Source organism: Ascidiella aspersa, chromosome 6 (genome assembly GCF_963924565.1).
Source record: "Ascidiella aspersa chromosome 6, kaAscAspe10.2, whole genome shotgun sequence".
NCBI lineage: Eukaryota > Metazoa > Chordata > Ascidiacea > Phlebobranchia > Ascidiidae > Ascidiella > Ascidiella aspersa.
The window spans coordinates 18,230,880-18,375,058 of record NC_139452.1 but is presented as its reverse complement, the minus strand read 5'-3'; the positions used below and the strand labels follow the sequence as shown (position 1 = coordinate 18,375,058).

General features: G+C 36.1%; 5 protein-coding genes and 1 pseudogene across 9 annotated transcripts; all 6 read right to left on the bottom strand.

Moving 5' to 3' along the window:
- Positions 1 to 7,206: 7,206 nt before the first annotated feature.
- On the bottom strand, positions 7,207 to 13,273 carry LOC146140598 (large ribosomal subunit protein uL14m-like). Its single transcript, XM_083392117.1, has 2 exons — positions 13,149 to 13,273; positions 7,207 to 8,227 (listed from the first exon to the last, which is right to left on the bottom strand). The coding sequence occupies exons 1-2, from the start codon at positions 13,214 to 13,216 to the stop codon at positions 7,702 to 7,704; spliced, it is 594 nt and encodes a 197-aa protein (XP_083248243.1). The 5' UTR covers positions 13,217 to 13,273; the 3' UTR covers positions 7,207 to 7,701.
- Positions 13,274 to 25,531: 12,258 nt separating this feature from the next.
- On the bottom strand, positions 25,532 to 26,158 carry LOC146140597 (uncharacterized). Its single transcript, XM_083392662.1, has one exon. It carries the CDS (start codon positions 26,156 to 26,158, stop codon positions 25,532 to 25,534), a length of 627 nt encoding a protein of 208 aa, XP_083248788.1.
- Positions 26,159 to 31,805: 5,647 nt separating this feature from the next.
- Positions 31,806 to 100,150, bottom strand: LOC146140594 (uncharacterized; annotated as a pseudogene).
- On the bottom strand, positions 35,934 to 45,953 carry LOC146140596 (uncharacterized). 2 transcript variants are annotated; one of them, XM_083391397.1, is made up of 5 exons: positions 44,652 to 45,948; positions 42,850 to 42,961; positions 39,535 to 39,922; positions 37,795 to 37,869; positions 35,934 to 36,540 (listed from the first exon to the last, which is right to left on the bottom strand). In XM_083391397.1, exons 1-5 carry the CDS (start codon positions 45,397 to 45,399, stop codon positions 36,379 to 36,381), a joined length of 1,485 nt encoding a protein of 494 aa, XP_083247523.1. In that variant the 5' UTR covers positions 45,400 to 45,948; the 3' UTR covers positions 35,934 to 36,378. The 2 variants fall into 2 exon arrangements, with proteins under 2 accessions (XP_083247523.1, XP_083247524.1); XM_083391398.1 differs by having other exon boundaries at positions 36,399 to 36,540; positions 39,807 to 39,922; positions 44,652 to 45,953.
- LOC146140595 (speedy protein 1-B-like) lies at positions 63,089 to 84,296 on the bottom strand. The gene is made up of 8 exons (XM_083391403.1): positions 84,176 to 84,296; positions 72,520 to 72,659; positions 69,454 to 69,598; positions 68,852 to 69,023; positions 67,745 to 67,917; positions 67,561 to 67,663; positions 66,514 to 66,631; positions 63,089 to 63,634 (listed from the first exon to the last, which is right to left on the bottom strand). Exons 1-8 carry the CDS (start codon positions 84,235 to 84,237, stop codon positions 63,612 to 63,614), a joined length of 936 nt encoding a protein of 311 aa, XP_083247529.1. The 5' UTR covers positions 84,238 to 84,296; the 3' UTR covers positions 63,089 to 63,611.
- Positions 100,151 to 106,460: 6,310 nt separating the features above from the next.
- Positions 106,461 to 140,763, bottom strand: LOC146140593 (uncharacterized). Of its 4 annotated transcripts, none has more exons than XM_083391399.1 (14): positions 140,610 to 140,763; positions 136,481 to 136,649; positions 135,830 to 136,004; positions 132,849 to 132,888; positions 129,096 to 129,193; positions 126,096 to 126,310; positions 122,364 to 122,479; positions 119,718 to 119,745; positions 119,552 to 119,642; positions 119,206 to 119,278; positions 118,851 to 118,898; positions 110,774 to 110,819; positions 108,577 to 108,634; positions 106,461 to 108,317 (listed from the first exon to the last, which is right to left on the bottom strand). In XM_083391399.1, exons 1-14 carry the CDS (start codon positions 140,612 to 140,614, stop codon positions 108,292 to 108,294), a joined length of 1,188 nt encoding a protein of 395 aa, XP_083247525.1. In that variant the 5' UTR covers positions 140,615 to 140,763; the 3' UTR covers positions 106,461 to 108,291. The 4 variants fall into 4 exon arrangements, with proteins under 4 accessions (XP_083247525.1, XP_083247526.1, XP_083247527.1 ...); XM_083391400.1 differs by having other exon boundaries at positions 110,774 to 110,816; XM_083391401.1 differs by lacking the exon at positions 118,851 to 118,898.
- Positions 140,764 to 144,179: the final 3,416 nt, after the last annotated feature.

Genomic DNA, 144,179 nt, shown 5'->3' with positions numbered 1-144,179 from the left:
ACGTACGGTAAAATACAAAATCCATTAGTTGGTAATAAATCATGCCCTCTACATCTTATTTCAACGATTTTTATCACCTGAGCGTTTATCGCCACAGAAATAAAAAAAGGTAAAGCACACTTTGGGTATAGAAACGTAACATTTGCGGAAGGGCGGCCTCAGCAATTCATACAAATTAACGCACTTATAAACGTGCAATGCTTAATAATATTTTTTGCAAATAATAATTATGCTGTGATAACCATCTCTTTGATATAACTTTTACTTTGTCGGATATTGGCAGGTGAGGCACGTCTTTTGATATTCGTTCAGGTTGGCTGATAAGCCAGCGTGTATTCGACAAATGACAACGCTAAGTCAAGCTTTCTTCTTTTTTACACGCTATAAACGTCGAGTTTTTTCCTAACATAAAATCTTCGAAAAACCGTAAAAAACTCATATCAAAAAACATCTTTAGTCACGGCAAAAAGTAGTGCACGCGCTATATCGCTAAACACGCGTTTAGTCATGTCTGTCAGCTGTGCGTAAGTTGCGCTAATCGTGGCATAATAACACCCGGAAAAAAACGATTTTCGTTCAGTGTTACAAGTGGCGAAAGGCGTGCTTGTAATTTAGCGTACCGTAGTCCTGTACATGTAACTTAGGAAACTGCTCTGCTGATATTCTAAACACGATTCGACTAAAATCAATCACACATATTTCACGGTCTTGGTTTACTTTTTCGCCTGAAGTTAACGATTGCAAACTAAGCGGTTTCAAAGCACGTGTTCGCTTTGCGTCTTAAAGGTTCTCTTTTTCAGGATATTAATTGACTGTGTCTGTTTTTTTATGACGTCGTTACAATCACTATATTATGACGTCATTCCCATAACTATTTTATGACGTCATTGTGCACTGACGTCATACGGAAGTGGAATTCTCAAGTTGCAATTCCGGAACCCCCTTTTTTACTTTTCTGGATACGACCCTGCATATCATATTGTTCTGACTAAACATAGCCCAGATCGGCTGTAATAAGTACCAACTATTGTCCCAAAATCGACAAACTATAAAACATAGCAGCCCAAGTGTTCACTAATCGCTACATTATGAATCGGTTTTCTTCAGTTACTTATCTACACATGTGTAATTTTTTTCATGAGGCAGAATTAACAAAAAACGCAACATTGAACCAATAAAAGCATACTGCCCCAACCCTAATTTTTAGGCCTCTTAATAGGGTTATGAATTGAAATGTAATAAAACATGATAACCTGTGCTGATATTAGCAAATGGCATTTATACGAAAAAGTTAGATCAAGTCTAACACCAAAATATGTGCTACTCCTTGCATAAATCTAAAAATTAAGGACTCGATCTACAATTTATAAATTATTGCCGATATATTTAAAATCTCAAAAATAATGAAGAACAATTAGCCTGCCATCCAACAGATGATTTAAAATTCCCATAGTGCAAGGGGCCGCAAATACTTTTTGACGCGACCCCAAATTACTAGTACCGGGGTCCCTCGATCCAAATACTTCGAGTTGTTTTTTAATAAAATAGCTTTGCTAACAAAAACACAGTAACTTATTTTGTTTCTATTTAGTAAGACAAATCTGTGTTATGCGTTTTGTTCATTTTAAACGAGAAAGAGTTCTATATCTCTACTAAAAAGAAGCCTTGAGTTTTATTACTTGTGATGTCTCACTCTGATGACAAATGTGATTTAGCAACCAATATGTGTTCCTGGGGTATCAGCCCCACAAACTTCCCGTCATAAACCCTTCAACCTCCGTACGCCACTTAGCTTAGTGCAATAATTACTGGCAAGGCATGTAATGATTTTTGGCGCAACTCACTAAAAATGCCCGACGTCTCGCAATCCTTTTAGGAAACTCAACACTATAAGCTTAACATAATGAGGCGCGGATCTAAGGATTTTTTAGGGGGCAATATAAGTTTTAAGAATTCAAGGCAATATGTTACAATATTAAAACCAAAACGCGACACTTTCACACAAGACCGTTAAACACTCCAGCTTTGTCCAGCTTAACTTTAAAGATGGACGACGCTTGACCACACAAAAAATATATTTCCGCAAAGGTATAGGTTTCATTTCCATAACGCTATATGTCCCACAGCTGTATAGAAATGCATTAACCATATGAAGATTCGCATAAAGCTTACAATAGCTTGTTTATATCGTTAAAGTTTGTTAAAAACAGGGAGTCGAACCGTTTGACTTTTCCGGTTCAAGTTCGATTCGGGTTCAAGATTTTTTTCGGAATCCGGTTTCGGTTTCGATCAATTCAACAGTTTCGGTTCAGCTCCGGTTCGACAGTCGTTATTTCGAAACCGGTTTATAAATTTCCAGTTTGGAAACAATATAAGTTGAGTTAAATCTAAAAATGTGGGTCAATAAATGTAGAGAATAATCTTTGAATTGTAAGTCATTTGATCTAAGTTACGCGACGTATTAAAAACAAGTTACGTGACGTATTAAAAACAGCAACCCATTATTGAAATATGTGAAAAATAAAAAATCAACGTTTTATTTATTCAATATTCATATTTTTTCATAAAATTTCGAACATGGCGTAACTGACTCTGTAAAATAGAAGTTGTGACGTCATGCTGGAGTGATCCGCTTTTGTTTACAGGTTCGGGTTCGGTTAAGATTCAGATACTTTCAAAGTGTTCGGTTCAGGTTCGGAAAATATTGACCCAAAACCGGTTCATAAAGTTCAGGTTTGACTCCCTGGGTAAAAACTTCATAACCTGGTTAAGCATCATGGGCGCCCCCACGAGGGGACAAGGGGGGCACTTGCCCCTCCCCCCTGGAATTTCAAAATGGGATTATTAGTATTATTTGTAAGTGTAATATGTATTACTTGTTATGAAGGTTAAAAATATTATATAATTTTATAATGAAAATATTATATATTATCCATTGCCACCAGTGGCGTACCCAGGGGGGTGGGGGGGTTCTTACCCCCCTTTTTGCAATTGATATTATCGTTTTTTTATTCGTTTCTATCACGGTTTAACAAACTGTTGGAAGCGGCGTGCTTTTTAAGTAGTAGGGTCACGCGTCTTAATCTAAAGCGAAACATAAATCGAGCGCGAAACGCCGTTTTTCGTCTTTTGTTTGGTCGACCGTAAACGCCGGATAGTTTTGCTCTTTCGTTATTCGTTTAGGTTGACTGATTAGCAAGCGTGTATTCCACAACGCTAAGTCAAACCTTCTTTCTTTTTTTCTCGCTAAAAACTTCTAGTTGGTTAGGGGCACTTACCCCCTCCCCCCTGGAATTTCAAAATAGGATTATTAGTATTACTTGTAAGTGTAATATGTACCGGTATTACTTGTTATGAAGGGTAAAAATATTATACATTATCCATTGCCCCCAGTGTCGTATCCAGGGGAGGGGGGTTCTTGACCCCTTTTTGTAAGTGATATTATCGTTTTTGTCAAAGTTTAACAAACTGTTCGAAGCGGCGTGATTTTTAAGTAATTGGGTCACGCGTCTTATGCTGATGCGAAACCAAAATGGAGCGCAAAACAAAATTTTGACCTATTCTTGCACCGACTATTTATTGTTTATGTGTGCGTTATTTTTCTCAGTTTTATCGTTTATGCGCGTGTTTTCGTTTTCCTCTTTCTTTCTCACTCACGTAAATTATATCGCTTTTCCACTTTTGCATCTCACCTTTCACGCTTTATTTCTTATCTTATCACGTTTTTCGTTGGCACCTAACAATTAGTTACATTTGACACACACACCATTTTTTCTCTCGTTGTTGTAGTAGGCCTAAACGAAAACCAATGTCGGCAGTCGTGTTTTGGGGCCAGCTTGAGAATCATTCTAGAAACCCTGGGAATTGACTTTTCTGTCACCTTTTCAGGCGTTGGCCGCTTTTCGTTGTTTTAGTGTTTTATTATTTTACTTGTCGCTTATTTTAATACAACTAAAAGACACGCATTATAGCGCTTGGCAGCCGACAGACCGTGAAGTAGAGTCTTTGCGTCGTCAATCATACGTTTTTGAGTCTATGCAAAACTCACAAAAATGCTTAGTTGATATTTTTGTCATTTCAAAGACAAACAACTATAAAACAGCCAAAGAAAAACAAGACGCTGGTTATTTAAAAAAAAATGTTGTGTAAACAGTTGAAATACACCGTAAAAATAATTGCAGAAAAATAATAAAGACCTATAGTTATCGAAATAGGAAATGAGATAAATCCAAATCACAAGCGAAAAAAATACAACAAATACTGTTCAATACATTTGTCCAAATTAGAGATATACAACTATACTTATAATATAGTGGTTTAGCTCTCTACTATACCATACAAAAACGAAGTTCGAGCTGAACCTATTGAGATAAACTAGGCCCTGGGTGGGTAATTCTGTAAGCTGGCATATAAGGTAGGCCTATACCGTATTGCTCTCATGAAGATATAATACAGTTAGGATGTCGTTGAATATAACTCCTAACTATTTATTTTTTTCATTTTTAACTAAACGGCAATTTTAGAAAGATGACTATGTTTTTTTCATTTTGTAAACGATTTGTGTGCATTTTTTTAAGTCAAACCTTCTTTCTTTTTTCTCGCTAAAAAACGTCGAGTTAGGCGCAGTTAATGTTCCCCGCTGTTTATCACTCTCTGCGCTAATATCCGATGTTGGTGTAACATCAGGAATTGTTTAATTTAACTGAAGCAGATTCTTAAAAGGAGATATAATGGTGACTGTCGTGCGCGTTTCAAAGTCTCCACTTTTATGCAATGATAGTTAACGCAAGTTTAGGCTCTTTAACCATATTCTAAGACCACGTGTTAAGTGTGCAATTGACACAACTTATATTTTCCCTTAACCAGCTTGTAATTTAGCTGACTTGGCACACAGCAGATGTTGCGCTAATCGTGGCTTAATAACACCCGGGAAAAACGTTCTTAGTTTAGTATTGCAGGTGGCGAAAGGCGTGCCTGTAATTTAGCGCTAGTTCTGTTTATGGAACTAAGGAAACTGCGCTGCGGATAGTCGAATTATGTATGATTCTATCACAATTAATCACACATACTGTGTTTCACATTTTTGGTTTGTTTTTTCGCCTGAAGTTAACGATTGCACACGGTGGTTTCGCAGCTGGCGCCTGAAAGGATTGTCGACGACGCACGTCGCACGTGGTCGCTTTGCATCTAAAAGTTCGCTTTTGCTTGGATGTTAATTGGCTGTTTCTGATAAGTTTTTTTATGACGTAATTATTCATTAACGTCAGTCGGAAAATTCCCTAAGTTGAAAATGCAGAACCCCCTTTTCGATTTTCTGGATACGCCCCTGATTGACCCTCTGGAAAAATTTTTGCAGGCGCCTCTGTTGAGCAGTTTATGTTAGCAAAGTTTATAATTTTAATATTAATAGAGACAATAATGCTTATTACATATCACGTTAAGCAAAAAAAATATTTATCTGATTTAAGTTTGAATATTTTAAATTTAAGAAAACAATCACGACGCTTTGTTTACAGCAGTGGTCGGCAAACGCCGGTCCGCGGGGAGTTGGTTACCGGTCCGTAGCAGTGTTGTCAGATTAAAATTTTATTTAAACACGAACTGTACGTAAAAACCTGATAAAAAGTCAAAAATAATTAAATGTATTTTTATATTTAAAACACATTTACCTTCGTTTCAATATAGCCTGCTACTCCATGGTTGATTGGTATGATAAAAAATCTCAATCTCTCACGAGTTTCAAAACAACTAGTGTGTCGTGGCCATATGAGTTACATAGCACGTTCACAACATCCATATTGCATATTTTTATTACAAAATCTAACTTCTAGTACTTACAATATATCGAAAAATGGGCTAAAATATCACGTGTTTTAATTTTAAGCGTGCTCACCTTTAAGTGCAATATAATTTCCTGCAAACAATGTATATAAACTATGTCCCATAATGAAATAATTTATTATTTTGATATTTAGGCAGGAAAGGTTTCGAAAAAAGGTATGTATATGAATTAGTTTTAAACCTTATAAAAATGACAAAAAAGCCAAAAATCCGAACGATTTTTCTGACATCAACCACGTTAAAAAATGATTTTTGTTGTCAAAAAAGACATTCTGGCAAGCCATGTACGTATGTCTATCCTATACTTTTCAGGTGTCGGTCTGTGGTTCGTACTTTTTCATAGTGCCATTTTTTCGTGTTTATATTACGTAGGCTAACTATTGAAAGTGTCGTGTAGGGACTGGAAATGGAATCATACATTATTATATGTTATACAAAAGTGTGACTTCTTTTCAAAGAATGCGTTAAATATCCTTAATTTGACAAGCTGGTAAGAGTATAAGAATTGGTAATAATGGTATACAAGTGTAGTTTAAGAAAAAACGTTAAGGCCCAAAAGTTTTATTAAAATGAGCAGCGGGCTGGGTTCAATTAAATTGCTTGGCGGGCCGGATGCCACCCGCGGGTTTCCGTTAGTTTATTAATTCCTAGGTGGGAGCATCTCTTTGTGGCAAAACAAGCATAAAGTTCGCATTAAAATTTGTAATAAATTTCCTTTCCTGAACATTTGTTGTTTTTTAAGGCCGGTCCGCGACAAAATTTTAGTTTTAAACCTTTTATAATTAAAGAGAGTTTTTTTTAAAACACAAACTAACTCAGATTCCGCTCAGCTAATCAGTTTGGTGTTTCGGTAATGGCGAAAATAGTGTTGGATTGCAAGGGCTGTTTGCCATTACCTGGATCGAACGAAGGTCTCAAAACATTTACGGGTCTTAGTGTATATATTTCGCGTGACCATTCTAGTCGCGCTCGAAGGAAGGTGGGTCTCTTCTATATAAATTAGTGTAAGGAAAACAGTTAAAAGAACTTGCCAAAATAGGCCCCTATTAAAATATATTAAGGCTTTCGTGACCCAAATTTGGGTCTCAGCCCACTATTTGCGGACCCCTGATCTAGTCAAGTGCACGGTAGTCCAAACTCTGTCAAATGAACACATTTTTAGACTTGATTGAGCACGAGTAAATTGGCAATAACAGCGGTTTATAACAAATACTAATCTACTGTGTTTGGCCAGCGAAGGATACGCAAATAATATTGTTGCTCCAGGTGGCGGCAATATTGGACCAGCCTGGTCATGTTTTCCGGCCCGCTGGTTAATGTACAAAGTTTCATTTGGCGTGGACCAGCCTGGCCATGTTTTCTGGCCCGCTGGTTAACTCTCATTAAAAATCTTGGCATAATCAGGGGTCACCTAACTTGTATCTACCGTATTTGACCTAATTAATATAAAAAAATGAAAATATCAAAAATCATGATAACAAGTTTATACGGAGCTTTACGAAATTGTAGTTTTGTTTAAAATTTATCTTAGTTTTGCATCTGTAAAATAATTGTGAATGTACTTCAGGATCATTTATTTGGTTACCCCGGACTCCGATAGGTTTCACCAGAAGTGGGCTTAAGCATATATATAAACAAGTGCATGAAACACTATTCATGCAAAGAACGGTAATCTTTGTATTTACATTACGTATAATTTGGCAAAACAATAGCTTAGGTTGATATCGTGGAGGATATCTTCAAAGCGAAAAGCCACTGTTTTAAGAATGTTAGGGGTGAACAACTAATATGGTAATAAACTAAACCTTTGAACTAATAGACGCGTTTAAACAAAGTTTTTTTTATGGTTTATTAGTAAAACTAAATAAAACTGCTTGCAATAGCAATAATTTTTGACATTGGTGGAAGATGCTCGGTTGGATGCTTGTGATTCCGTAACCATGCTGGAATCGGTACAGTTATTCTTGTTCCTAGAGGGTTACCATCATCATCCAATAGTATTACATTGTTACTATCCATCCGGGGCTTTAACACACCCATAGGTTGTTTTTGTCCGACAACAAATGCTTTAACCATTTCCCCATTTAGGGTAATTCTTACCATGTCACCTACACAGCCTTTGTCATTTTTGCTTCGCTTGTTGTAGCAGCGTATAACTCTTGGATTTCGCCGTCGTGTTGCAAGGCCCTTTGCAGAATTGTCCACTATTCTTACTACTGTTCGAAGTTGAACAGCACTTTTTTGTAATGCAACAACATTTCTGTCAATATTGCGTATGTTACTGTGTCCATATTTGTGTCCAAATCTTACATTTTCATAAAAGGTTTGATTGTCATAGAATCTTCTGTTCGGAAATAAGGTATATCCAGATGTGTTAATATTCTTTCTGGATAATACAAAAAATAAAATAAATTAGGGAAAATATTAGACTTCATTGATAGGTGAAATGCACCAAAATGTGCATTTAAAAAAATATTTGATGACACTATCCATGTGATAAAAAACACTGTCAATGTAGATTGTAAGTTTTTTATTAAACATATGTATATTACATTTAATGAAGGGGGCAAGGAAGTCGCACATCATATATGGCTTCAAGAAAAAAGCATACAGCTTTAATTTTGAAAAAGCAGGTCATTTTACATCAAAAGTTACAAGGTAACCAAGTGTGGGTTTATGGGCGACTGAGAACCCATGCCGAAAGCCTAACTAAAAGTTACCACTTCTGGGTATCTAGACTGAAAAGCGTCTAAGTATTGCCAAAATACCGGGCACATTATTGTGTTCATGACAACCGGGGGTTCGTCCGGGATTACTTCTCTTCAGTTTTCTTCACCACCAAGAGATGAATATCGTTAGCCATGGAAAAGTTAGCAGAAGCTGGTAAACTCATGGGCCTAACTAGCGCAACTTTACTAAAGTGTTTAAGAGTTGCGCCTTCGGAAAATATTTGTTTGAGAAAATAACAAACACATAAAGGGGATGAAGAATCTGCAAGGATACATGTCAGCTTTTTTCTCTAATACTATTACATATAGAGAAGTTGTTTTGCGAGCAAACTTGTGCACTTTTTTATCCCATTAAACAACTGGCAAAAAATTTAGCATTCTTTAAAGAGCGGTTCCAAAGATATGTCATTTTGAGTTGTTTGACTATTAAATAACAATAGGTCATTTTTAGTTTTGCTTGAGTGCTTTTTGCTCGGTGAAGGCTTTATTTAGCAGCAAACTATTATGGGGGTGCTTGATTTAAAAATGATGCTTTAAAACATTGTGGTTATTTCTTCTATATTGCATTTAAAGTTTCCTGACTTCTAAATACATTTCCAAAGCTCTCTACAGTTATAATCTTTAACCAGCACAGTACGTGGAATTTCTAAAGTGTTTATTTGTAATTTTGCAATTACTAATTGATTCACAGGTTTCGACTCTGTGCAACTTGTTTTGTTGGACTCTGCCGAACACTACAGTCTGTACAAAATATAGTCAATTGGAACAACTTGCAGTGCTCTTTATACCTTTATATGTGAATTCAGAGGGGTGTGTAAGTCACAAAATAGTTGTGTTGTCTCGGATGATAATGACCGTGATATTTATTTTGTGTACAAGGTTCAAAAGGAATTCAGAAACACCTCTTGTCACAAAAGTGCCAGCTATTTTTCAGATGGATGTGTGCAGCAGTATAAATTTAGAAACCTTAACAATTTATGCCAGTGGTCCTCAATTTTTCAATACACTGACCCTAATTTATATATACTGAAATCAGCATTACATAAAACCCAAGTTTGTTTTAATGCTTGAACTAAACGGAAGCAATTGATTAATTATGCTCAAATTATACACAATTTCAGAGAACTGTGAATACACTTTTGTACCAAAATGAGAAGCCCAAATTAACCAATTTAAAGTTAGTTAACACATTAAACACAAAACTTTTAATTCGTTTTAACAGTTTTACTACACTCATTGAACTCATTTCAACCACAAGCCACTAAAAACTGCAGGAATTGGTAAGTGATGGAAATTGGTAAGTGAAGGTGAAAATGTTTAGGTCACCCAACATTGTGGTGGCAGCACACAGATTGGAGATAAAGATTTGCTCGTACTTTATTTTGACTAGACGAAATACCCGGCGTTGCCCAGGTTAAAAAGAATATTTACCGGTTATTCGTAAGATCTTCGATCTGCCTAAATTTTTATTTTTTTATTTCCCGGCAGGTAAATTAAACTTGGACTGTCTTTTACTTACTGCAACAACAAACGCAATATTTTGCAAATTCTGCCTAAATTTAGCATTGTTAAACTTGAGTCTTTACTTGGAACGTTGCACACGTTTGTTAGCATAGTTTATAACAGTGGTTCTCAACCGGGGTTCCACAAAAACTTCAAAATATACCTATATTAAATTAACTAACGCTGGGGCTTGGTATACATGCTTAAACACAATCTTGGTAACATTGTACCATGTTGTAAATCGCATTGAGTGTGACGTAACATTTCCATTGTGATGTAACACAAATAATTGTAAAATGACTGGGCGAACATGTTGCCACACACACACACACACACACACACACATCTCACAACCACACACACACACATCTCACAACTTTCTCTTTTATTATGGAGATTAGGCACACATACGTACTTCAGCAATGGGTGTGAATTTTGTGCTTTTTAAACTAATAAACAATCTATATGCTTAACACAGGCTTTTCCCTGCTAAACAAGATGCTTCGTACTTTTTTTCAGAATGGCACAAAAAAAGTATTTTCTGCCAATTTTAGTGCAAAATGTTCCTACATATTCAGCATTTGAAAAAAATATTGATTGAATATGTGTAGAACAAGCACACGTTTGTTTGGAAAATCGATCTTTCAAAAAAAAAAAATTAAAATTAAATTTTTTTTTTTAATTTTTTTTTTTGGACCAAATCTCAATTAGGCCTGATAATGAAAATATATTTTATTGGTGAAACTAACAGACTTCTCAACGACGTAAAGAAAATGCGCCTGGTAATGACACTCGTCTGTCTTAATAAAAACAGAGCCGAATAAAAAATACCTTGGTGCAGTACAAGAATGAGCTTTGCAACTAAGTTGATTTAAATAACCGATTTGTTGTTGGACTTCGTTCAACGGCTGTATTTGTTATTAACGTGAAGTAGTAAAACAAGTGAAAACACATTAAATACCCATTAGGTATTTTTATAAGCAGGGGGCAGGATAGTTGTGAGCCTATCAAAGGGGGCCATGGGGCATAAAAGGTTGAGAACCACTGATCTAGATCTATCATACCAAAAGATCCAGATCTATCATACAAAAGAACTAGATAAAAAAACAGTCCAAAATGGCAACTATGTCCTAAAGTAAAATTTATGGGGCCATGTGGTCCATTGTTTTGGCCTCAATTTAAAGATATCTGCCATATTCCATTTATTGATACAATATGCAAAAATTGAAATCTCAAAAATAACTGGCAGTGGTCTGACCTACTGTTGCGTGTACAACACCTAAACACAATTATCAAACATAGGAAAAAAAATCTCTGTTTCATACTTTGTCTCATAACCTTCAATTTATTTATTTTTTCAGAAGTTGTACAATAGGTTAAATACAAATCTTTCAATCAATGTAAGTGCAGTGTATTATTACATTTGAAATGTTAGCACTTTTTATTGTTTTTAAGTTGTTTTATGAATTTACAAATTTTACAACAAATAATTAATCAATACTAATAGCAAACTATCAAGCACACTTTACATATTCCAAATACTTGTTCTCAATTTTATTTTTTTTAAATGAAGCAGAGGTCAGTAACTTTAAACGCAAGTTACATAAAAGAGAGCATCACATAGTGATAAGCATTATATTTAGATTCAGCAATTCCATAAATAAGGGAATCACATTTCACTAGAGGCATTTGCTGCAAAAATAAAGCCTCCACTGTTACCACCAATCAAAATATGACCCATTTCCACCTTGTCGTGAAACATTTATAAATGTTATATCTTTTTTAACCGAATAGCTCAAGCTTTTTGCAAACTTTTTTTATTAAGTTCTTCAATTGTATGAATCGAAAAACATAAAACAAATTCTGAAAGTCATATTTTTATGTTAGTTAAATTGTGTGAAAGAGACAAATTTGTTTCATGTTGGTGACATTGTAAAGGTTATGCTTTGGATTATTCAGTTTCCTTAACATATTAAGCGTCAAAATGCAACAACATACGTAACATTTAGAAATTGTTATGTCACAAGTTGATTGCTTAACACATATTTTCCCACTAGGTTGTTTTATATATTTGTGGATGTGAACAAATGGTACATTTCTATGCTATAATTCAGGAAAGTTTGGCACAAGGGAATGAATCTAAATTATGCTACAGGTGGCATGTGGCATATCTGCATTATAGTTTTTGTTTTTCGGACTTTACACACTAATTTCAAGTGTACCTTAATCAAATTCCTGCACACCCTCAATTCGGTGCCTATGATCCAAAACAAAGAAAGAAATGGAGAATGTAATTCCTACCACCCTAGTAGTTGCATAATTACAATATTCAACTTTTTTTGTATTAACAACCGGCCTAAGTCAACCAGTCTTCATTGTGCGGAAAATGTACACTAAGGAACTTTTTTAAGCAAATCGATTTTGCAAATAACCCATAAATGTATTTGACTGGAGAGCATAAAATAGTCTGCATGAAACCCTCTCCAATGCACTGACCATGCTCAAAATCTCAACAAAAAGTGCAATGTAATGCAGACTGGCAAACGAACAGTGATCAGAGTCAATGGACTTTTACTTGAACTTTTCCAAAAGTGTTAAGATTAATGCCAATTAATTGAAAAAATATTGATTAGCACACGACCTGCCAAGTGAATCTCAATCCCTAAAAGTAACTTGAAAAATAATTTGTAGTTATATAAATTAATTAAAGGCAAATTTGTAGTAATTTAGCACTTTGACCACAGTCAGTTACACATTTAAGCCAAACAAACAACCAAAATGCCGGCGCTCTTTCACTTAGGTACGTGAAAATTAATAAAAAAAAAACTTTCTTCAAATGCCGCATACCACAACGCATATTGTTTGGGTTAGGGAGCGGGTTAGCGTTTGGTTGAGGGTGGGTCAAGTTATTATTAATAATAAACATAATATTACTCACCCAAACGCTAACCCGCACCCTAACCTCAACAATATGCGTTGTGGTATGCGGTATTATTTTGTTTTGTTTTTTGCACAACTTTTCACGTACATAAGTGAAAGAGCGCCAAAATGCCTAACAAGGTTTATCTCACTCACCTGATTATATTGTTGCCGATAGAAAAACATTTCTTCAGAATAGAATATTGACTAGTAAGATGCTGCATTTTACAAAACCAAAAAAGCCAATAACTGTATAACCTACAGTCTCTCTTCTACTGTCTGAAAAGCAAAGTAAAGAGAATCCAGATTTGAAAAGTTTTATGGTTATAGTCAGGGTTGCCATAACGTCCTTATTTTGAAGGGCTAGGTCTTAAAAAACTTAAATGTCCTTATTTCTAAGAAATGTCCTTATTTTCGAATTGCGTCCTTATTTTGTCTTATTTTCAACACCTATAGAACCTCGATCGTTTTCCTCTGTTAACCAATGTTGAATTATATTCTAAAATTGAGTTTATATGACATCATAAATGAAAATACTTCCGTCCCTGTGGCGTACAAGTCTCAGGATTTTACGTCTAAGTGGTGTGATAGCTAGGGCAGTGGAAATGCAGTTTTGGCTAGAATACAGCAGCTAACGACATTTTAGCAGTAAACGGCAGTTACTGAATAGGGTGCTGCGAAGGCAGCATTTTTTGCGTAGTGGTTGGTAATGGGGAAATGGGTGCAATGCAGTCGACACTTCGATTAAATCAGCAAAGCTATAAGCAGGAGTGGCCAACACTTCGATCGCGATCGACCGTTTGATCGCCACATTTCACCTGGTTGATCGCATGTCGGATTTTTAAAATAGCGCTCTTCAAGCAATATTAACAGGAATATAGAGCGAAAAACAAACCATGAACCTTAAATAAATTGCTCGAGCCGATAGTTTCTGGCAAAAAGTATGGAATGTGATATGACACGGCTCGTACAAATGCAATGCATGTCTAAAAACGTTTTTTAGATGCTAATCTAATTTTCCGGTTGTCCTTATTTTTGGGTCCATGTCGATGGCAACCCTGGTTATAGTCCAGGCGCGTAGCGTGACCATTTCAAATGGGGGTGTCCCGCAATTTCAACTTAGGGAATTCCCCTATTTTCCGTCTGACTGTAATGAATAATAACGTCTTAAAAAATAAGCAGAAACACTTAACGTCCAGCAAAAGCGAACACGTGCGTCGTATGAACACCCTTAGCGGGTACGGGCGGAGCCCGAAAAATTTTACGTTTCGTGTATTCTAGACGCTAAAAACGGCGATTATTAGGAGCTTACGGCTCTTTAAATTTGTCTATTTGACGTTAGAAAAGTACAACACTCCGTTGACTCATTCACGTCCGATTGGCACGTGATTTCAATTGTGCGCGAAAACTATTAGATTGTGGTGTCAGAACAGGCTCTGTGACGTGTCAATCACAAACTGTTGCACTTCGTTGTCAGCAAAATTAACGCTGCTTATCAACAAATCTGGTGATATTTTCGCCGATTGTATGAAACGTGGCTTCAAAATCGCCCTTTTTTAAATTCGGTATAATTAGTAAATTATTCAGCTGAAACTGTACAAAAAGAAAACAAACAAGTAAGATGGCCATTTATTTTTAGTTAAGCAGGAAGCTGTAGTTCGACGACGTTTTAATAATATATCTCCTCAGCAGGAAATATCATTTAGACGATTCATCGTGAAGGGAGGCAAAAGTATCTAGGTCATTAATAAAAAATAAATCGATTGCACAGCGTGGATTCGAAAGGAGTTAAATGTTAGTGAAGCGATAGCAATATTGTTCTAGTGGACAGTGTTTTTGAAAGTTTGTCAGTGAAAGCACGAGTTTTATCCAAAAATATGACATCTCCAGAAAGAAAGGAGCAAAAAGTAAGAAAAATCACATCGTATTTGGACACAAGGAGTGTCAGTGGTCGATTAGAATTGCCAGAAACGAGCCGTGAAAAAGATAAAACACAAATCGAATCAGCGAGTATAGTGTCACCTCAACAACAATCGTCTGGAACTGGGTCTCCAAATGACATTGGAAGTTTCGTTGGAGCTAATATTTCGAAGGCGACAATTAGCGGAAACTTTTGTTAAATCCGTGGATGCCAGACGAAACTTACGTATTCCCAAGACTAGAAAGAATGAAAAACAACAAAATATGTTATGTGTCTTTCCATGCATCATGGCTTAAAGCGCATCCTTGGCTTGTTTACAGCGATGTAGTGCAAGGTGCATTTTGCAAACATTGCGTTTTGTTTGCACTGGAAAAGGCAGGAGGGTCATCCCTAAAGCAGCTCTTAAAAACTCCACTACGGACTGCGGCAGAATATGTAAAAGGGACTACGTTGTTGAAAGATCACGCGTCGCCCGAATATCATAAAACAGCAACCGTAAAAGCGGAGTCATTTCTTCAGGTCTTAGAGAGGGGAGACGTTTTGGAACAAATGGATAGAGATCAACAACGGTTGCTTCCTCTAAAAAATAACTTTCTTGTTTCTGTGGTAGAGAGTATAATATTCAAGGCATTCCCCTTCGCAAGCATCGCGATTCTGGTCAGCTAAAGCTGCTCCTGCAAACTTTCGAACTGCAGAAAATGAAGGCAATTTTTGCGCACTTTTAAGATTTCGAACTTCGGCAGGGGATACTTCAGTCACAGACTATTTGGCTCAGTTCAATCGGGCTGCCATGTATTACAGTCCACAAATCCGGAATTAAATTATTGATATTGTCGGCGATGTCATTCGTCAAAAAATAATTGCACGAGTCAAGAAGTTTTTTATTTTAGCGTTTTAGCCGACGAAACTAGCGATGTTTCTGACATCGAGCAACTTTCGCTAGACAGCTTAAATAGGTGGGAAGCTTAGACAGCTTAAACAGGTGGGATTGAAATTCAGACAATATGCGTGGTCAAGGTTACGACGGCGCCGCCAATATGTCCGGAAAATTTAACGGCGTACAGGCAATTATTGCACGTAAATGTAGTTTACACGCTTGTTTTCTCTACGTCGTTGAGAAATCTGTTCGTTTTACCAATAAAATACATATGCGTTAAAAGGCCTGTTTCAGATTACTTGAGTCGGTGACGGGTGAAATGCCAAATGAAACAACGATAACAAGCGGTGATTAACGGCGATAAGCAACGACCTGATTAGGCGGCCGACGTGTTTTAGATGCCAGGTGCAATGTTTCCGATGTAACATCGCAGCAATTACGGTTTTATTTTTGTGATCATTGTTTACTGAGATTTCAAAGGGGGGTGTCAAGACTCCTAAATACCCCCCACGCTACGCCCCTGGGTTATACTAATAACGAAATATAAACCTCATACCCACAGGAAATCCTTGGCACTTTAATCCTACCACAATTATGAAATCAACGCACAATATTTGGGTTAAGGTGCGAGTTAGCGTTTGTTGTGTGGGTGGCAAATAATGTGCGTTGCTGTATACGGTATTTGTAGAGCGTTTTTTTTTGCGCTACTTTTTACGAACCAAATCGATGGAGCGCCAAAAATTTTTCTATTGCTAATTTTTCATAGAAAAAAGGGCCAAACGGGGTAACACTAATTTACGGAATGATGAATGGTCGGAATTGTTCGGAACGCTCACTAAATTGCGGAATGGTCGGAATGGAATGAATAGGGCCGAAACCAGGGTTACCATTCCGTGCTTATTTCTAAGATTTGTGCTTATTTTTGGGCGCAGTGTCTTAGAAAACGCAAATGTGCTTATTTCAAAGAAATATGCTTATTTTAGAGTTGTGTGCTTAGTTTGTCTTATTTTAGTTTCTAAAAGTGTCCTTTATCAATTTATTATTTATATTTACCAAGTTATTTAACCCAGATTATAACAGTAATGCATTAAATTACATAATAACAATGGGTTGTGATTGTTTATTCTAAATATAAAAAGAACATTGTAGCCTATAGAAGTGTGGTAGGTTTCTAAGTGCTTTAGCAATCAAGTAAACTTTCGGCTTGACGTGAGGACTGGCTTTTTTTGTGTCAGTACAGACAAAATGCTAAATCAGCCCAGAGGCTATGGAAAACACAATGTTGCTACAAAAAAAATGCTAGATGCATTACAGTAAGACATTCAATGAATAATTTTATTACAAGCATAACTCCGCCAAGTGAACCAAACTTAACTACCAGGCAGGGTCAGAATTAGGCGTGTCATGCTGTCATGCACCACGGTTTAAAAGGTGTATAACTGGTGCGCTCTGACGCGAAAAAATTATCAAAGCTTGTATTAAATAAGGGTGGTTAACTTGCCAATTTCAACTTAATAAACGCATTTTTTGCGCTTCGCGCGATTAAGCTACGTTTTGCGCATATAAAAATAGCTGTTTTTCAAGTTTTTATATTATTTTATAACGTTATTTCTGAAACCTAGGATTTTACCCCCGGAGTATCTGTCCCTGATGTTTAGTGGCGTGCTTATTTTTTGGTCTGAGCAGGTGGTAACCCTGGCCGAAACTAATTTGATGAATGGTCGGAACGGAATGCACTGTCGGAATAGAATGAACGAAGCTGTATGAACACAATGAACTGTCGGAATGAAATGAACGAAGCTGTATGATCACAATGAATTGTCGGAATGAAATGAACGAAGCTGTAGGAACAGAATGAACTGTAGGAATGAAATGAACCTGAATTTGAAGCAAGCGGGTTTAATTACAAGTCTCATTAAACTATTTTGCCTCGACCAATCAACCTGACTATTACTTCAAGGTAGAAACTTATTCAAATGGAATTGTTCATCTTCTGCTTCGTATTAAGCCTTAGCTCAGAAAACAACCACATGAACAACAAAAGGGGCGATACGGAAAAGGGGAAATGATTCAGAACCCGTAACCTTTCTGGCTGGCGGGAACTGTTACAGCAACGCTTTCACACAGGTGAAATATTTTTATCAGTAACGGAAATATGTGTCACGATATAACATTATTCATGTGTGAAATAGCCAAATGCTTTGTTCTCAGAGTGACAGCGAGTGTTTGGTAAAGGCGTGAAAAAGTAGCAACATTTTTGATTATACATTTTGAAAAGAACACAACTTAAATAAACGTGAAAAGAACACAACTCAAATAAACGTTTGAAATACTCAATAAAACATCTTAAATGACCGCTGTTGCTACAAATTAGTTAATTGCAAATTCCAATTTTGGGCGCTAGTCTAGAATCCTACCACAGTTATGAAATCAACACACAAAATTGAGTTAGGTTGCGGGTTAGCGTTTGGGTGTGGGTGGTGGGTGGGTCAAGCATTATTATATTCTTTATTTAATAATATTACTTGACCCACCTTAATCCAAACGCTAACCCGCAACCTAACCCAAATAATGCGCGTTGTGGTAGGATTCTAGACCAGCGCCAAATGTGAAATAAGTTAAGTTGTTTGTAAACCTCAGGTGTGCATAAAACCTATTCCGACAGTTCATTCTGCTCCTACAGCGTCATTCATTCCATTCCGACAGTTCATTCTATTCCGACAATTCATTCCGTTCCGACCATTCGTAAAATTAGTTTCGGCCCTATTCATTCCATTCCGACAATTCCGACCATTCCGTGAATTAGTTAGCGTTCCGACCATTCCGACCATTCATCATTCCGCAAATTAGTGTTACCCGGCCAAACGAAAAAAATCTGCTGCCAAGCGCAAAAATGTCAAATTTCCGTTTTTGCCTGTAAAAAGACCAATCATGCAAACTCACAAGATATTTGGATATAGCATATCCACGCGTTCCGTCCGAAATTACTGCAGTTCTAAGCAGTTCAAAACCATCCAAACCGCGACACCGCGACAACCACTTTTACAACCCTTATTTTTTGCTATTTTAACAACACGTAATTGCAAAAAGATTACGCTTGTGTTTTGAGGTAATCTTATTAGTTTTAAGTTAATCTTGTTACAAAGGCGCCGTGCGGATAAAAACTTTTCAAATGGATTTTTTGTATCCAAGTATAGCAATTTCCAATGCATAAAAATCCTACATTCCTGATGATTAGGGGTTATTATAATACAATATTCAAAGGCCACACGTTTTTATAACAAAATTGCAAGGGGAAATTTATTGCGCCCGCAGAGTCATTGCTAAGTTTGCTTTCGGCCCGCGACTGGGAAAAGGTTACCGACCCCTGGGATAGATGATCGTTCAACTACTACTTCCTAGCACTTAGCCTACCAGTTTCTTAAGGAAGCAGTCTCCGAACCTTGGAGTGCACCGGCGGGTCGCTGGTGGGAATGCAGTGGTCTACACCGTGTGTAGCAAATGATTTGCGAAGTGGTAATCCTCTAAAATTCAACCAGTATATACGTGTACTTTGACGTACTGCCTACAAATGTGTTCAATTGTGGTACTAATTGGTCAATCGTACTGATAGAACGTTTGATTTTAACTAACAATACAAGTGATCCAGTGTCGTTTTACAAAGGTCATTGAACATAGCCTAGAACTTGATTTACCAGTCCCGGTTTACTGGCTCTCAAAGGCCGCACTTGGTAAGGCTGCTCTGCTTGACTCGTCTCTGATACCATTTAAATGTCTGTCATACCAATTAGAAGGCACACGCAGAAAGAAAGAAGGCACACAAGATTATTACGAAAGCGGGGAATAGAAAACGGCACAACGACAAGTCGCGAAACAGCGCTACGTTTATATTTAACTAGACGAAATACCCGGCGTTGCCTAGGTTAGATAGAATATTTACCAGTTATTTTAACTGGTTAAAAGTAAATTACACCACAATAATCACCATAATGTACGAAGTCTACCTGAATTTTGTCTGGTTAAACAAAATGAAACAATCCAATATATTGCGGGCTCTTTATCACTATTGCACATTGCGTTGTTACATGTTAAACTGTTGGCCAAATGTTATAACTAGGGCCCGCAAAAGTCAATAAAGTTAAAATTTTTTAAGGACCTCGTCTGTCCACGAATCAAAGTATAAAGATGTTTTCAGCACCTAGGGGACTGTTTCTAAGAAGTTTATAGGTTAAAATAAAGTTAAAATTTACAATAAATGATTTTTTAATAAAGTTTGATGAGAAAGGGGTTCAAATATGGCGTCGTAGTATTTGGGAAATAATCGAAACATATATTAGATAAATAGAATTTGCGTAGATAATGCGTACAAGCAGGTTATTACACGTTGGCCAGCTAACATGTTTAAAAAGCAAATATTTTCATTCTCTCCAAATGATTTAACGTCTATGGTTTGCTATACTTTTTCCAACTTTTACTGTGCAAATTTTTACCATGCCTTGGTCTGAGCAATCACTGTTGAAACAGAGTTTAAATCTGTAGTTTTAAGCAATACGCAAACACGTTTATGTGCCTAATAAGCCACCTTTTATGTTGAAAGTTTTGCCAATTTAAATCCAATAAACGCAATATTTATTTATTTATGACGCCATGTTATGACGTAGCTTTGTAAGGTCGTCGCTAAGAATGCGTTAAACTTAAGCTTTTTGTTGTTGCGGCCCTTGTATAATTATATTTGTTTAGGCCTGGTGTTGATATGTTTGAATGTTGCAACAATTACAACAGGTCCTAACAGAGAGGTGTACACTTCCTCCAGGATTCGCATTTAAATTTGCGGTGGTAAAATATTTTGTGTTGTAAGAGCAATAGGTTTTTTTACTTAGAGAGAAGTCGCATGCGCCTAGTTTTACTAGGAAAGCCACTTCGAACAAAAACGTTGCATGCGCAGGACAATAAGGCACAGCAGGGATGCCAGCAGCCGCCTCGTCGCGACGCGAGCTGAATAAAGCAAGTGATATGAAAGCATTCTGTATTGAAGTTTTTCTGCCGCTAGATAGGAGTAGATAGCTGTTATGAACTAAAACGACGACGTAACGCTTTTGTTTTTTGTCCCCCAATTGGAGGTGCCAAGGGTTGCAGCCTCATAAACCTCTACATAGCACCTTCATACCACTCTACGCCATGTCTGAAAATTTTAAAGTTCTACGATGTACACTTTTTCTATAATGCTCTGGACAAAAATCGGTCTGAAACATGCCATAGCAAACCTTTGCAAACCATATGAAACCAAAAAAGACTAGACGGGGGTGCGGTTGTTGTATATTTTGTCAGGGGGTATATTTTCGGAGCTTAGTGTTTATTTTTATTTTGTTTTACTTTTTTTTTTTAATTGAATTTATTTTTTTATTTTTTATTTTTCAATTTTTTTTTTCATATTCATTTTTTTATTTTTATTTTTATTTTTTTATTTTATACTTTTTATTTTTTAATATTTTGTATTTTGTATTGTGTATTGTGTATTGTGTATTGTGTATTTTATATTATATATTTCATATTTTGTTTTTCATTTTCCTTAACTTGTTTCTGCAAGCAAAAACAGATATGGGCCGAAAACTTTCCCACTTAACTTATGCCTTTGATGCGAAAGGGGTTCAAATATGGCGTAGTATTTCAGCAATGATCGAAACATATATTTGATAAATAGAATTTACGTAAATAATGTGTATGGCCATTTTATTACATTTTGGCCAGCTTACGTGTTTGAAAAGCAAATATTATCATTCTCCTAAAGACTTAAAATGGTTTAACGCCTATGGTTTGCAATACTTTTGCAAACTTTTACTCGGTAAATTTTTACCATGGCTTGGTCCGAGCAATCACTGTTAAAACAGACTTTAAATCTGTAGTTTCAAACAATATGAAACACACTATTATGTGCCTAATACGCAAACTATTAAATCGAAAGTTTTGCTAGTTGTTTAGGCCTGATGTTGGTATGTTGGTTGGAGCAACATGCACAACAGGTGCTAACAGAGAGGCGTACACTGCCTTAAGATTTCGCATTTAAATTTGCGGCGGTAAATACACCCTATTGACACTTGATTATTAGGCGAAGCTTATCGCAAAGTAATTGGTCGCCCCAAAAAATGCTGACGCCGCATTTAAAGCAAGCATTATAAATGTGTCGCCGATATTCTGCCTTGAACATCCCTACTCGAAATGCTTCCCTGCGTTAATTTTACGGTGGATGAAACTTTATTCACGGCCTTACCTCTTTTTGTATTACCGCGAAAATACGATGAAATACGATTTGAAGAATATTTGAAAAAATCGTATTTGGAGAATATTTGCTATTTGCACCTGTATAGTATGTTACTCCAATACAACATATGAACACACAATTTTAAGTTGTGTAGGCCTGGTGTTGATATGTTGGATTGGAGTTGCCACCAGATTTCGCATTTAAATTTGCGGCGGTAAAATAAGTTGTTTCTCAAGACCATTAAGTAATTTTACTAAAGAGAAGCCTCTTTTTAAAATGCAAGTCGCACGAGCCCAGGTTTGGACGTGCCACTTCGCACAATGAAAGTCTCACGCGCGGGACAATAAAGCGCAGCAGGCGGTAAGTCGCTTCGTCACTTCACAAGCTGGACAAAGCAAGCGAATATGAACGAATTCTGTATGAAAGTTTTCTGCTGCTAGATGGCAGTCGTTAGCTACAAAGTGCTAAAACGCAATCTTCATACCACTCTACGCCATGTCTGAAAATTTGAAAGTTCTACGATGTTTACTTTTTCTATAATGCTCTGGACAAAAATCGGTCTGAAAAATAAATTTTCGGCCCATATAAAGAGGATGCGATACGTGTAGCGGCCGCAGAAAGCCACTGATAAAAACACGGCCCAGTGGAAAGCGGTATGAGAATCAGTAACGTAGCAAAACACGTCAGATAAGAAAATAGGATGATGGTGGAAAGGCAAAAACAAACCTAAAATAACAGTTAGACATGAAACGGCATATAGCTCACATACCGAAAAATGGAACGGTGCAGCGCACAACGAAAACCAAAAGACGATAAACGAAAACACAAATCCACAAAATTATATATAAAAAATATATATAAAAAGGCTACCGAATTTGGGGTAAAATCATTTTTTGAATGTTAATTGAGGCTCTGGTCAGTTTGAGCCATTTAGCCTCACATTCATCGAGCTTGCTGGTGTCTGGCTCCTCAACGAAATTGACCGTAAAACATTCGGCAATATGCGGGCGTCATACCAAATTTGCTTATGCCTAAACGTTTGCACTGTCTGTCACTAAATATAAATTTCAAATCATGTTATGTGTTTCAAATCATGTCTTATCGTGTTTCTAAAAAAAAGTTAACCTAATGCTTTCTAACAATCAGAGTAACACCCCAAAGCCTGTGTGAAAGCGACATTAATGTGAAAGCGGAATGGCGTTTATAATTATTTGACTTATTTGGGTGCCTCTGAACATCTAATTTTTGGTCTCCGTAAATTACCATTAATTTTTGCGTTTGGTTAAAACAGAGTAAAAATAAAAAAATTAACGTATAAAAGACAGTTTTGTGTCTGAAACGGTCACTAAAGGAAAGGCGCGAAGGCACTGTGACCATTTAATCACCAATCACGTGTTACCAGCATTGTATAACCTTCTTCTTGAAGCCGCCTGTTATTGGCGATAATTTAAAGAAATACATATTTTACATCAAACCAAATTGCAACGTTGTGTGTTTTTTAAAATGGAGTTACTAAACACACAAGCTTGGCCAAACACGTCTCGCATATTTTGCGTAACGAAAACCCGTGACATATGTCGATTAAAAATCACTAACAAACGTAAAAAAGTCGTAGCACCAATTGTTCAAATTGCGCGAAATTCAAGCAAATACGTAATCCCGGTAGGGACCCTACTGCATCCAACCAAAAAAAATCCCGTTTGAAATGTAAATTTGCTTAGTGTTCAAACCGCTGCAATAAACGCGATATTTTGCTCAGTCCAAATGTTGCGTATAGTTTATACTCGGTTAGGGTTGCTGTACGTTGTCTCTGTAAGTGTATTAATACCTCATGAAAGAATGTTAAGGAAAACGTAGCAACAAACGCAATATTTTGCGAAACTAGGCTCCCCCATTTACGTGGGTAAACAAACTGCAAAAAGCTATTAAACATAAAAGTATAAATTTTGCCACATGAAATTTTATTTTTACCAAGGCAATGTACTTGACTTGACTTCTACGGTCACGCAGGTTATTGCCCTACACATTTTTGGAAACGTTTTACCCTTACACGTCGAGAGGTTTTGCGAGAAGTCGCACGCGCGCCCTTTGGATTTAACATGCAAACAAAGTAGGCCTACAATGCTGCGTGATGTTTTCGAAATGGTACGACTAAATAATCGACTATATCACACGTCACTGGGTAAGCATGGCACACATCTTTTAAGTAACGAAACCCCGTATAGTCAATTGAGAATAACTCTCAGACGTAAAACTTTAGGTAGTAGCAGAAATTGTTTAGACCTGCTCGATAGCGTGATATACCTAATCCCGGTGCTAAATTGCGTAAAACGTGAGAAAAATCCTCATTGAAAAAACAAATGCTGACTGGTAAACTGCTGAAATAAACGCAATATTTATAAACGCAATAACTCTGCCAAGTATTGCGTGGTTAAACACGATTTGTTGTACGATGTCCGTGTTTCCTGCTGTTTATCTAAAGAGTGTTTAAAAAGTGAAAATTGCTAAACCTTTGAACTAAACGTCAAATTAAGCTACGTCCAAGCTCAGACAAACCCGTAACCCGTTAAAAATATAAATTGCTGGCTGTTCAAACTGCGACATCAAACGCGATATTTTGCGAACTCGGCCTAAATTTGGCATTGTTAAACTTAAGTCTTTACTTGGTACGTAGCGCACGTTTGTTAACATCGTATATAACATGTGATGTGCTTTTTACGTAATCCCGGTACCATACTTCTTCCAACGTAAGTAAAATCTCGCTTAAACTGAAAATTGGTTACTATTAAAACCGCTGGAAGGATTAAATACCCAACGGCTAAGCACGTCAAACATCTTTTAATTTGAAAATATTAAAATTTATTTTTTATTAGGGCAATATACCTATTTGATTTTTTATGTCCACGCAGGTAATTCCGCTTGAAAAAAAGTTGTGCGCGATTACGTTAAGACGTTTATGATATGTCACGCGCGCGCCCGTGGAGAATCGACGGGGAGTCGCCGGTCCTTTTGTTAGTCGACGACGACGTTGCTCTGCCAGCGACCGACCGGGCGAACATATGACACAAACACATCTCACAAACTTTCTCTTTTATTATTATTATTAGATTAGATTACGTCACTACACTATCATGCTGAAACAACAAAATAGAAAGACGGACGAGAATAAAAAAATAGCACCTATCAAGAAGCGACAGGTTGGGCTAAAGGCCAGTCCACTTAACTTTATGAATTTCGAGATTTTTAGAATTTAAAGCACAGATATACTCAGAGTGTTTTATAGACTTGATCATAAAAACAAACATAGAAATCGTCGGTAATGTCTTTGCATACTTACAACGGTATATAACGAAGCGCGCACATAACAGTAAGCAATTCAACAAATCATTGTCAACACCAGTTCCAAACCGGAGAGTTACACGTTTTGCCAGGAAATTAGAAGTTTTGAGGAAATCCAAGATCTTATTTCTTCCCAATAGCATTCAATATGAAGAAAATTCAATAAAATAAGCGCAGGAGTGCCTCAATTTTAGGTGCTGATGGCAAGTTTTATCTGTGAGAACTCTGTGCAGTAGATGTTGTTCGTTGCATAGCGCTTTTCTACAGAGGGCTAGGGTCGCTGCTTCTCGGCGGATGTCAGGCGGTGCTATGCCGGCCAGCACGGGCAGCTGCTCGGTTGGCGTGGCACGTAGGCAGCCAGATATGACGCGCAACGCACTATTAAGGGTAGTGTCCACCTTCTTAGCGTGGCTACTTCGGCACCACAGAGGGGCACAGTACTCAGCAGCGAATAGAACCAGTGCCTGGGCAGATATACGCAGCACCTTAGTTGAGGCTCCCCATGAAGTACCGACCAGGCGGCGTATAAGCGCAATGCGAGCGGTTGCCTTCGCCCTGACGCTGTTGACGTGATGCTTGAACGTCAGCGTTCTGTCAAGCTTGACCCTGAGGTATGTGAGGGTAGCATTATGCTGCAACAACGTGTTGTTGACTCGGATGTTTGTAGTACGCTTGGCTTCCCTGTTATTTAGGTGGAACATTGTGGCCATAGTTTTCGCCATGCTCAATTTTAGTCTCCAGTTCTTGAAGTAGGACGACAGGGTCCCCATGTCTGCGGTGAGACCTTCTTCGGCTTCGCCTCATGTTGGCTTGCTGAGTAGAATTGCAAGGTCATCTGCATAGCCATATTTATTCGACTGGGTGGCGGGTAAGTGGTGAATATATATGTTAAATAACACAGGAGCAAGGACGGAACCTTGTGGTACGCCATTCCTGAGCTTTCGAGTCCTACTGCATTGACCGTTGCTTGTGTGGAGCTGAAAGCTACGGTTACTCAGCATGTTTAAGATGAAGTTGACCATATGCATATCTGGAATCATCTCCAGGAGCTTTAGGTGAAGACCACGTAACCAAACGGTGTCATACGCAGCCGTGAGGTCGATGGACACGGCTCCGTCTTTTTCACCAGCCTCAAACCCATTCTCTATACCTTGGCACAGTAGGGTAACCTGGTCTGTGGTAGATCTGCCACTGCGGAAACCCGCTTGCTCCTTGGGCAATTGTGGATCGATAATAGGATTTAGGCGCGTGTGGAGAAGTCGCTCCAACATCTTGTAAGGCACACACAATAGCGATATAGGGCGATAACTCTTTGGGTCGCCTTTTGGTTGTTTGGCTTCGGTAAAGCTATTACCTTCGCCCGACGCCAGAACTTGGTTAACCTGCCAGTTCAAAGACAGGTCGAGAAGAAAGAGGTTAGCCATGAGGACATTTTCTTTCCTTGATGTTTTATAAACTCTGGATGGATTCCATCGATGCCCGGTGATTTTCCCACTTTAAGTTGTTTGGTGGCTTCCGCAAGTTCTTCATCGGTGAAGTCGATTGAAAGGTTGGAGTTACAGGTGGGGGACGCACGAATTTCTTTGGTCTTGGCATTAATTCTTCTGCTGAAGGACTTGTCTACATTAAGGCAACGGTTGTTGCTGAGAAGTTGGTCTGCAATCGCATTGGCCGTAATGGGGCATTTACCTGGTTTTGCCGACTTTCCAGTTAGCCTGTTGACTGTTTGCCAAGCTCTACGGCTGGAATGAGTAAAGTCTATTGATTTCACTGTTTCATTCCATCTCTCCCTTCGTTGTTCGTTTAGTCTGCGTATGAGATCATCGGCAGCCCTTTCTCGATCATGGATGGATTCCGCCTCGTTTTGTGTACGAAGCAATTGCTCGCATTCTTCGTTCCAGCAAGGAACGTAGCTCCTTCGAAAGCCGCGGGGAATGTTATTCTTCGCAGCAGAAGTTATAGCTTTGGAGAAGGTGCTATAGGCGCAGTTGATGTCGACTGAGTTCGGGGACGGCAAGCCAACAGCTATCGCATCGAGTTGTTGACTGAATCTTTTCCAGTTGGCTTTGCGGAAATTCCAACGCCTCACGGGATTCCCTTCGATAGGCTGAACTAACCCTGGGGTTAGAATCAGCGATAGACGATGGTGAGAATGGGGAAATCTATCCAGAACGCGCTTCTCCGGAGTGGCGTCAATGGATGAAGCCCATTCGATAAGGGTATCGCCGTCTGCATTGCTGACTTTGTAGCCCCAGTCAGTGTGATGGCAGTTGAAGTCACCGACGTAAAGAGCTGGTTCGGTGACATCTGAAAGTGAGTTAAGATACAGTCTGCTGGGTGGTGGCTTGTAGATGTTGACGATGGTAGTGTCCTTGGTTGTCAGCCACTCCACAGTTGTGTTGTCGTCAGACTGCGCCATCGCTGACCAAGGTATATCATTCCTGATAAAGGTTGCAATGTCATGGTGCTTGTCCAGTGTGAATCCGGCCAGGTTGAAACCCGGTATCTTCAGGACGCTAGAGTTGGTAGCATGCGTTTGCTGCAGGGAAATTATCGCAACTTTGTTGTTGTTGGCGATATGTGTAATGACGCTGAGTTTGGCGGTTGTAAGGCCCTCAACATTTAGCTGTAGCAGCGCCAAGTCTTGGCTTTCGACGAACGTTGTTTTTGCCGCCTGGCCTAAAAAGGCCACATGCTTCCTTGGACTTGACGCCGGGTCATGATTCATTTGACGTGTTTGACGGTTTAAAGACATTGGTTTCGCTTATGTTAGCTACTTATAGGGGATGCCATGTAAAGGCTGTCTTTATATCCGTATTTTATTGCCAATTGGTCATACTTAAGATATTCTCCCTCAAAATCCAGTAAGTCTGAGTGTTCGAGTATTCCCGCATCGATGAGTGGCTTTAAGTAAAATGTTTGGTTTTTAAATTTGCCGCTCCTTCAAACCCACAGTGACCTGCTGTGCGTTTTACCTAGATGGAAAATTTTGATTATGGCTCTGAGGTCTGATATTATTTTTCGTATAGTTTGCAGAGGGACAATTTTTTCGCTTTGTTTTGAGTTTATTCCCAGGTTACCTCTAACCCAGCACTCTAGCTGCATTAAGGATAACTCATTTCTAAAAGTTTCCAAGAGGCTATATTAGTTAACATCCAAAAATGTTGCTACCCATTTAAAGTTTAAAGCTAAAATATAGGAATCAACATCTAACATATTTGTACCTCCTAGTTCAATGTTTGCAGTCAGTTTGTTTCTTTTCACTCTTTCCCAACTGGAGCACCAGATAAATTAAAATAATTTGTTTTTTAATTGACGAACAAAAGTATTCGGCAAGGTAATTGGTAGAACACTGCATTTGTAAATTAACGTTGGTATTGCAAGGCTTTTTAAAATACATATACGACCCAAAAGAGTTAGACCGCGGGACGACCATATGTTTAAAATTATATTGACCGTTCCAACAAAATGACCGAAGTTCAGTGAAAACAACTGTTTTCTATCTCTAATTGGAATTTCCACACCGAGATAGCGGAATGATGTGTTGGGCCATGCCAAACCTTTGTATAGGGTTTTTGTTCATTTGACCGTTTTGGACCTACAAAGAACGCAAGTGATTTTTTCATATTATATGGACTGCGCAATATTTATATGGACCGCGCTTTTTCATTTTATATGGACTGCGCAACCTGACATTTCAGTAAACAGATTAATAACACGAAATACCCCATCAAAATCAATTTGTTCGGCTCTGAGAAATATTAACGTGTCATCAGCGAGGAGGGACACTTTAAATTCGATGTGTTTAGTTTTTATTCCTTGAAAAGGATCTTCGCACAGTGCCTTCGCCAGGCATTCAATACATAGTAAAAACAGTGTTGGTGATAGGGGATCACCTTGTCTGACGCCTCGTTCTAATATAATCTCTTTCGATAAAAAATTGTTATTTGTTGCAAGTTGGTCGAGAGTAGCAACATTTTATCCAGTTTATTAATTTATCCCCAAACCCAAACGCGTTTAGAGCAGAATAAATAAAATCCCAACTTATTGTATCGAACGCTTGTAAATGTCCAAGTACCGCTCCTGGAATTTCATAAAAGTTGCAGGAGTCCATGATGTCAAAGAGGATACGGAGATTATCGCCTATGTACCTCCACTTCATAAAACCATTTTGGTCTTGATTAATCAACAGTTCAATATATGTGTAGACCCAAAGCTTCGCAAAACAGAGATTTTATATCTGGCCAAAACGTTTGGTAAAATTCAATCGGCAATCCGTCGAGACCCGGTGACTTATTTTTAGGCATTGAGTTAATCGCAGACTTAATTTCGGCCGTTGAGATAGGCTCTTCGGTCCTTTCTAGCTGGGAAGCGTTTAATTTCGGAAGGTTCAGGTTTGCCAGATTAAGGTCGATTTGTGATTGCACGCATTTCGTATTCTGTCTTTTGTATAGGTCTCCAAAAAAGTGTGATAACTCGTTAAAAAATTGTCTTTTGGTCTGTATAGACGTGGTCACCATTTTTAAGACGGTTGATCGATTTTTTAACCGCATGACGTTTTTCTAAATTAAGAAAATATTTTGTGTTTATTTCACCCTTTTTGGCCCAACGCGCCCTGCTTCTAATTATCGCACCCTTCGTTTTTTCTACTAGTTGATCCAATCTGCACTTATGTTGTGTTAATTTACCGCAAGCCTCGGGTCGGCAGGACTGTTGGCGTGTTTTATTTCGTGTTCAAGCGCTTCGATATTTCTCTCCAGTTCATTCTGGGAGCAGTGTTTTCTTTTTTCAATCTAGCTCTAAATTCAATCGAAACGCCGCGAAGGACAGCTTTAAGGGCATCCCACCTAACATGGGGATTGACGTGATTTGCCGGGTTGGTTATTATGTAATCGTTGAGTTTGTTTTATTAAGTCAGTATATGGTTTGTTATTCAATAAGCGCGTGTTAAACTTCCAGTATCCCTTACTGTGTTCATTTGGAGCTAGCTTTAAAAGACAGCGTCACGATTTTATGGTCGGACATAATATACCTGTGACAATGTTGGCGTCTATAACGTTAGTGAATAATGATTTTGAAGTTAGAAATAAGTCTATACGAGTCGCTGTCAATGGTTTTGTTTGAATTCTAGAATACTTTCTTTTCGCCCCATGCACATGGCGGAAAGCATCATGCAATTCAAGGGAATTCATGTAATTCATTAGCCTGCACAGTGGCCCGCGATCTTTTGTTTGCATGCGGGGGCCCATGACTTTTATCCAAACTCGCATTTAAGATGATGTTAAAATCACCTCCTACCATGTCGCCGTCAGTAGCTTTGATAAGGTTTGTAAAAAAGTCGTCAAAAAAGGCTGGGTTATCATTGTTTGGCCCGTAAATATTAGTTAGTGTTAACTCTTTATTCCCAAGTTTGATGGTTGATATCAAATACCTCCCGCATGTGTCGGCTGTTGTTTGATTAATAGAATATGTTAAATTTTTGGAGAATAAAATCGCTACCCCCTTGCTACGATTTGTACCGTGAGCCCAAACAATTTCTCCTCCCCATTCCATTTGCCAAAGTTTCTCATCCCCATAGGTACAATGTGTTTCCTGTATTAAGGTTATATGGTATTTTTTTATCTCTAATATAGGCTACTTAAAAATATATTTCCGTTTTGATGTATCACGGATTCCAGCAACGTTAAAAGACGCGATAGTAATAGACATTAGACAAAAAAAACGAAATTCACAAAAATAATACAAATACACTTAGGCTCTCAATTCCGTTCAACTCCAAGTTCTAAGTCCCAATCATATTCGAGTCCACATGGGCATCGAAATGGTTTACTTGGTTCGATACATTCATTTGATTTTTTACCGCAACTACAGTTGATTAATTTAAAGTTACATGAGCCATTTGAGCACTCTTTGCTCATTGTGAGATTCGGAACTGAATTAAATGTTTGACATACACATGCAATTGAGTACCTGTTACATTGTACGCATTCAAATAGGTTGTCCTTCGTCATAAACTCCGGCTGAAAATGTTTGCAGCAGGGCATCCAACGCATCACCGCTGTGCATTTGGGGCAGCTATAACAGCCTTTTCCTGGATAGGAACCAAAATTGTAGTTTCTTCGTCGCAGCAGGCTTTTGATATGTTGAACTCGTGTTTGCACTTGTAGCAATAGAATTGGGTTGCTTCTGGTGCCAGGCAACTTTTGGTGTGACATTCTGGGCATACGAGCGAGATCGGCGTTTCACACATGCTTTGTGATTTGCTGTTTGGTAGCATTTCGGGACTACCACAACATCTCTTTTTAGGATTCAAACTACATATAATCGGTTTACCCTTATTTTCAATGTTAGGAGGGCCCGGTGAAAACCATGTGGCCGGTACTTTTAATGTTGCTTTGGGTATCCTGCTTGTTTGCCTTATCTCTCCCCGCTTCTTTCGTTGCTTGGCAAATTCTTATCAGTGGCTGGTTGCTCAATCTGGAGCGGCGCAGGTAAACTGGTTCTGATAAGGTTTAGCCTAGATTCGTTCTCCACTCTTCCGCCATTATTTCTTTGTAATTCCGGAAAATCATTTTTCCTTTTGAGGCAATTCGCTTGCTTGTGTCCAGCGTCACCACAATACTTGCATGTAAATTGTTGGTTACGTAAAACTCGAAGCTATTGACTCGTATGTAGCTCGGAATTGGGTTTTCCGACAAATCTGTCTTTCATAGTGGCTATATACGCATTCCAGATCCTTGTCTTTTTGTGTATCATTTTTTCCATAATGTTCACTCAATGTTTCTGCTATTACGTCATGTTGAAACGGTATTGCAATCCAGCCAATTTCCACGTTAATTAGGTCACTTTCATAAAGACGAACATTTTTAATGTAGGATATAATTTCGACCAGCTTACGTTGTAATTCTAAGACGTTTTGTCTACTTGTGCAGGTCACATCCACCTGCGTCCCTTTCATCTCTGCAATTCCAAGAACTTTCTTTATAGGGAAATCGGTGTCTTTCAATAACTGCCATAACTCGTCTCTTTGAAGCATTCTATCAGATTTAAAACTTAGACAGTTTGGCCTTTTCAGCGCACTCCCTGCGCTTTTTACTGTCGCTTGCGCATTGCTCGTACTCGCCTTGTCCATTTAGATGTGCACTCCTCGAGTGTCTGTAGTGGAATCCGTCACTACACTATCATGTAGGGCAGAGGTTCCCAACGTGGGCGGTACCACCCCCTTGTGGGCGTTGGGGAGTTACAAGGGTTGGGGGGCCCTGAACACACATAAGGGGGCGCTACATAAAAGTACTTTTCGCAAAATTTTGTAAACAGTTCACATAAAATAAGAAACAAACAGCACCTTGTGGTGACATTTAAGCTAATTAAATGGCAACATTCCTATTGCGAACTTGTAGTAGTTTTCCGCAAAGTAGTAACTTCTGGCGTAACAATTTGCTTTCTTATGTAAAGTTGTTGGTTGCTGTTGCGTTTTACCATTTTATACGCGGTAAAATGTTTAAAAGCAGGGCTCGCCAACCGACGGCCCGCGGACCGGATTTGTCGCCTCTTTGACAACATAACCCCGTCCATTTCAAATACTTTTTGACTATTTTAACTATACGTACGTGCAAAAAATGTTCGTGCTTGGCGCGATTCATCTTTCTACTTTCGGTTTGATGCTGTCTTTTGACCTATATCAGCGATTCTTTACCTTTTCTTTAAGAAACTGCTGGTATTCTTTAAGAAATGCTGGTTTACCCCAGAATATTGGACATATTTAAAAGAAATGCTGGAATACCCCATAAAAATTTGAATTTTTCCTGGTAATGACATAACCTTGTGAAATAATGTATGCATATTAGGACTTAATCATTTATGTTAAGCTGACCACAAAACTGCATTTCATTATGAAACTGTAGATGTGGTTGATAATGAGTACTCATTTAATTGTCTTTTGTGCCTTGGTGTATCAATCTCACGACTACAATGTAGATGCTGCATTCAAATTGAATTGTTCATCTTCTGCTTCGTATAAAGCCTTAGCTCAGAAAACAACCACCCGAATTTGTTGTCTGCGTATTGGGCATTCTGTATTGTTATGAGCACGCTATTTATAGACGAAAATCAGTTAGAAAATTTCTGTGAACAAAAGAAGGATTTACGTCATTAAGTCTTACAATACTTAACAAAATATCACGTGACAAAAGGGCGTTAACTCAAACCTTCTTTCACACTTATTTCTGACGCGAAACATACAATTTTTACGTCAAAACGCTATTGCAAAACGGCTTCTGACTTCAGTCAAATGACAACCAATAAATTTCACGCGACCGGGGAAAACGTTTTGAAAACATATGCTAAAACGGATATACGTTATTCCAAAAACTGCTCTGACGCATAAAATTGGTGTCAAAAATGTACGTTGCACATTTGCTGCAAAGATAACGCAAACATTGAAAGGCGATTGCAAGAAATTTAGGCAATAGATTTTTACTGAAAATTTTCCACAGCGATAAAACCAATATTCTCTGTGGTAAACAACAATGTGACAAAGTGTCACTACAAAACTATGTGTTGAATCGTCAGATATATTAATTGCAGTAGCGCAAAGTACTTTGCACAAGTGTATTTAAATCTTCACACAATTATTGTTGTATGCAAATTATTTGTTCTGTTACCTACATGCCTTAGTTTTTTTCAAGGCAACTACGTCATTAATTAAGTTCAATTTATACAAATGGTCATGTAAATTCCTATAGTGAATGTATGTTAGACAACCTTAAAATATGACTGACTAATCGAAACGAAAGTGCATACAATATGATGTTAGACAACGATTAATATAATATATTTTAATATAATACACGTATTTTAATAATCATATGTTGGCGGCCGTGACCGTGCTGGCATGCGTTAATGGTTGATATGATAAATGCAGATTAGAATTTTTCACGACTTAAGGGACTGCAGTTAAATCAGTGAGCTAGGCTCTTCGCTACATTCTCAGTGAACAGAATTCTTATGTGCGCTAAAAAACACTTGATTTCATTGATTGATTGATGCACAAAGAAATCAGTGTATGACAGGGGTAGGCAACCTACGGCCCGCGGACCGGATCGTCTCGCTAATGTAATTCATCCGGCCCGCGGCCTCTTTGGACAAACTAGACACGAGTCCATTACAAATACTTTTTGATTATTTTAACTATAGTAATTGCGTAAAAATTTTCGCGCTTCGCGCGAATGACATTTCTACGTCCGCTTCGTTTACGTTTTGAGGCTGTCTTCTTTTTACGGTTGAACAGTGGAATGCTGACAAATGGGTTGCGGACAAACGGAAACCGTATTCAAAAATATTGGACATATATTTTTAGTTTGTTTTTTTATTTTTGGCAATGTAATAAAAACTTGCACGAAATTTAAAACAAATGCCAGTATAGAAAAAAAAATGCCAAATTTCAAATGTACAAATTTCAATGCAAACACACTTTTTTCGCGCTTCGCGCGAACTTCTTCTATCTGTTTTATTGTATTTTAGTCCCTTTGAAGTAAATCCGTTAATATAAAAAGTGTTATTTATATCATGGCATATTGCGCCGCATTACTAATAAAATCCAATTCTTACATAAATGCTTGTGTGCCCATTTCGATTAAATTGAAAGTTTTGCCAAATCCAAACCTAATAAACGCATTTTTTTTCGCGCTTCGCGCGATCAAACTGCATTTAGGCTCCATATTTTTTCCACGAGTTCGTTAGACAACAAAACATCTTTTTAAGATTAATTATGTTATGCCGTTACGATTTGACAAGTTTTTGAGTCACCCCTAAAAAAATTTAACTTGCGGCCGTGAGGAAAATAAGACTGTCAATGCGGCCGCCAAGAGCTAAAAGGTTGGACACCCCTGATGTAGGGAATAACATAATGCATATTGCCGACTACTGAGTGCACTGTTACCTTGTATAGTGTTTTATTCGAAACGAGCGTAGTTTGTTTTCAATTTTGGAAATACAAACGTTACAATACATTTTTCCCCATGGAGAAAGGCCGAAGTCCCGCTCCCAATTTGTTTGTTGCGGACCGCTGCATACTGTTTTGTTAATTACCCACCCCTACCTACCCAACCAACCAGTGGAAAGCTACTTTAGGTGGACCAGGCACCTTTTACAAGTAAAACCTGTTCTAACATACATTTGTTAATATTTATTTGATTTTTTATGAAGCAATTTATTTCCAAATGGTAGCCTACATTCCAAAAGCACTTTTAGTGTTGTATCAGTCGGTTTTGGTTCAATTTAATTTGTTTTTCCTTGATAGATTAACTAAACGGATGGGATATTGAAAGTAAACTTCTTTCCACGGATTCAAGGTAAAAAGCAGTGACGTGTCTCAGAGCTGCATTTACCACGATTCAATAAATCAATAACGACTTATGCAACCTCTCAACAAAATAATTTTTTAACAAAAAATATGTTTATTGACTTTGTTGTATTTATGATTTGGGGCGAGTATAGCAAATATGCTACAATTCACTTCAACAATCATCAAAAGTCTTATCACCCTCAAGTTGATATGATTTATTCACAAAAGTGAAGCAAAACATTAACCACAGAATAAAAAACATAAGAGTTGAACTAATAAAAAACTCTTTACTACAAATGAAGTTAAGTTACAGTATCACCAAAAATACATTAAAAATTAAAATTATATTAAACTACTTAACAATACTATTTTAACAGAAAATTTGTCAACTAACTTATACAACTTAGATAGCATTGGGTTTTCCTTCTAACTAAAGAACAAAATGTGACTGATTGATTGGATAATACAACACTGAAATGAAAATGTAATAGTTCTGGTAAAGCGGTGCTTGTATGATCATTGATTAGTTCATATTAGTAGTACAGGTATCACAAAAATATTTTTTTAACCAAAGCAAGACACGCCTACCATATATCAATTGCAACATATAAGGATACAGAAATATAAATTTATTTGAATATGATGTCATCGCATTAACTTGTTGTTAAGCAGTTCACATTTCAGCCAGTTGCGATATTCAGTGACTTGTTTTGGTTTAAAGTTGCTAGAAAGCTGAAAGAGTATTTGACGCGCAAACATGCAAACGTACACACCACAGTCGTAGGCGTTTATCTGTACTGGAAGATCCTGCAAATAACATACTGCAGTTAAGACAATAAATGGGAATGTTTCTGTATGTCTACCCATAAATATAAAAAAATTCTGTCAAAGAAAAATTCTTTCGGAAAAGTTCCTGGTTAGACAGAGGGTTTGTGATAAATGTTAACAATATTCATTCATGTTTTTATTTGGGGGTAATGTGAATATCCTCTCAGTAAAATATTCTGATCAGAGCAAAACATTCATGAAACAAAAAACTAAACAAGTGCAAAATTGTTTAAATATTTAACATTAGCCTAACCCCTCTGAATATAAAAAATTATAAAAAAAAAAAATGAATAAAAAACAGGGTAAGTATAAAAAATGAAATAAAAAACAGGGTAAGTTGAACTGCATTCCACAATTGTGTTGTTTAAAAACAATTATGTATCAGTGTCATTTCATTATAATGTGAACCTGAAGCCATCCAACACATATCCATGTCTCCATGTAGGGGCATTTTTTACGCATGGGCTAAATGTAATTCATTTGCCACCCTAAACAGTTTAATAGTTTTTATTGCAGCTATTTAAAATTCTTTCGCAATAAGCTGACTACAAATGAAAATAGTCATACATGTGAAATACCATGTAACAAAGCATTTGAAATTAAAAAAAAAAATAAACAAGAAACATCAAAATAAAGATATATTAGGCGGCTTTTTGTTCTTGGTGTAAAATAGCTACAATGATGTTTGTTTGTGAAATTTTTGTTGCTGTAAAAACAATGCTGTATAATTTTCATCAATTTGAACCAGGGCAAGGAGATTTTTAAAATTGCTATAGGCTACCTCACACTGGAGCTGGAGCAGACATAAAATTCATTACCTCAACTCTACAAATGTTATAAAATGGCTCTAGGTCCAGGTCCGCCTCTTCAAACCTACTAAACATTGCTCCCGTTCTATTAAAAATGCTTGACTTCGGAGCTCCGGTCTTCAGCTCCCCAGCCCTGGTTATGCCAGTTCATGTCACTTTGTCGGATGTGTTCAGTAAATGTAAATATAACATTAGGGCAATAACTAGGTGTTAGTTAAAAAGTAAAATAATAAATGTTTTGCTTAAAAGTTTTAAAAGCATTTCCATGTAATACAAGGGTCTCAAATTCATATTACCCATAGGTTCAAATGAAAACATGTAAATATGTTAAGGCTGCAATAAATCAGAATCTTGTGCTAGGTCATGGGTCATTAAACTGTTTTCATAAAACGCTTGATGATTTTCTATTAAGTAAAATATTTACCGGTCTACGCATTAGGCTCCAAGTTTTATGACAATGCAAATGATGACACTTCATCTCGAGGTAGGATAAAATAATCTGTAATAAAAAAAAGTTGTTAAAATAGACAAATTTAAGCTTTATTAATATTTTTTAAATGTTTTTTACAATGTGTACAGTTGACATGTGCTCTTTTAATTTTGTTTATTGTGACATCACAGCAAAACACTTAAATACTAGTAAGGTTGCAAAATATTTATATTTTATGTAGGGTGCCTTGGCAAGGTCTGCTAGACCATCTTTTTAACAAAGAGAGTAGATAGCCACTATATGCCGCCCTTTATCGTTAAGAGTGCATATTTTGCTATCTATGAGACACAACGCATTGTTTCAAAGAAAATATGTAGAAGTGCTGTTTGTTTCCAGTTAGTGTTTTGTTAGTCATACTGATAATTAAGCATTTTTACTGATTTAGAAAGAAAACACCTTGGAATTTTGAAAGTTTGGCGCCTATGATCACATTAGGTTGACTCTTGTAGGATTTGTGGTCACAAAAACATTTTACCTTTTACTATTATCAAATTTAGGTTAAAAATAAGTTGAAAATTAAATTAAAAGTGTCCAGTTTCTTAATTTGCGACTGAAGCCAAATGCTTCTACAACACTTAAAAAGTATCCACTAAAAATATTGCCACCTAAGTCTAGTAAGATTTTTTTTTTAATATTAAGAAGGTGATATTCAGAATGGAAAGCTGGCGACTTGGCGACTATGTCGATTGAAGAATCCGACAGAAAACCGAAGAAATTGGCCAAAAAAAAGTTGTTTTTTTTAAATGAAAAATTATTTTTTAATTTTTTTTTGAAATATCGATTTTCCAAAAAGAACTTGTGCTTGTTCTATACATATTCAATCAAATATATTTTCAAAATGCTTTATATGTAGGAACATTATGCACTAAAATTGGCAATAATTAATTTTTTTGTGCCATTCTAAAAAAAAGTTACTAAAGTACGAAGCACGTTGTTTAGCAGGGAAAAGCCAGTATTACGCATATAGATTAAATAGACAGGTATGACATTAAATAGACAGGTATAACATTCCCACGAGCATATCAAGGATGTACCAAGCCATGCTTCTCCACCTAAGGCTATATTTTTGACTGTTTTAATTATGTAAGCGCAAAAACATTTTTTTGAAATCCTGCCTCCTTTCGCTATGGTTGTGTCTCTCAAGAATATTTATTTTCCAAAAGGTACGATCCATACTATTGTATGTTGCACTTCACTGTGTGACTCTAATTTCAAAAAACAATTTCTAATAACTTGGATTATAAATATCATTCAACAAAAAAAAAAAAATTGTCCCAATTTTAATATTTTTTTTCTCGATTTTTGATCAGATTTTGAGCTACATGTGTGCACCAGAGTTCACCCCAAAACAGCGTATCTATGTAAGTGTTGGAGTTAGAAAAGCAGACATGTGCACATCCAGTCCCCACTGTACTTCAGTATACCCCTTATGTAATGCTTTATGTCACAAAAATTTGGCAACTACGGCGCAACTTTTGGCTAGTTCATTTACTTGTTAACAGTCTTGTTTATCGTCTAAACATGGCAAGGTTGATAGATTTCTTAGGCGAACACATCATTTAAGTTTAGTGCGCGATAAAAAACCCGAATAATTTAGCCCAAAAATGCTCGTCACCAGAAGGCTGGCAAGATTCTGCCTGGTGATATTACTTTTTAAAATATGTGTCAACTTACACTTGCACATTCCACTTCAGATTGTTTGGATTCAAGCGAATTGTAAATATCAATGGTATGACTGGTAATTGACACACAGAGTAGGCTCCAGTGTGAACATAAACATACTGGAATTAACATCCATTTTTTGTTGTGCCAGTCAATTGGTAAAAGGGGTTCTTTTTTGCGACGTAGTTCCTCATAAAAAAAGCTGCTAACCAAACAAGAATTCGGTTGCTCTGTTGTGAGCAGCATTAAGTAATTGTTTATGATGACATCATTCAGCCATTCACCAGGATTTAAAGTTGCCAGGTCATGTGACTTGATTCCAGGCCGTACCTCCTGTGCTTGTCCTAGTTTTGAACAGCTCTGTTTGGCTTCATCAAAGTATTGACATATCAAATCAAATCTGTAAACAATATACTTCCAATTTCCCATGCTTTCTACTGTATATCAAAACACTTCCAATATGTGATTTTTTTAATGTTTTCTATGAATGAGTTCTCTACAACCTTTGTTCACTTGGGAACCACCTACATCCAGTGGTCCCTCTTATTTTTTACCTTGTACGCAGGTGCCTAAAAATTTACGCTAAAGTGCCCAAGTTATAAACGTGCCCAAATAGGCTCCAAAAAAGACATTTTTTTGGAATTTTTTTAGTCTGTTAATATACGCACATAGATTAACTTGAAGCGACGAAGATTACCTAATTACTGCTTACTTGCCATTCAACATAGCATCTTGTCTTTGATTTGCGCCATGGAAATTCTCTAAAAGTGATTGCCAAAGGCAGACAAATATTTTTATTTTGGAAACTTATGTTTAAACAAAAAACACATATTGCTTATGCCAGATATACTGCCATTCATCAAGATTATTTTTTGCCTTGATCATAATGTTTTGTGTATGACAGATAGCACTAAGGCTGCATTATAACGCATAAAAAGTATGCAGGAAGAGAAAACCATTATGTACTCAATATGGCAATAGTGTAAAGATATTGTTGAGCCGCACCTACAGAAAAACAGACACATCGTGTTTGTTGTCACAGAGTAAAGGTTAAAAAATTTAAGATAAAAATTTTAGAAAAGTGGAATAACTTTCATCTATTTCAGCAAAAATTGTAGGGCTGTTATAGTTTCCAAAAATATGTTTCCACAACACATAACATTAGTTGCTCAACACAGACTTTGAGCTAAAATATATCTACAAATTAGAACAAAAGAAAGATTTGCACTAAGTGCAAAACAAATTAGCAGGTACCGCAAGCCAAAGCCAGGTGTCTAACCCCTATACACAACTTAGATCCCCGTCATTTGTACCACCTTGTTCCGACAAACTAAGCCAAAAGCGGTCATGAAAGATGCCAATATAATTTAAATGGGCCTAGACACCGAGGACTATTAAAAATTAGTAGCTCAAAAACTTGCCAATCACAAAAACACGAACTGAATTTCATTTCAATGTAGAATTAACACCAAGCGTAACATGTAAACATAAAAATTGGCGCACAAAAAGTAATATATTTTTTTAGCAGTAGCCAGCACTCCGTGCTAGCAGTATGCAGCGCTTCCAAGAACTAGTGTTAAAAGCTGTTTGTTTCATTGTCAGCGGCAAACCACATGGCAACAAGTGCCTTTCTATTTTACAATTTAGACTAAATGTTTTCCGTTCACCATGAAATCAAAAAAACAACAACATTTACCAAATGGGTAGCGCTTTGTGAAAATGTTATGCCAATAGAAAAAATATTTTCGCATTATTTAGCCTTTTGACAAAGATATTAAGCTAACTGTAACATTACATGTTGATTGTTGATTACACGCTAGTTAAAACAGAAAGGGATTTACATGAACATTTTGCAATATAATATGTAGGGCAGTTATTTTTTGACTTAATTTTGTCAAAATTTTCATGTTAGGTTAAAATCTGTCAAAATTATTTCTAGTCAAAATTGATTAAAAATGCACATAAATCGTTTAAAAAATTCAAACAACCAAGAGTCAGCTTTTTGAAATTGTAGTTAAGAAATTTAACAAAAATATCAAACTTAGCATATGTATGAGTTTTGCATAAACCTCTACAAAAAACTTGTTTAAATCAGTGTATTTCTAATAGAATTTTAATTTGTTAAGTAAAAATTTCTAATTTTTAGGTAAAAAAATAATCGACCTAGTAATATGCAATAGTGATGAGATTATTTTTTTTTAGTGAAAAGCCAGCAACATGATGGAAACTTGCTTCATTATTTACCAACGCAAAATTCATATTTTATAAATTATAGTGCTTATTGCAGCGGTAATTAATCTAAATCAATGGGACAACGCGAATAGTTCTTACCAGCTAGAATTAAACTGTACACTCCATTCAACCTGGGTAACACGAGATATTTCTTCTACTAAAATAGAAAATAAAAACACCTACACCCAAAAACAATGCTTGTATAACAATAATTTGGGTAAATTTTTTCGCACATAGCTCAAAGCAAACTAATTTGGGCACTTTTTATCCATATGTAAACCTTAGTTAAATTCATTTGGGCACTTTTTTTCCGTATGAACTCAATCAAACTAATTTTACAAATTTTGTCTGTATGTTGCTCGAATAAAAAAAAAGTGTGTTTTTCCAAACGGACCTCCAAAAACAATACTTTGGGGGATATTATGTTCAGACGGAGTACTGTGGTAACTTTTTTGGTTATAGATTCGATTTCATCATCGTTTTGTACAGACGACCAATTATTTTGCGTCTCGCGATAAACTTTGCCTAACAATTAAGTATTAATCAAGCATTATTGGGCAAGCGACTAACATGTAATGGCAGGTGCAGAGTTCACAATTTCCTTCAATGCAATAAGTTGCAAAAGTAACATACTATATTGGTTACGCATTACTATTTGTATATTATGTTTCATGTTTTGTCTTTATATTGCATTACAGTTTACACAAACACTTCAAATGGCAGATTGCTTAAAATGGTAAAAATTTAAAAGAAAAAAAAATTATATATATATATATATATATATACTAGGAATCGCTATTCTGGATTCGTTATTCTGGTTTCTAAACCTAATATTCTAAAATCCCTTGGGATTCAACTTTGAACATCTCTTCTAATAACATTAAAAATTTTTGGCAGAACTCCCAACAAAAAATATCTAAAAATAGCAAAATAAAAGGTTAAATGGGTCACAAAATGTCATTTTTTGTGGCACAGCACACCAGTTGCAAGGAACTGTGCTAAATTCTAATTCAAACAAATTCTACTTTTCCAAGTTTAAATCATCAACCCAATCTTATGTTACCAGAGATAAAGAATAAAAATATATACTTATACCTGTCTGAAAAGTCCATATGGTATAAATTATTCATCCTTCTAACAACATGATGTATGGTGAGATGTTTTAAGGAATGATGGTTAGTTGACGACACTTCATTTGCAACAATACCTGTTGACAAAAAATGCCATATCTGATGGAAAAAAACATTTTTATGAATATCGTTAATTTCTATGTATTTGTTTCCAACGACCAAACGATTGATGCAGTTTTGAGGAATTTTAAAACAATACATATATGTAGGAAAAAACAGGGTCAGCAATCTTTAAAAAGATGCAGGTTTGAGGAACATAATAAGCTTTAAATGGCATTTGGTTGTTGAAAAGTTTTAAAGCATTTTATTTTAAGAAATTGTTATTTAGTTTCAACATACATTTTGTCTGAAAAAAATTCTTCAGATTGCAAAAATACTGTAGAAAACAATTTGTTAAAAGATGAATTTTCTTAGTTAAACTACTTTAAAAACATTGTAAATGGCCTGTCAAACAGTTTGTTGGCCGAAGGATTCACATTTGCCTGTAGGTTGAAGATTTCTGGCCTAAACACTTAGCCAGTTATTTTAATTACCGCTTTATTATGACTAGGGATGTTCAAACTAGAACTAGAATATTGAATCCTTGGATTTAAATCCAAATGGGATTCATATCCAATCTTGTCGTTCATTTCTGGTAATTGGAACCGATACATGTTTTAACGTCATGGTTATATCTAATTGTACATACGTAAGTGGCAAGTTTAGATAAAGGCCTGTCGCTGCGGTGACACGTATAGTGCTTGGTTTAAATTTAGCCTTGTAGTCATAGGCGCCAAACTTTCCAAATTCAAGGGCGTTATTTTCTAGAAAAGCAGTTGCCAAAAGTACAGCAGTTTCAGAAGGAGAGGAGAAATTTCTACACAAGGAGAATTAGTCTTTAAGTTTTTTAACATTAGGCTTTATCAAATGCTTTTAAACATGAGTTTTACTCTACCAGAAAGTAATCTAGCGTCATAATTAGGGATGTTCAAAGTACAATCCCAAGGTATTCTAGAATAATAGGTTTCGAATCTAGAATAACGAATCCAGAATAGCGAATCCTAGTATATTTTTATTAAATTATTTATCCTCGATTTTGCTTGGGGAAGGGATTAATCTTAATCTACCCTACAGGGCCCACAATCACAGCAATAAATTGTCCAAACAATTTTCTAACAAGTACATTATAATAAAAAAACAGTCCAGGTTGTGTCCAAAACTTATATTTTTTCCAAAAGTGAGCAAATGCAACACTGCACAGAGAAGTCTTAAGCAATTCGGTCCTGATTTTGAAAGCATTGTTAAGTCTTATTGCTTCTTTTTTGACTAACATGATCTGTTATGCAGTCAAATGATGTACTGTAAAGAATACAAAGTTATTATTGACATAACGAATTCTTGACAATTACGTTGTGCATAACTGCATAACTTCCCTGAATATTGGCCTAAAGTTGACCTTAAGTAACCCCATAGCGCATTTTGTGGACGGCCAGCATGTTTTGCAACACTATGTTACTTTTCCAACTTAACGCATTTAGGAAATTTGCGAACTCCACACCAGACATTAAACGTTAGCCGCTCTCCCAATAACGCTTGACTGACACTTAATTATTAGACGAACGTTATCGCGATACGCGGTAATTGGTCGCCCGAAAAAGCGCTGACACTGCACTACCAGGTTACATTTAAAGCAAGCACTATAAATTGGTCGCCGCGGCGACAGGCCTCGATATTCTACTTTGAGCATCCCTACTATTGAATATATTATTTAATCAAGTAACAACTTACTTCTTACGACATGTTTTATATTACAATCAGATAGGCATAAATTATCATCTGTTTTTGTCAATACTATCAAATCATCTTCATCATTTGAAAAGTTAGCAAATGGTTTATTGTCTCTAGGTATCTTCTCTTTAAAACTTGTGCGAAGAATCTTAAAAGTTTTAAGAAAATCGGATTCAGTTTCATCCTTTAAGGAAGTTACTCTATCTTGCTGCTTATCTTCATCCTCATGTTTTATTTTTAAATCATTATTGTCACACATTGATTGATTTAAAGGCAGTTTCTGATCAGTTGTGTGCATGGAGGAAGCACAAGGGTAAGACGATACATTGTATTTCTCATCCAAATTTGTTGTTTTGTCTGGTGGCTCATCTATTGTGTGGTCAACATTTAATTTTATTGACCTGCACTTATCAGCATTGCATCTGTTTGCACAAACATTATTGGATGTATTGAAAGTTTTAGAAGTTTTTTTATCTGCAATGTTTTCCAGTGGAGGTCTTTGTTTTTGACTTGTGCTAGCAATTTCTTTTTTTGAGGGGGAAAGATCAATCATACGTCGTCTATGTCCTTTTTTTGTAAACTTTCTTGGTGACTTACTACAAAATGGCAAAACTGATGTGACTTCTGTTGGGGGTAGAAATTGATGTGATGCAGTATAAAGTGGTCTTCTTCCTATAATGTTGGAATTTGACAGAAGTTGTGGTTTTGAAAGAATATTTCTTTCCTCATCAGAAAAGTCATTCCCCATAGAACCAAGAACTTTATTTAAATTTAACAGTACTTAATCAAATTGTTGCCATTTGATGTGCAAAAGGTACATAACTATAAAAAACATACATAATTGGTAAGCTATTTAGTGTTAGTACACCAACAGCCATGGCAGACTCACCGAATCTGTCGATCAATGATGCAAGCAGGGCAGGCTAGAAAAACAACTAGCCTACAGTGAGGTTCGAACTCACGACCTCCGGTCATACAGGGACCGTTGCTATATGCCAACTGAGCTACACAGGCTCAGAGAGAAGCGAGTCAAGAAATAATCATACGCCAATGCTTGCTACATTCTGTAAGTAATCTACACTAACATATCATTATTCACTAAAACATGTACACCCACATGTGTGTTTACAACTGTGATCTAGACCTTCTGAAGCTAATTTTTGACCAAGTACACAGAAAGCCATAACTACTCACCGAATCTGTCGATCAATGATGCAACCAGGGCAGTTTAGTGTTGATTCATAATTAATATACCCACCTTTAAAAAAACGTCTATGAAGACATATATACATAAATTTGGGCTTATCGTGCTACTAAATTTAGAGTAAATCAAGAGTGGGGCCATTATAAATATCACATATTATTGAATCCTTGTCACATGTGTATATATATATATATATAAATATATATGATGCATAGTTTTAGTTAAGTCATTTGACTGCAAACCTTGTTTAAAATGCCTACACGAATTTGGCATTTAATTGGAATTGATACCACTCTAGTATTTTACCACCAAGAAAACTCAATCAAAGAAAGACAACATAAACATTTTTACCACCAACACAGTGATACAATGAAGTCCTGGTGATGGTCCTGGTTTGCTACAATAAAGGTAGATTAATCTGTTCCGTTGCCTTAAAGCTCCACAAACATTTGAAGGAGAATCATGAGGACCTTACAGATTTAGATATATTTAGCTAAGCAGGAGATAGCAATTAGTTATGTGTTTAACCATATTTTTTTCTTTTTGATATTAGTCAATATTTGTCCTAAAAAATTTGGTTGTTTTATTCCAATAATGCCATAGTTAACCAAGCAAAATTGATTAGTTTAAAACCACAGCTAAAATCCTAACATCAATCGAGTTCAATATCGCCCTAGTAATCTAGTACAGCACGAATAATAGTGAAAACATTAAAAAAAATCTTTGATACTACTTTTTTTAGGCTTTTGATGTGCTACCTTGTTTCAATTTTTCTCCTGAGCCTGAAAATGTCTTCAGTATTTTAAGCGGCTCTAGTTTTTGAGATATCCAACAATTAAAATAATTGTGATATTGTCATTGTAACGCTATCTTTTTTAAATAAAATTTCAGCCAAATTATTCTAGTTAAAACTTTTTTGTGCGCATCAAAATGATTTGTAGTTGTATTAAAAGCAGCGCCTATCTAACTTTTACTTAACAAGACAAACGCAATGCTCGCATTTATGCCTGTGAACTCTTAACATGTTTCCTAGGTAGACTTATATCTTCTTTGCTCATAACATCTTGATAAATATCCTTTCTTTGACCAAGGTGAGATATCATTGGTGTACTTGGTCATACTTCCTCTCATTAAAAGCTTTGCCAAATATAGTCACTTACAACCTAAACTTAAAATAAATTTCAATCAGTTTTTTATTCAGGTAAATATTGCCTTCTCAGGCTACCAGTAACCATCAACTATTCTTAATTTTTTTGCTAAATTTTGGTTTAGAAAGTAAAATAAATATGCATAAAAAGTATGTACTAAATCCAAAGCGCTATACTAAGGATTGTTTGTAGATTAGATCTACATAATGCTGGACAAACAAACCAGCATGTAGTAGTATTATTTAGGAAATTCAAAGCTATACACAACTAGGAATTAAGTACCAGGTAACATTGGTGTTGAAAGAAAGTTAAACTTTATTTAAAGAAATGATTGGGTCCCAAATAGGATACGTCTGATAATTAACATTTTTTCCCGACACAAGAACCTGATAATTTGAATCAAATTTTGCTTTAATATAAAGAAGTTTATTTACCGCAAGATTTTCACCTACTATTTTTGATAAACTTAACTTTCAAGGTAAAATCTCTGCATTGGATTTAAAAAGATGATTTAATTAGGTTATCAAAAAGCTAGTTAACAATTACCATAGGAGCTCTTTTTTCATTTTTATATCAAGAGTTTAACAGCCCTACTCATTTCAAATTGCACCATAAACTAGACTACAAATGGCATTAATCTCTTATTGTGATCATAGATGACGCAGTGTGGACTCAAATTCAAACCGAATAAACACATTTGATTGCACTTGCTCCTTAGCACAAACACTTTACAGCCTTTTTTTAAATGTAGTTAGACCAATTTTTACAGCAAAAAATCTAATACCGCATTAATCTATATCAAAAGTAACACTGTTGGAAAGGTTTATTCTTTTTCTACCAAAATAAGCATTGTGCAAGAAATGCTCGCATCCCCGTTTCAGAAAAACGATGCATTGCAGTGTTCCCTCTTTAGGTGTGTAACTGCACCATTGCGCAACAACAGGACATAATTTGCGCAGCAAAATTTGCTTTTAGCACAGTTAAAAAGTAATAAAAAGCTTTATTTTTGGCCCAAACAATTTTATCCTTACACACCTGTTTTGATCAAAGATTGTACTAAATTCAAGGCGTCAATCAAATATGCATCGTTGTTTGTGACTTAATACATATGTCACCTGTAAAATCTTTGCCTAGTTGGTTATCATAATTAGGGATGTTCAAAGTACAATCCCAAGGTATTCTATAATAGTAGGTTTCAAATCTAGAATAACGAATCTAGAATAGCGAATTCTAGTATATTTTTATTAAATTATCTAACCTTGGTTTTGTTTGGGGAAGGGATTAATCTTAATCTACCCCAAAGGGCCTAACAATCACAGCAATAAATCGCCCAAACAATTTGCTAACATGTGTACATTATCATAAAAAAATCTCCCATATGTTTAACATTCTTAACAACTGTCATTTGAAGCAGTTCTGTAAACTGTATTATGTCAACTGTCCAGGTTGTTGCCAAAACTTATTTATTTGCCAATAGTGAGTACAATAAAACACTGCACACAGAAGTCTTAAACAATTCGGTCCTGTTTTTTAAAGCATTATTGGGTTTTAGTGCTTCTTTTTTGACTAACATGATCTGTTATGCAGTCAAATAATGTACTGCAAAGAATACAAAGTTACTATTGACATAACAAATTCTTGACAATTACGCTGTGCATAACTGCATAACCTCCCTGAATATTGGCCTAAAGTTGACCTTAAGTAACCCTATAGCGCATTTTGTAGACGACCAGCACGTTTTACAACGTAATATTACTTAAATTGCAACTTAACGCATTTAGGGCAATTGCGAACTCCAGACCAGACAATACTGCTTGATTGACACTTAATTATTAGACGAACGTTATCGCGAGAAGCGGTAATTGGTCGCCCGAAAAAACGCTGACACTGCACTACCAGGTTACATTTAAAGCAAGCACTATAAATTGGTCGCCGCAGCGACAGACCAACTTACCACACGCGTTTGTATAATTAGGCGCAACAATCGGCGGCAAATCATTAAATTATATCGGTTCCAATTACCTGAAATAAATGCCAGAATTGAACATCCCTAATCATAAGACAAGTGTTTTTTATCTGACTTGATAGTAAAATATCTAAACGGCAAAGTCAAGCAAAAAAATGAGTTTAGATTGAGCTGGCTAAACACAGCAGTAACTCCGGAAGGTGGAACTATCTTAAATATACAAAAATTCCGCATCGAACAATGTGAAAATTTGCAAAGTTTGTCAGGATGTGACACTTGAAAATCATTTTGGGAAAGGCAAATAATGGAGTGAGTGGAAAGTGGACTACCTAAAAGCTAAAATGTCAATTGAACCATAAGTTTCACAAGGATCAAGGGCATTGACTCAAAACCAAAATTTAGACACAAGGGGATATAGTTTAAGCTTTTTTACCACAATGCCAACTGCAGAAGAAAGCCAAGTAATGCAAAATGTCATACTCTGATTATAGATGAAGCAATGATATTTCATCAACCAAAATGTTAATTTGTACATAAAGTTTTGTACAGCAGAAAATTTCCACTTTCTTGCCAAGACAGTATTTGTGGGTATTATAGCCCTTCCTGCTTGTGACAGTCAATTTAACTGGTGTAGAAGAACTCATGAATTTTCACAACATTAATAACAGTAATAAGCAAAGAATGGTAATGTTCACAATTGATGGTGCTGCAGTTATGCCTGGTAAGCAAATTTATTGTAGAATTATTTTCCGCACCTGGTTAAACAGCACTGCTTAGCTTAACTCACTGCAATGTGTTGTCAAAAGTGTCTCACATGGAGGACATTGAAACATTAAGAACCATCTATGTTAAGCAGAATAGAACCATCTATATACGTTCAGCAGATGGTCTTTAAAAAAAGCAACGCTTGCAGGATATTGGTTAAGACAGCTGGTCATAAAGCCATGTATGATGGAAGGTGGCCAGTAACTTTGCTATTCAAGCACTTGGCAAAGAAAATGGAATCAAAGCAAACAAAAGCTGCATTGTTTGTGCTAGACCTAAATGAAATTTTAACAGAGAGAGGATGTTTATCTGAGCTGGAGTTAGCTGTGTGTTAGACAAAATAGTGACCCAATTCTTAGCATTACCTTGATTGATAGGTCTATTTCTTGGGTCCATATTTAGTTTTTGTAATTTTTCGTTGTGCTGTTTTCTATAGTTTTGATAGAGATTTTACCGATTGATTTCCGCATAAATAAAACATTTTTACAGTGTGCCGGCATCTTATATTCAGAGTAAAACATTACAAACAGACATTAGCAATGTGATTACCGGTTTCAGTTACTGTGGCAAACTTGGTAATGGAGAACATCATAGCAACGCGCCATAAATTCATTACATACCCACCCGGGTAATACTAATTTACGGAATAATGAATGGTCGAAATGGTCGGAACGCTCACTAATTAAAGGGTTACCCCGTTAAAACAATTATTAAACCAACGCACAATATTTGAGTTAGGGTGGGGGTTAGCGTTTGGGTGAAGGTGGGTCAAGTGTTATTATATTTAATAATAATACTGTGAGCGTTCCGACCATTCCTATCCTTCCGTAAATTAGTGTTACCCACCCACTGATGACACCAAACCATGGAATTGATTGGGAAAATTGTAAAATTCTAGACACTACTACAAAAGACGGTTCATTGAATCATTCCGGATTGACAAATGTCGTAACACCATGAACAGAAAGGATTCGTAGTATCCGACTATCTACTAGTAGCTAACGCCATGGCTGATGAACTCCCGTTGTCCGACGGTGCAGTTCTGCATAGGGTTCCTCTCCGGAAATGTTTTGACGGGAAATTTCCGGGATTTCCCGCGAATTAACGATCCCGAATCTCGGGATTTTTTTTATAATCCCGGTTATTCGGCAAGATAGCAAAATTTAAAATCCTGTCGTTTTTGACTAATATAAAGAAAAAAATATTACCAAACCTACTGAAGTCGTTGCCTGAGTTGCTTTATTTGCGCTTACAATCGACTAAATTACGTTTATTCTACCAATAAAAATACGCCCTGCATGCGTTTTTTTAAATGAAAACAAATAAGGGTGCAGCCTTTGATACGAGAGGTCTTGTAAGTTTGCAGAAGCAATACTACAGAACATAAATGAGCTTAATTAAATGATTGGAGCAAAGAGTTTTAAAATAAAAACTCTTTGATTGGAGCTTATATAGAATAATTTTAAACATCATAGTGACGTAATTGCGGGTACAATTTTTTCGTCGGGATTCCCGAGACTCCCAGAAATTTTCATTTTTTAATGCCGTTTCCCGGGAGTGAAAAAATCCGGGAAAAATAGGAACCCTAGTTCTGCACCGGATGACTCCGTCGCGTCGCAGTATACAGCCACCCGATTCGTTAGAAATTAGTGCATTTCTAAGCAAAAAGGTCTACGACAATTAGTGCATCCAAAGGATCAAAAAGTCCGACTTCAGCAAGTTTGGTAATAATTTTTTCTTTATATTAGTCAAAAACGACAAGATTTTAAATTTTGCTATCTTGCCGAATAACCGGAATTATAAAAAAATCCCGAGATTCGGGATCGTTAATTCGCGGGAAATCCCGGAAATTTCCAGTCAAAACATTTCCGGAGAGGAACCCTATGCAGAACTGCACCGTCGGACAACGAGAGTTTATCAGCCATGGAGTTAGCTACTTTAGTAGATAGTCGGATACTACGAATCCTTTCTGTTCATGGTGTTACGACATTTGTCAATCCGGAATGATTCAATGAACCGTCTTTTGTTGTACTAACCAGTACCCTAACCCAAATAATGTGCATTGAATTAATAATTACTAGGGCCCGCAAAAGTCAATAAAGTTAAAAAATTTTAAGGAGCTTGAAGCAACGTTGTTTAATTGCAAGTCTCATTAAACTAATTTGCCTCGACCAATCAACCACACTATTGCTTCAATAAGTATTGTTGTAGTCTGATTACAAATCCACGCATTTTTTTTGTTGGCTGGTGTTGAGCTGGCCAGCCAGAAGCCGGCAAGCAACACAACCGCTTACTGTATTAACTAGACAAGACTGGTTATATTTGATATAAGGTTTCGCATATATAAGTTGAAAGTTTGCATAAAAGAGGAAACGCGACACCAAAAAGCGGAAATGATTTATAATCCAGCGCCTTTTTGGCAGCCGGGAACTTTAACAATAACGCGTTCACACAGGTGAAATACTTTTATCTATAACGGAACTATGTGTCACGATATAACATTATTCATGTGTGAAACAGCCGAATGCTTTGTTCTCAGTGTAACAGCGAGTGTTTGGTAAAAGGCGTGAAAAAGTGACAAATCATAAATCGTAACATAGTTGATAAATACACAATACTATAAATTCCAAATTATCCACTAATTATTACTTATGACGCTACAAGCTCGTCTGTCCACGAATCAAAGAATAAAGTTGTTTTCAGCACCTAGGGGACTGTTTGTAAGAAGTTTATAGGTTAAAATAAAGTTAAAATTTACAATAAAGTCAAAATTTTCTAAAAAGTCAAAATTTGTCAAATTATTGCTTTTGACAAAGTTTTTTGTGTTTCTTGAAAGTTATTTTGTAAAAATCGTCATGAAAGCATTGTAAATCAGGAACTGCGACACAATTAAACCATATTAACCCATAAAAGCAGGAAATATGTAACAATGCCCACTTTGATCAGCAGTAACTTTTATCGCAAATTGTCCATTTTTTTTATTCATAGTTACGCATTTAAATAATGCTTATAAAACACTTCCTCTTCATAAACGTGGTCTTTTCAAAGATCAACATTTTGGATCTTAGGAATAGCCTACTGACATTCTGTAATACAAAAATGCCTAAGCAGGCTAAATTTAACGCCAGAAAAAACGACGCACTTTTTAAATCCATAAAACACTTTGACTTTTCGACAAAATATTACGTTTGGGTCCAAAATCGACAAAATGGGTAACGTTTGGGTAACTGGCATCAATTCAAGGAAGAACTGTCGCCTCTACAAATAAGCAATTTCGAATAAAAATGGCCCTAATAATTACATAAACGCTTTAGGCTCCAATACCTCAATTTGTGACGTAACGATCGTATCCGCAAATACGGGGTCGCGACCCCAATTTGGGTCGCGGTATCATTCAGTTTGGATCGCGAAAGCCTTATTGATAGAGGCCTATATTTTGTGCTTGTTAATAGAGAGGCCTATATTTTAAGTTTTCTAATTGTTTCCATTAGTACACTGAATTGTATACAAGATAGCCGTCTTACTTTGAGCGCGACTAAAATTGTCACGCAAAATATTTACACTAAGCCCCGTAAAACGTCGTGAGTGTTCGTTCGATCCAGGTGATGGCAAAGAGCGCTTGCAATCCAACACTATTTTGGCCATTACCAACCAAACTGATCTGCTTACCGGAATCTGGGTTTACTTCTTGGTATATGTTTTAAAAAAAACTCTCTTTAATTTTTTATCCCGTTTCTGTAACCAAAGCGTCGTAAGTTCTCTTCGTTACATCGTTTCCCAAATCCTTAGATGCGAGCCTTATAATGTTAAGTTTCCTAAATCAATTGCGATGATACGTCGGGAATTTTTAGTGATTCGCGCAAAAAAATCATTACACACCTTGCCAGTAATTATTGCACTAAGAAAGCGCAATAGCGGACGTGTGTCGGGGAATTGGTGGGGCTGCAAACCTGCAACCCAAATTGGTTGCTAAATCATATTTGTCGAGACATCAAAAGTAGTAAAACTCAAGGCTTCTTTTCAGTTGTGTTACAGAACCCTTTCTCTTTAAAAACGCTTAACATATAGATCTGTCTTAATGAATAGAAACACAATAAATTACTGTGTTTTTTTAGCAAAGCTATTGCATTGAAAACAATTCGAAGTATTTGGGTCGCGAGACCTCGGTACTAGTAATTTTGGGTCGCGCCAAAAAGTATTTGCGGACCCCTGCAATAGACGAGAAACTATCTTATGCCCACCCGAGTTTGGGCTTTTCACCAGCATTCAAATAATTATTACATTAACGCACATTATTTGGGTTAGGGTTCGGGTTAGCGTTTGGCCTTGGGTTAGGGTGGGTCCAGTGTTATTAATGCCATCTCACACTTTTTTGGTATCTTTTGTGAATTTTTAGCGAATATTTTCAATGTGTAAAACAGTGCATATTAAAAGTGGAAAGTAAATGCGCATTATAACAAACAGTGGATTGAAAATTAGGATAAATACAAATCGAAAGGCTGGCGGATTAGAACAAAAATCCCCGTATTCCTTGAAAGAATTTTTACCCGGAATCTGTCTGCGTGCGCAATACATCAAAGTTGTTGGCACTTTTACCCTGCAAACAAAATCAAAATGGTTATCACTTATATATATAGGCCTATAGTAAAATGCGTTGTCACAATTTATGTTATCGTATAAATTCCTGCGGCCAACTGCATTGCTAAATAGTTCGGCATAAAATATCAAAATAGCTTTAATCTTTTATGCCGAACTATTGAGCAATGCACTTGGCCGCGGGTTTTATTTTGTTGGATATATATTCAATATCCGCCTAAACTGAGTGCAAAATTTCCCCAGGTACTTTGTACGGTACCATGAATGTTTCTGCTAGCATAAACAAATGGGTCCCCACTTCCCACACGTACACATATAGTTCATGAATAGTAGTGATGTTTTGGGATGCTGGCGACTATTTCGGCCGAAACTATCAGATAGAAAAATGAAGAAGAAACTGATGCAAAACAATATTTTACCTAAAAAACTATCTTTATCATTTTTTTTTTGAAAGATCTATTACACAAAAAGTTATTATTTATCCAGGGGGTATACCAGGCCATGCACGTGGCAAAAAGACGAAGGTTGGGAAGTTGCACTCGCCCGCTCGCCAATGCGGGCGCATTTGTCTGTCACTTGCCCGACTGGCATGTGGCTTTAGTAAGAAATTTTAATTAGTGGTCATAGGATAACTTGTGTTAAGCACAATTACTGCGCGAAATATTTCTTAGTGCCATTTATTTCCAAACGTTTAACTCCTTGAAACTCTAAACCAAGAGTCGGCAACCTACAGCCCGCGGGTGAAAATCAGTCGGACCGCGACCTATGCTACAAACTGGACACATGGCCATGCCCCATATTTTTAACTATACTACAATGAAAAAAATTGCGGGCTTCCCTTTGTTTGACTTTGAAGTACATTTGTGTGATGAGCGTTTATTCGTAGATCAAAGGCCACACTCGCATGAAAACTGTCGAACTGGAAAATCATTCGTAGCATGAAATTAATTCCCTACATGAAATCTTTTTCAACTCAATCTATATAATGTTTTGCCGCTGCATTCCGTCTTTTATGATAGAAATATAACAACAAGAGTAGGTTACAAAGGTTTCGGCAAATAAATATTTACTTTTGGATTCGATGCAATTAAAACCCGACTCTGTCCAATTTTGTGAGTAAACTACTATAGTTTCCGTTTTGAACCACATGGGTTTGTTTAACGAAATTCGGCGCAATGGGCATATAAAAAATGAAACATCTTAAATCGCTTAGAAATATAGCATGACGGTTATTCTTATGCAAAGTGGGGTCGCGTTTTTTTTTAAACTGTGAGATACAATCCAATTGCAGGGTGGAACCACCGAACTGAATGCAATTTACTGTTGAATTAAATTGGAATTTTTGTGTTCGATTGATGTGCTCAATTCAAATTTATAATTTACTTTGTAAAAGAAATCATTTTGGTGCACATATGCAACCACAGTTCTCTGGAAATATGTGTACTGTATAATTTACGCATATTTGATCGGTTTACTTATTTTCAGCATTATTTGAAATGTTTTTGATCCTATCTGAACGAAATGGGGTCGAAATTTAAATTCTTATTTCTTTTTTTAAAAGATGGTCTAACTGTGACTGTTCAAAAACCCTGAATATGTGTAAAAATGATAAAATATTTAATACAATTGGATGAAGATTTCATTCGAAGCGCAAAAATTATTTATATTTAGGTAGTTAAAGTCAGTAAAACATATATTTTGCGGGGGCACTGCCTCGTGGCCTGGAATCCGACTCTCGTAACGACATCAATTTCTGCTTAAAATATCGGTTTCCGAATAAAATGTTAAGTATAGCACATCTTTATAGCCCCTCTGTAACTCAAAAGACTACCTTTTTATTATATCCTAGAAGAAATGCCCGATTGTTGCCCAGGTGAAGTAGGATATTTATTCCTTGTAACAATAATATGTAGCCTTTTGCAATAAGCGCGATATATTATGTGCATTCGTGCACCCGATTTCGCGTGGTTAAAAATGTATGAAGCTATCAAGCTGTTGATTGTTGAATACCATCGCATAATATAGGGACCATTTCCGTGTAAGTGTAAAATAATGTGTAATTTAACATCTAATTGAAAGTAACGTTCCGTATTGTGTGGGTCGAATATACTTTCTCACAATTAAAGTATGATGCGTCCCTTGTGAAAGCAGCAACAATATTGGACCTTACAATACATAAAGGCCATGCCGCTGAGTCCCCCCAGGCTGAATCATTCTCGAGTATAGGTTAAACAAAATGTAAAATTCCATCAAGCTGTGGACTCTTAATTACTATTTATTAAATATATTGTTGCACGGTACGTCATTTGCTTAAGCCGCGTGTTATTGCCGTTGATTTAAAAAGGGCAATTTACCATGTTACTAAAAAGTATTTTCACGGATAGCATAATATCCTGGCTAAAGTGTTAAAAATAGTGCTACAGTGGTAAAAAATTTTAATTTCCCTAATCGTTGAATTGTACGTGGAGCTACACGTTCGGTAAAAGAAATGTTTTTTCAGCACTTTTGCAATGATCGACAGCTTATGATAGTAAAACAGCAATGGCACTGACAACTGGTCGTCCCTGCGCTCGATTGGCGTAAAACTGGGGTCGCATGTAAATGTTGACTTCATTTTATTTGTAATTTGGGGTCGGGTAATAAAAATGTTAAAGACCACTGGAAACAAATCGAACGCCCTTTTATCCAAAATAACAGACTAGAAGCGTTCCTTAATGGGAACATAAGAATAAACAAGGTAGTTACAAGCCGTATAATACCCCTCCGAACGACGTTGCGCAATAACGGCGTGCAAACAACTTTTGGAAATCATAGATTCAAGGGGAAACAGTCGTCCGCTTTGGCTAAACAAAAAAAATACCATTCAAACGTTTTTTTATGCCATCACTTATTATAGCAGTGGTTCTCAACCGGGGTGCCGCGGAACCCTGGGGTGCCATTTGTGATGCCCAAGGGTGCAGAGCGATATTTCGGTCTGATTTTTACTTAACTCTTACGACTTTTTGCGAAGGATTAAAGTGGTATAAATCCAACTTAAACATCCTACGTTGTGAGTTAATGTGTGTTGTGACAGTTCCATTTATTGCGACATTCTAGTGATTTACCTATGGAAAAATCTTGTAGGGGTGCCGCAATCTATTTATTTTTTCTAAGGGGTGCCGCAGGCCATAAAAGGTTGAGAACCAGTGACTTATAGAATACAATTATTATTTTTTACCAGGACGTATTGAATACAAACGGCGAGTAGGCCTACCTGTCCTACAGTATGACGTATTGGCAAATAAATTTAAATTTCCATCAAACAACACAGATTTTGTCAAATTCATTAAATGTATATCGGGTCTCCCAGAAAAATGGGAACCGGGTAGCACAACAACGTACGTCACGATCGTCTAGAACCGAAACATTAAAAATATTTAGTCACCATGCAAAACAACTTAACCAAAACGGTTCATAAACAGCTACAAACGAAACCCCTCTTTCCACCTAGAGTTCAACTAGAATGGAACCAGACCTTAAGTTGTGCAAGTGCACGTCTGCATTGGAAAAAGCATATATCAACACCGGTACAAATCAACAATTAAAAAGAAACTAAGAAGCTTCCAGATTGAGTTCAGCTTGGGCGCAATTATAACAAACTATTCACTTTATTCGTTTGGTAAAGTAGAATCGAGCGAATACTTGCTGCAAAAAGGCTACGGAAACAGTTTACCACCTGCTTATTTGTGTCCTGTATCGTGGTTATTCTGGGAAAACGTGAGCGCGTGGTAAGTATGAAGCTACGAATATCGTGTATTTTTTCCCCGAGCAATTACTCCTTTGAGTGCACAAATATGAACCGTGCAAAACATTTGTAAATTGTGTCCTTCTATGTGCAAGATATCTCATCTATCAATGTAAATATGCCGAAAGTGCCCCGACTATATGTTGCGCTTTTTAGCGATGTTATGTGTGCGAGCTTCCAATATCTACTTTAAAAAGAGGAAGTATGGCGATACCCAAAAGTAAATTGTTGTTAGCTGCATGAGAGCTTTTCTATTATAATTTGTTTTTCTTGTGCATTTTCGCCATTTTAGTTATTCGTTTCATTTATTTAAAAAAATGTGACGTGTTTTGCATTTCGCCAGTCATGGGAAACATGTAGCCTAAATTGTTATACAGCATATGCATGGTGGTCACGTTACTATGTTTCGCTAATTGCCCCTGATATGGGTTAACAAAATGCTTTCCCACAATTGCAGTCACACCTTTTAGCATGTGTGGAAACACAATTTATTCGGATATAGCGTGTTATAAATTATTATTATCGCATCTATCTGCGTGACTGTGAAACATCAATTGTTTGTCTTCGTAAACTAAAACGTAATTTTACATTTTGTCAAAACACTAATAAGTAGACAAATTGAAAGATGTGTGTTTATTTGTAATGGAACGACTAAATACCCAACGGCTAAGCACGTCATACTTCGTATAGGCTATAGTACGTCATTTCGCAATTTACAGACGTTTCAGCAATAGCTCCTGCCATCATCAGTATAAAAATCAAGTGAAGATAAAATCGATAAAACGTAAAAAGAAAGGAAAAAGGGACAAAAAATAGCAGCGAAAAAAGGCGATGTATGGGTCAGTGCGTACATCTATAGGTATTAAAAAAATATAAAGGTGCCGAGGTTGTATCTATTTTAAGTTCTCATGTTGGATCATCAGCGACTCCAGCAAAAAAGGCGATATTTGTCATGCCGCGAACCCAACACCAGTCGTCACTCGTCACATAAGACGGAAGTTTGTGCCCATTTGCTCGCGAATCCTACACATAAGGTTAATTTCAACAAACCGGAAATTTTGGGTTCGCGGCATGACAAATATCGCCTTTTTTTGCTGGAGTCGCTGAATAATCGTTGCCTTCTCGCAGTAAATTTTGTAAAAAGGCGACAGGTAATATGTGCCTATTTCTGACTCGTGATTGGGGTCTTCTGGAATCAAAAATCGGTAGGCCGTTTTTTAAAAGTTATTTCAAGTGTAACATTGACTGGCATTTTAATTTCTCATACCGGGAGCATATTTCCATTTATTTTTTCAACACAGTTATTTTTTAAATATTGGCCGAAGAACTCAAATTTTTAGGAAAGCCGTAGAGTGGTATGTACGTGTGCATAGAGGTTTATGAGTCTGCAACCATAGGGGCCTTCGTTTGGGGTACAACAAAAACAGTGTTGTAATGACTTAAGTCAATGACTTGACTTAAGTGCACTTAAGTCACTGTTTTCAAACGATTTGACTTGACTTAAGTCATTTGGGAAAAATGACTTGACTTGACTTAGGTCATTTGGACAAATGACTTGGGTTAAAATAAAGCGTTTTTTTCAAATATTTTTTTATAAAATTGAGCTATTTATCCAAATTTTAGCACATAAAACAAATTGCTTGCTATATGTTGCGTTTTTTCTTATTTTTTAGTTCAGTTATTGGTCATAATCATACAAATTAAAAATTTTTAACAAGGACATGACTTAAAGTTGACTTGCTCTAATTATGACTTGACTGGGACTTGACTTGCGCAACTGATGACTTGGACTGGGACTTGACTTGTTATTTATTCAAAAACACTTGACTTGGACTTAAGTTGTTTTACAAATGACTTGACTGGGACTTAAGTCAATTTAAAATGACTTGTTTACAATACTGCAAAAAACCCAAAATATTGTGGCGTCATCGTTTCAGCTCTCTGTAGCTATCGACTTCCATCTAGCGGTAGAGAAACGTCAGTACAGAATTCGATCATGTTGGCTTGCTTTGATCAGCTCGCAAAGCGACTGCACCCCTGATGCGCTTTATTGACCCGCGGTGCGCTTTTTATTGTGCGCAGTGGCTCGTCTTAGTAATTCATTGGCAAAAGTATATTATACCATAGGGCTAGGCGTTAAACCATCTTAAGAGAACGATTACATATGCTTTTTAAGCATGTCACTTGGCCCAAATTTAATAACATGGCCGCACGCATTATCTACTTAAATTATATTTATCTCAGATATTTTTCGATCACTCACCTAATACCTCGCCATATTTAAATTTATGGTCGCGGTAATACATGAAAAGGCAAGGCCATGTAATAAGGTATCACCCACGCAGGGAAGCATTGCTAGAAGCTTCATTTGTATGACATTCGTGATCTAAGTCGCCAGATTGGACCATAATTAAAAAAACCTGAGTCCGATCCTGGCCAAAAAATAAACCCGAGTCCGACTCCAGTCAAATGTGCGATTTCGTCGAGTCCCGAGCCCGGCCCTGACTCTACACAGGGCCGGATTAATATAGTAGCAGATTTAGCAGATGCTACGGCCCCCGTGCTTCACAAGGTCCCGCGCTTGGTGAGCAAAACATTTTTTTTTGCAAAACAAAGCATAGTTGGTAAGTAATTTTTGGCTTGCAAACTTAAATGGCATAGGAGAATATTTTAATTGTAAGATTAAATTAGGCTACTAGTCCCAACGTCTCCTAATTAATCTAAACTTGAAAAACAGTAGTTTCCGCTACCGGTAGGAAGGGCTGCGGAGTCGGTTAAAAATAACCCGAGTTCGACTCCGGCCAAAAAATAAACCCAACTCCGGTCAAATGTGCGATCCCGCCGACTCCCGAGTCCGGCCCAGACTCTACAGCCTGTATTCCGCGGATTTAGGCAACTAAAATAACTTGGATATTCAGCAATCCAATTAAAGTGATGTCGTATAATTCATAGACTCACAATACATGTTGGAAAATATTCCAACATATGCCATTCCGCCTTTACAATTTCCAGTTGGCGGCCATATCAGCTTTAAAATTTGGTACTGCGCATGCGCATGTCGGACTCGGGTAGTTTTACATGGTTTTACTCACCCCATCCGTCAGAAATCAGTGCAGTTCTAAGCAAAAAGGTCTACGACAATCAGTGCATTCAAGGATCAAAAAGTCCGACTTTTAGACTTTGAGGTCTTGGACAATGCACTAATTTGCATTAACAAATGTGCATAAGAAGATTAAGTTTAACAATACTTGACCCAACCAAACCCAAACGCTTACCAGCGCCCTAACCCAAATAATGTGTGATAATTTAATAATTATAACGCTTCAGGCCCCAATACCTCAATTTGTGACGTAATAATCTTAAATACAATTGACGAGAAACCATCTTATGCCCATCCGAGTTTGGGCTTTTTTCCCCAGCATTTAAAGAATTATTAAAATAACGCACATTATTTGGGTTAGCGTTAGGGTTTAGGTGGGTCAAGTGTTATTAATCCTATCTCATACTTTTTGTTATCTTTTCTGAACTTTTAATGAATATTTTTAATTTATCTACGCCGGGAGTTTACCTTAAGGTCCAAATCAGTGCATTGTCAGGACCTCAAGGTCTAAAAGTCGGACTTTTTGATCCTTTGAATGCACTGATTGTCGTAGACCTTTTTGCTTAGAAATGCACTGATTTCTAACGGATCGAGTGTTTTACTCGAGTCCCCAGTCCGACTCCGCAGCACTGGTCTCTTGGAATGCGATGTTTGTTTTGAAGTGGCAAAAATAAAAATAAATAAAATATTTTAATTGCAAAAAGAATCTAAAATTAATTTTGCATAGTTTTTACCAATACCAAACTAACGTATAACAAAATGAAACCCTGGCAACTACCCTTTTCGCATCTAAGACATAAGGAAAATTTCGGCCCATATCTATCTTTGCTTGCAGAAACTACAGAACATGCAACGTTTATACCAGGGGTGTCCAACTCAAACATGCCGGCGTGCCAATTTTCATCTTATAACTTCTTCCCGTGCCAAAGTTTCGTAACCGAACCAATTATTTTTAATCATAAGAGCGCTTTTTTACCAAAAATAAGAATGTTTATTTAAACTAAAAAAAAACTGTCTAGTAGAAATGCGCATCACTACATCAAAGTGTCTCTCGGTGAGCTGACTTTTGTTTTTTCACACCAAGCTATATAATATTATGTGAATGCTACCTCCACACAGTATTATGTTACTATATCAAAAGTAATTGTTGGTTGTCGTGATTGTTTTATATTGTGAACAAACAATGGCAATTGGCTGTATAACAAACTTAGTATTTTCTGAGAATTGGCTGAATAGCAAATTGAACTTTTTTGGCAATTGGCTAAATAATAATTTTAGTACTTTTGGGGGAGGGCTTGCGTGCCATTTTTTATTAGGTCACGAAATTTATTTTTTGACCCATTTTTTAACTTCACAAAACGGTTTTAAAAAAATTAACAAAAAATCACACTTTTGTGTCCCCTAAGGTAAATTCTTTTACGATAAAGGTCACAAACTTTTGCTCTTAAGCAAAACAATCCCAAGTAAATGTTAAAAAAATATTTTACAGCTATAACAGGTTTACTTGTTGAACATTTGTATTAAAGGGTAGAGCAGTGTTGGTGCAAGTTATTTCCAAAGCCAAAGTCAAGTCCCAGTCATTGCTGCCAGAACTTAAGGGGGCAGAAAAACAAAATGTTCCAGTATTTAAATTGGTAAAGTTAGATTTTGAGCAACATTTTTCGAAGAAATCACTACAATACAATTAACAGGGTCAAATGCATTTTTTCTAGTTATAATATACAATGCCTCAAGTCAACTTGTGTTAAACAGTAACTTAATTTAAACAGTTAATTATAATTATTGTAATATGTTACCAACTTTACAATTCGAAAGACTATACAGCTAAAAGCGGAAGATTTTGCAAAAAAAAACCTTTGTATCCCTCCACTTAATTGAAAAAAACAAACAATTGTATTAAGGAAATTCGAAAAAACAGTATAACATAACTCAACTAAAATATATATAAGGTTTTGAATAAACTATTTACACAACTGCTGCCCCGGCCCACACATAGTAAACTAACACATATAAGGTCAAAACAACACAAAAAAGAAAAACGGTATAAGAAAAATACTTCAAAGTAGTTTTTAAGTCAAATTAAGTATTAGAAGCACAAGCTTAGTTTTAAAATAAACAAATAATTTTATCAAACATTTATGACAAGCAAAGACATAAGGGACAGAGGCAAAACCATAAAACTTTTCTCAAGAAATGATAAACAAACAAATACAACTCAAAATATTACACCTCTAAAAAATAACAAACTAAAATATTATTGAGATTCAATAAAAAAATAAATTTATTCTTGAATCTGTGGGAACAAGAACACAGCACCCTGTTTTCAGCTTCATACTACTTGAAGTTTTTTCTTTTTGATACCATGTTTTTTTGATCTTTTATCGTTCTAAATCATCATTACAGCAAAGTTGCCCAAAGTTCTGTTTAAATGCATGATAATTGTTATTAACTATTTTATAAATGGTGTACACATCTAAAACTTGGTTGCCATCCATAACAATGACGTGTCAAGGTATTAGGTTTTAAAAAAGTGGTCTGGAGATGGCGTCCAACATAATAAAAAGTACACATTTAAAAGCAAAATGTCTTTTAAACTAAACAAGAAATAGATTTTTTTCCACTTTTTATTTTTTTTGACGCCATTCACAGATTTTTTAAATAGTAGTCTATTCAACCATTATATGGTTTGTTGTTGTCTAGTGACACCATCGGTATTGTTGACTTACGCTACACCAAATATATATATAGACTTATCTCACTACCTTTAAATTTAGCGGCAACCACCATTGTTGTGCCAGTGCCAATTAGCTCTCTGACTAGATGTGTTTTGTTAAAATGCAAGCAGATAGGTGTGTCAGTGCTAAAAGAATTCATCTTCAGTTTGTGTTACTGGCATTCTTGCAGCTTATTTATAATTTTCTGGCAGCCTATATATAATTTTCATTATATGTTTGTTGTGTATTTTTAGTGAGAAGAACCAGTAATGTATTGCTATCAGCATAGTCACCGAACAAGGGTGTGCAGAGCGTTTTTAAATGCCTGGATTTCTAGCAGGGCGCCAAAACGCCTTGGAATTTGACCAAGTTATTAGTTTGCAAAATCCACTTCTGAAAAAACTGTAAGAAAGATACCCCAACAGTTGCACAGTTAAAGTTTAGCAAAATAATGTGCAAAACTTACAGCGTGGGTAACTGTCCGTTCGCACCAAAAGATATATAAAGCTAAGTGCTGAACTCACAAAATACGGCCCGCCAACGTAATTCATCAGGCCTGCAACTTTTTCAAACTGGGCTTGCAGCTGTATTCTGTATTTTTTTAGGTAAAAAACGTAAATGCAATTTTATTTAGCGCTTTGCATGACTTTTATTTAGGCATTTGGTAAGTACCGTTTTGAAGGAATTTTTCACCCTAAATGCGCCATGCACACCCTGAAACTATAACCTTCAAAGTTCGGCAACTCGTATACCCTAATGCATTTAACCGCTTTCCTCTTACTTTAATTAAATCAATGTTTTATTAGCAAATTAATTTGCGATTTATTGCTGTGAATGTGGGCCCTGTAAGGTATATTAGGGTTAATCCCACTCCTCCAAACAAAATCAAGGTTATATGATTTAATTAAAATATATAAGGATTCAATATTCTTGATTCTTTATTCTAGATTCAAAAACTAAAGTTCTAGAATCCCCTGGGATTCTACTTTAGACATCCCTACGTATATTTTTCTCACTAAAAAGTTGGCCTCAGTTGATCATGTGCATTTTGAGCGATCATTTTTATTAAACGAGAGTTACCGCAAAATTCTTCTCTACTGGCATATTCCAATGCATGAAACTTAAGAAAATACCTTGCTGCTAATTGAATGATGGATGTACCAACATCCATCACATATATTTTGAAGCCTTGGTTTTGGTTTACATCTAACGTAAAAGATTGCACACTTTGCAGTTTCTGGACTTAATTGGCTGTTTCTAGTTAGGGTAATTTCCTATTTAATATGGCATAAAGACGCTAAATAATGACATCATTAGTCATTAACAGAAGATATGGAAAATTGGGGAATCCCTGGAGTTTAAAGTTCAGGACCACCTTCCTCTTTCAGATTTCTGGATACTCCTCCCCTGATTGGTTAATTTCATGGTCTTTTCTTACACATGAAAGATGTGTGGCGCGATAGCAAAGTCTTGTGTGATATGGCCAAATATTTAGTCAACATATTTCAGAAACAACACACAACTTTGCAATTCGTTTACATGTCAAATTGCCACAATCATTTATTTAAATACTCCGTTACACATTCGTCTCCAGTAAACTTACATAGGGACTCCAGCCATAAGACCGAACAACACCAACGTCAGAATAAAACACAATTCGGAATAAGGCCAAAATAGGACTAATGCCTAATGGTATTACTACCGTCTAAATCGGAATAAGTCATAAATCCGTCGGAATAAGACCTAAAGGTCAGAATCAGGCCTAAACAACACTTTAACTAAAACGTTGCCAAAACACAAAACAGCCGCGCCCTGCCGGTCAGACTATGGCGTCCAAACCTTGGCACCACAACGGCCAATGCCAGACCAATGGCCCCCGATCGTCCCATGCCCTCTACCCACAGGCTCTGGCGTCATTGTGGCCATTTAGGTCTTCTTCTGATACATTTAGGCCTTATTCCCATGAATTTAGGCCTTATTCCGATGAATTTAGGCCTTATTCCGATGAATTTAGGCCTTATTCCGATGAATTTAGGACCTATTCCAATGAATTTAGGCTTTATTCCGATGAACTTAGTCTTTCTTCTGATAAATTTAGGACTAATTACGATGAATTTAGGCCATATTCCGATGAATTTAGACGTTATTCCGACAGATTTAGGTCTTATTCAGACAATTTTGATCTTGTTGTACTGGATATTACTGCGTATTTAGCTGTATTATGTCGTTGGTCTTAATACTATGGTTTTATAGATTTTTCTGCTTTAGGTATTTTTGCTTTTTAGGTCTTATTGTGTGTTTCCCTTACATAGGCAATAGGTATGGAACAACACATATTAGTGATTGTAATTCAAATGACACAGCTTAATACCTTTAAATAAAATTAGACCATGCGTTTTAGTGTATTTCATGGTCATGATTACATAAATTCAGGCTACTAATTTAGTTGATCCTTTTCAGACACAACATTTTGTGCTGTATTTTGAAATATGGACTTGCAAAAGAAAACGTTCAAATTTAAGGACCATGAAGTTAGGGTTTGTGAAAACAGTCTGCTGCGTTGAAAATGACACACCAAAACTTACTGTCCATATCAAAGCTTGAATCATCCCCCAAATCTGGATCTTCTTTGTTTTTGCAAGTACAAAGATGATTGTTGAGGCTTTGTAATGGTTGGTTGTGCCCCTTTATACTAAGGTGTTTCTGTTGAGGCAAACAATCATGATAGGAATTTTTGGAATATATTATATATGGAAAACATGTAAATCCATTAATAGTAACTAGGCATATCATATTTTCATAAGTTCCAACCGAGACGCATTCAAACAGATGTTGGAACCAAAAATATAAAAACTTGGTGATAATGCTGTCTTCAAAGTACCTTATAAAATCAAGTATTAGTAATAGCAAAAGTCAAATGCAAATGTGCAAACAAAATAATGATTAACACATTAAAAAAAAAATGAAATCGATTACAAATATTTTTATTCAAGCCTTTTGTATGATTTCATAGGATGTTTGATTTTAGCAAGCTTATTCTAGTTGCGCTTGACTTGTTGTTTCTAATATTATATAAGCATACTATATAAGCACAAGTATTTTGCAATGTAATTATAGTAGGTTGGATAAATATTGCATTTGTTCCTTTGAGCTTTAGTGGTGGGACATTGTCTAGTAATAAGCTTAATAATAAGCCCAAACTTTGTCACAAAGAAAGCACTGGGGATTTTTCAACGTAATTAATCTCTGAATTTTGATAAATCCAACATTCAGCGAAAAAAGTCAATAATTTCGGAACATAAATCCAAACATTTAATATATAAGATGCCTCTATTCTACTTATAAGCCAAGCAGAAAACCTGGGCTTGAAAAATACTCGCCCTGATAAGCTATTAACCAGAAAAAAAAGTTTGGCACCATTATTACAAACATTAACTAAGAAATAAACATAATTTGGATTTTTCACACAAATACTAAATCAACCCTTGAAAAAATCCTGCAAGAAGAGGAAAGTAGTTCATATACCTGGCACATTGTATTATGCTGCAACACACAAGCTGACAGGGAGCAGGTATTTACTAAGTTCCAAACAACATTTTTTTTTAATTTATGAAGTATTCTGTGACATTAACCTTATAAGAAAAATAATCTTCAGGTGAAGAAGAGCTGGTGTCTGTATTTCCAATTTCCAAACAAAATGGTTCCCCAGAGGTCAAGCTGTCATCAGAAAAGTAACTGAATAAAAAATAGCAGTTAAGGTGTGCAAATAAGATTGTTTAACAGCATTTCCTAAATAACAACCCTCTTACAACTCACCCGCTGCTATTGTTTGGTTTGACGCAGAGGTCACATTGAATTGGGGAACGTCCAGGTCCCCGAGGAAAAGGTTCCTTTTCCTGAGCTGATTTTAAGTAGTTGCGCTTGGCCCCAGAATGGATAACATTTCGTTCTCGCTTCCAAATAAAGTGATCCGGTTTGATTCTCATCACCTGATTCAAAATTCAAAAAAAAAAACAGTTTTAAATGTATTTATTTTGTACCCCCTACCCGAGTCTTTTAGTATTAATTTTCATTAATCAGAATAAATTATTTAAATAATAGAAAATATGGAACAAAATGCTGTGGAATTCTTCAAAACAAGACCTGGTTAAATCAGAAGTTTAAAGCAACCAAAATCAGAATCTAGCTAGATTAACTGTGCAGAGTCTAGGTACGTCTCCCCACTCGGTATTCCACCAATCCACATAACTAAATAAGGATGAATATGCAGCAATCCTTTGTAGGGGTGTCATGAATTCATTCACCCACGTTAGGTGCCTATACACCACCTTACAATTTAGAGTATGCAATTATTTTTGGTTGCAAACTTGCTAAAAGTGCAGAACTACATGTCTCGCTTGGAACTCAAGTAGTCTTTCATAGTCGCTATCTAGTCATTATTTTAACTCAAAGTAGTTTAACCGATCCTGGGCCTTGCATCTGGCTCAACTCGCAGCACTGTCTAAAATATTGTCATGCACTAAATACATGAATGTGATTAAAAGGTTGGTAAATCAGTTGTTATACACTCAATTTTATAATTTGTATCAAGTTCTACTTTCATTAATAAATTGACTACATGTCTGTCAAGAGTTTTAGTAAAGAATTCATAATTTTAGTGAAGATTTATTTGGTAACTAAATTAATTAGAAATAACAACGCCACCTAGTGATTCCAGAGTCACAGATTCATATTGAGTATATATATATATAGATATATGTATGTAGAAATCACTGACAACAAACCTAACACCCTTTCAACAATATTCAGGTACCTAATCTTTGCCTATAATTTTTCAAACTGCATCACGAAAAAAGTAGGTCTAAATTTTGTATCATTATGAACGAATTATACCATTCAAGTATATTTTAATAATGTGGTTACCTCCTCACAACACCTTTTGCTTACTGCTGCTCTAAACTTCATTCTTAACCAAAGATCATCTCGTCTGACAAGAAACTTATGGTATTGATCTCTCCATTTAGGACCTAAAGCCCATGGAAATATCTCATATTTAAAGTCTTCCTCATCTTCTTCCATATCATTTGCTAAATATCTAAATTCATCTTTGTTAACATTTTTATTAGTAGTATCCAAGATTATTTTACCTTCGACAAAGTTTTCAACAAGACTTCAGTCCAATAAAATGTTACACCTATGTTATCAAGCAAGTTAATAAAACTTGTCAGTCAACACCATAGAACAGTGCTTCTCAACCTATGGGCCACGACCCAAAATTGGGTCGCTGTTTGGTTTGGTCGCTCACATGATTTCTCAATTTGAAAAATTAAGGAAGTAATACAAATATAATCATTATTAAAATTCGAGTATAATCATTATTAAAATTCGAAATTCTTTATGCTAATGTCCATTTTTTGTTTGCTTAGAAGAAAAAAAAATTGGGTCGCCAAAGCTTAGTTGTCATACTTACACTTAATATTTGGGTCGCCGCGAAAAACGGTTGAGAAGCACTGCCATAGACTTACAGAGCAAGGAAAAAGTTGGATCTTGTAAACTCCTTTGGTTGCAAACGAGCGCGTTTAAAGTAAGCTAGCACCATTGCAATCAAGAAATTGTCTGCTACTCTACAACAAGCATCTATCAACAAGAACTCCTGGATCACGGAATCCTCTGAAAAGGAAGGGAATGCATTCAATTAATCTAAAAAAAACACAGTAAATTTGGGTATGGTGTACATTATAGAAAAAGGTTTTGGGAAACAACGTTTGGCGCTGGTTTATAATCCTACCACAACGTACAATATTTGGGTAGGGGTGCGAGTTAGCGCTTGGGATAGGGTTGGTCAAGTATTATTATTAAATAATGAATATAAAAATACTTGACACAGCCAAACGCTAATTCACACCTTCACCAAAATATTGTGCATTGATTTAATAATTGTTGAAGGATTCTAGACCAGTGCCCGACGTTTATATATATGTCTAAAAATGAGCTAGCTAACTGTAAACATTTTGACAATTAATCTCCAGGATGTTACAACTACAGCACTAACACTACCATTTTAAAACTGTAGTTGCAACATGCTGTTGGTAATTGTGCATGAAACTGATTTTACAGGCTGTATAAAGTAAAAGACATTCATATTCACTTAAAAGTGTAAAAAAAACATGTATTATTACTTTACCGAAAAATAATAAAACTTAGGAAACACTGAAAAAAGCAGCCTAACGTTCCTCAACCACCGATAAGTTTTGTAGCAGGAGAGCAGCATGAGAACCACCGACAACATTGTATAGATCAGTGGTTCTCAACCTGGGTTTCGCAAGGGGTTGTCTGGGGGGGTCGCCGTGTAGAATTTCAAAAAGAAAATAGTAATAAGAATTAGGCAATATGAACTAAAAGTTTAGCAGTATAGAAGGAGAAAAAGCAACCGCCAGTCTAACATTTGTCTTTGTGTGGCTTTTGCTGCTTTGAACCAGTCGTGTTTATGACGTCACCATTACACTTTTCAAATAATGAATCAGGCCTTGCTTCAGTCAAACAACGCTAATAAAGATGAATGGACGCTCAAACCAGGGTTGCCAGATGGCCTAAAATTCGGAACAAAATGATAAACTGTCCTAATTTTTACTGCTGTGTCCGACGGTTTGTAAATCATTAGGACAGTAAGCTTTCTGTCCTAATTTGGCCGTATTTATTTGAAACATTGTGGGATGAAGTAAAACCACGGCGGACTCATGAGGCCTCCAAACTTTATTTATATCAAATTTACCAACGTAAATCCACAAAAAAATTTAGTGGTGCGTATTTCTGCAATAATTATGTGCAGCACAAAAGCGTCAGGTGTAGTACCTGTATAGGGCGCTTTAGTTCCAAATTAAAATTTAGGCCAACCTACAATAAAATTTGTGTTAGGTTTACAATAGGTTACAGGCAAAGTATTTTTACTTTTCAGCGGTATCATAACTTTTTACATAGCTTTTTCCAAAACATCCACAGAATTTCGGTAATCAAATTTTGGTGTTGCAGTTTTGGAAAAAGGAAATAGAATTTACGGAAAGCTTTGTTATTGCACTGCTGTTAACGACTAACCGTTGTGTAAATTTGTAAGGAATTTTGGCCAGTCCCCATTTAACTCCTTTAATTCCCATTTTTGTCCGAATTTCACACCAACAATGTCCTAATCCTAAACCAAGCATCTGGTAACCCTGGCTCAAACCGTAACTTTGTTGTGCATAGTACATTTTAGCCAAATTTTAAAACAATCGTAGTCTAGATTTTTTCCCTATTTGAATTTTGCTAATTTTAAAATGTGTTTTTATATACTTAAGTTTATTTATTATGCACTATAATTGGGGGGGGGTCGCGCAAGTTTTGCCGCAAAAAAAATTATTTTGCCGCAAAAAAGTTTTAGTTTTATTTGGTTGAATTGGCTAAACTGTAATTCAGGAGACTGTTTTTAATGTAATTGGGTCGCGCGTCTTGAGCTAATGCGAAAACAAAATCAAACGTAAAACGCTGTTTTTCATTTTATGGTTGGTTGACTGTTCATGTTTGGTCAGGCGCTAACATTTTTCCCACTTCGTGCGATAAGGCCGAGTTTTACTTGCATATTTGCACACAAGTTCATTCTCGAAGAGCGGGTGTTTATAAGCTAACTTGTTTTATGACTTCATGATATGCAGTAACTTAGGATGTCATGCCTTTAATTTAATAGGTTTTGCGGCACATCAAACTTTAAAAAGTGGCAATGCGGCCAATTCTGTCTGCTACAGGTTTATCATCCCTGATTTAAACTATGCATTGTTGTATTGAGTATTGCATTAGTTTTGACATCATCAGCCACTTGCTTTTGGTGTTTTACTGATGATCGGCTTAACATTTCTTCGGGGTTATGCAAAACTCTTGAAAATGCTGAGTTGATAGGATTAAAAAGACAAAAAACTGTGAAGGAAAACCAGACATTAGCCATTGGCCAACTTGTAAAGTGAACAGTTAGTTGAAATACAGCGTCAAAACGATTGCAAAAAAATAACAAAGACCTAGCATATCATATAGGAAATGGAATACTGCAAGTAACAACGGAAATAAGACAAAGCAAATACTGTTTAATACATTTGCCCACATCAGAGATACACAACTATCTAATGCTAAAACGAAGTACAAGCTGAATCTTATGGCTGGCTCATACTGTATATTGGTGTGGTAATATATAACCCAGTTAAAATGTTGTTAGATGTAATTCAAAACTAAACTAAGTTGATAACATTTTAACTGAACCACAATTAATCAAGTTTGAATTGAAAATTTTCACCTAACATATAAATTATGACAAAGTTTTAACTTTTTTTCAAAGTTAAAAAACTATGCTCCAACTCAATGTCAAATAATTTAAATCTTTGTTTTAGTATGGCACTTTTTTAAGGCAAATCGTTTTTTTCACTTAACAAATACCAAAAGTATAATAAACTAATGTACTAATTAATGGGCATATACATAAAAACATTTCACAATCAGTATTGTTAAAAAAATTGTTTGATATCACCAGCAATAAGAAGGAAATATAATTCAAATATCTTCCTATACCTCACCAAAAAGATTAAAAAATGCCTGTGTTTCATCACTAGAAACACTAAACTGAGGTTTACTTAATCCTTTGGGTCTCTTTGCACGAGGTTGTTCTTTTTCCTGTGACAGCACGTTGAAATCATTTTGAAGCACATTTTCAATTCTAAAATTAACAATATTCATGTTATAACCTTGGCTAAAAATTTATATTGTTTGGCAGTGGGATTATAACTTTTAAAAAATTATGCAATTGAAAAAAAATTAATGCTAGCAGGTTTGTAAGGAACAAAAACAGGCCTCGCATGGATTTAAAGACATGGCAACCCGCCCCCCATACTTTTTCGGCACTTTTACGTTAATAATTTGGGCACTTTGTTTACTGTTTTTCAGCTCAAGTAAGAAAATTTGGACACTTGTGCATATGGTTAAAAAAGAGCATTGGTGTCATGTTCAAAACCAGACAACACTATGTGTTATGTTTAATTTATTTCATTTTTTGGTTCATTGGTCCTCCTAAAATTATGTAAGCTGTTTTAAATCCATAACACTGTATCAGTTACCTCTCACGATGAAGGGGTATACACATTTTTTGGAGTGTGTGCACTTCCATGAAAAAAAGTGCGCAAGGGCCCCAAATTTTGCCTAAAAAGGCACTTAGCGGAAACAATGCACAGCACTTTGGCTGTTTTTGATATTCACAAGTAGGGACAACTGAATATCTGTGTATACCCAATTACCCATAAGATATTTTAAGGAAATTTCCAATAAATCTCTCCACTTTTGTGGTGCGACACATGAACTGTTCCATTGGTTTGTGTTGTAACCCCGCTGCACATACTTGCCTTGACAGAGAACCATTTTGCCTCAGCAAGGGTTTTCCTTTTCATCTTATTATGACAGATTGATATGCATCATCAGTGATGTCAGTGTGTTTATCTTCACCATTCTCTGAGCAGCATCATTATTTTGCGGCCAGTCCCAAACTGAAAGCCTCAGCCAGTTGCACTGAATGTCCGCTTTCTGTAACTTTTGAACACATTACTGGCACCCTGGCAAACTTTAGTTTGCTTGGGTTTATTCAAAATTTTTCTGTTTATTTTTATTTTTCGTCCATAGTAGGTGTTAGCTGAACATAAAAAAACATCAGTTTGTTCATTGATGTACCAATGATGCTTCAGCAAAATGTTTAGGCAACCTCTTCGACTTGTGTTGTCATATTTTGAATTCTCTTTTATGGTTTGCAAAAACGTCAGGTCATTTATTGGAGCAGCGAAACCAATACCTGGTTTTAACAAAGCTGGAACGTAAAACAAGGCAATAAACTGGTTGATGCGCTCCTGCTGGTTAACAAAATCTTGTTCGTAGCCCACTTGTTTCATCCACATGAACAGCTTTTGGCAGTATAGGACCTTACTCATCTATTGAGTGCTGTATGTAGTACCAGGTCTACAAGAAAGGGAATTTTGGGTAATGCCTCTCAGTATTACAAGATTAGTGTGTTTATCATACATTCTTTGTGGTCTTTCCTTATCAATACACTTCATGTTTGTTTTACTTAAGAAAGAAGACGATCATCTTTAACCTGTTTTGCTTTTTCCAACATCCATTCATTTGAGACATCTATTGTTGCCACTATTGTTAAGTTTCTGCCATTTTGATTAAAATGGATTTACTAAACTGTATTCGGGACCAGTTATTTTTTGCCAAATAACTGCTTTCATACTTCCATCACCAATTTGTAAATATCAAGGCAACATACAAGACACAATACCTTTTAGGTGTGGGTAGCACCACATATCCCAACACTGTTAGAAGCTGTGGTGTAAAATACTAAAGCTTGGAAAAGGCGGTCAAAATCTTCTTCTTACTCAATAAAAACAAACAAGTGCATTACAAAGGGACGACTACAAAGAATGTGCGATAAACATTTGTACATATTGCGGACATTACCCAAAGTTCCCTTTCTTGTAGACCTTGTGCTAGACACAACGCTTAATGTATGAGTCAGGTCCTATACTGGGTGGATAAGATTGGCTTCAAACAAGATTTTGTAAACCAGTTGCAGCGCATCAACCAGTTTACTGAAAAAGTTCAGTGAGTCGCAGCGTTCAATCATCGATAATCCCCACAAGTCTTCAACCTCCTGGCGTTTTTGGGACCATTTGCAATGGAGATGCCAATAGGCTAGATGATCGTCAGGTATATAATACCAAGTTTCAACATTTGGATAAACTCCTTCCTAGAAATTACCAGTTTCTCAGGAGGCAGACTCCGAACCTTGGAGTGCACCGGTGGGCCGCTTGTGGGAATGCAGTGCTCTACACTGTGTGTAGGAAATGATTCTGAAAAATGGGGAGTGGTAACAATCGGAAATTCACCCAGTACACGTGTGTACTTTGAGAACTGCTCGCGAGGTCATTTCATAGTGATGCTGATCGCTCAATCTTGCCAATAGAATTACTAGAGAACGTATGGGCGTTGATTAGGCGTTGGCGTTTAGTGTCAATCAAAATCATGTGTGCCCGCAGGAAATCAGTGCCTAACAGAGGTTTCGAGACATAGGCAAGAATGAACACCCAATGAAACTTGCCCAAAGGTTCAGGCGTGTTCCACATGTACGTATTCTGCTCCCGTTGGCAGCAATAAGGGTTTTGCCGGGAGGGTTCAATCGGCGTTCGCATCCAGTGGAAGACGCTGACTTCGGCGCCAGAATCAACAAGAAAACTGTAACCTGAAATATGGTTAAACAGCTGGAAAAGGCTACCTGTTGTACCGACCGTCGCAGCAGCTAATGCTGATTGGCTTCCTCATTTCCCAAGAACAGGGAGGTCGACAACTTTTAGTTAATTCCAAATTGTTCGTGATAAAAACACAGGCCACTATCACTTGACTTTTTGAATTTGTTTTGATTTTACGCTGGTAGAAACAGCATTATGGGCATCATGGCATCCGGCGCGCTACAAAACATCGGCTGTCCGACCATAGCATGGTAATCAGTAAAAGTCTGTTCAGCAAGGTCCGTGCGTACATACGTTCGCATGAGTTGTAAAAAAAGTTTCTCGAATAAGAAACATTCTTTTCTTCTCGCCCAGCAAAATCAGCATTTCATCCATTAGTGCTGGTGGCATTTTGTCACTGGGGGCATCTGAAGAAGATGCTGCGCTCTCTACGACTCCGTTAAGAGTGAATATATTGAGTAAGCGCTTCTTTAGACTTGTTTATTTGTTGTCGACCGACGGAGTGTCGAAAATATCTATTAATCAGCCTGCAGTATCTTGATCCAAAGTGGAGACCACATGGTAGTACTTTGTGATGTCCATAGTGATCTTTCATAAGGCAAACTGTGCCTCGGTTTGCTGGAACCATACTATCGGCTAAGCAGTCCAGAATGTCTTCAACTTAAGAGCGACTGTGTGCTGCGATTCTATGGTCATGCTTCCTTTAGCAAACAAACTTGCGAGGTCACCAATAAGGCGACAACCAGTTTATTCAGTAACCAAGTATCGTATGGCGAAACAAGCAGTAACAGCGTGCATAAAAAACGAGAAAAGCATTTTAACATTATGTAGTTGTGTAGGTGTAACTTTTTGAACTTTCTGAGCTTTCCTTTTTTTTACTTTTTAAAAAGGTATGTCACAGTTAATCCAAAAGTAAAATTTCAAAACAGTTAAAAACTAACTCAGCTACCAGGAGTATAAATACACAGCAATGGTTTTCTAGCTTTACACCAAAGTGGAAAGGGAGATTATCCACACGGTCAAGATCCATGGAATATCATTGAGGATGTATTATCTGAATTTTGTGATTGTTTAAATTAAACTCTTCCTGCTGGCGGGGGCTTTTAGCACCGAGCAGCTTAAAATATTTTAGGAAGACTAGGCAAAATCAGAAAATAAAAGAATGTATTACATGAAATATTCAGCACCCTTGATCACAAATCGCTCCTTTTTCTCTGGGCTGCCTAGGATATTTGCTTATGTGGTCTATTGTCGATCATTAAATATTTCCTAGGTGTAGAGTCAAATTGTTTTAGCTCTGTTGGTGTGCCATAAGTTAAAAAGTGTTGCAGGGAACACTGGTCTGTACCAGGGGCGTATCTAGAAATTCAAAAAGGGGGGTCCCGAATTTTCAACTTAGGGAATTCTCCGTTTTTCGTCTGACATTAATGACTTCATAAAATAGTGACGGATACGTTATAAAATAGCAATAGTAATAACGTCATAATTAAGAAAAAAATCATCAGAAACATCTAATTAACGTCCAGCAAAAGCGAACCTTTAGGAGCAAACGAACACGCTCGTTATCGACACTCCTGCCAGACGCCAGCCGCAAAATCGCTTAGTGTGCAATCATTAACTTCAGAAGAAAATCGAAAACAAGACCGTGAAATATATGTGACTGATTTTGGTAGATCCATCTACGGGACCACACTACATTACAAGCACATCTCTCGCCACCGGCAGTATTAAACCAAGATCGTTTTTTCCGGGTGTTTTTCGATTAGCGCAACATATAAAACTACTGTAAAGAAACGCGATAGCTTTAATAGTTAAGTGGGAGCACACCTGGCAAGCGCGATTTTTTTTGTATAACAGCATTTCTTTTAAAGTTCTTGCAAGGTTTTATTACATTACCGAAAAAATAAAAAGTAAAAAAATATATGTCCAATATTTTTGAATACGTTTTCCATTTGTCTGCGACGCACTTGGCAGCTTATCACGGCGCAACGGTAAAGAAGCGCTGATCTAGTTCAAAATACAGTATCAAAACGTAAACAAACCGGATGTCGCAACATATAAAACTACTGTAAAGAAACGCGATAGCTTTAATAGTTAAGTGGGAGCACACCTGGCAAGCGCGATTTTTTTTGTATAACGGCATTTCTTTTAAAGTTCTTGCAAGGTTTTATTACATTACCGAAAAAATAAAAAGTAAAAAAATATATGTCCAATATTTTTGAATACGTTTTCCATTTGTCTGCGACGCACTTGGCAGCTTATCACGGCGCAACGGTAAAGAAGCGCTGATCTAGTTCAAAATACAGTATCAAAACGTAAACAAACCGGATGTAGTAAGATTATTCTCGCGAAGCGCGAAAATTTTTCGCACTTACGCAGTTAAAATGGTCAAAAAGTATTTAAAATGGACTGGTGAATTGTTTGTCAGGTTGCCGACCCCAGTCTTACCCCAACATAAAAACAAACAGCGAGAAACATGAGCACCGTCTAACTCCACGTTTTCAGAGAGAAAAAAGCGGAAACCGCTTGATTTATTGTTGTTGATTGTCGAACACACACTTGCTGATCAGCCAACCCAAACGAATAACGAAAGGCGGTCGACCAATCAAAAGTTGAAAAACGGCGTTTGCGTTTCATTTGGTTTCGCATTAGCTTAAGACGCGTGACCAAATTACATTTAAAAACACACAGCTTCCCCAGATGGTGAGTGAAACGATAATGTCACTTACGAATAGGGGGGGGGGCTTTTGACTTGCAGCAAACCAACAGAGCTAAAACAATTTGAATGCACACCTACGAAAATGATACACAATAGACCACATAAGCAAATATCCTAGGTGGAAATCTGGCGTTTCACATTCTTTTTTCTTCTGATTTTACGGCTTTAAAGTCTTCTGAAAATTTCTTAAGACAGTCAAAGGGACTTCAGCAATAAGACCAAAACTAGAATAACTTTAACTTCAGTATTAAACACAGTTCGTAATTAAGATCAAAATAGCTATGTATAATATCTATAGTTGTATACCAGGGGTTGGCAACCTTTTTCCAGTCGCGGGCTAAACCAAACTCAGAAAGGTCTCTGCGGGCCGCACAAAGTGTATACTAAGAATTGTGTTATTAAAATGTTAGAACAACTGTAAATCAGGCGGGCCTTGAGTCTTTTTTGCACTTTAAAACGTGTTTAATTATATTTAAAGAGGTACTAAAGTGTTGACGCAAAGCGCATAAAAAAGCGTTTGTTTGGTTTGAAACTCGAGTTCATACGTTGTCATCCATGCCACTAATGAAAAGTGTAATAAAACTAATTTGAGGGACGCCATAACATTTAAAGTTAATCTAGCTTAGTGTTTGTTAACGTTTTTAAGCAAGAGCAGACTTCGCGAGCGAAGCGAGCGGGATTTTTTTTTGGTGTAGCGGCATTTCTTTCAAAATTCTTGCAAGTTTTCATTACATTGCCGAAAATAAAAAAAAATATATTAAAAAATATTTGTGAATATGTTTTCAGTTTGTCTGCGTCACACTTAGCAGCCTTTCACGACGCAAGGGTAATGAAGCGCAAAATCTAGTTGAAAAGACAGCATCAAAATGTAAACAAACTGGATGTAGGATGATCAAAATTTTTTGAACTTAAGTAGTTAAAATGTATGTGAAATTGATTTGTCCAATTTGTCAAAGAGGCGGCGGGCCGGATGAATTACATCGGATCCGGCCCACGGGGCGGAGGTTGCCGACCCCTGTTGTATAATATAGTTTAAATCTTAACATGTCAGCATAAGACCTAAATGTCAAGAATAAGGCCTATATAACATTAACATTTTACTAAACCTCTAACCCAACCCCTAAATTCATCACTAACTTCTCTAATTATCCAACCCTAACTTCATCTTTGACCCCACACATCACCCACCACTAAACCCAAACAGGGGAAAACAACTTAATCATAAAATATTGGCGCCTGAACAGCTCTGTAATCGGCCTTTAAACTAGAGAAACATTGACACCAATACATCCAATATCAGACTGATGACTCCCATCATGCCATACCTTTGCCTTACATTTTAGCCATTATTTTGTCCTTTTAGGCCTTATTCCCATCAACCTCAGGTCTTATTTCGACAGGTTTAGGTATTTTTAGACGATTTTAGATCTTGTTCTTCTATCATGGTTAGAAAACATTTGCTGCATATTCATACTTCTGTTATTAAGTTAATCAAAAAGCTGCCTTAAAATTTGACCTCCGGTGATCCGGTAAGTTACGCACTGATTATTGCATAAGGTTAAAATGTTGTCCTTGAATAAATTTAAAAAATTTCAAATGATGTATTTACACTAGGTGATCCCTTCTGTGCTCTTCGAGATACAGACATCAAAAGTTTTCGTTACGCATGAATGAAAACAAAAACTGGGCTCCGATTCCCCCCTCAAACACAGGGGGATGTGAGACGCCAATGTTTCTTTAACAGTGAAATGTAAAATACATCTGGGTAGCACCAGTTTTAAAATAAACAGATTGATAAACTGATTAAAGAAAAGTTATAGTGGTTTAAAGTTTAGCTCATGCATTTATGATATATTTCATGAGCGAGAACCACCTCACAGGAGAGTCAAACCATATCAAATCAACACACCCATATGACATGACCTCTTTCAAATTTATTGAAATTTGGCATAAATAAAGCACTTGTCATTAAGGTAGAATTTACCAAATTTTAGCCTAATCGGTCAAGAAATGTAAGAGTAATGACAAAAGAAAGTTTTTGCATAATTTCCACACGATGGCGTAGTTTCAACATTGTTTTGTGAATAACTTTTGACTGGTAAATGGTAAAAACTTCTATAATATATCAAAAAAAATATGAGAATGTATAGCATGCTACTGTCTTGGTTGTACATATTGCTTTGGACCAGAAAAAAATTATAGGTCATTTTGTGCTTGAAGTTTCGGACGAAGAATCTGCCAGAAAACCGAATAAATTGGTACAATAAATTTTGTAAAAAAATTAAAAAAAATTTAAATTTTTTGAAAATTTTTTTTTTTAGTTTTTTTTTAAGTTTTATTTTTCCAAGATCCAATTGACAAAATACCTTGGGGTTGTTTCCACATATGTTTAATCAAATCTATTTTTGAAAAGTGGAAATATGTAATAATGCTACAATTGGCAAAAATTAATTTTGTTAAGAGCCATTTAGAAAAAATGTTACGGTAGTGTGAAGCACGTTGTTTAGTGAGAAAAAGCCAGTGTAAGGCATTTAGATTGTTTATTATTAAAAAGTCCACAGTTTTGATCATAGAATTGTTATGTGTTTGCAGTTTTACTTTGATTTGGCAAGTACTCTTATATTGAGTTGAATTCCTGTAAATTGAGCTGAATTCCCCATTCCTGTTAATTGTATAGGTAAAACATTCGCATCGGCATATTAAGGATGTATACAAGGCTATGCTTACAGACTAAAGCATATTTTTGGTTGTTTTAATAATGCAAACACAAAAAATGTTCGCGCTACGCGCCAAATTCGTTTTTGTCACACAAATATTTGTTTGTGCTTTTCAATCTGGTTTTGAGCTGCATGTTTTCAACACAAGTTTCCCTGAAAACAGCTTATCTATGTAACAGTTTTAGAGTAAGAAAAACTGAAGAATTTAGGCCAAAAATGCTCGTCACCAGAAGGCTGGCAAGATTCTGCCAGCCTGTCTGTAGTAATAAAAAACTGAAAGTTGCATTACAAAGAAAAAAATAGTTATAAAGAATAGGGAAAAAAAGCAAATTACAGTGGACTCTTTGTTAAGTAATGAACAAAGAAAGTATCAAAACGCTGTGCTGACAGGCAGTTCAACAGCAAAATAGTTACTTATAATGGCTTGCATAGAGCTTAAAATATTTTATTTATTTTTCAGTAATCTGTAAAATGAACTGTGATATTGGATTATTGATAAATGAAGATTGTGATTTTGCAATTTCAAGTAAAGAGCTAATTTCTGACTTAACAGCTGAAGAGCTTGAAATTTAAAGAAGAAGGTGTGGACTCACAGGCAATCTCACAAGCCTGTGTGCGGGCCATACAAAAAAGTATTTAAAAGAATATGCATATCATAACAAAGCTTGCTGTGACCCATTTAGCAAGCACACAAAAAAATATTAAAAAATGTTAGGGAAATTTCTCTTGAGTTTTTGTTTGAAACATTTATCTTTAAATCTGGTGCCAGGAAAAAAACTCTGTCATCATTGTTGCATTCATGTTTTACAAAATGCATTAGCCTCTAAAAGTTTTGCTAAAAAGATTCACCAAGTTCTTCAACCAGTAATGTTTCAATAACTGATCCAAGTTTATCATCTGGGTCTGACGAAATTTTTCAAGATACAGCAGTAGACGTTGTAAATTTGAACAAATCTTTGCACAGTTTAGGGGAGTCTCCTTTAAGTTTAAGGAAGCTGCATAGGAATAAAAAATATGGGTCTGAAAAAGTTGAACAGATGACTGGTACACTTCGAAAAAATTAAAAATTTACATAAGTGATGATGTTCAGCAAGAAAATGTTGTTAAAGAGCAAAAACAAAGAAAATACTTTCAAGAAATTATGAAAGAGCTAAAAGAAAAATTTAAGAAAAGCAAAAGAAATGAAAAACTACAAGTTTTGACTGTGGTACCGCAATCATGGAGCATTAGTCAAACTCAACAACAGGAATTTGATGCACCAAATTATATGGTGCGCAAAGCCAAAGAGTTGCTCAACAAAAAGGGAATTTTATCCACTCCAAACCCAAACCTGGTAAGCCACTAATACAATCTACAGTTGATCTTGTAAAATAATTTTATTTGAGTGATGAAATTAGCAGACAAATGCCTGGGATAAAAGATGTTGTTTCAGTGGTAGTGGATGGAGAAAGAAAATCACTTGGAAAACTACCAATTTTATGCACAATAAACGAGGCCCATCGTAAATTTAAAACTGACAATCCTAGTATTAAAGTTGGAATTTCAAAGTTTACAGAATTAAGGCCAAAGCAAGTGGTACTACCCGGATCTAGTAACACATAATGTTTGTGTATGCAGCATTCATGAAAATGTTAAGCTGATGATCGAAGGCGGACGTTTATGGAAAATATTTGGAAGTGATAAACAAAAAACCTGCATATACAAAGATTTTTTGTGTAAAATTACTTGTAATCCTTCAACAACAAACTGCCACCTCAGTAAATACCAACATTGTAAAACAAATATTGTGAAACTGGAAGAAACTCTTAAGAAATATTTTGAAGATGAAGAAATTGATCAAATAACTTACAAATGTGGTTGACAGTGGACCGAACAACATTAGAAACAGTAATTAAAAACTCAGATGACTTTGTTACAACATATTTGGAAAAACTAGAAAAGCAATTGCAACATGACTTCATCGCCAAACAACAATCACTTTATTTGAAAAAATTAAAAGAAAGTGAATTATCTCAAGACTTTGCAGAAAATTATTCTTTTATTCTCCAAGATGCTGCAAGGCTTTCATTGGACCAATTCACAGGCAACAATCCATCCATTTATAGTTTATCACAAATTTGAAACAGAAGCAGAGAAAACGCCCAACCTTAAACATGAAAACTTTGTAATTGTGTCAGACACCCTTAGACATGACACTAATACAGTTCATTGATTTCAGCGGAAAGTCTTAGACTTTCTTAAAAACAAATGCCCATTGTTAAAAAAAGTAGTGTACTTCACAGATGGTGCTGCAGGACAATATAAAAACAGAAAAAACTTCTTAAATTTAATGTGTCACAAACAAGACTTTGATTTATACGCTGAATGGCATTTTTTTGCAACTTCACATGGCAAAGGACCATGTGACGGGTTGGGTGGTAATGTGAAAAGATTGGCTGCTCGGGCAAGTCTGCAGAAAATTGGAAAACAACGTATACAAACCTCAAAAGAGCTATATAATTGGGCCACCACAAATATCGCAACTATTAATTTTTTATTTGTATGGGAAAAAGAAGTCGAAGAAGAATGTGCATTGCTTAAGAAGAGATTCAAATCAGCCATTCCAATTCGTGGAACCCATAAGTACCACTGCTTTATTCCAGAGGAATCTTGCCAGACTCACATCAAGGTGTCTGAATTTTCTGCATCTTTAGATTATCAGAAGGTCCTGGTTTATGACATTCCCTACAAACAACTATTGCATTGGGATGAGCTAAGGGGGGTTGTGTCCTGCAAATATAACAACCAATGGTGGCTTTCCTGCATTTTGGACCATATAAAGGAATCAGATGAAGTGATGTTCACTTTTCTACATCCAGCCGGACCTTCCAGATATTTTATATATCCGAAAAACAAAGATGAACTTGTGGTTCCTCGTGACAACATTTTGACTGAAGTTCATCCATCAACAGCGACTGAAAGAACTTATCAATTGACATGCAAAGAACAACAAAATGCATCAGATGTCTTGAATATGTAAAGCAAAAATAAAATTGACTACAGAAATGTGGAGTGAAATTTTGTTTCGTACTTTTGTTAGATCCACTGAAGATAGGCTCGGAAAGTGACAATGTATATATAGATAAACATCCATAATTCTATAAAAGCAAAAAAACCCATTCCCATTTTCCTGTTACTAACAAATATAACTTATTTTTCTAAAAAACAAAATGTAAACAAAAGTATCGCAAGTGCCCATTTTAACGTTTACATTTTGTTTGATGTTTACAACGTAGGAGTTATGTTACATAATTATGCCTAAAATATCCTTTTTAGGCCTTTAAGGTGCAAAATTACCTATCTTAGGATACATAACATGTTAATGTAGCTTTTGTATATCCAAAGATATGGCTGGCGTCACACCTGGCATGGATCGAGACACACCATTGTGCACACCGGTGGAGGAGCACTGGTCTATACCAATAAATATAACACTTTTTTTATATTGAAACATAAATTTACAAACCTTCTGCGTTTACATCTGGAATTTGACACAAGTTTCAAAATATACTTTTGATTTGATTTCATTGTATTTCAGATTTGATTTATATAAAAAAATATTAATTATATATACACAAATATAAATCCTAAGTGTTAAAACAAAAATTATTTTAGAATGTGTATAATTTAAAAAAAAAATTAGCACACCGAGTCTAATTGTATATATTTTTGCCTCTACAGACCTAAATTGCATATCCCTATCGAAAAGCTAATAATTTCCGGCTTATAATTATAATGAAAAACTGAACTTGCGTATTTAATATTATTATTCGCATTAGACAAAATACAAAAACTTATTCTCCTTATGTAACTAAGTAATGGTTTTCATAAAAAAACACTATTTTTTAATACTCTTTTTACCCAATGTGGGTTCATTTCTGCATGTTGTAATAATTATGTTTATATACAAGCTTAATCAATGATTTATTCTTTACAAATATCACCCAACAAAACATGTTAATTATGTTTATCTTTTGTAATACACAAAATGCATTTATACGGTGAGATATTTAATGCTGGTGTAAAAATGATCAAAATAAAAACAGCAGCCTATAAAACAAGTTAAAAAATATTAAAATAAATGGTTTTAACTTTAAGCCATTGATGCCCAACCCGTTTTGGTGCAGCCCACTACTCATTGTGACTTCTAGCGGTATTTTTTAGAACAATACTTGCGAAACTTGAATTCTCAACAGCCATCAATGTACGTCCAACTGTAGTGTTACGCAATGTTAATATGTTAGTGTGTGGAGCTTCGTGATTGCTTACCTCGGTCTATTACATTTTTATTAAATATGCTGTTGCTACCAGGCATAGTATACTAAAAATAAGTTGTTCTGGCATATACTTGTTTATCTATTCAGAAAAGCCTTTATCAGCGAATGAACACATGGGCAATGCAGGGCTCTCACAAATGAAAACCAGAAAATCCCTAAAGCTATGTCAAAAAATCCCTAGATGGCATGAATAATCCCTAAACCATATTTAGCGCATTATACTATTATATTATCACATTAGCTAAAAGATGGCTAGTAGAGGTGACAAACAAATTAACCTTGTTTACATGATAAAAGTGAGCTTTAGATATTCCCATATTTTTTTAAATAACTGCATTGTGTAGCCCAGGGTGGTCGAAGGTTGACAGCATCGCGGGCCACACTATTTCTTGCATATATTTTGCGGTCCACATAAAGTAGACTACATGCGTACCAGAAGCGGATCAACAATTTTTGTTTGGTCGGGGCATGAAATGGTTAGAATGACGTCACAAAGCATGGTCAGATACATATAAGTTCCAAAAACTTGCTGCTATTGTCGAACTTGTGCGCAAATGAAATGGAGTGTTATAAGGCTGGAAAAAATGGTGCGCGCAAAGCGCGAAAAATTTGCGTATTTGACAAAACTTGTAATTAAGATGACTGCATTTCATAAGCGTAGAATATTCGCGGAAACCGTGCGTACCTCACTAAAATTTTAAGAGATATGTTGCAAACTACACAATCGCTTAAATACAAATATGTTATCGCGCAAAAAGGCTACCAGATGAATTTGGCTGAAATTGCATCTTGGAAAGGGCCAGGGCGTTAGCCTAAAGTCACAGTGAAAACCTGTAAAACAATATTTTACAGCAACGCGATATACTTTATGGTTTATTTACTTTAAAGTACAAAAAATAGTCTATATAGGGTCGTACTTTTTATGTTTTGTGGCCCGCAGGCCTAGGTTTGGACCACCCTGATCTAGCCTACTATTGTTCATTATGTCCAGATACTCATTTGAGCAGCAATGTGTTGACGTACTTCACCTGATGCCATTTTAATTTAAATTATATCTTTCACCTGACCACAGTAAGAAAAATTGACAGAAAACAAGTACGGTACTAGGTTAGCATATTCTGAACCTGTTTTTTTTTCAAAATTGCAATTCGGTTAACATTTACTAGGGCGCTGGTCTAGAATCCTACCACAACGAAACACCATTTGGGTTAAGGTGCGGGTTAGCGTTTGGGTTAAGGTGGGTCAAGTATTATTATTAAACAAAGAATATAATACTACTTGACCCACCCACACCCGAACGCTAACCCGCACCCTAACTCAAATTTTGTGCGTTGATTTTAGAACTGTGGTAGGATTCTAAGACCAGCGCCTTTACTAGTTAACAAATCATACAGTACGATTTGCCAAAAATTGGCGAAAAATCCCCCAAAAATCCCTAGATCATCAAAATCCCCAGATTTGTCCCTAAAAGGGGCTAAAAATTCCAATTTGGAACTAAATCCGTAAAAGTGAGAGCACTGGGGCAATGGGCATGGCCAACAAGACACAAAGTAAAATAACACAAAAAAGGAGAAAGGAGATAAAGAGCGCGAAACAACGTTCAAAAATACACAGCATTAAAACAACGCACAACTCAGCTGTTATCTTTCAGCACCTCCCCTCTCTACGAAAAGCACTTCGGCATTTTTAATTAAATATCACTGAGACAACTTGAAAATAGTGAACCTTGTCGTCGGTCGCGAAAAAAATTGGGTTTAATTGGCGCTAAACTGTAAATTCAGGAGGATTTTAGCATTGGACACACAATAAATTGCTCGTGCACGAGTTGATTTTGACAAACGTGTCGTGACGGCATTCACTCCAGAGTCACCCGATCCGTTAGAAATCAGTGCATTTCTAAGCAAAAAGGTCTACGACAATCAGGGCATCCAATGGCAGAAAAGTCTAGACTTTTAGACCTTGAGGTCCTGGCAATGCACTGATTTGGACCTTTAGGTAAACTCCCGGCGTAGATAAATTAAAAATATTCATTAAAAGTTCAGAAAAGATAACAAAAAGTATGAGATAGGATTAATAACACTTGACCCACCTAAACCCTAACGCTAACCCGAATCCTAACCCAAATAATGTGCGTTATTTTAATAATTCTTTAAATGCTGGGGAAAAAGCCCAAACTCGGATGGTTTCTCGTCCATTGTATTTAAGATTATTACGTCACAAATTGAGGTATTGGGGCCTGAAGCGTTATAATTATTAAATTATCGCACATTATTTGGGTTAGGGCGCTGGTTAGCGTTTGGGTTTGGTTGGGTCAAGTATTGTTAAACTTAATCTTCTTATGCACATTTGTTAATGCAAATTAGTGCATTGTCCAAGACCTCAAGGTCTAAAAGTCTAGACTTTTCTGCCTTCGGATGCGCTGATTGTCGTAGACCTTTTTGCTTAGAAATGCACTGATTTCTGACGGATCGGGTGCCAGAGTTTAAAATATCGGGTATCGTTATCCGAATAAAATGTCAAGATCGGACATCCCTACAAGACGCCATTAGTACTTGTTACATGCCCGTTTTCCGTCCGTATATTTATTAACCTTTCCCCACAGGACGCCAGCTTTCCACGCACTTACGTGGCTGCCCGCAGTGAAGGCTTCGACGACCAACGCTTCTGGCTAATGGTGGTTGAATGCAACGTTGAATGCAAGGCTGCGATGTCAGCGCAAATAAAAATGTAAGCGCAAAAATTAAACTTTGCGTTATCGTGTTTCAAAAGATATGATAACACACAACAACAGCAGCAATATTGCAAAACATTATCGATTCGCGCGAAAAAGTTTGAGTCCCCCTGTTGCTAGCCTGTTATCCAATTAAATAAAAGTTGTATAAAAAATTTTTCGAACGGTTGATGAATTTTATCGTTTATCTATAAGTTAGCAAAATTTAGGGCCGTTATACCTTCAATGATATGAAAACATGCAATGACACTCAAAGAGACTTTGTGCTAAAAAATGTTAACATATAAGTAGAAAAGATTCGCGCCGTGCGCGAAAATTTGTTGCCGTTTAAATGTTAAAGTTGGCAAAAACAGAGTTTGTACAGCGCTGTAGGAGTGGTGTACAACACAGCGAAACCATTAGAATTATTGCAAAAATTAAATATACTTACAGCTAGCGCAAAAAAAAGTATGAGCAACTAACTCAAAATGCGAAAAAAGAGGACATTTGGACATTTTGGAGCGTCCTCGGAGGACCATTCAATATCCTGAGAAAGGAGGGCACATCCTCCCAAAAGAGGACATATGGTAGGCCTACTGTAGAGTCAGAGCTGGACTCGGGACTCGACAAAATCTTACATTTGGCCGGAGTCGGACTCGGGACTCGGGAGTCGTGCTCGGGTTTATTTTTTTGGCCGGAGTCGGACTCGGGAGTCGGACTCGTTTTTTTTTAACCGACTCCACAGCCCTGCACAGAACAAAACTTATCTACAAACATTATCATTTGTCCTTGTTTTCCATATGTTGAGTTTCTTTATGAATGCTATTATTTTGTTTTGAGTAAGTAAAATGTTCGCATCACTTTCCTGAAGTGACAAATTCATTTAGTTCAGAAGGTTAAAATGTCTGCCAGGTATGCACGTTCCAAGCCAAATTTCATCGGCTACTAGTGAAACCAAATCAGCATTGTGCGCTTACAGGAAAGCTAAAAGCTTTTCAATTTACTAATCTTCGTTTCACTAACTTTTGCGTAGGCAAACGGTTGGAATAATCTCAACAAAACCGCAAATTCCGAATGGCGATAAAAATATATTATTACGTCATAGACGTGGAAATCCGGGAATTTTCGTGAACAACTTTTTGACTATAACGAAGGTGCAACAAGTAAGATTTACGATACTGGATAGCAAAAGCTTTCGAAATCATTAAGTTGTGAATAACTGCGGTAATTATAAAAGGGTACGTACTGTATACAACGTATATGTGTGACTTTTTTAATTTCTTCTCATATCGCCACGGACCACCAGTGCATAGTCGTCGCGGACCACCAATGGTCCGCGGACCACAGTTTGGGAAACCCTGGCTTATACTACTTCTTTCCAGTTTTTCCCAAGGCGCCTTATAACTGTCATCGAATAGTTTTGTTACCCATTTCATACCCAGCGCGAGGATGTAGGCATCCACATCGATCATGTTAACTAGCGCCACCTTGACCAACGCTAGCGCATAGTTTTGTTCGTTTTATCCTCTCCCATTTAGAGCCCCAAATAAATTGAAAAAGTTTTGTTTTAAGTTTGCGCAGGAAGTTTTCTGGAAGGTTGATCGGGATGACGCTGACTTTATAAATTAGTGATGGGATAACCAGGCTGTTGAGAATACATATTCGTCCTAGAAGGGTAAGCCCTCGTGACGACCATACATTAAGTATTGTACCTATATTGCATAAGAAGTTACCGAAATTTAGTTTAAAGCAATCATATCGTGACATGATTGGTACTTCTATGCCTAAATACCTAAATGATTCTGCAGGCCAAGCTAACCCTTTATCTAAAAAGGGACGCTCCGCCCTAATCTGTCGCCCGGGCCCGACGTAAAACGCAAGTGATTTATTACGTTAATTTTACAACCTGACATTAGGCCGAATTCGTCGAGAACATTGAAAACTCTGTCGAAATCTACCTGATCACCCTTAAGGAAAACCAAGGTGTCATCTGCAAGTAGAGATACTTTAAACTCGTTAATAAAAAACTTAATACCAACAAATTCATCAGCGCGTAGTGCTGAGGCCAGGCACTCTATGCACAGTACACAAAGGGTAGGTGAGAGTGGGTCGCCTTGCCTCGAACCACGTTCGATTACGAATACCCGGGATAGAAAGTTATTGTTTGTGATTTTACATGATGGGTTGTTGTAGCAGCACCGCAGACAGTGTAAAATATAGTTTCCAAAACCAAAGCTTTGAATAGCTTCATATATAAAGTCCCACTCTACAGTGTCAAACGCCTTATATATATGTCTAGGGATCGTCTTACTGATTAGCGGCTTGAATCACCGCTCTGTTTATCGTTGTGTTTCTGAGATTTGTGAATATACTCAAAGAGAATTATCTACTGAGTGGGTTGTCTTTGCCTAAAGTAAGAAGTTAAGGACAGGTATTCTAGCGGCCTGCTCCTTTGGAGTCGGATTATGAACTTGTAAGTGACTTAGTCAGCCGTCGGCTCTCGTCTACAGAGCCATCAGCCCTCTTACACCTCCCCACGAACTCTACACGCTACACTGGTGACCCCGATGTTCTTCAGAAGACATCTGAGGACAGAACATTGCAATCAAAAGCAGGCAAGTCTCAGAAAACATACGAACTAAAAATCTCGACAACTAGAGAGACAACAGTCAATCGTCTCTCCCCGAAGAAAATACATCGCCCTTTCAACGCCCCCAGGGAAGATCCTCTTGTACGAACAGCCCAGGATTCCTTCACATCTCCCGCACCAGCAGCGTGCGACTTTAAAGACGACCTAGCGTCAAAGGATTATTTTGGAGGAACTGCATCGTACACCATCTCTCGTCCCCAGGGAACTTCAGAAGGACGCTGGATTTTCTTCACGTCACAACTATTAAATTAGTAAGATAGAAAAGGGATTTTCGTTCGAAAAAAACTGATAGTTCGCCAGCCGAATTTTCAAATAAAAATCGTCGAATTTTACTGCAAAAATATTGTTTAAATTAATTGCAAAGTAATTTGCATTAATTAGTTCACGCCCATTGAACGTTGTGTGTTGTGCTGTATGACTGTTGGATTGGCATTTTTATATTACAAGTAAACTGCTTAATATAAAGCGCTCAACCGTTAAGGCAGGCACAGCGAACTTTGGCTAAAACCAAAATAGCATCCGGTTCTCACGCTCTAAACCGCGCTTATCTGAGACCGGCGTTAACTCTTGTGTACGCTATAGCTAACTGAAAAGACCTCTGTTCTCTGTCAGAAATCGAACTCCAACCTCTAAAATATAAAAATCTAACTAACCCCCCTACTAACCACACAAACATAATGCCAGATAAAAAGCCCTCTACTGCTGAAATTGAAGAACAAGAGGCCTTACAGGCAAAGGTTCAATCACTGGAAAAGAATCTTCAAGCAACAAAGGTATTTGAAAAGCAGACACAAGATCGCCAAGCAGAAGTGGAAGCTACATTGAAAAGACAAGAACATAAATTGGAAATCAACCAAAAGAAGCTGCAAGCCGACCATATTGAAAAAAGAAAGTGACACAACCTCATCATCCTCGTCCTCATCATCGTCATCAGATGCAAGAAAAAAGTCACGCAAAAATAAGGAATGGCCTTCGCTTTTTGCCGACCGGCTCATCAGAGTTGTAGAAGGAGAAGATGAATTAAAGATCGACAAAATCAGAGCTTCAGTCAACAGGAAATTCACAGACGAAATTCCAGAATGGCAACGCGCGACAATAACTGCCATGGATCCAAAAGACTTGGCCGCAAGAGCACAAAAAGCGGACCAGCTTTGCAAGGAATCCCGCGCATGGAACAATCAGAGCAGCGGACAAAGCAGCGGCTCTGACGAGACCAATGACGACAGCAGCAATGAAGCAAAACCAAAGACAAAATAACAAAAAGGGGTACAAAAAAAGGGGCACAAAGTTGGAACTCATAAAGCAACAGAACTTTTCAAGTTCAAACTAGAAGAAACAGCAGTTGGAATCAGCCACAGACATCAAGACGCCAAGTCCAAAATAACTCTCGTTACTGCTGGAAACATAACAAGTTCGGCGCCGAATCAAGAGGTTGCATACCGCCCTGCGCTTGGAAAACAGATCACCCTGTGAAAGAAAAATCAGTGAACAACGTCACAGGAAATGATACAGCCACTTTGCCATTTGTAATAGACAAAACGACTGGTCAACGATACCCAATCGATGGCGGAAGCCCTTTCTCCTTCATACGTCTAAAACCTCACGCAAAGCCAGACAACAGAAACGACTTCTCGACAACAACTGGAACTCCAATTAAAACATATGGACAGCAAACTCTAACTTTAGATTTGGGATTTTCCTCAAAAATCACACATACATTCATTGTAGCCGAAGTGGCCTACCCAATCATTGGATGTGACTTTTTGGGGAGAAACACACTCGATGTGAGCATTGCTGACCAAAAACTACGCAATACATCGACGAACGAACTGATTGACATACAATCAGACCAAACGGAACCACAAAGCGTAGTCGAATGACGATTTGCCAGAATTCTAAGTTATTTTCCAGAGCTAGTAAACCCACAGCCAGACTACCACAAGGCTCCGATACACAAGTACCAAATCAAGTTGGAGACGACAGGAAAACCGTTTCAAGGAAAGCCCAGACGTTTACACCCAGAAAAGTTCAAAGCGCTAAACGAACAGCTTGATACCTGGGAAAAACAAGACTTGATAAGACCGATCGAGTCGGAATGGGGCAGCCCTGTAAATTTAGTTTCCAAACCAAACGGCAAATATCGCGTCACAGTGGATTTTCGCAAACTGAACTTAGCCACGACAAATTCGAGCACCAACAAAGCAATCCCAATGATACAAGATTGCACCGATTTCCTTAGAGGTTCGACAATATTCTCGAATCTTGCTCTCGTTCACGCCTTCACATCAAATGCAGACCGCATAATTCCGCGAGAAGCGAGACACTTGGCCTTCATCGCTGAATTCGCCACATCTATGGAACATGTAGCAGGAAAGGATAACGTCGTAGCCGATCACTTGTCTCGGAACGCGCTCAATCACATACAACTCAATATGGAATCGATTGACTGGACAGCCATCTCAGAAGCGCAAGAAGAAGACCCAGAATTGAAAGCACTATTGGACAACGGCACTGACATGTCGCTACAAAAACTCACTCCACCAACCATGAAGACGGAATTGTGGTGTGACACATCAAGCTCGGTGCCAAGAATATACATTCCGCAAGGGTTCAGACATCACGTCTTCCGGATTTTACACTCCGTGACCCATTCAGGAATCAAACCCACCATCGAACTAATCGCCAAACGCTACGTATGGCCACATATGAAGAAGCATGTTCGCATCTGGACCAGACAATGCCACGAATGCACGACTTGCACAGTAACACGACACAATTTCGCTCCAATTGGACGATTCCAACCAGTTGAGAGGAGATTTGAATGTGTGCACGCAGACATAGTGGGACCGTTAAACAACAGCAACGGTTACAGGTACATTCTAACCATGACAGATCGTTTCTCTAGATGGACAGAAATTGCACCTCTAAAGACATAACAACGGAAACTGTGATAGAAGCTTTTCTACACACCTGGATTTCAAGATATGGAATATGCAACACTTTGACCACAGACCGTGGATCTCAGTTCACATCAAACCAATGGAAGGAAATGATGGAATACTTGGGAATACAATATAATACAACTACCTCATTTCATCCATAAAGCAAAGGCCAAATCGAAAGATTTCACAGACAGCTAAAATCGTGTATAAGAGCACAGACTTCAGCAGAGGACTGGTACTACAACCTGCCGCTCATTATGCTGCAATTGCGATCAACGTGGAAAGAAGATCTACAGTGCTCGCCAGCAGAACTTCTCTACGGGCAAACACTAAAGTTGCCAAATGATGTTTTTGCCACCACGCCGCCAGAAAGCGAGGCAACAGCAGGAAGCATTCTTTGCAAAATTCGCATCTACATGGACAAACAGCGATACAAGCCGACACGGCCGCGAAATAAAAGGCCCAACTATGTCAACAAGGCATTGATGACCTGCAAACACGTCTACGTGAGGAACAACGCTTCAAAACCAAGCCTGGCCCCGCTCTATGATGGACCATATAAAGTTCTTGGCAGAAGCGACAAGTATTTCAAGCTTGACAAAAATGGAAAACCCGACAACGTTTCCATTGACCGCTTGAAAACCGCCTACGCTATGCTAACTGTTCAAAGAAAGCCGTCAAATAACGACGACGTTCTAACAGATATTACCGAGGATGAAGACAGCTGCCCACCTCAGATGGAGCGGACCACATCGAGAGGACGTAACGTTCGCCTCCCAGCCAGATATCGTGATTAATTAATGTCACAGGACATCAGACTACGATTTCACCGACCTATTTTTTGTTTGTGTTTCAAATGTTTTCAATTTTTGCCGAAAGCAATTTCTGAAAAGCCAACAAATCTACACCATTGTGACAAGGCACACTTTTCGCAAACTAACATCATCATGCACCGAAGCCCTGCGACAAAAAGCAGGACCGATCAACAGGTGTTTCCTACAATGTCTTAAAGCAACGTCATTTGTTTGCGACCTGGTGAACTTACTTCAGTTTCACCAAAACATCAATCTCCCTGGAGATTCACAACCCACGCTGCATCGACTTCCCCTGTAGGTCGAGATCTCAATAACTTACAGATAAACTGCAACGAAGTTAAATCTACCGCAGTATACAGTGAATTTTATAACAAATTCACGTCGTTTTACTGAAAAATCATTGAACCGCGTGGGATGCAAACTTCAAACAATTCTGGAAATTCTTCCAGCAAGAAGTCGACTACACATATTTGCTAGACGACTCATTCCTATGCCTTCACAAACACAAACAACCTTATTCCCTCTAACGAACTCCCCAACCCCTACCAAACCCTTACTAACATACTAAAACCTGCAGCGTTACATGCTGACAGAGTCGGTTTCTGACAGCGCAAAGAGCGACACAGAGGCCAAAATTATATGTTTGCTAAGCAACTTTTTAAAGCCGAATGCTAAGCTTACCGAATTGTGCATGAAATTTATTGCCATGTATCTTATTCGATGTATCGCATTTCATCAATGTACGTCATAACTTCATTTGTGTCATAAAGGGTTCGTGAAACCAACAATTCATTATTTACAATTAAACAGACAGCCTTTGCTGTCCATTTAAGTTTCTGTGGTCATATAATCCACAGCCGATAATTTATTGCTTTCTGTATTGTATTTTAAATCGTTTGTGCACATATGAATCGCAGAGAAAAATCTTTTAAAAACTCGCCCCCCAAAAAATTATAAAAACACCCATAAAACGTTGCTCTATTGAGTTGTGTATATATTGTTTTCTTGCAACGCGACGCCTGTTTTTCGCTCGCCATTTCTCTTTGTGTCCTACAGTTTGACACGCACCCAAACCATATCCTAATATCAATCTTCCAGATCTCTTTTCAAATTAATGAACAACCCTTCCTACGTCTGACTTGTTCATTGGAAGGGGGATTCTGTAGCAGTTAGGCTACTTTGACGTTACTATACACCTGACCGTTGTTCACTGACGCGTGACTAACGCCGAATTGTGCGCTTTCAACGTTTCGCATTCATTCTATACGTCTTACTGATTAGCGGCTTGAATCACCGCTCTGTTTATCGTTGTGTTTCTGAGATTTGTGAATATACTCAAAGAGAATTATCTACTGAGTGGGTTGTCTTTGCCTAAAGTATAAGAAGTTAAGGACAGGTATTCTAGCGGCCTGCTCCTTTGAAGTCGGATTAAGAACTTGTAAGTGACTTAGGCAGCCGTCGGCTCTCGTCTACAGAGCCAGCAGCCCTCTTACACCTCCCCACGAACTTTACACGCTACAGTAGGTTACATAAAATTCTAACCAATCCACGTAAATGTAGCTCGGAATGAGATTTTCTTGTACATCTGCTTTATTCCTGGTTGCAATTCTCATGCCTGACAGCAATCCCTGTTTATCTTTTCTATGAGTCATCTTTTTCACCTCGCCAAAATGCGAGCTTAGATTTTCTTCGATGCTTTCACTAGAGAAAGGAATTGGCACCCATCCAATACCCACATTAATAACATTACTCTCGAAAAGACGCACATTTCGTATATGACACCTCGGCAAGTTTGTTCTGGAGCTCTAGTACATTTTCCCGGCTTGTGCACGTTACTTCAATTTGTGTTCCCTTCATTTCCGCAATTCCTAGAACTTTGTTCAATGGAAAGTTGATGTCCTTTAACAGCTTCCAAAAATCTTCTCTTTTCAAAAGCGTATCAGCTCTAAACGATAGATAGTTTGGGCGCTCCATCGCGCTCCCTGCGCTTTTCACCGTCGCTCGCCTTCTTCATTGTAGGTGCGCACTCCTAGAGCGCGAAAAGCGAATGAGGGGGGCACTTCTTTTTTTTTTTTTTTTCTATAGAGACTTTTTTTATTAATAAATTAGATAGCGAAAAAAACGAACAAGAAAAACAAAAAACGACCATTTACTTTTGTGTTTTGTCACACTTCCTCTTTTTAAAGCCGTATATCGCTCGGAAGTTCTCACAGAAGATAGCAACAGTAAAAAGCGTAACATAGTCGGGACAGTGTCGGCAAATTTACATTGATAAATAACATATCGCGCGCATAAAAGGACACAATTCACAAATGTTTTGCACGGTTCGTTTTTGTGCACTCCAAACAGTAATTGCTCGCGGAAAAAAAACACACGATATTCGTAGTTTAGTACTTGACCACGCACTCACGTTTTCCCAGTATAGACACGTAACAGGACACAATTTATCTGAAAGCTTCTTAGTTTGTTTTCGATTGTTGAATTGTAGAGGTTGCGGTAAATTTTCTCCCATGGCAGACGTGCACTCCCGCAATTTAAGGTCCAGTGCCATTTTAATTGAGCTTTTGGAGGAAAGAGAATTGTTGTTTGTATTTTTTAGTAAACCGATTTGGTGGAGTTATACTGCTGGATAAATAATTTTAATGTTTGGGTTCTATACGATCGGAACGTTGTTGCGCTACCCGAATCCTATTCTTCTGGGAGACTCGATATTAATTTTATGAATTGGACAAAATCTGTGTTGTTAGGTGTAAAGTTAAATTTATTTACTAATGTGTCATATTGTAGATACTCGCCGTTTCTATTCAATAAATCCTGGTGAAAAATTGTATTGGAATCTATAAGTGATGGCATAAAAAAAACATTTGAGCGGAATTTTACTTTTTTGTTTAGCCAAAGCGGACGGCTGATTGACTTTGGATCTATAATTTCCAAGAGTTGTTTGCACGCCGTTATTGCGCAACGTAACGTTCGCATAGGAAGTATACGCCTTGTGATTGCATTGTTTGTTCCTATGTTCCCAAGAAGCGCTTCTAATCTGTTACCTTGGATAAAGGGGCCTTCGATTAGTTTCCAATCAGCTTCCGCGTTTTCGTCGAGTAGTTTAGAGATCCATTTCGTATGTAAGGCTAACAAGTAATTATCTATATTGATCATTCCTGCTCCCCCATTTGCAATACTCGCACTCAAAGTCTCTCTTTTCACCCTCTACCATTTGGACCCCCTTAAGAATGTAAAGAGGATGCGTTTAACTTTTGAGATAAAGCATTTGGGTATATTAACCGGGACAACACTCATTTTAAAGGTTAAGATTGGAATCATGAGGGTCTTGATAACTGTTATTTTTCCGAGAAGAGAGAGACCCCTCGCGGACCAAATATTTGATATTATTTGAATTTTTTTCAGAAGTGGTGTGAAGTTTTTTTCAATTAGATCGGCGTCGTTACTCGAGCTAGTGGGAATTTCAACGCCTAGTATTTAATAGTGCCTGATGGCCATAGAAGACCACTTTGTTCCATGGGTTTGTGACAGTTTTCACGATTTGTTTCGATAAAAAGGCGTTTGATTTGGACATGTTGACCTTGCAACCTGACATTTCGCCGAAGTCGTCAATAATCCGAAAGACTTATGTAAAATCCTGATCACTACCCGATAGAAATATTGTAGTGTCGTCAGCAAATAGGGACACTTTAAATTCTTTGCCATTTATTGTGATGCCGTTTTGGCGGCCCTGTTTTAACGCAGCGGCAAGGCATTCAATACACAGGACAAATAAAGTTGGAGAGAGGGTCTCCCTGGCGTACGCCACGTTCAACGTTAAACGATTTTGATAAAAAGTTGTTGTTAACAATTACGCACGAAGGATTTTGGTAAAAACATTCGATCAATTTAATAATCTTGTCCACGAACCCGAAAGCAGCTAAGGCTGTATGAAGTCCCAATTTACCGTGTCAAAGGCCTTGAACATGTCTAAAGACAGTATCGCGCCAGGTATATCGTAATACTCGGCGCAGTCAATGATATCGAACAAAAGACGAATATTAGTGCCTATGTATCGTTTTGGAATAAAACCATTTTGCGCAGGCGAGATAATGTCGTTTAGTACCCCTCGGATCCTGGTGTTAACTACTTTTGAAGCAATTTTGTAGTCTACATTCAAAAGCGTTATCGGTCTAAAATTTCCAGGTTGAAGATGATCTTTATAAGCTTTTGGAAGTAGAGTTACCACTACTTCTGACTGAGAAGCTGATGCCTACCTGTATTTACTGTGTGTCGCCAAGCTGCCATATAGACGCATTTGATATTGTCCCAAAGGTGATATAAAACTCTGCTGGAAAACCGTCTAGCCCAGGGGATTTATTTTTATCCATGTTGCAGAGAGCAGTGAAGAATTCCGCTTCTGTTGTTTCCGCTTCTAATAGTTTTGATTGTTCTACCTTAATTTTTTGGAGATTTAGTGTTTTAAATTTTGAGGCGATTAAGGTTTTGTTCAATAGATCTCCGTTTTGTTTGTAGAGTTGCTTGTAAAAGTCAACTAGACCCTCCAAAATGTTGTTTTGGTCAGTTATTATTTTATCATCTACAAAAAGTCTGTTAATACCCTTTTTTTCGCAATGTCTTTTTTCCAAATTTAAAAAGTATTTTGTATTTTTTTCGCCCTCCTCCTCGGGGCCTAATTCTGTTTCAGAGTTCTTTAAAATAGCGTCTTGCGTCTCGCCAATCAGTTTTTCCAAATCGATTTGCTTTATATTTAGCCTTCGTTTTAGTTCGGCAGCATATCTAATAGTTTCTCCCCGAACAACTGCTTTCAAGGCGTCCCATCTTACATGTGGGTCGGTTTCGCCTATATGGTTTTCTGCTTTATAATAAGTGATTACCTTTCTTATTTTATCCTTGTAACGCTGGTCATTTAATAGTGATGTCTTAAATTTCCAGTAGCATCTACCGTGTGGTGCTGGGTTAATGTCAGCCCCTAGAGTTGCTATATTATGGTCGGACATTATACCGGGGACTATGTCTACATTTTTAACGTTTTCGACGAGAGATCCATCAATTAAAAAGAAATCTAAACGCGATGATGCCGCTGGTAGTTTCTGAAGCCTTGATAACTTTTTAACGGTTGGAAATTTGTGGCGAAAAATATCTGTTAGTTTGTAATGTGTCATATATTGCAAAAGACTTTCTCTTGCTTTTCGGTTACGATGTTTTTTACTTCCATTTTGATCTAGGACATTGTTCAGAACTAGATTAAAGTCCCCTCCCATGATTATTGGGGCATTGGAAAAGCTGTCAAGTACGGCGAATAAATTGATGAAAAATTCTGGATCGTCCTTATTCGGCGCGTAAACATTAACAATTACTATTGGGGTTGCAATTATTGTAATTTCAACCATTAAGTATCGACCTTCTTGGTCTACCCTTGTGCCTGAGACGGAATAGGATAAGTTTTTGTCGATTAGTATTGCCACCCCTCTACTGCTTGAGGTGCCGTGCGCCCAAAACGCTTCCCCTCCCCATTCCATACCCCATAACTTTTCGTGCTTAGCACTACCATGGGTTTCCTGCAAAAGGGCAACGTGGCACTTTTTACGACGTAAAATATTAAAAATCGATTTTCTTTTCATAGCAATGTTTAAACCTCGAACGTTGTGTGAAATAATATTTAAAGACAGTATTTAAACGCGTTTGACACCAATATTAATGTCCCACTCGTACTCCATGCCACAATCACATCTAAACGCTTTATTGGGACCCATAAGACAGGAATGCTTTTTCCCGCAACGACAGTTGACTATCTTATACTTGCAATGGCTATTACTACACGCTTTACACATGGTAACCTTAGGTAGCGAGGTAAAAGTAAAACAATTGTAGACAACAGAGTACCTTTCGCACTGTATGCACTCAAGCACATCTTCCTTCGTCTTGTATTCTGGCTGGAGCTCATCGCAGCACGGCATACGTCTCAATGTCCCTTCGCATGAAGGACATTGACATGTTTCTTTACCCTCTTCGACCAGAAATAACTCGTCCGTGCAGCACTTCATTGCTACGGAATACTTGTTGGAACAACTCCAGCAAACGAAAGTTTTCGACTGAGCCGAAACCACAGCTTCAGCTTGGCAGCCAGGGCATGTCAGCGAAATTCTGGTTGCACATAGGCTAATAGATTTGCTGTTAGGAAGCTCGTCTGGGCTTGTTGCAGCCTTTTCCTTGACCAGTTGTTGGTAACCTTCGGTGTGCTTGACTTGATGTTGGCGTTGTTTTCAGAGTTGAAGTCCGGGGAGTTCTTATCAGCATCGTTTAGAATGCTGCTTACGGCTGTTGTAGAGTGTGGATTGTTATCAGCGTTGTTGACGCCAGCGCTAGATTGGGGGTATCTGCGTTATCGTTTGTCTCTCCGTGTGCTTTGGCTTGCTTGTGCTCTTCTTGTCTTTTTACTAGCCGAGGAAAATCTTTTTGACGTTTGGGACAGTTTGCTTGTTTGTGACCTTTCTCGTCAGAATACTTGCAAGTGAACACTTGCCCATGATATGTTACGTAAAATTCACAGTCCGCCATCCCAATATAACTTGGTAAAGGGTTTTCTTCCACGTCCGTTAAATTCATTGTCAAGATTCTCATTCCGGTTAGCAACCCAACCTTGTCCTTCCTGTGTGTCACCTTTTCATCTTTTATGCGCATTAAATATTATTTTGTTGTGGCTCGCACCAACACGGTCTTCTTTTGTGCCTGACTGTCGCGTAGTGGTGCAAGTTGTATTCCTGTTTTTGTGTAAAAGGAGGTATATTTGTTACACGGAAGATTATTCTTGGTGAGTTGCGTTGTGTATAATATGGGTTTGCAGCCCTGGTAATATGTCAATATGTAAAATAAATTTACTACGATGACACAAGTAGTCAGTTCGCCCAGCAATAACGAATTTGTGTATATGATAATGTCTTTTATGTAGTATTTACACGTATATGATAATGTCTTTTATGTAGTATTTGCTCTTGTATTGCAGTGCCTTTTCTTTGAACCTTTAGAGCGTGGTAAACATCGCTCTTTCTTGACTACATTTGCCTAAACCAGGGGTCGGCAACCTGCGGCCCGCGGGCCGGATCCGGCCCGCCGATGTAATTCGTCCGGCCCGCTGCCTCTTTGACATATAAGACTGCAGTCCATTTCACATAGTTTTCGACTATTTTAACTACGTTTTAAGTGCAAAACAAATTTGCGCTTCGCGCAATCATCATTCTACGTCTGGTTTGTTTACGTTTTGATGCTGTCTTATCACCTAGATCCGCGTTTCTTTACCGTTGCGCTGTGGAAGGCAGCCAAGTGCGTTACGGAAAAACAGAAAACGTATTCAAAATATTGAACATATATGATTTAACATTTTTTTTATTTTCGGCAATGTAATAAAAGCAAGAAATTTAAACGAAATGCCGGTATATACAAAAAAAATCGCGCTCGCTTCGCTCACCAGGTGTGCCCTGACTTAGAAAGGCTAACAAACCCTAAGCTGGTTTAACTTTAAATGTTATCGCGTTCCCTCAGAGTAGTTTTTCAATAGTAGTATGAATGACGACGTGTGAATTAGAGTTTTAAAAAAGACAAACGCTTTTTTTCGTGCATTGCACCAACACTTTACTGCCTCCTTAAAAATGTGATTAAACACGTTTTTAAGTGCTAAAAAGATTCGAGGCCAGCCTAATTCACAGTTGTTTTAATATGAAAATATCACAATTCTTAGTTATTTTTTGTGCGGCCCGCAGAGACCTTTCTGAGTTTGGTTTTGGCCCGCGACTAGAAAAAGGTTGCCGACCCCTGGCCTAAACTCTTAGTAGGTTTACGTTTATGCGTGTGACGTCACAAGCACAACGAGACCTTGTTGTTTAGGCGTTTACAATGTACAGTGATTTACGCTGATTGCTCGACATTTTCCAATTTCCCCCAAATAGTTGGTGAGCATAATATTTAAAATCGAACCTTGGGTTCGTTAATTGTATTTGACACATTGCCTTTTGTGTAGAAACCGTCTCCTTCGTGTACTTTACCAGCTTCTTTGACTCTTTCCTTATTTCAACAATAATCTTCAAATCCAAACTATGTGTTATTGTTTATTTAGTGTCTGAAATAGGAGACGCGTAAAGAATTTAGCCTCATATAACGTTCTGCGCATAGACCGGGGCGCATACAACGAACGTTATAGTGCTCCTCGCATAGGCATCACCGGTGTGCCCCAATCATTAAATTGCACAGGCGTCCATGTGCCTATTGCGGATTCCTGCCTCGTAGCTTTGATTCAAACCCTCCAGCAGAGCAAACGGAACGGGTATTGGCTGGGATACGCCGGAGTTGGATTTTTCACGAACTGCACTTTTTGAAGCCTTGTAAACTTCCCAATTCTTCTTTAAGAAGATTTGGAAAATCCGTGTAAATCTTCTTGCATTCTGCTTGAAAATATTTGCATGATTCAATTACAGACACTGATCTAGGGAACAACTTAGTGGTTCCATACATTGCTGTCTAAAGAAATCTTCAATTCACGAATGGAATCTCTTCCCAGAATGTTTAAATTGCATAGCTTCGTTACGTTAAACGTGGGTATGCTGCTGGTGGCATCTGAGTTTGGAACATTGACCTTCAAACGACAGTAACATAATATTAGGAGAATGCCCGGAAAGCATTAAGCTTCGGCCGCCCAATACTTCTCTTTGTTGAAACTTCTATCGTTGAACGATTTGAAGTCGACGAATAGTGTATAAATCATTTTTGGCATAAGCTGGCAGTCAAGTGATGCCACTGACCTTACGCTCGAAATCTGCGTCTTCTTACGACATACTGCTTACAAATGTCCTTTTGCACTTTAAAAATTACACCTAAAGTTTTTTAAAAAAACGACAGGTTGTTGCAAGATGTCAGGTTTCCCGTACACTTTAACAGTTCTTTTCGCGTATCTTGAAAACCTAAATTGCATGGTTTCTTGTGGCTCTTACGCTTGTTTACAGAAGGTTCCATTTCTGCCACGAAAACAGTTTCTTTGGCAACCCGAGCAGAATCTTACGTCTCCGTGGCAATCTGTATTGCCCGCGAAAAACAAATATTGCCACTCTTTACCTTGAATACAGCTTTCAGCATAGCCTCATTGCCGACGGAACAGATAAAACGTTTCTGTAATGCTTCGTCCAATGCAATAGCGACATCACTATACTTTTCCTACTGTTTGATTTCGCAGAAACGGGGATGCGAACTTTTTTTCACATTGTGCGAAAACATGTGAAAAACTGAGCGGACTTTTTAAAAAGCCTTTGAAAAGTGCGTAATTTGGTATGCCGGTTGTAGTGCAACCTGCCTCTAAACAACCTTCTGAGTCACCCTTAAGATTCCATATGTTACCTAGACCAGGAGTCGGCAACCTTTTTTGCACTGCGGACCTGTTTAAAACTAAAGTTTTGTCGCGGACCACCCTAAAAAAAACAAATGTTCAGTTATGGAAATTTATTACAACTTTTTTTAATGCTATCTTTATGCTTGTTGTGCCGCAAAGAGATGCTCCCATCTAGAAATTATTCAACTTGCTGAAACCCGAGGGCGGCATCCAGCCCATCAAGCACTTTAATTTAACCCAGCCCGCGGCTTATTTCAATAAAACTTTTAGGCCTTTTCGTTTTTTCTTAAATTGCACTTGTATATCATTATTACCAATTCCTATACTCTTACCAGCTTGTCAAAATAAGGATATTTAAAGCATTCTTTCAAAAGAAATCACACTTATTGCATGCACAAGCCATGTATAACATTATAATAATGTATTTTAGACCCCATTTTTGACCAGGCCCTACACGAGACTTTAAATAGTTAGCCTACGTAATATAAAAACGAAAAAAATATAATGGCAATATGAAAAAGTACGAACCTGAGACCGACACCTGAAAAGTATAGGATAGACATAGGTACGTACTGCATATACAAGGCTTGTCAGATTGGCTTTTTTGACAACATGGTTGATGTCTGAAAAATCGTTAGGCTTTTTGGCCTTTTCTATCATTTTTTTGAGTCTAAAACTATAGAGGCTGAAGTTAATTAATATGCATACGCTTTGCGAAACTTTTCCTGCTTAAATATCAAAATAATAATTATTTTATCATGGGACATATAGTTTATAAACATTGTTTCCATGATATTCTATTGCACTTTAAGGTGAGAACGCTTATTTTAGCCCATTTTTCGATATACCGTAAGTACTAAAAGTTAAATTTTGTAATAAAAATATGCATTTTTGGATGTTGTGAACGTGCTATGTAAATCATATGGCAACAGCACAATAGTTGTTTTGAACCTCACGAGAGCTCGATACTAATTGTGTGTTTTTATTATACCAATTAACCATGGAGTGCATTAAAACGAAAGTGAATGTGTTTTAAATATAAATGTTGTTTTAAATATTTGACTTTTTACCAGGCTTTTACGCAGTGGTGGGATTCAAATTTTTTGTCGGCCGGTTTTATAACAAAAAGTCATATTTTTCGGGAAATAATTAAAGTAGTTACAAGAACAGGATGCAACCCCAGGTTCCAGGCAATGTTGCGAACTGCGAACCGGCTGAATCTCATCACTGCTAACAGCCAGTCAGCCACACTAAAAAGCAGCAGTCGTGTCATGACTTGTACTTAATTAACACAATGTATGACTGTTACGTGCGACCTTGAACATTGTACGTTTTGAAAAAAAAAAAAAACATGTGAGCTACTTGGATCTCAGAAATCAATGTATGGAATAAGATGCAAAAATTCATTAACAGTAACCAGTAATGCTAATCGGTTCCCGGATCTCATAATATTCCGCGAGACGGTTCTATAGAACCGGTGCGAACCGGCTGAATCCCACCACTGCTTTTACGTACAGTTCGTGTTTACACAAAATTTTAATCTGGCAACCCTGCTACGGACCGGTAACAAACTCCGCGCGGACCGGTACCTGTCCGCGGACCGGCGGTTGCCGACCACTGCCCTAGACCAACGAGGCGTTGTGTATTCAATCCCCTGTGCGGATTGTAATTTGGTATATATCGGGGAGACCGAAAAGTCGTTCAAGACTCCCGAAAAAAAAAACAAAGGGATGTTGCGAACAACGACGCAAAAAAAGTCTGCACTTTCAAACCACGCAATAACCCGGCCAACATATTGAAATGTCGTCGAGATTATCTACAAATAAAAAAAACAAGATGTCATAAGGAAAATAAATATTTGAAAAGTACATAAATACATATAAACAATACATGCATATTGCATGCACAAGCCATGCCAGAATAGCATAAAATGCGATGTGCAAAAATGCCTTATTTGCTTTATGTTAGAGCAGTGGTCAGCAAACTATTTTCGTCGCGGCCCATAGTACTCTTTTCAGGGCTATTGAAAGCCCACTACGTAAAACCACTAGGAAAACAGTGGCGGATATAGGATATTTGATTTATAGCATGTAAAACATACTATAAAACGAAGAATATACGCTCGAAGCGCGAAAAAAAAATAGTTCGACATGCTCTCAGATACACATTTGGAAAATAACCTAAACGGGCAAACACAAAAGAAAAACAAATAGTTCGACAGGCTCTCAGAACCACATTTGGCACGTGAGCCTTTCCAAGCTGAGCCAATTTAAAAATTCTATGACACATCAACTTTTAAAATAAAGTGGCATGAATGTAGGGCTGCCACACGCGGACCACAACCAAATGATAACACTAAACTATTCAAATGTAACTCGCGGCCCACTAAAAATGACTCTGCGGCCCACGTCGCACAGTTTGACGACCACTGGACTAGAGGCTATTCGTTATAATTGTTTTCTTATCGTGTTGTTCCTCTAGTTTGTTCTTTCATTTTTCTTCGTGTTTTCTCGTATATTGTGCTAGTAGCGTTCGGTGTCACTCACCAGGTAAAAAGCAATTTGAATAGGTTGCCGAAAAGTCGGTTAACAATTACTAATACCAGAGGAGCTGTGTTCCATTATAATAAATATTATGCCTGGTAGGAACAGTTTATATAAACTAGTTCAATGAAAGAGTAGGAATTTAAACGAATTAATTGTAAGTTGCAATTTTAAAAGAAATTTTAAACTAGAAATATTAATCTATCAACGGAAGTTTATTTGATAAACCAAATTATTTATCTATGTTATATGTAACCCACCCCTCCCTACTTTCTCTCCCAAGCTATTTTTCGTTCTTGGCTTCTTTACAGCGCACTCCCAACAGTTTCTATTTAGAAAAATAATAGTTTATTTTTTAACTTTGCTCTAAATTTTAAGTACTAAGCAAATTACCTAGGACAGATAGCGTTTTTACATAAATTTATCATACATTCATCACCAGATACAAGTTACGTGTATTTCAGGCGCAATTCTCCTGTGAGAAAGAACAAGTAAATCGTCAAAGAATGGGTTAGCTTAAAAGTCCGTAAGAAATCAGGCGATAATGTATATGCTTATGACGCTACATACACAAAGACAGCTTTGTTATAATAAAACAAGGAAAGGATAAGTATAGCTATTACAATAAGGCAAAAAAACTATTTGTTGATTCAAGTGTCTTCGGACAAAATGTTTTTTGTATTTAATGTGAAGGGAAATCAAAGTAAAGAACATGATATCACTTTTTTAAACATGTGTACAGGCAAAGATTGCTGGCTATGAGAGTACCAGTTCAAAAGAAAAGAAGAATTATTACTAACGTTTCAAATAATATTTTGAAAATAATAAAACTAACACTTCCACAACGTTTGATTTGCCAAAAACAGAAACCAGCCGCGTCATGTTTCTCTTATACCGGTGTTCTGATTAATATATATATATATATATATATATATATTGGGCGATATCCTTAAACCATTCTATATCGATCGTAAGAGTAAGAAGCTTTAAACAGTGGACGTTGACAAATAACAAATCTACATATGGAATTACATAACGTAACACAAGTGCACAGCGTAAATTTCGTTTGATTTTCCACATACACATGAAACGTGCGCACAATATGTGATACTTTTTTACATATAAATAGCCAACGTTTCTTAAGTCAGGCAAAAAATTCAATTAGAACTATGAAAACAAATTGGATGTACGCATTACGCGTTTCTAATACATGATAAACATGTGCACAAATATGCTTTAACTAAATGGATGCTAATGGTTAGTGTAAAGTTACTTGTATTTTATTTACTTTAAAGCCATATTCTTGAAACTAGACGTTGTATAATTTGATTTCGCGTTTAACCGGAGGCCCTGACTCCGTAAACAGTAATCATTGGAGATGCTTACGGGTGGTCAAACATAGGGGAAAAGGGTTTAATGGCGAAAAAAGCAGCGACATACATGCAGATGATTGTGATAATGCTTGCTCATGTGGTAACATATCATCCACCTTGTTCAATTATGCTATTTGTTTTGCCGTGTAGCAGAAAAAATATATACTAAAATCGTTTAATGTTTATACCATTACTTAGGAAAATAGCGGAATGCTAGTCCGCTGAATTACTCGATTTGCGCTACCAGGAAAAATTGATTAGTATATTCATATGCGATAATTAATGAGTGGCGATCAAGTGGAAAATGACCAAAACGGGCAAACAAATACAGGTCGAATAAAATTAACACTTTTTAGGGTGATTTAGAAGTACGTGACTTCTGTGAGTTTGTAAATTTTGGTTTTTGTGCAGTTTAGAAAAGGTGAAACGTCAACGATGTCAAATATCGAATAAATGCTTACAAACCAACCATTCATAAAAACATGTCAGAGTAAACATTGTGACATTAGTTGTGAAGTGTAGTGTATAAAATAATGCTCAATGGTGGAGATAGAAGATAGACTTACGAAAAACACAAAACAATTTCCGAGAAAAATGCAAGCAAGAAACGTTAAAATTTTTTGGTATGCTTGTTGTAAAACGGAATGCCATTCAGAAAAATATCTTGCTCTCGCTGAAAATATTCTTTCCAAAGTAGATGCTGAGTTCGGGGGCTAACTGGCAATTTAACTGAGCAACACCGCAAATAATAAAACTTACATAAATAATAAAAACTTACACGAAGATACGATTTATCTTATAAAGTTTGGACGGTCACCAATAGTTTTAGGATGAAAACAAGGGCTTCACTCGAGCAACACTGACTTCTGACAAATTACCAAGCTTTAGATTGCGATTTACTTCTGCATTTCGTCGCGAATTGCTAAAAAAACAAGAATTTAAACTTTATATTTAAATAAATCACTTAAGCGTGTTAGATAGACAACTAGTTAAACAACAGGCAAAACTACATAACAATTTGGCTGTTAAAACAATTTAAGCAATAGTAAGGAATACATCATAAGGTAAAACCCAAATATTTATTTGTATTTGTAGGAAGTGTGTCTAACCAGCTACAATTGGTCACGTGTACAATTCACGCAACAACGGCTAATCTAATATACATTATTCACACTGTTTACCTTGGATAATTTCATCTTTGATTTTCTGCATTTCCATCTTAACTTCTGAAATTATTTCCTGTAAAAAACAATATTACTAAATTAAGTAGGGTCATTCTCTATGCATAACCACTAGTGGTTTCAGGCTGTTCATTGTCTAACCCGTTAACGTTATTTACTTTTTTTTAGGGTAGCGCAACAACGTTCCGATCGTATAGAACTCAAACATTAAAATTATTTATCCAGCAGTATAACTCCACCAAATCGGTTTACGAAAAAATACAAACAACAATTCTCTTTCCTCCAAAAGCTCAATTAAAATGGCACTGGACCTTAAATTGCGGGAGTGCACGTCTGCCATGGGAGAAAATTTACCGCAACCTCTACAATTCAACAATCGAAAACAAACTAAGAAGCTTTCAGATAAAGTTTAACTTGGGCGCAATTGTTACAAATGACTCCCTTTATTCGTTTGGTAAAACCGAATCTAACCAATGTACTTTTTGCAAAAAGGCCACGGAAACCCTGTACCACTTGTTTTATTTGTGTCCTGTTACGTGTCTATACTGGAAAAACGTGAGTGCGTGGTTAAGTACTAAACTACGAATATCGTGTATTTTTTCCCGCGATCAATTACTTTTTGGAGTGCACAAAAACGAACCGTGCAAAACATTTGTGAATTGTGTCCTTTTATGCGCGCGATATGTTATTTATCAATTTAAATATGCCGACACTGGCCCGACTATCTTACGCTTTTTACTGTTGCTATCTTCTGTGCGAACTTCCGAGCGATATTCGGCTTTAAAAAGAGGAAGTATGACGATACACAAAATTAAATGGTCGTTAGCTGCTTGAGAGCTTTACTGTTTTGATTTGTTTTTCTTGTCCGTTTTTTTCGCTATTTATTTTATTAATAAAAAAAAAGAAAAAAAAAGCATGTGCATGTGTATTGCATTGCGTTGGTCTTTGGATGACAAAAAATAAATTTTACTGTACGAAGAACCCTAGCAAGGTCAAAATGTTTTCAATTCCATTAACAAAAACAAATATTTTAAGGATATCGAAACATTGATTAAAAAACTTACATCAAATTAACAGTGAACTTATAAGCTTATCCACATGCTTCCCAAAGTTTTAGCCAATCAGCGAATGGTATTGCGTGAATTTGTCGTGTTTTAGATATTAACTAGTATTTATTTATATTAAAGTACTTCAATGAATTCAAACTGAAACATTGTATCAACATTTTGAAAGGTATAGTTATATCGCCATAGCTATATAGATAAAATAAAATACAAAACGATACTATGGCAAAACAGAAAAAAACATGACCGCTTTGGGCTGCGGGATTTTGTCTGTGATGTCACACCAGGGACTGATGATTGCTTCCTAAAATATAGGATTGTTTGTTCCTTAACAATTCTCAAAATTATGTGTTTAGTACAGTTGTAAAGTTAAGAAGTGTTGATACATGACTTGCTTATCATTGATTAAAATCGGCCTTGCAAATGAACCGGGACTTACAGGGGGTGGTAGAACATAAAGTAATCAGGACACAGACGTATGTGTACAAAAACATTGGTATGGTGATTCGTATAGCGCAGGGCAAACCAGCTTTTTTCATAAAGAGCAGAGAAACTGTTACTGACAATCCCGGCCGAACTACTCGTAAAGATCGAAAGTTACGAAATGGATACCAATTGTTTTTTTGTTTTTATTTCGAAATTTATTGACTTAATATGATTAAACAATAGAAACATCAAAATGTATTATTAACAAAAGATATAGTGCTTTATTATATTGTGGTTTAGGTAAAATTTAATTAAAGTCTTATTTAAAATTTTTTTCATTAATTATAACGATTATTATTAACTGTATTTTAGCTTCATAAATGAAATACCCAGCCCGTCAGAAGAACTAACCCGCAAGGCCATGTTGACAAAGCTTATTATTTCAGATCACCATCATGGTGCAAATTTCAATTTTTGGTTAGATGATAAATTCTAATTATCTTAAAAGATTACAATCCTCTTTTACACAGGAAATTTAAAACACCCCGATTTTGAGTCTTTCTTTTCCATTGTTTTTGTATTATTTACTTTCTTACAATTGAGCTACGCCCATTTTAGTCATGCTAGTATTAAAAAACCAAACAATAAAACGCCATTAAGAAATTTAGAAAAAAAAATAATGACTCAATATTATATACATTACAAACCTGTTTCATATTATCCATGTCAGTTGAGCCTCCTCCAGATTTTCTACTGGAAAAAAAATCTGTTTTAGTAATTCATATTTTTAAATTGATAATTTATTTGGTTTCCTGGTTGTAAACACAAAATACTTGAAAGAAAAAGGGCTTTAGGAAGGTTTGGGCATTTGAAGACATTAGGTAAGGTAGACTACTGGTACAGAGTTGTAAATGTTAACAATGGCCATGTTATCACTTTATTACCTGTTATGGCAGCTATGTGATGTAAAAATGGTGAATTTTCTAAAACTACTATGTAGATTAGGGGTTCTTAAACTGGGGTACATAGCTCCATTTGGGGTCTGTGAACTAGTTTTTAGGGTCTGTGAAAGCCTAATTAAACTTGTATAAACTAAAATTGTTAAACTTGTAAAGCCTAAAATTCAAAAAGAAAAAAATATATAAAAGTATTAAAAAAAACTTTTGGGGCATAATGGTTGAAGGTTGTAGTAAGACGTAAATAATATCAAAGCCTATACAGAATTAGTTATCATTTTGAATGTTTCGAATTACTCTTTATTCATTTTTAACAAAGTTAAATGGCACTGATTATAAGTGTATATATCTGCCATTTGCCTCAGCAGTATATAGTGCCTTTTCACTATGTTAAAATTAAATAAAGAGTTAATTGAAACGTTTTAAAATGATTCCTACTTCTGTATGGGCTTTGATATTCTTATTAAAAAAAAACGTTTTTTATTTTTCTTAAATAAATTTAAGTTTGATTTCAGTCTCATATTGCACATAAGTTCAACAGGAAACAACAGGTTTCTCTAGTCATTTGTTGTATGATGACATGACTAAAAAAGTTCAGGCCAATCCTGGTTCACACTCACTAAATATGTTTTTTAGGGGTTTGCATTAAAAAAAGTTGGACCCCTGATGAAGTTAGACGAGAAGTTATGATTGCTTCAAATTATTGTAAAACATTATTAATTTATTGTATTTGCTAATCTGGTGAACTCCTAATCTCGTAAATAAAGATTTTTTCACTTGTCAGGATCGAGCATCTTGATTGGGCATTTTTTGATCAGCCTGGCTTGATGTTATTCTAATTAACATTCTTGTAAACCTTTTTTTCTTGTTGCAGCCTGGCTTGATGTTATTCTAATTAACATTCTTGTAAACCTTTTTTTCTTGTTGCTGCAGATGTTACTTCACTGTAGTGTTAGACACCTTTTTGAAAGAAGTTTAATGTCTGCTATGGCAAAACATGTGTAATACCTAGAATCAACCAAGATACACAGGATGTCCATAAAGTCTCTTTACAATTTAAATTTTTTTTAAAAAGTGAAATGATGGCATATTGCAATGAGGTTTGTTTTATGCTAATCAGTATTTCATAAAGTTTTTATTAGCACATTAAATACAATTCTAAACATTTAATTAAAAATAGCATTACTTTATTTAATACACTTCTGTATGGGCACCATTAGTTGCACGAAGCACATCTAAATGGTTAATTTATAAATTTTGTCTGAAACAATAAATTTTAGTTTCAATAAAAACTTTATGAAATACTGATTAACATAAAACAAACCTCATCTTTCATTTTTTAATAATTTTTTTAAATTGTAAAGAGACTTTATGGACATCATGTATTATGAACTTGTAACATACTGCCTGAAAAATTGTTGTGAGGCAGCATAGAAATTGTTCAGAATGCAGTCAATGAAGGTGCAATAACTGATAAAGTCATAATGAATCTGTGTCTATAGCCCAAACCTTTAAAAAATCACAATTATTCAAAAGAATAGTAGATAACATATGTGTGGGTGGGGGGGACAATAGGGCCACTAATGAAATTTGTTTATGTTTGCAACAGTGTTCGAGCTAAACAATTCAGTGCTTTGAATGCACTTAACGCTATCACAATAGTATCACTGTTGAGTTATGCAAGACGATTTTCAGCTTGTGGGGTCCCAAAACTCAAGGTTTGGTCTGGTAATGATTTGGATGGAATGTTTGAGACCAGTGGTTCCCAACCAGGGATCCAACAGCAGCATGCGACTCTCAACTATTGTGTAGTTCTGATTAGAATTTGAAAAACAAATCATTTCCTTTTAAAAAGGATTGATAGTAAGCAATCCTTCGGTGACATCACAATGAAAACAATCAATAGAACTGGGTGTAAACGGCTATGCAATTGTGTACTGTCCTAATACTGTATAGTTAAGTAGAGCATACTGCAATCTCAAAACAACTTTCCAAGATAGCTCGTCCTCTTCAGCAAGAAAAAAAGACAGGGTGATTGGAAAGAGAAATGTTTCCAAATTGAAATAGATAAAATACAGATTGCTTTCATTGTCCTGCAGTTCGAAGTAGTGTGTTGTTCAAAGTTGTGAGGCACTACAAAACTCATGCTGCCCAATATGATTACTACTAAGGAGAATCAAGAAAAAAAGTTAAAATATTTTAACCATAGCGAACAAAGCAAACAAATATGTTCAATGGCAAAGAATTTCAAGCTAGTCGTCTAGAGCAGTGCTCTGCGAACTTTTGTCACTTGCGGCACACTAATAGGTTTAAAATTCTCTATAGCACACCTATTGATAAAATACGCCTAGAAAGGCGATAAACATATGAGGTGATATCGAAAGGAGCCGAGGGCGATTAGAGTAATAAGCTGATATGCGCCAAAGGCGAAAAACTTTGTACTATTGTATTCTCTTCATTCCTGAATTTTAAGCGTTTAACTCATAAATATTTCCCATCAAAATGGTGGTTCTGAGAATATTAAGGGCTTGTGAATTGCATTGAGAAAATGACACACAATCGAACATTGCATTTTGTATTGTTGAATGGCGTTTTAAAACATGAACTGAGATAAATTGGTTGAACAGTAATCAAGATAAAAAAGATAGCAGTGAGAACTGAGGATAAAAAAGCCTGATATTTTACATGAAAGTTACATGAGTTTTGAGCATATGGATGATCACTGATGCTCAGCTTACATACAAAGGTGGAAAAACATTGTTTTGTAGTTTGGACGAGCTAATTTAAAATTATTTTTAAATTACAATTTTTTTCAGTTGAAGGTAATATATAGGTTTAAAAAAGTATTAAATATAAGGACAGTAAGTTTCGCAGAATTATTATTGCATACAATCAGAATTTCTGCCTAAGCCGCACGGTTTTGGTATTATTAGTAGTGAATTTTAGACTGTGCCTTTGGAAAAAAACGCAAGTCAAAAAATCTGGTTACCCTGCAGCACACCTGACATTGAGGTGAGGCACACTGATTGCGGGAGCACTGTTCTAGAGGCACAATTCGATTCTTCACTGATGTTTGCAGTTACAATGGAGGGCCACCTTTCAGGAAAGATTCCCTACATGCTTTGAGAGATGTAACAATTTCAAGCACTATTGTTAACAACTGCCAAAGAGAGTCTTCTAAGTTATTTGGAAACAACAGGAGTAACATTTACAATAAGATGGATTCATGCTAGTGCATTTAAACATCATAAATTAGATGATATTGATTCCTTATATGATGACTTGATCATGTTCACTGCCGTATGTTGATTAGGTTAAGTTGCATGTTCTAAAAGATTATATGACATTTAAGAAAACTAGGTTGTTTTTCAGAAATTAGGTTGCTTCTGAAAGAAAAAAGCATTGAAATGGGTCACCAGTCTTGAAGTCCATGGTTGATATTACGACACACTTTTTGGTTTTCACTACCTTAAACAAAATGAAATCTTTTTTCAGTCTTAATGAAAATCTTTGCAAACCCTATGGCAGAAGGCAGTGCCATGGCACCAGATAGTATTTAGTTAAACCTCAGACCTGCACACACATGTCAAGTTGGAACAAATATTCAAAAATACAGATGGCTTAACTTTCGGTGTTCAGTTCTACAAAAATATCCTATCTTGATAAACATTCCCGGATTTGTTTTGGGTAGCTTGCGAAAAGTTAAAATCAATTTTAATTTTAGCATTAAACTTCAAATTGTTATATAATTAATTTATTTGTCTGTTGCTTGTTATTTGTTGCTATTATTAAAATACATTTTCATTAAATTTCTTGGTCTTTTTGTTGCTTTTTGGAAATGGTGTTTTCAAATTTAGGCTCAGATGCTTAAAAACCTTAAGAACCAGTGTTAGAAATAGTCACTAAAAGGCCAAATTCTGTAACTCGTACAATTATCAACAACAGAAAAATCTTACCAAAAGAATATACATTATAAATATGAAGAACACCAAACCCAACATAACTACTACATAATTGACTTCTTTGCTGGTGCCTGCACCAATTTAGGATATCTGTTTTTACGGAAGAATTAAACACATTAAAAAAATCATATAAGATTACACTAAACTGTAAAAAAAACTAAAACAACAGGTTGATGTTGCCTTAACGTGTGTCTAACACAGTAATATCAGATTATTATAAATTACTTTGTTAAGCAAACTCATAAAAACAATCTAGACTGCTGTAAGGGCACAAGGTCTTCTAAATCAGTGGTTCCCAACACGTTTTTAAGGCAACCCATTTTATAATATAAATTCACTTCGGTAAAATCTTGCGACCCAAGCATTCGCAATATTTTAAAAGCCATACAAGATTGCGTTGCAAACAAACAGCACTACAAAAGTACTAACTTTTTCCGAAAATAATAGCCTATGTTCATTTTTTGAATCACTAATCTTGAAACTGTGAGGATACACTTTGTACACGGAAGCCCAAAAGTGGATGTTTTGCGTCCTGGAGCTTTGTGTTTGATGCGTTTTACCACGCCGGACTTGATGCCAGTACATTTATCCACAGGAATGTAATGCTCCGTAAAAAAATCATCTAACAGTTGAAAAGTATCTTCACCCTAAGTGTATAGTTTCAGCGGTTTGCAACATAGCAAATCTTCTGATACAACCTCATTGTTGATAAAACAAATAAATACGGGAAGTTAGGGTAAACCTTCAGTATCGGTGGGTCATCAAATTCAATGGAGTTAAAGATAAATTCCTTCACTTGGATAAGAATCTGCTCGAGAACATCATCAGCCTTATGTACTATGCGTCTTCTCACTATGTTGTTTGACAAAGAGATTGCATTTAGGTTTTCGCTTTCACAGGAGTAAACGGCTAATTTATTTTGTACTGTAAATGGTGTCATAATATTTCTTTGTCCTTGAATAGATTTTAACTTGCTCTCAAAAAAATTTTTCTAAGTGGCGTTACAATTTGTTCTTTTTCATTAGTTCTGTCGAGCGAATAGGCCTATCAGACATACCGGTACCACAAATTTTGCTTTTCCGTGGATAGTTCTGTGAAACCAAGTTTTATTGAGCTTCATTGTATGATCGTTGTACCATTAAGCCTAATGATTAATTGAAATATAGTTCACCCACAATAATAATAATAATATTAATAACCATAATGACAATAATTAAGAAAAAACTGTCAAATGTTCTTGCACTATGAACATGCTACAAAGCTTTTCGATGTCTTGACATGACAAGCTTCATGTTTTAAACTTTTTTTATTGTTATTTTTTGCCCAAGATCAGGTGACCCAACCTTGGGTCGCGACCCATGCATTGGGAACCACTGTTCTAAATGATAGTTTTGATCTTCAAAAAATCTTTAATCCGTTAGCTTCTATTTGTTTATTTATTTTAATCTCTTTCAAGTTTTGCGGCAATTGTGACCTAAGCAGGGCACCACCCTTATTAAAACAGTGAAATAGAATTTTTCTTTTCTCTAACAAAATGCTTGTATTTTTGTTGTTTTTATATTAACAACTAAACAAACTTGATTTTCAAATATTGTGTTTATCTTTATCACCCAATATGAAACCAGAATCATTTGTAAACAAAAAAATATTAAAACAAAGAGAAAAAAATCATATTTTAACAAATATTTAAAGATTTATAATTAGTTACAATAATCTATATTTGTTAGTAAAATGCAAATGAAAAATATGTTAGTCAAATTAATATTTTAAAAATGTTTTTTATATATGCAATCGTACTAATAACTATACGAATATACATGGTGCATCAGAAAAATCTTCCACATTTCAAATTGTGCATCTTTTTAAAATTTTATATCTGTGTGTAATGGCCTGGAATGGCGAAGAATGGGGCAGAAAAACCTACCACATTTCAAACTAGGAAAAAGAGACAAAATTTATAAGCAATCAAAACATTTATTGTTTTATATCAAAGTCAATGGGTTACCATTTGATATTTTATGTTTTAAAAGAAATTACATGTAGAAGTCACAGATTTCCCATCTCTATCGAAATCATCCACAATAAATGCACTGTGTTTGCCAGTCCAGGCCATTTTACATACAGGTACAAAATTTAAAAAATTTACACAAAACATTATTTACTTATAAAAACTAAAAGCTAAACCTAATTGGCAAGTCCTCTGCTGCAAAGTTTCAATTCAACTTCCTGTCAGACTGCTATGGCTTTTGTACAGTAACAATTTGAAATGTGGTAGGTTTTTCTGGCGCACCCTGTATTTTAACAAAAAAGTTTATCTGTCTGTCCTCTTGTCCTAAGTTGCTGAGTAACATAATATACGCCACACACTCCCTGTATTGCAGTTAGATCACCTTTTAGCGTAAAGCGCTTGCTAAACAAAAGAATGGCAATAACTTCTGCTGTGCAAATCACTTCACTCCCTTTCTGGGGAATTGACCGCTGGTATGGAACAAGTAGCTTTCGCACAGGCAGAGCCATGTGTAAATTTTCCAATTTACTATGATAAGAAATTTTACATTCAACAATAGCTTGTTCGTAGTAAATGCTAAACATATACACTTTAAAGAGTCACCAAATTACCAAACGTTTCATAAAAGTTTTCCATCCACCTAGTCCTAGAATGAGCAGTAAGTTTATTCCACTTCAAACAATGTTCCATTCAGAGAAACACAACAACGTTTTTTTAAACATGGAGAAATAATTCGCTAATCCATTACTGACTGTGAAGACCAAGCACTAGTGGCAAACGACAGGGGCAGGAAAATAATAATTTGTTCAAGCTAGTCTACTTCAGCTTTATAGAAGTTCAGTAGTAAAACATTCAACATTCTAAGTATCACGCCCTATAACTTGTCAGATTTAAAAATAGGGTACTCTGGAGACATACAATCTGATCTAATCAAGATAAAAAATAAGCTGAAGGATAAAAACAGCAGGTCCTATCTAAAATAGACGACATCACAATATACACTTAAACTAGCTGTGAAAAGTGAGTGTGCTATTGAGCATTGTATGTTTTCTCTTTTGCCATTTTTGTAAACGTGATGCTGCAGCTTGAGTCATATATCTGCTCCACCTCATGTGTTAGTAAGCCTATAGCAAACTTACTTCTTGGCATTTAACAGCAATGTACAAACATCTTAGTAACTACTTTACATCAAAAACACAATTTAAGCCTATTAGATTCTTACTTAGATGGTTCTTTGAGCCTTATATATGTGTTTGGTGGCTCCGGAGCTGGACTCCGAGCTATTGTCTTCAGTAGCTCTGTAGCTGAAGCTCAAGCCATTGGTTAAGCATTTGATGGCTCTGGACGTAGCGACTTTTACAGTTGCACCCCAGCACTAACAACTAATAACTTGGTTGATAGTTCTTAAATGTGGCAAACTAAGAAAAAAAAACTTTCTAAAAACCAACTTTGTAAAGCAATGTGCGAGTGTGCCAGATTTTAAGACATATAAAATTGAAACATCAATTCCAAGAAGTCTCCATCCTTTCTGCTTTTTATTGTTTCAGAACAGAAGTTTCTGCAAATCACAAGATTACAAAGATACAAATGGCAAGGTTAAGTCCCAGTACCTTTTCTTGATATGTGTTAGTCGACCAATACAGTATCACTTATTACTTATCTGAATTGACATTTTTCAAAAATTATTAAATTCTGCCAACATAACACTGCTACAGAAATATTCAGTAGCATACCTTTCTCATCAGCTGAAAATTAACTAACTAGAGTAATAGCTAGGTAGACTAAACAGTGTTAAAAAAAAACTATTACCAAAATAACATTCCATAATAATAATGCAATTCACCATAAGCTTACTTACGTCCCAAAAGATGGACGACGGGGTGTCACAGGAGATGTACTGTTTTGCCTAAGGTGTTAGATTGAAGCTATGTTTTAATTTACTGCTAAATAAAGTTACTGAAAACAATTTTTAGTTTTGAGTGTTTGAGCTAACTTTGATGACAAATAAAAAGCACTAAAATAATGTCTCTGAGATTTTTCTTTTTCTCCTTAAAATCCAATGATAAGAGTTTATAGATATCTCCTGAAGGTTGACAAATTTAACAATATTTGCAAGTAAAATACATTAGCAAGTATGACTGTTTACAAGAAATTGGTACATTGTTTTATTAACATATAAGCTTTACATAAAAATGTTTAAAACTTTTATTCACCTTGCATTGGCTGATGGCGAGCTTGAACTGATTGCATTACTTTTCTGCCAAGGCCTTTTTGTTTCAATGGAAGCTGTACATAAAAATTTAAAAAGGTAATATACAAATATAATCTTATGTAATGTCACATGTAAATAGGGTGTGTATCACACAAACATATAAAATAGTTTAATACTAAAATTACCCAAAAAATGCTGCTATGAAAATATCACTCTAAAAACGTAGTCTAAAAATGAACAAAAAACTACAAATAACCTATTCAGAATAAATCACACTATCTATACAAAAAAACAAAAACTCAAATGCCTAGAGTTTACTTATTAACATAATTTACTATGCCACTTACATGTAGAGTTTGATGTTTTTTGAGCAGGTGCAATGTTTGCAGCAGGTTTGGGTGCTGTAGCAGCACCGCCTCCGCCCCCGCCTCCTCCATCCTGCACAAGCAACAATCATTTGTTAAGGTGAGTAAAGCCAAATGCACTAATTGCAATTAGAAAAGGCACATTTACCCCATTTTGCTGTTGCTGTCTTCTTCTCCTGGAGGATAAACAATAAAATGTATAATTAAAAAAACAATGTCAAACAATGAAAAAACACTGGTTTGATAACTACTTTATTTTGACCTAACAAAATTGCTTATTTGTAGAGGCCACAGTTCTTCCTTGAATTGATACCAGTTACCCAAACATAAAATTTTGTCGATTTCAGACCCAACCATATTATTTTGTTGGTCAAGGTGTTTTATGGATTATAAAAAGTGCGTTTTTTGGCGATAGATTTGGGTAGTTTGTGCTATTTTGTCCTTGTGGAAAGGGAACTTTGCCTCGATTTTTTATAACAGCAAATTAAACAGGGAAGAAGTAATGTAAACTCCTTCATGCCGCCTAAAAGAAAGCTTGCTTAGGTATTTTTGTATTACAGAATGTCAGTAGGCTATTCCTAAAATTAAAAACAGTTGATCTTCGAAAAAAAAAAACGGTTTATAAAGAGGAAGTCAATTATTTAAATACGTAACAATGAATAAACAATGGACAATTTGCGATAAAACTTACTGCTGATCCAAGTGGGCATTGTGACATATTTCCTGTTTTTATGGGTTAATATATGGTTTAATTGTGACAGAGTTCCTGATTTACAATCCTTCCACAACAATTTTTACAAAAATTACTCTCAAAAACTTTGTCAAAAGCCATAATTTAACAAATTTTGACTTTATTGAAAATTTTGACTTTATTTTGATCTAAATTTCTTAGAAACAGTCCCCTAGGTGCTGAAAACTTTATTCTTTGATTCATGGACAGACAAGGTCCTTGAAATTTTTTTACTTTATTGACTTTTGCGGGCCCTAAGAATTATTAAATTATGAAAATGTACATTAAAATTTTTGTAAAATTAAAAAAATTTATTAGAATCAGTTTCTAGAAGACAGGCAATTTTCACCTAAATGCCAATATTAGCTAAATTGCCATAAAGTTGTCAGGTGACAGAAAATATCTAAAAGGGTCACAAGCCACAGAACAATTATAAAGGGGGCGAGCCGGAAAAAATGTTAATAACACTCTTTCTGGGGACTGATCTAGTCATGACCCAATCAAATTAGCCTTTAGAATATTTAAAAATTGATTTTATGGACTTCGGTTGAATGTATATTAAGTCTTTAAAATATGAACGAAAATTAGTATAGGCCTACCAGCCGTTTTTCAATCTCTGAAAAATCCTGATTCACAGGTTTTCAACCTAATTTAGTTAATGCCATGCTTTGTGTTTCTATTGATTTATATTGTCTTGGCAACATAGCCATTGTATCGCATGTAACACATCGGCAACTTAAAAGCCTTAATACACACATAAAAAAAAACATAGTAAGTTCTTTACATATTTTAACCTTGCGCTTTTGGGTTAATGCTACCAGAACTTTCTAAATCGCAATATTTCCAACAATGTAGACATGTTTTATCTGTGCTTAATGCGTCACATCTACCTATAAATCTAATTAAAGTTTACTATTTCAAACAAAGAGCCGCATTTTTTGAGCCACATTTGACTTGTGTTACATATTTGCGCACAACTCATAACATAATAAGAGGTGTAGAGGTTCTTTTGCTTACTTGTCTAATAGCAACAAAGTATGATGTCTTATTGCATGTGTTTGAGATCCTATTTTTGACCCAGCCCACCACAACATTTTCTGTTTCTAATGCGACTCACAGTAAAAAATAACAGCCCACCCCTGACCTAGAATGACTTTGAGTACCACTAGTAGTATGCATTCATTTTTTTAGTGAATAAAATCAAAGTAAATTTATTTTAAGCTCATAAGATCGAAGCTGACAGAAACATTATGTAACAACTTTTACCTTCAAAACACCAGAATTAAAGTTAAGAAATGCACAATAATTTAGTTAAGAAATGCACAATAAGCACTACCTTAATCATAACATTTTCTGTTTTATAATTGTTTTCATAGCATTTTTTCATGTAGTGCTCTTTTCATGTTTTAGAAATCTTAACTGTTTTCTATATTTAAATTTAACTAATCTCAGTTGGCAAAGTTTTAGTTACCAAAACAGGTTTAAATAATACCATGAAAAATATTGTACTCAGACTGAAAATAAAAACCTCTTCTTTTCGCTAATATCTTTATTTTTACATTAAACGATTTGATTGTTCTGTCAGCCTTAAGCCATATAAAAAACTTGGGCTTGCTGCAAATGAGGGCCCTGTAACTAATAGTACCGCTTTTCCTAATTTTTGGAACCTGTTTACCTGTTTAGATGGTGGCCCGAAAAAAAATATTTGTTTCCTAAATTATGAGTAAAAGTTCCAAAGCAATGACAGCTGTTATTCAACAATATTGTATGTAAAGAAATTTCAGATCCTATGTTTCCTTCTTGTTTTTAAACTTTGAGTTTTATTTTTTTTTTGCATGTAAAACAGTATTTTGCTACAAATGTTTTATTGTGCTTCAAGCAAGCAATGTATCTGGAAATGTTACATTTGCCAGTTTATCTAGCCTGCAATCTTTAGACAGCAGTATTTATTAAATGTATTATCTAATTAGAATTGTAGGTCAGTGACGTCTGACACCATCCCGTTTAAAACTCACACAATTTTTATACCTAAAGCAATTATGTTAAATCAATTACAAAACTAACATCATCTTTTTCTGTAGTTCTCCCATTAGATCTAATCCACCGCCTCCACCACCTCCTCCGCTGCTTCCACCACTACCACCACCACCAGATGGTGCTGATGAGCTCTCATCTGAAACCTTAATAACACCAATCAATTAATTTAACTCCAACATAAATGGCACATTTTCTATGCTTCCCGATCAGCATAATTAAAAAACAGGTAGTATCTAAACAAAATGGATAAGGGTAGCCTGTTTTGGTTAACCATACCTTAATTGACAGAAGAAAATACCAATAAACTATGCAAATAGTTTTTGTTGAAAAAGTATTTTTATTTTTTTAAAGTGTGTTTTTTTTTTGTTTGCATGCTTTGATGTTTTTTAACAATATGTCAAACACATGGGAACCAATCTTAATGAAAAGGTAAAGCCATCATACTTTGAATAAATCACCTGCCTTAATAGCCAGCTTAGGTGGTAATGATAGGGGGAAACTATTGATGTTAGCAGTGCATATCCAGAAGGGGGGCAGTTTGGGAGTTCTATCCCTCTTTTGTAAATGATATTATTGTTTGTTAACTTTTGGCAGGGTTCAACAAACTGTCCGATACGGCAATGTTTTCAATGTGATTGGGTAAGGCGAACCACAATCAACTGTAAAACACCGTTTTTAGTCTCTTGTTTGGTTAGAGTTAGACCAGTGGTCTCCAACCTGTTTTTTCAGGGGTCCCTGTAACTCACCATATTTCTGCTGTTTTAGTACGATTTATGTAGTTTGTTTTCTTCACAATGACGTCACACTAATGAACGTGACTGAGTATATAGAAAAAATAAGCTTTTACATAAAATAGGTGTTTTTAGCTCTTTAAGAGCTGCAAGGTTAAAAAGATTTAGGCCAATATATATTTGCTTTCGGGACTTAAATGCAACTAACTTTCCCGACTCTGTCCAATTTTGTGAGTTAACTACTCTTTCCGCTTTCAATCACATGGCTTTGTTTTACGAAATTCAGCGCAATAAGAATATTAAAACAGAAACATCGTAAATCGCTTGAAAGTATAATGCAGTGCTTTTCAACCAGGTGTATTGTACACCCCAGGGTGTACCATAATTTTTAAATGGTGTACCACTTTGATGGGGTGTACAGGGGTGTAGCAGATAACGCATGACAATAGGCCAATGACTAGCTATCTGATAGCACAAGGGTCGGCAACCTACAGCCCGCCAATGTAATTCAGCCGCCCCGCCAATGTAATTTATCCTGCCTGCTGCCTATTTGACACGAGTTCATTTCAATAATTTTTGACCATTTTAACCTCGTTAGTGCAAACATTTTTTGTATAATCTTTATGTGTCCGGTTTGTTTAGATTTTGAGGCTGTCTTTTGAAATATATCATGCGCAGCGCTTCCAAACCGTTCACCATGGAAGGCTGCCAAGTGCGTGGCAGACAAACGGAAAACGTATTGAATATGTAAATATTATGGGCATATAGTGTTTTAACATTTTTTTTTATTTTTGGCAATGTAGTAATAAAAACTTGAGAAAGAATTTGGAAGAAATGTCGGTATAACCCAAAAAAATAATCGCGGTCGCTTCGGTCGCTTCGCTCGCCAGGTGAGCCCTCACTTAAAAAGGTTAACACTGAACTAGATTAACTATTAAGGTTATCTCTAAGGCAAAAATGATCCAAGGCCCGCCTAATTCACAGTTGTTTTAATATGAAAATATCACAATTCTTAGTTAACATTTTGTGCGGCCCGCAGAGACCTTTCTGAGTTTGGTTTTTGCCCGCAACTAAAAAAAAGTTGCCGCCCCCTGTGATAGCAGTTGCATTACCTTGCCATCTCTCACTGACTATTGTAAGGTAACATTCCTATTATATTATATTCTCGTGCGACCAGTTTGACCTGAAGTAACCTGTTGTTTTGACATGACTTGTTGCTATTCGACATAAACGATGTTAAATTAAGCATCTTCAGTTTTTTCTGTACACAAAATATTAACTTAAAGATATCTGAATTAAAAGTTTGTGACACACTAGAGCAAAATATGGTTGCAATGAGGCCCTCAAGCAATTTCACAAGCCTGCAACTGAATGTTCTGTGGTGCGGGTCAAAAACCAAAGCACACTGCGGGCCATATATTTTTGGATCCGCAGGCTTAATTCATTTAAAAGAGTGCTACTTAACTAGGATATTTATTGAACTACAATCATAATTGGTTTAAAAGGCACAGCTGAAACAGTTTAAAAACTATACTGAATTTTGGGTATCGCTTCTCAACATTCCTAAATACCGAAATCTCAGGGAAAAAAAAGGATTTCCATCCTTGTTTGCATGCCCACGACATACCTTTGCAAGCAAGGACTTTGTGCTCTTGTTGAAATTAATACCCCAAAAAAATTCTAACAAAGATGTTTTATACGCTTATGATAGGAGCACTCGAAACAAGGCTACTGCCACGGTTCGCACAACTAACTGAAAAAATTCAACATCAGCAACGCTCGCATTAAATGACTGATGAAATTTTGTATTTGTATAAAGATATGTTACGGATTTCCTATACTTGCAGCCCTGCTTATCTCTATTCCGATTAGGATTACTACAGATTCCGTGTATTGCGCGGACTGGGATGTATAGGTTTCGAGTAAGCGTAAAAAGGGTGTACCACTCCGAAAAAAGGTTGACAGGCACTGGTATATGACGGCTCTGCTTATGCAAAGTGGTGCCGCATTTGCGAAAACTGGTGGACTATGCAGACGCAATCAATTTAGTGTTGACACAAAATGAAATTTTTGTGTTCATTCGTGTGCTTATTTATAATTTAAATAAAACTTTCTAAAAGAAATCATTTTTATAGAAATATGTAGTTCTCTGGAAATGTGTATAATTCACGCACATTCGCCCTTAGTACTTAGTTCCAGCATTATTATTAATATACTTTATTCGTATTTGAAAACAAAATGGGGTCGCAATGCAAATTATGATTCATTTTATCTAATTTGGGGTCACTTATCAAAAAGGTTGGAGATCACTGGGTTTTTATTACATAAATATTACATTATTAACATAAATACTTATTGGTAAAGATTAACTTTAGTAAAAGGTATTAAACACAATGAAAGTGAAATTAACAAGAATATTTATTGCATAGCAAAGCACAATCTATTTATTTTACCAACTGAAAGTTTTCAATAAATTAGTCATACTGTAGTGTAAAAACGTATTCTTAAAAATAATTAACTATTTAACTACATACATTAAAATGATTGATATAGATTGTTTGCTCCAGGTCATATGATAAAACTACAACAGCCTTATGGTAAAACTAAAAGTGTTTATACCCGAGCAGTTCTATATCATACAACATTTAGAGCAGGAAGTAGTTTGTCTGCAAGAAACAGTATGACATCATAATCTATGAACAATGTGTCAAGCAAGCAATACATAGTTCCTGGTACATATACACCTCTTGCAAGATCGTTTAGGTTGCCAATAACTACAAAAAACTTTAATGCTTTAATATGGAAAGAAGCTCAATAATATTATTAATGCAAATTAGTTAAAACAAAAAAGTAACAGAAGTGGAAAAGCCTGCCTAAAGATGAAAGTAATTAAGCATCTGTATGGATTCATTAAAACATGTGCACATAAACTTTTAATACAAGCAATATGTAAAATATCACATTTCATATAAAACATTAATGAACAAGGATTTTATTTATCTCCTCACTAAATCAAATAAAAACTCACAGCAGCTTTCTTAAGCTTAGCTCCAGCAAGTGCAGCAGCAAGACCTCCTCCAGAAGCTGGTGCTGGAGTTGGAGCTGATGGGGCGGATGTAGGTGGTGGTGGAATTCCTCCAGATGGGGGAGGAGGGGGGATACCACTGGAAGGTGGTGGAGGAATTACTGATGGAGGAGGCGGAATACCAGATGAAGGTGGGGGAGGGGGTACAGAACTTTGAACTACAAGTAAAACAGTATTTAATTAAAAGTTTGTTATCAGAAACGTGGTATGATGTCAGCAAACAACTATTATATAATGTTTGTTTTAAACTAGCACCATAATTAAAATGCTGGGGAAGATGAAAACAAATTATCAATTATCGAAGTCTGGACTCTAGGCATTAAAAACATAATGGTTTTGAAGTCAAGCTTAAGCTGGTGTGTATATGTGCAATATTGTGCAACCAGTGCTCTATTAACTAAGCTATTAAGAACACAATGAACAAAATTGTGCTGCATTTATGGACACCAGGTTTGGGGTGCAGAGAATGCCCAAGCACCTTCAGCTTGGTAACTTGCCCTAAATCACCAAACAAAATTTCTGTTGTTGCATTTGATTTGGGTCTCTATTTCCACACAAATTTACTATTCAAAGACATTCAAAGAAAATTGTAGGTATTTAAGACCTAAAATTGAACAGCTGGACAATTTTTGAATATAATCGGAAAACAAAACAGTATAAATGCCACGGTCAATACAGTATAACTGAAAAACATTTTAAACATTTTTTTTTGATTTGTTATTTTTTTAAACAGTGTTTCAAAAACACAAAACTTCAGCTGGATATTAAATAAATTCAAAAACTATTCTTAGACTTTTGAAAAAACATAGGCTTTTTCAAAGACTTTTCAATATATAAATCAATTAACAGACATTTAATACAAAAAATACAAAAAAGTGCCCAAATTAAGTTTTATCTGAGCTACATATGGACAAAAAATGCACAAATAAGTTTTATTCAAGTTACATATGGACAAGAAAATGCCCAAATTAGGTTTATTGGAGCTACATGTACACAAAAAACATTAGGTTAATTGGAGCTAAATAAGGACAAAACGTGGCAAAATTAGTTTTACTTAAGCAACAGACTATGCTTGTCCAACTAAGTTTTAAACTCTATGTTTGGCTGTTTTAATTACACAAACACAAAAAATTATCTTTGTTTTAAGCAAAACTATTCAGCCCATAGGCCATATGCATACTATGGCATGTTGCACTGTGTCACAACTGCATTCCATAATTTGTGGCCGTCAAAGATTCATCCTAATAATTTGTTTTGCTGACATTGTAGGCCAACATTTTGCTATATATAATTATATATACCGAGGAAATGCCTTACTTTTCATTATATACGTCACTGGTGTACTTTTGGACAAGCATTTTGAATGCCAACGACCTTTGGCGGGAAGGTACTGAAATGCAATCGGGCACTGTGTGACTCGACAAACATTTTCTATTAAATTGGATTGTAATCGGTATTTCAAGCAATAAATATTACAAATTTTTTTCTCAATTCAACCGATATTTTTTTTGTGCTTTTAAATCTGGTTTTGAGCAGCATGTTTGCACACAAGATCGCCAAAAACAGCTTATCTATGTAACAGTGTTTCCCCAGTTGTACTTTAGCATGCCCCTCAGGTATTTGTTAACATCACAAAAATATTTGGGCCTTCGGTGCAACTTTTACTTACCTAATTTACACAACCTTGTTTGTCGTCAAAATTAGCAAGATTAATACATTGCTTGGGCAAGTGCCGCACTTAACTTTACGGGCGCGACTAAAAACCAAAGAATTTTTGACAAAAATTCTCTTCACCAGCAGGCTGGCAAGATTTTGCCAGCCTTGGTGTATCAAAGTACAATTTCGTACGAGGTCTGCAATTTTCTCAAAAGTATTATTTGACTGCCTAACTTAACAGATCACATTGTGTTGCTTTTTTGCGTAGTTAGCCATCACAATTTAAACAACTGCTTTAAATGGCAGAATGCAGTAAAGAATGTTAACCATTTGTAGTTTAATCTATATTATGGTTAATTGACCCCAAAAGTCGGTTATTCTAGATTTGAATTCTATTAGTTTTGGAATACCTTTGGATTCAACTTTGAACCTTCCTAGTCAGTATATTTGCCAAAATTTCCTATGAAAATATTATATATAGCTTTTTCTTAAAAACAAAAAAAATTGATATTTTTGACATTTAAATTGCATTATTTGGCATGCGTTGACATATAAATAGTTACATTGGTATCGACATGCTTTTTTTTCAGGCATAAATATATAACTTATGAATAAAACCTTATTTATTTTACAAATATTTAGTAAGTATTTATTAAATCAAAACCACCTTTCAGTAAAATCAACTGCCAATAGTATAGAGACGATTAGGTACCTAGTTACTATTTTAGCATATAGGCTGCATGTTTTTCAATTAGCACAATGCAAAACAACAATAACCAACATAATGTCTGATAGAGATAGAGGCCACAGCTTAATGGCTTTTTAAATTTTAGCTAAGAACACAAAATTTGGGCTGAGGTCAAAACCACACTATTATAATTACTGTTTACTGCTGGGAAAATGCAAGTATACTAAGTTGCATTTGTTTCATATCAAATTTAGGGCAAAATACTATTAAAACTGGTAAAAACTATTAACTTTGACAATGCCGGTTGTTATATCGATTGTATGAAAGTATTATAAAAAAATGCTGGTCATAATAAATAAATAAGAATATTTGGTCTAAAATATATAGTAAAGGTTTTTGTGTTTAAGATATGTGGCAAAACCACAAAAGTGTTCAAGTTGTAAGCATTAAGGTAACACAGATAAGGTATATGACCATTGCTTTACTAAAATACTAGCTTTAGAAAAGTCAAGATTGTTGTTTTCCGACTTAGATTTTTTCGCTAAAAAGGAATGAAAAGTATATATATTGACTATTAGTGGCTATAAACAAAAACATACCTGCAGCAGCCCTTTCCCTTTCAAGTCGTTCCCTTTCCTGCCGCTCTTTTTCTTTTCTTTCTCTTTCTTGTTGTTCCTTTCTTTGTTGCTCCTCTCTTCTGAAGTAAAGGAAGTAAAGCACTATTTATTTACAGCAGTTTAAGTGCATATGCTGTCTTGTAGTTGTAACTAAACCACTTTTATCCACAAACATATAAAGATTTCTGTTATTTAAACCAACAACATTTTGTCCCCTTTCGCAATCCAACGCGTTATCCATTTTGTGACACATTAAAAGGTGAGAGACAATTAATTTATAAAGTTTTTACAACCAAAAAAATGTTTTAAACAAACAACTTTACTTATCCTTTGAGTTTTTGTGTTTGTATTGTTGCATGACAATGTTTTCAACTCAATTTTTAAATCAAGTCATAGTCTGCTGCTTAAATAATTAAAAAATGCTAAATTTATGTTATTAATTCAATAGCAAATCAATATTTAAATATTTTGGAGCATAATGGTTGGAGGTTGTAGTAAGATGTGATAAATATCAAAGCCCATACAGAAGTAGGTATCATCTTGAACGTTTCGAATAACTCTTTATTCATTTTCAACAATATTTAAATACAAATACAATTTTTTGGTGTTAAACTCTAAGTATGAAAATAAAATGAAGTTACTTCTGCACTGAATGTGGAATATTAAAACCAATTCGATTTTAGTGTCATATGATATAATTTTAAGATTGATGATAACACCAGTAAAATGTAACTTTACAGGCTATTAGCAAACTAAGCCATGTAAAATAGCCTTGCCTTTGTTCTGCTCAGCATCTGCAATATAAGGGCATACAACACAATTTAGGTGAGTGGCAAATATGTAAAAATGCTGACTGTAATATCCAGTTATATTCATTGGTTCAAATACAGGGTAGCTAAAAAAACTTTGTAAATCGGGTATTTATACTTGGATAGTCCACTAACAATGTTCCATTTTTCTTGCATCAAACAAATGATATTGCAGAGCCACATGAAACTAATAATCAGCGTTTTCAGTGTCTAGAATATTTGAAACATTTACATTTTCTGATCTACGTTCACAACCATTGCAGGTTTCTCACAACACCACTTAGTTGTTTTGGTTTGCTGATTGTTTGACACCCCCCTTTCAGAACATCACACTAGGTTAGGGTGGAGTGAAAAATAATTTTTCTTCCAAATCAAAATTGAGGGTGTCTAAAATGCTGACAAAATATCTAAAACCGTCAAAAAAATTGGATTTGGGAAATTACCTCCTTAACCGACTTGGCTACCTTCCCCCAAAGGTCATGCAGGAGTCAAAATAGCCAAATCGGCTGTAACTATTTTATTTGATGTGCTAGAGAGTTGGTTAGTGGCTCAAAAGATGCAGAACATACATATTTCTATCCAACATAATAGAATTGTTTCTTCTAAAAGGAGCAGAAATCCATAAAATTTACAAAAAACTAAATTTTGTCAAAAATTTTCAAATTTTTCAATTTTATCTAAAAAAAATTTGAAAGGATTAAGAAATGTTGCACTAAAAATCTAAATATACTGCATACATTACACATTAATAACCATCCAATCACAATACCGATATTGGACACTATACTGTTCTTAAACAAATTGGTTCTTTGTATGGAAATATGACACGAGTTTCCCCGAATTAATTTTTTTGCCGAATCAGCCTCGTCTTGCAAATCCAGCAACAGAAGATGGAGCTTCTGTTATTAGCTTGACATGACCCTTGACTGCTTGATTGAGACATCTGAGAGATGTTTTTGTTAAGGCTTTAATATCAAAGTCATGGAGAGTTTTGATGACAGGAGGTTGCTGTAACGGTTGAACTCCTTTTCATTGAACTCCATGAAATCATCTGTTGGTATGACTTCGTCTTTACGTTTATTTTGCAATGATAAAACGTGGAAGACCATGACCAGTGTTAGTGTCATCTGATTTGGACTCATTTTCTGGTTCCATAACATTACCTGTACCTTCAAAATCCTCATCGACAGTCATCTTGAAACTGCCTAGACTACCCCGAATAGCTTGTATTTGGCTGACACCAAGGTGACGACTGTTTTGCTGACCATCCTCAACATCCCTTCAAGGCTGTTTTCGGTTATGTTACGAGCAAAAAGGCATTGGTTTGCAATACCCTCAGCGATATGTTGCAATACTTGCCGCGATATGTGACTCGTTTATTTGGAAATTGTTGTGCACGACCGATCATAATGAAAATATTTTTAGATCCATCAGTTACGTTACACATCTTTTTAATTTCGAAGTCAGCCAGAAAACTAAACATTTTTTACAGAATTCTGCAAGAGTAATTAACATAGAAAATGTTTTTTTTCTAAAGCATGATATCTTTAGATTCTAAATGCCATTGTTATTCACATAGACTGGCAGATTGGACCGTTTTAAAATATGATAGGTGCAGAACGATTTCCAAATTAACAAGTTAGAGACATATAGCTTGGAGTATTGCAAATAAATGCCTTTTGCCCATGCCGAAATCACATCCTTGTGGGGATGTTGAGGAAGGACAGCAAAACAGTCGTCACCCTGGTGTCAGCCAAATACAAGCTATTCGGGGTAGTCCAGGCAGTTTCAAGATGACTGTCGATGAGGATTTTGAAGGTACAGGTAATGTTATTGAACCAGAAAACGAGTCCAAATCAGATGACACTAACACTGATCATGGTCTTCCAAGTTTTATCATTGCAAAATAAACGTGAAGACGAAGTCATACCAACAGATGATTTCATGGAAATCAATGGATATACAGCAACCTCTTGTCATCAAAACTCTCCATGACTTTGATATTAAAGCAATAACAAAAACATCTCTCAGATTAGGCCACCCTTGTCTCAATCAAGCATTCAAGCGTCATGTCAAGCTAATAACAGAAGCTCCATCATCTGTTGCTGCATTTGCAAGACGAGGCTGAATCGGCAAAAACTTAAATAGAGAACACTCATGCCATATTTCCATACAAAGAACCAATTTGTTTAAGAACATTATAGTGTCCAATATCAGTATTGTGATTGGATGGTTATCAATGTGTAATGTATGCAGTATATTTAGATTTTCAATGCCACATTTCTTCATCATTTCAAAATTTTTTTAGATAAAAATGAAAAATTTGAAAATTTTAGACAAAATTTAGTTTTTCGTAAATTTCTCTAGCACATCAAATAAAATAGTTGCGACCGATTTGGCTATTTTGACCCTTGCGTGACCTTTGGGGAGAGGTAGCCAAGTCGGTTAAGGAGGTAATTTCCCAAATCCAATTTTTTTGACGGTTTTAGATGTTTTGTCAGCTTTTTAGACCCCCTCAATTTTGATTTGGAAGAAAAATGATTTTTCACTCCACCCTACTAGGTACCTCAATGTGATACATAATTTTTACACAACCTTGTGGAGCCTGTGTGTATTTTTTGGTATAATTTAAAAAACATACCAGACTTTTTCCATTGTGATTTAAATTATTAAAAAGTAGAAGTTGAGTAAAAGGCACAGGGGCCTAAAAATATAACAGTAGATCTTTAACTCACATAATAAAACGCAAATATGCTTACATTTTTATAAAAAAAAATGAATAAGAAGGATATGATCAGCCTAATATAGTTCATCAGTCAATTAATTTAAAATCTATTTTGCAGACCAATTAAAACATTGTCCTGTCCCAAGGGTATGCATACTCCTGTTTGATGAAGATTTGTCTGTCTTAAACAATCATAAATACCTTTTTGCCTCTATCTCAGCTTGTGATGGGCCACTTGGAACTACATAAAAAATATACAGAATTAGCACAATCATAAAAATGTAACATAAATATACACTCTTGTAAGACAATAAATGTTTGGTGCAAATTATGCATGATTTAAATATTTAAAGGTTACTACATATCTATGACAAGTGATATTCTTTAATTTAAAGGTATGTAGGCTAACAGTAGCAAATCTTTTTTAAATGTAAAGTAAAATTTTTAAGTATTAATATATTAAATGCTTAGCAAGTGGCCTCTTAATAGTAAAAAAATGGAAAGCATTGTTGTGCTTTTATAATTTTAAATTGGTAAAGTATATGTAAAACAAATATAAGCAATTCAAATTAAAAGCATAGTTCTTCATTAAATTTATTTATAAAAAAGGTAATCTAACCTGATTGATTTAACAAAGTTTGGTTTATGATATTCAGCTTCAATCAAAGTTTATACACAAAATAAGGAATTTTGCATAAAAATGTAATTAACCGAAGTTTTAACTTTTTAAACTAAAAAACTGTCAAAAAGCCTATTTTTAAATATGGCTGCCAAAAGTTTTTTTTATAAATTTGGCAAAATTTTTTGAGTTTTGGTTTCTGAAGACTGAGAATTTGATTCGATTTTTATAGTTACGCACATAATTGCATTAATTTCTACCATACCAGTCAATTAGATGCCACTTCTGTGCGTGTTTTATACTTATTAGGTGTTACTTTCAGTGGCACATTTAGAAGGGGGCAGATTTGGGGATTCGGACAACCCGCCCTTTTGTAAGTGACATCAGTATGGCAGAATGCTGGCGACTTAGTGACTATGTTGGCCAAAGAATGAGCCAGAATACCGAAAAACTTATTTTTTTTAAAGATCTATTTCTCTTAAAAAAAACTTGTTGTTTCTACACATACTTCATCATATATATTTTTGAAATGCAGAATATGTAGAAACATTACACACTACAGTTGGAAGGAATTAGGCATTAGTTTGGTTGTGCCATTCTTAAAAAGTAACGGAAGTGGGAAGCATGTTGTTTTAGTCGCCATTCTTGTTAAATAGACAGGTATATGAGTATGACATTCCCATGGGCACAACAAGGACTAGGTCCGTCGAAGCCTTGAATTTATATTTGGGTATTTTAGTTACGTAAACGCAAAATTTCCGCGCTTCGTGCTAACTTTCGCCTTGTTTTGCTATGATTCTGTCTCTGTTTTAAGCAAATCTATTCAACCCTTATAACCACTAATCATACTATTAATGCTGTGACTCTAACCTCGGTAAACAATTTATATTAAATTTAAATATAAATATCATTATTTCAAGCAACATGTATTAAAAAATTCTCACAATTTAAACAAAAAAATTTTTTCGCGTTTTTTAATCTGCTTTTGCACTGCGCGTTTGCACACAAGTTCTACCCAAAACAGCTGATCTATGTAAAAGTGTTAGAATAAGAAAACAGACTTGTGCACCCCCAGGCCCCAATTCGTACTTTAGCATGTCCCTTATGTAATATTTGTTTAAGTCACAAAAAATTTTGTGCCTTAGGCGCAACTTTTTGTTAACTAATTTACTTTTTAACAGCAATGTTTATCACCTAAACATGGCAAATTGATACATTTGTTAGGCCAGTGGTTCTCAACCTTTTATGGCTTGCGGCACCCCTCAGAAATGATAAGTAGATTGCGGCATCCCTACAATATTTTCCCTTAGATAAATCACTAGAATGTCACAATAAACAAAACTGGAACAACACACATAAACTCTACACCAGGGTTTCCCAAACTTTTTTCGACCATGGACCACTATGGTTAATCTGTTTTTTTGCGGACTGCAATACAAAGCAAAAAAAAAATACGAGAATTTTTTGTTAACAACTTTTTTACTACAACAAAGCTGCAATCAGTAAGATTTAGGATACTGGATAGCAAAAGCATTCGCAAATAATTTAGTTGTGAATAACTGTCATTTTTGAAAGGGTACGTACTGTACAACGTATATGTGTGACTTTTTCATTTCTTGTCACATCGTCGCGGACCACAGTTTGGGAAACCCTGCTCTACACAATGTAGGAAGTTATAAATGGATTTATTCCCCTATAATCTTACACAAAAACTTGTAAGAGTTAGTAAAAATGAGATTCTCAAAGACTCTCAAATAACTCTTGGCACCATGAGCATTTGAAATGGACCCCGGTTGAGAACCACTGTTATAGGCAAACACATCATTTAACTTAGGGAAGCGAAAAATTAAAAGAATTTAGGCAAAAATGCTTGTTGCTAGAAGGCTGGCAAAATTCTGAGTGACATTATCGTTTTGTATGTTTTGTCAGGGTTTAACTTACTGCCGAAGCGGCAATGTTTTTAACGTAATTGGGTTGTCTATTTCTAAATATTATTTTAATATTTATGACGTCATTAACGCTATTTTATGATGTCACACGGTCTCTATTTTATGACCTCAATAACGTCAGACGGATAAATGGGATATTTAGAAGCGTGCAATCACTCTGCCTGTTACAACTGTGACAGCGAGCGCTTTATTTCGAGATTGAGGCTAATAAAAATGTTCAATAAAGCGGCCTGCGGCGGCGAGCGATTGACCGGCTTAACGCTAGCCACTAGTTTTCTGCTCATTGAGAAACTGCTTGCGATCGCCACAAAAGCGCCACTCTGTACAACGTTTAGTCATAAGTAAAAATGTTATGCCCTATGAAACAACATTTTTTGCACTCTTAAGGTTTTTGCCAAGATTTTACATAATCCATTAAAATAGTTTTGGTTACATGTTAATTGCAACATTCTTTTTTATATAGAATCATGACGGCTAGATAATAATTCATCTGATTTATTTTCAAAAATTTTTGGCAAACTGTGTAAAATTTTGGCATTCTTGTGAAGATTGTTGGTGATCACCCCAAAATCAGCGTCTATGATTTAAACAAACTAATAAAAAGCGCAAGTTACCTGGGTTCTTCAACATATCCAAAGCATTTTCCATAGCACCGGCAAACGCATTGGCGTCATCTGGAGTTGAGAAGTTCAGTCCATAAACAGTCCGAACGCCATCCCGCCATTGATGAAATGTTGGAGTAGCTCGGTTGTACTTCAATTGGGCAAGCACAGCACAGTTTATCACAACCTACATGTAAATATAAAACATTCACTCTTTAAGGGAATATTTTTAAACAGTGTAAACCTAACCATCTCAAGGTTTGTTTAGTTGTGCTAGTTGATGCATAACTTTGTAAAACGATGAAGGCCACATCAGTTACACCCGTTTATATACACTTTAGTCGCACAAAGGAATGATAAAAAGGTGCGAAACAAGCGTCGCAAAAATGATAGATAAAAAGGTGCACAGAAGCGAGGTGTAAGCCACCTGCGAGTGTGCGTCTGACGAAACAGGTGCATAACAACTACAACATACAATATATTTACAAGCAAAGAAACAATAGTAGGACAGTTTTTGATGTGACGTACTGTCCTACTATTTTGTCGCTTTTTATGTCTATTTGGGCCGTTATTTCCACCATTGTTTATATATAAGGTTTTAATTAGTATTTTACAACAGTGTTTCAATTATTTTTGGATTCCCACCAACATAAAAAAAATTACTTCTCCATCTTGTTCTTTTCTGGCAACTACCCTGAAGGAGTTATCTTTTGTTTGGTGATACACACAAGCACCAGAAAGTCCACTTGATTTTCCAGCATTCTTCCACTTTTTTTCATTATCATCATATATCATCACAGAAGCCTTGCACAGCTTACATAGTGGCTTTTCACTAATGATATAACAACAAAAATGTTCATGATTAAAGCCTACCCCTCTAATCCATATTCAAACTGAAATTTAATGTTCATTAAATGCAAATTAGATGTTTTATTGTTTTGTGTTACAATCAGGCACTTTGTATCACAGGGTTGTTCCTAAGCAACAATTTACACTCGCCAGCCTGGCGAGCGGCTATCAATTAGCACTCGCTAGGACAAAATAACACCCGCCAAATTTGTTGGCACGCCGTCTGCAAATTTAGGTCCTAGCTAGGGATGTTCAAAGTAGAATACCAAGGTATTCTAGAATAATAGGTTTCGAATCTAGAATAACGAATCCAGAATATCGAATCCTAGTATAATTTTATTAAATTATTTAACCTCGATTTTGTTTGGGGAAGGGATTTTTTGCTAACATGTGTACATCATAATAAGAAAAATCCCCCATATGTTTAACATTCTTAGCAACTGTCATTTGAAGCAGTTGTGTAAACTGTAATATGTCCACTGTCCAGGTTGTTGCCAAAACTTATATTTTTGCCAATAGTGAGTACAATGTAACACTGAACACAGAACTCTTTAGCAATTCGGTTCTGTTTTTAAAGCATTGTTTAGTTTTTGTGCTTTTTTTTTTTTTTTGACTAAAATGATCTGTTATGCAGTCAAATAATGTACTGCAAAGAATAAGTTACTATTGACATAACGAATAATTGACAATTACGCTGTGCATTACTGTATAACCTCGCTGAATATTGGCCTAAAGTTAACCTTAAGTAACCCTATAGCGCATTTGGTTGGCAGCCAGCACCTCTTACAACGTAATGTTACGTTTGCAACTTAACGCATTTAGGGAAATTGGGAACTCCCTACCTGAAATTACACGTAAGTCGCTCGCCCAATAATGCTTGATTGACACTTAATTATTAGGCGAACGTTATCGCGAGACGCGAAGTAATTGGTCGCCCAAAAAAACGCTGACGCTGCACTACCAGGTTACATTTAAAGCAAGCATTATAAATTGGTCGCGTTTGTACAATTAGGCGCGACAATCGGCGGTAAAACATTAAATTATATCGGTTCCAATTACCCGAAATAAACGGCAGAATTGGATTCAAATCCCATCTGGATTCGAATCCAAGGATTCCATATTCTACTTTGAACATCCCTAGTCCTAGCGCGGTCATTTCTTGGGTTATCATTAGGGATGCTCAAAGTAGAATATCGAATCCAATTCTGTCGTTTATTTCGGGTAATTGGAACCGATATAATTTAATGTTTTACCGCCGATTGTTGCGCCTAATTGTACAAACGCGTGTGATAAGTTGTCATGTCGCTGCGGCGACCAATTTATAGTGCTTGCTTTAAATGTAACCGGGTAGTGCAGTGTCAGCGTTTTTTCGGGCGACCAATTACTTTGCGTCTGGCGATAACGTTTGTCTAATAATTAAGTGTCAATCAAGCGAGAAAAAGCGCTATAGGGTTACTTTAGGCCAATATTCAGCGAGGTTATGCAGTTATGCACAGCGTAAATTGTCAAGTATTCGTTATGTCAATAGTAACTTTGTATTCTTTACAGTACATTATTTGACTGCATAACAGATCAATTAGTCAAAAAAGAAGCACTAAGACCCAACAATGGTTTTAAAAACTGTGCCGAATTGCGAAAGAGTTCTGTGTGCAGTGTTGCATTGTACTCACTATTGGCAAAAATATAAGTTTTGGCAACAACCTGGACAGTGGACATGTATTACAGTTCACACAACTGCTTCAAATGACAGTTGTTAAGAATGTAAAACATTTTTTATTATAATGTACACATGTTAGCAAATATTTTGGGAGATTTATTGCTGTGAATATGGGCCCTGTAGGGTAGAAAAAGTTTAATTCATTCCCCAAACAAAATCGAGGTTAAGTAATTTAATAAAAATATACTAGGATTCGCTATTCTGGATTCGTTATTCTAGATTCGAAACCTATTATTCTAGTATACCTTGGTATTCTACTTTGAACATCCCTAATCTTAACATAATTCCCATAAAAAAATATTATTTTTTAAGCTTTGTCTTGGTTGACCGCTATTAACTTAAAAGACCGCAACACATGGTTACATTGGTTTCGTAGACTAATTGCCAATTCTCGGCTGTAGTTACACAAGTAGGCGACAAAAGATGACGTCTTTGATTGTTTGCCGGTAACAATTTTTGTTTAAAACGGGACAAAGAGTCTTTATTACGAGCTTCGAACGTGACTTCGATTAACCTTATTATTTGTGTAGTGTTAAATGTATTTGCGTCTTGGTGTTTAAGGAAATAACTGGCGCTAAGTAATATTTCGCTTAGTAGTGGTGCTTAACACAAGTTGTCCTATACCAACTAATTAAATTTCTCGCCGAAGCCACTCGCCAGTCAGGCGAGTGAGTGTCAATCAGCACTCGCCAGGAGCAATTTGCAGTCGCATTGGCGAGCGGGCGAGTGCTTAAGCCCAACCCTGTATCATGATAAAATTTCAGTTTAACGCGCCATCAGTTAATTTGAATTATCAGAAAATGGAAAAACCAATTATTCTTCAATTGTATAAACATGGTTAGTTAAACAAATTTCAAAACAACTAAAATTATTAAGCTGTTATTTTTATCGATGTGACTACTCTGGATCTTAAAATAAGAACTTTTGGACACTTTTAATTCAGTTCTTGGCGGGGCGTATTCAGAAAATCAAAAAGGGGGGCTCGAATTTTAAACTTAGGGAATTTCCCTATTTTCCGTCCATCATTAATGAATAATGATGTCATAAACTAGTGACGGAAAACAGTGATTTGTAATGATGTTTCAAAAAAATAAATTAGCAAAGCAAACCTTTAAGGCCCAAAGCTAACTGGTGCGTTAAAACCGCTTAGTATGCAATCGTTAACTTCAGGAGAAAAAACTAAACCAAGACGGTGAATTATGTGTGATTAATTTTGGTAGAATCGTGTTTGGACTATCAGCAGTGCAGTTTCCTAAGTTTCTTGTACAGACCCACTAAATTGCAAGTATGTCTTTCGCCACCTGCAATACTAAACGAAGATTATGCCACGATTAGCGCAACATCTACGCAGTGAAGTGTGCCGAATCAGCTAAAACACAAGCTGCGGTTGAGGGAAAATAAGTTGTGTCAAATACACACTAAACACAGGGTCTTAGGATATGCTTTTTGCAGTAACAATTATTACATAAAAAAGGCCACTTTGAAATCATAGTTAACCACTTCTTAAGAGATTCTAGTTCAGTTAACAATAATGTTGTTGTTACACCAACATAAGATATTTGCACAAACAGTTAGGGAACATTAGCAACGCCTTACCTAATGTTTTTAACAATAAAAAGTAAAAAAGGTTTGACTTTGCATTGTCAATTTTTTAACACATCCTTGCTAATCAGCCAACTTGAACGAATAACGAAAGGCAAAAGAGAAAAAATCTCCTGCGTTTACAGTTGATCAAACAAGAAACGAAAAACACTTTTGTGTTTTATTTTGGTTTATCATCAGCTTAAGAAGCGTGACCTAATTACATTAGAAACATTGCTGCTTCAGGTGGTGAGTAAAATACTGACAAAACAATAATATATTTTTGCGAAAAGGGGGGTCCGGACAGCCAACCCCCACCCCCTTGGATACGCTACTGGTTCTAGGGATGGTACTGCTATTGATTTCGCACATTTTTTTTGTCAGATAACTTGGATTCAGGTTCATGATTTCCCAGTTTGTTACTATTGGTCCACTGAAATTATGATATTGGGAATTACTCAACTAATATAACCATTTTCACTTAATAGCAAAACAAATCCTTGAAACGGCAATGTGTTTTTTTTTTAGTTAATTCCTCAAACCTTTCTAAAATGAGGAATTAATTGGATTACACTTGAGCAATCTTGGTTCAATGTAGTACACATAAAATATATCAATTTTTAATTTAATATTATTAAGGCTTACCTCATATTGAAATTTTCTAGAGATTGCAAAAAGTAAAACAACAAGCACAAGTAAGTGTGTCCAGTAAAATTTAGTGTGTCACTGTCGCATTAAACAGATGAATTGTTTCCAACATTACAGTAAATTCTAAACAAAAAGTATTAACTGAATAAGCAAATCTACAATGAAAAGTAATTTAACAACAACAAGTACAGTTAGTAATATAAATACCACTTATTGGTCACAAAAGTTTTGTTGATAAAAGTTTTTTAGACGTTTTAAAGTAAACTTTTTAAGTAAAATACCATTGAGGTATTTTTATTAGTAGTTTTTAAATTTAAAATAATAAATTCACTACATTAATGAGGAGTTACTATCATATTATGCCCTAGGCTTAAGGGCCTATCGTGACAAATCAAATTGGTAATGGTTGCCACTTGCCACACATTTTTATGAAATAAATACAAAGACATTCTGAGACTTGTTAAATCAACTTTGTAGGTTTTTAAGAATCTAAAATTTAATCACTTAACACGTTTTTTTTATAATTAGAGACAAAACAGTATAAATGCTATAATCAGCAAAAATGTTTCAAAAACAAAAAAGGCTGCACACATAATTTTATTTCAAAGACAAGTTAAAAACTTAAAAAAAAACTCTGTTTTAAGGACTTTTAATATGCAAACCAATTCAACACATTCAAACATTTAAGGACTTAATAAACTTTTTTCGAAACAAGTACTGGTGAAGCTCCTTAATGCAAAATAATAGAAAGTGCCCCTCTAAAATTGACTTTAATTGTGCCTACTAATTAAAGGTGTCCTTTAAAGCATTAGAAATTGGTGCCATGCTTTCAACTGATTGAAAGATTTTTGTTGAAAGGGTCCCTATTTTAAAGAAATGTTAGATTGGGTAAGTTGATATAAATGTTCTGCCAAATAAGCAAAGTTAAATGGACCCCAAGATCGTCTTTTGGGAGGTGACATGTACAATAAAGTGTTAAGCTCGGAATCTTTTGCAATTATACTTAAACAGTGTATATCTTGAGTATTCCACTTTACGTAGTGCAAACACTCAGGGGCATCCAAATAAAAAAGTGGGGACCCTAAATTTTAAACTGGGAAAATTATCCCATATTCCTTCTGATGTTAATAATGTCATAAAATAACAAGTATGACATCACAAAAGTGATGGTAATGGCATCTATCAGCAGTGCAGTTTCCTGCACTAGACTACGCAAAAATTAAACACACATTTTGCCACCTTGCAATACAAAAACAAAGATATTTTCTAAAGTGTTGTTCTGTCACGATTATCGTGATATCTTAACCGCAGATGTGTGCAAATTCAACTAATTCCAAGCTGTGGTTGAGGGAAAATGAATTGCGTCAATGGCATGTTATCCTGTGGTATTTGAATATAGTTATAGAACAGATTTTCTATAGTTATAGAACAACTATTCTATACATTTAAACAGAGTATATATTCCATTAAAAAACAGTTGGTTGTAAACAGTGGTGTATCCAGGGGGGGGGTTGGGGGTTCAGACCTCTCCCTTGTCGTAGGTAACATTATCGTTTGTTGTTCGTTTTTGTCAGGGTTTAACTCACCGTCCGAAGCTATATGTTTTTTTTCAGTGTAATTGGGTCACGTGTCTTGCTAATGCGAAACCAAAATTAAACGCAAAACACCTTTTTCGTTTCTTGTTTGGTCAACCGTAAACGCTTTTTTCTCTTTCGCCTTTTGTTAGTCGTTCGGGTTGGCTGATCAGTAAGTGTGTGTTCGACAATTAATAACAATCAATCAAGCGGTCTCTGTAATTCGTTTGCTTTTGCTGGACGTTATTGGCTGTTTCTGATATTACTTATGACGTCATTGCAATCGCTATTTCATGTCGTCATATCTGTCACTACTTTATGACATCATTAACATCAGACAAAAAAAGTTGAAAATTCGCGACTCCCTCTTTTTGGACTTCTGGATACGCCCCTGGTTATAAAGGACTCCAGCCATAAGACAGAAAAAAGAACAACATCGACGCTGGAATAAAACACGGTTCGGAATAAGACCAAAATAGAACTAAATACCTAATAGTATAATAACGTATAAATCAAAATAAGTCCTAAACCCATCGGAATAAGACCTAAATGGTCAAAACAGCTGTAAGTACATCACTAACCCCTCTAATAATTTCAACCATGACCCATTACCCATCAACAACCCCAAACAGGGGCAAACAATTCTGTGCCAAAATAACGGCGCCCTAACGGCACCATTCAAACAAGGGCGCCCCAACATGAACACCAAAAAGGCCGATGCCAGACCCATGGACCCTGATCGTCTCATCTCCATACAATTTCAGGTGTTACACTGCCATAATATAAAAAAACGCAATATTATCAATTGAGCCCACATGCCTGGTAGGTTGGTGAGTATATATTAAATCCTTACTAGTAAAATCATACAGGGTTTGTATGCTGTTTAGATGGGGTAATAATACTGATACATATAATTTCGGTCAAGCATTAAAGAAATAAGGTGGCTTCCTGGTTTGTACAAATATGAAAAAAAACGTATGTAAACAAATAATAGTGATTTCCGCGAAGATTCTAAATCAGTGAAAGTACCTTGATTAGCATTTTATTAAGCAAAAAAGTACTTCACCTAAAAATAAACTTCAAACATGAGTAGGTAGGCCTCAGATAAAATCAACCTTTGGTCAATAAACAGTGTGGTTTAAGTAGTTTTAAATAAATTGTATCTTGTTTTATCACATATCATTATTTGGGTCAGGGTGCTTAACAGAACATGTCTGCAACAAGTACAACATAAGTACAGAATGCTGGCAACTTGGCGACTATGTCGGCCGAAGAATTTACACGTCTTCTTTGCTTACTCTCGGAATTAAAACGTCTTCTTTGCTTATCAATAATTAGGTTGTCTATGATTATCAACTAAACTACCTGTACAGCGGCACGTAAATCCCCCGTACAACGCCTAAGGTTTATCTAACAACGAAGAAAGGGAGGAAGCGTAGGAAGGTTTAGTGTTGGATATCGTTTCTAAGCCAAGGCCTTTGGCGAAGGGGACCACGTCAGTAAAACTTAGAGACCTTCCGTTCCGTTATGTTATTTATTGAAACGTTAATCAAATTGTTTAGAGCCTAAAAATGGGCAACACCCTCATAAAAGATTGACAACCACTAGCTTAGAAATAATTTCAGCAAGAATTTTTTCTTCATTTTGTAGAAGCCTGACCTGCCATCACTTTTATCAATAGACAAACTTTAGGCAGAATTTTTAGAAGAATGGCAGATAACAGAATATTACTGATTTCTGGTAATGTCTTAAGTTTGTAATATTTTCCAACTCCTACAGGTCTCATATCTTGCGTTTAAATTAAATCCAATTATGCAAAACTTATCCAATGACTGTGGAACAGATTTTATGCGGCGCCTTTTTGAAAAAAGTCAACATTACTTCCCGGTTTAGGTTGAATTGATCACTTTTAAAATCAGAAAGTAATGTTCTCTGATTAAAGTTAAATCAGTTGCCCCTCTAAATCAGTGGCTTATCCAGAGGCGTTGGGGTT

Bases quoted from the DNA above. Each gene is read 5' to 3' on its own strand.
- LOC146140598 (XM_083392117.1), bottom strand. From the start codon at position 13,216: ATGCAGCATCTTACTAGTCAATATTCTATTCTGAAGAAATGTTTTTCT. The intron at 8,228-13,148 runs GTGAGTGAGATA...TGTATTATCCAG, and splicing joins ATCGGCAACAATATAATCAG to AAAGAATATTAACACATCTG.
- LOC146140597 (XM_083392662.1), bottom strand. From the start codon at position 26,158: ATGGGGACCCTGTCGTCCTACTTCAAGAACTGGAGACTAAAATTGAGC.
- LOC146140596 (XM_083391397.1), bottom strand. From the start codon at position 45,399: ATGGGGAATGACTTTTCTGATGAGGAAAGAAATATTCTTTCAAAACCA. The intron at 42,962-44,651 runs GTAAGTTGTTAC...TTTTGTCAACAG, and splicing joins TATAAAACATGTCGTAAGAA to GTATTGTTGCAAATGAAGTG. The intron at 36,541-37,794 runs GTAAATATTTTA...TGTTATTTGCAG, and splicing joins GGAGCCTAATGCGTAGACCG to GATCTTCCAGTACAGATAAA.
- LOC146140595 (XM_083391403.1), bottom strand. From the start codon at position 84,237: ATGAAATCAAATCAAAAGTATATTTTGAAACTTGTGTCAAATTCCAGA. The intron at 72,660-84,175 runs GTTTGTAAATTT...TGTTAATTTTAG, and splicing joins TCCAGATGTAAACGCAGAAG to AATTGAAAATGTGCTTCAAA. The intron at 63,635-66,513 runs GTAAGTTTTGGT...GCATTTAAACAG, and splicing joins TTCAAGCTTTGATATGGACA to AACTTTGGGCAACTTTGCTG.
- LOC146140593 (XM_083391399.1), bottom strand. The intron at 126,311-129,095 runs GTATGTTTTTGT...TTTTACTTGTAG, and splicing joins AAGGGAAAGGGCTGCTGCAG to TTCAAAGTTCTGTACCCCCT. The intron at 108,635-110,773 runs GTTTGTAATGTA...TGTTTTTTACAG, and splicing joins ACATGGATAATATGAAACAG to GAAATAATTTCAGAAGTTAA.